This window comes from Pipistrellus hanaki (genome assembly GCF_964339955.1).
Source record: "Pipistrellus hanaki genome assembly, chromosome: 1".
NCBI lineage: Eukaryota > Metazoa > Chordata > Mammalia > Chiroptera > Vespertilionidae > Pipistrellus > Pipistrellus hanaki.
In genome coordinates this window covers 3,939,680-4,057,179 of record NC_140503.1, presented here as the reverse complement: position 1 = coordinate 4,057,179, position 117,500 = coordinate 3,939,680, and the positions used below count along the sequence as shown (strand labels likewise).

Below are 117,500 nucleotides of genomic sequence, written 5' to 3'. Positions count from 1 at the left end.
GAAATGTCCCTGGACTCCGAATTTTCCCGGTTTCTTTCTGTATTTTTTCTCCTTTTTTGGGACATTCGGAAGTGGGCTGCGTGGGCCGCGGGGGAAAAGGGCATGTTATAAGAACGATTATCGAGACACAACCGTGGGGGTGGATTTGCCATTTGATTCCGTCTCACGGGAGCCGGGAGGAAAGAAGGGTGGTGGAGGTCTGTGGCAGAGACTGCTGATAAATATTCAAAATCCAGTTCCCTTCCCACCTCACTTGCAAACCCCTCTATTTTGGCAGGTAGCCATTTTCCCACTTAAAAAAAAAAAAAAAAAAAAAAAAAAAAAAAGCACACGTCCCATTTTTCCTTGCGACTGGGCAGCCCATGACAGGCAGGTGGGAAGTGCTGAGAGGGTTTTCTGGAACATTCCCTAAGGGCACTTGCTCCGCGGGGGGGGGGGGGGGGGGGGAGGGGGGGGGGTATGTGCTGTAAGCCTTGCCCTGGGACACAGGCCTAAGAGCTGGAGGGGCAGCAGCCATCTTGGCACCTTGAGGAAAGCAGCACCGGCATCCTGACCTCCTGAGGCCTGAGCCCGGGCCAGCAGTGCCTCCTAACACGCCTCACTGAAGGACCGACGCAGAGTCCAGAGTGCTAACCATCACACCATTTGTCCACCACCCAGAACTGAAATATCATGGCTGGCATGTACATAAGGAACTGTTTGATGTTGAAATTGGGACTCAAAAGAACTGTTAGCCCAGAAAGGAACTCACTACAGACTGATTCATTTTGCCTCTCAGCATAACCATTATGGCTGGTCTCATTTTCAGTTCTTATTAAGGAATTCCTTGTATCACATGATCTCACGCATCTAGGGGAAATAATGAACAACAGAGACTGATGAACAAGAACAGACCCGGAGACAGGGAAGCATGAATCAGGCTGTCGGACCTCAAAGGGAAGGGGAGCGGGGGGGGGGGGGGGGGGGGGGGAGATCAACCAAAGGCCTTGTGTGCATGCATATGAGCCAAACCAGTGGTCACAGACAACAGGGGGGTGGGAGTCTGAGGGAGAGGGGTTTGGGATAGGAATTGGGGGATGAGGACAAATATGTGACACCTTAATCAATAAAGACATTTTTAAAAAATAAAGAAAAAATAAAAATAAATAAAATAAGACAAAAAATAAAAATAAAATGTCAAACTAAATACATGTTTTTTTAAAAAATCTCAAAAAAGTCAAATAAAATAAAGGACCAAAACAAAAGCCTATTGGTTCCAACCACCGGGATCGGGCCGCTGTCATTTGGAATCTGAATGGCAGAAGACCTTCGTTTCCAGCTTTTCTGTTTTCCGTGGGAGACGGCAGAATTCCAGGTAAGGTTCACCCGGAAAATCACAAAACAAAGCTCAGGAAGTGACTGTGATTGTTGTAGACATACATGCCTCCTCCGAGCCTCAGCGTCACCGAATCCCAGCCACAGGCTTCTTCCGCCTTGGCTCCTTCTGCCCCACCACCGCCTCCATGGCTCCCAGGTCTCAGCTCGCACATCACTCCCTTCCCTTCCCCAACCCCTGGTGCCAAGCTGTGAGCGCCCACAGCATCCGGCTTCCCTGTTCCGGCCACGCCGCCCCCAGTGGCCACTCTCTGAGGACCCCACTGCCCTTCCGACTCCTTCTCCCCGTCAGAACCAAGTGGACAGACACCCAACCCATCCCCCAATCCCTCCCCCCCCAACCCCCACGTGTTCCACATCATGATGAGTGTGAGTGAGTGAAGTACACGTTTCTTCTCATTTACTCGGATTTTTATAGCTTTTCCCTGTGTCGGTTGCCTCTTAATGTCTCCTTACTTCTGATTCCATTACCTATTGTAACCAATATTCCAGAGAGCGCTAAGGACACACATTCAGAAGGAAAATAAACTCCATCGAGTCCCTGAGGAATCTCTTACTGTAGCTTTTGGGGGAAAGGGAATTCAGGGACACCAACTGAAACTGGAAATTCAAAACTACTTTGACCCCCAGCTGCCCCTCCTTAAGCAGCATCCTGCAGAAATATTAGGGTCTAGTCTCTGGGAGCACGTATAAGGATGTGCACGATAGAGTCCTTAAAATTCAGGAAAAAAGGCCAGAGCCGCCGTTGCCAGCGACATGTTCAAGGTAATCCAGAGGTCCATGGGGCCAGCCAGTCTGAGTCTACTCACCTTCAAAGTCTATGCATCACAGAAAAAGGACGCAACTCACAAAGCTTCTGTGAACGTTAATGAACTCTACGCTGTTCCCGAAGTTCAGTCTAAATATGTGGAGGAGCCAAGGACTCAACTTGAAGAGAGCATCTCACATCTCCGACAGTATTGCAAGCCATATACAACTTGGTGTCAGGGAAAGTATTCCCAAACTGAGCCCAAGATGAAAAGTTTGGTTCAGTGAGGGTCAGACAGCTATGAATTTCTCCAAAATGCTCCTCCTGGATTTTTTCCAAGACTTGGTGTTATTGGTTTTGCTGGCATTGTTGGACTCCTTTTGGCTAGAGGTTCAAAAATAAAGAAGCTGGTATATCCACCTATTTCCATGGGATTAGCTGCCTCGCTGTATTATCCACAACAAGCCTTCGTATTTGTCCAGGTCAGTGGGGAGAAATTATACGACTGGGGTTTACGAGGATACATAGTTGTAGAAGATTTGTGGAAGGAGAACTTTCAAAAGCCAGGAAATGTGAAGAATTCATCTGGAAATAAGTAGAATACTCCAGGCTCAGCCCGTTTTAATCAGTTATAGGTAAACATTGGAAACTCCATACAATAAACCAGTGTTTCTACAGAAAAAAAAAAAAAATTTTTTTCAGGAAAAACGCAAAGAAGCTCAGAGGATAAGTGATCACCCAGGACCCCCTAATTGGCTGGTCGTAGGGCCAGGCCTTCATGCAACAAGGATTATCCAGTCCTTAGCACATGACATGTTTTCTGAGGCTCGGTTTCCTTGTCTTTAAGATGGGAAAGCTAGTGCAGGTAGTCTGGAAGTAAATTAAATAAAAACAAACGCAAGGATTTCTCATGCAGAATTTGCCAGATAAAAGCACCTGTAACCACCCCAGACTGACAGAACCAGCTCCGTCATCTTGCTTGTTTCTCTTTGCCCTCCTCACTCTGCTATTGCGCTATGATGTGTCTCCACATACCTGTTTCACACTGCTAGAACATTTCCATTTACACCCCACGGCTCCACACCTCTTCGATGTCAGCTATCTCCATTTCTCTCATAGAGGGGGTGTTCCTCACGTGTGGCTTCCACTTCGCTGATTCTCTCTCCAACTCTTTCTAATCTCTTGTTTACTCTGTTCAACATTAAAGAAAAAAATCTCTTGTTCCCAATTTTCTATGATTACTTTTTGTATTTAACAAGCGTTTCTTTGTTGTAAGGGTGATATTTCCTCCTTAATCTAGTTGAGAATTATAAACACACTTATTTTAAATCCTGTCAGGTGTGTCTGGAGCTGTATAGCAACATGGCAGGCAGTTAAGTGTGAGGGATTCAGAGGCAGTCTGTTTAGGTCAATTCCAATGCTGTCATTTGATGGTAATTCTATTGCTTTCTGCTTAATAAAGATAATGATTACAATGCATACTCCACAGAGTTTTTATGGAGTTTAAATGAGTTGGTCCATATAAATCATTTGGGACCGTGCCTAGCGTACATTCAGCCTTCAAGACATGTTAGTTATTGTCATTATTTCTATTTCCTCGAGTTTGAATTCTTTCCATGTGGTGGGTAACTGACTGTCATATATATATATATATATATATATATATATATATATATATATGTGTGTGTGTGTGTGTGTGTGTGTGTGTGTGTGTATGTATATATATGTGTGTGTATGTATATATATGTGTGTGTGTGTGTGTGTATATATGTGTGTGTGTGTGTATGTATATATGTGTGTGTGTGTATGTATATATATGTGTGTGTGTGTGTGTATATATATGTGTGTGTGTGTGTGTGTGTGTGTGTGTGTGTATATATATATATATATATATATATATATATATATATATATAACTGATATTTTTACAGAGAGGAAGGGAGAGGGATAGAGAGTTCGAAACATCGATCAGCTGCCTCCTGTACATCCCCTACTGGGGATGTGCCCAAAACCAAAGTACATGCCCTTGACCAGAATCGAACCTGGGACCCTTCAGTCTGTAGGCCAACACTCTATCCACTGGGCCAAACCAGTTAGGGCCTGACTCTCTCTTGTTGCATTGAATTTCTTCATGTGCTTTTTAACTTTAATTTAAAATGTAAAATGGCAGAGAAGTTTTTCCATGAGGCCTTCTCTGTCCATTGGTTTCGTGAATGTTACAGTCCAGACCTCCAATTGCCCCAAGCTAAAACAGGTCTCACATTAGGGGTCCAGGAACCTTCCAATCCCAGAGCCGCTGCTATAACTCTGCATCATACAGGTCCCTGGAAATGACGTTTAGTCCCAGTTTTTCTGATCCACAGGCATCTCAAGGATGCAGCCCAGCCCGGCTTGCAGGGGACAGGAATGAAGCTCTCTGAGGGAAGAGCCAGGCCTGCTCTCCCCACCCAGCAAGGCATGGAGCCTACACACCGTTCAAGCCCTGTTAATATCATTCACTAAACATTAAAAGACCATCCTGATGATTTTTTTAAATATATTTTGATTGATTTTTTTTTACAGAGAGGAAGGAAGAGAGATAGAGAGCTAGAATCATCGATGAGAGAGAAACATCGACCAGCTGCCCTTGCACACCCCCCTACTGGGGATGTGCCCGCAACCAATGTACATGCCCTTTGACCGGAATCGAACCTGGGACCTTTCAGTCCGCAGACAGACGCTCTACCACTGAGCCAAACCGGCTTCGGCCTGATAATTTTTTTAATTAACTCTAGAGAGAGGGGGAAGGGGAGAGAAAGAGAGAGAGAATCATTGAAGTGAGAGAGAAATACCGATCAGTTGCCTCTTGCACACCCCCTACTGGGGATGGAGCCTGCAACCCAGGCATGTGCCCCGACTCGGACTAGAACCAGTAACCCCTTGATGCAGGGGATGACGCTCAACCCACTGAGCCACACCGGCCAGTTGATGATTTTTTTAAAAAGCCAAAATAGATGAAGACTGTCACTGGTGGCGGCCTGAGGCTGCAATTTGCCGATAGGTATATAAAGACGGTGTTTAGGTCTTACTGCGCCTTTAGATGCTAAAAACAGAAGGACCATAAGCCTCCAAAATCAAGAGAGGACGCATAAAGGAGTCCCAGCTCACCTCGTCCTCCTGGGCCTTTAGGAACGGGGCTGCTCTGTTTGGAGCTGATCCGCCTCATTCTGTGAGGTTGCGTCCTGATACTGCTCGCTCCCACCGTCCCGTCCTGTCGATGTTGGCAATGAGTTCATTTAAGTGCTTAAGTAATTGTTTCAGCGTCTATGTGAAGTTAGCCCTGTGCACGGCAGGGGTAATTCAGAGGACTGTGAGCCAGAATGTGACCTCAAGGGCCACGTGGTCAGGCTAAAAAGATAAGCACTAGACAGTGTGGACACTGTGGAGAATTGTATGGGGTTTCCTCAAAAAACTAAAAATGGAGCCAGTGATCCCACTTCTAGGAATATATCCCAAGGAATCAGAAACACCAATCAGAAAGGACATAGGCATCCCTGTGTTCATAGCAGCACAATTCACCACAGCTAAGATTTGGAAACAGCCTAAGTGTCCATCAGCAGATGAGTGGATTAAAAACTGGTGGTACATATACACAATGGAATACTATGCTGCTGTAAAAAAAAAAAAAAAAAAAAAAAAGGAACTCTTACCATTTGCAACAGCATGGATGGACCAGGAGAGCATTATGCTAAGCAAAGTAAGCCAGCCAGAGAAAGATAAATACCACCTGATCTCACTCATTTGTGGAATATAATGCACAATATAAACTGATGAACAGAAACAGATCCAGAGACAGAAAAGCATCGATTAGACTAGGGGTGTCGAACTCAATCAGAGAAGGGGCCAAAATCTAAAATCCAGCCTAAATCACGGGTCGAATGGTTTACTGAACAGTCATAAACTGACAATGTCATAAACTGACAGCGGAGTGCAGTGATGACAGCGCGGTGCGGGCCACATTGCAAGGCCTGGCGGGCTGGATTTGGCCCGCGGGCCTTGTGTTTGACACATGTGGATTAGACCATCAAACCTTAGGGAAGGTAGGGAAGGGTGGGGGAGGGGGAGGGGGAGAGATCAACCAAAGGACTTATATGCATTCATATGAGCCTAACCCATGGACACAGACATCAGGGGGTGAAGGCATGAGTGGGGGGTTGGAGGGCAATGGGGGGTAAGGACACACATGTAATACCTTAATCAATAAAGGAAGAAAATTTTTTTTGAAAGATAGGTACTAGAAACCTCCAGAAATCAAGAGGCAGACTTAACATTGAATGGGGGGTGGGGGGAAGAGGGCCAGGGGGAGAAATGGGAGGGAGACACGTGGGAAGTGGTTTGAGTCTGTGGAACTCTCTCTAGGAGAGTGGCCTGCGCAGGGAAGTGGTGAGCCCCCATCCCTGGGGTCTGCCCGGGAAGCCCGGATGCTCCTTCCTGGGTCACAGCACACAGGAGGCCTGCAGACACTGGACCAGCCGGTCTGTGTGGTTCCTGCGAATCCAGAGGCCCTGGAGCCTGCACCGGACAGAAGACGCTGTGGTATTAGATGCCAATGGCTGAACAGCATCCTCCAGCAAGGGGTCCCCCATGCCGCCCGCGGATCAGGCCTGAATCTGAGGTGGATAGCTGCTGGGCAGCCGGAGAGGGTGCGGGCAGAGCTCCAGTGACCGGACTCCCTGTGCCTGCGGCGAGGAGGTGCGTGGGGAGCAGAGATGTTGGTGCCGGTGGAAAGGCCCCGGGTCCCCCGCCATGCTGAGGGGGGCTCCGGGCAAAGCTACGCTGCCTGCACACCCAGCGCTACAGGAATCGTTTGACATCGAGTAACAAGGTGGTACAAGGCTCCCTTGTAATTTTTTTTTTTTTTCACCATTAGAAGATGTTTTGTGCGTGACACCGGAACCATGTGGGAGGGCAGGGAGCCGCACGGCCCGCTGCCTGCATCCTGCGCTCGGCTCAGCGGGCCTGGCGTGGGGACCGGGCCGCCACAGCCCTCACCGCGGCCACTGTCCGTCCCCGAGGCCTGTGTGTCGCTCCGAGGCCGCCACGGACACCACGAGGCACACACTGCTGCACCTCGGCCTCCTCTCGGCTGGCCCAGCAGCGCCTGCAGGGACACGCTGTCCCCTCCCGGGGCGGGGTCGGCAGTGCTGCCTAAGGGCTTTCGTTATTATGTTTAAGAAGCCAGAAGCTTGCAGAGCGCTGGCACTTAACTGTGGATGGGAAAACAGTTACATTCTGCTCCTAATATAACTTGTTTTTTGATAAACAAAGACTTTCTCCCCTTCCATGTGAGTGCTGCCACCCCCAGTCAGTCACCCAGGGATCACCCCCGCACAGACTCCTGAGAAACTGCCTGGCCGGCGTGGCTCAGGGGTTGAGCGTCCGCCTGTGAGCCAGGAGGTCGCGGTTCTATTCCCGGTCGGAGCGCTTGCTGGGTTGTGGGCTCCATCCCCAGTCGGGGGCATGCAGGAGGCAGCCAATCCATGATTCTCGCTCATCACTGATGTTCCTATCTCTTGCTCTCTCTTCCTTCCTCTCTGAAATTAATAAAAATGTATCTTTTTTTTTTTAAAGGAGAAGAAACTTCTCCAGTGGAACGGATGCCTCTGTGGGCCCGGCAGGCCTAGGGATGGCCCCCCAGGGGCCCCCGTGCCTCCTGGAAAGGTCCTGAGCCCCCTGGTGTGCAGAGAGAGTCCCATCCTTTGGAAAGGCTGCAAATGCCAGCACCGGTGTGGTTTCTCTTCTTTTTAGGGGGAAAAAAAAATGTACATATGCCTTGTCTGTGAACAGTAAAGAAAAGGAGATCAAATACCTGGGGAAAAATGTATTTACCAAAAAAAAAAAAAGGGGGGGGGGGTGGGATCCTGGCGATTCTTTTCTTAATTGGGTTGGAAGGGGTTACTTCATTATGCAGCAAATTAGAGAATTCATAATTTATCATCGCACCCAGTCGAAATGCCACCCAACTGAGTCGCACCCCTGCGAAAACCATCACATAGAGCAGCAAACTGTCAAGCCGGCTGCAGCCGACGGGCGAAATTAATATGCAAATGCATGCAAGAAATTAAAAAGCAGAATTACCCAGGCAAATGAGGTAGCTATACTTGAATTGTTAGAATTATGAATAATTACTGCGAATTTTCTGCTCCTAATATAACTTGTTTTTTGATAAACAAAGACTTAATTATCGGGATGCGCTGGAGAATTTCCGCCGCACTCATTAATCTTGCAAAAAAAAACAGGTCCCCGGTGCCCGCGCCGTAATGAAGCGCGCGTGCCCTGCATCTCCGGGAAGACCTGGAGAGGGAGGATGGCAGTGCCAGCGGCCCCCCCCCCCGCCCCCCAGGGTGCCATCGCGCCTCCCGCTAGCCATCACAGGGCCTTATTTATGCCGGCAGCCGAGCTATACGTCCGATTTACGGCGCCGGAGCGGCGGGGGGTGATCTGGTGTCGGGCGGGGAAATGCCATCTCGCAGAGGCACCGCCCCGGCGACATCACACGCCCAGGACCCGCGCGCCAGACCGAGGTCCACGCGAGGGACCCTCCTGCAGGCCCGGGCTCCCCGGCTCTCCGTTCATCTTGCCGGTGCCGCTCGCCGGTGTCCATGGGAACGGGGAGTGATCACTCACACGGGTTTTTTTGTTTTGTTTTTTAACATATTTTATTGATTTTTTTACAGAGAGGAAGGGAAAGAGATGGTTAGAAACATCGATGAGAGAGAGACATCGACCAGCTGCCTCCTGCACAACCCCAACTAGGGATGTGCCCACAATCAAGGTACATGTCCTTGACCGGAATAGAACCTGGGACTCTTCAGTCCGAAGGCCGACGCTCTACCCACGGAGCCACACCGGTTTCGGCACCAACACGGGTTTTAAATCCCGCATTGAGAATGGCAGCTCCGAGGAACGGGACTGGGCAGCCACCCAGCCGGGCGCAGACTCCACGGTGCCACAGCCCAGGGCCCGAGCGTGGCTGCACCCCGAAAGGGGGCCTTTTTCCAATCTGGGACCCAAGGCGGAGGGCCAGGCCGGCCATGGGGGCGGTTTCCGGAGCCAGAGCAGCCACGGTTCCCAGGGGAGCCAGGCCTCGCCCAGGGTCCTCCCCGCACACTGCCAGCCTCGGCCTGCACCTGTGAGGACTTCAAGCCTGGCGTCTGCATGGGTGACTGCGGTCCCATCATCCTCAGCCCGCTCCCCAGTCCTGGGGGTGTTGCTTCCTGACCCCATGTACCCCGGTGTACTCTGTCCAAAAACCCGAGAACCCCTCTCTTAGCAGTTACCAACCCTTTACCTCTAATTGTGCTAAAACACACCTAACATACAAATTATATTTTAAAAATAATAATCTTACCTACCCTGTTTCCCCGAAAATAAGACAGTGCCTTATATTAATTTTTGCTCCCAAAGATGCGCTAGGTCTTATTTTCAGGGGATGTCTTATTTTTCCATGAAGAAGAATACGCTACACATTTATTGTTAAATGAAAATAAAGGAAATTTATTACCTGTATACGGTACGGTAGTATGGTAGTTGTCAACACAAACCAGACAAACTGTGAATCCTACAGTATCAAGAATTTACTCATTTATTCAAGGACAATCATGTCATCATCTTCTGGAACATCATCATAACAATCCAATTCCTGAATTTCCTGGTGAATTTCTTGTGACTCCATTTCTTTCAGAAGCAGTGGATCAAATCTCTCATGGTTAGCCTAGGGGGACCTTATTTTCGGGGGATGCCTTATATTTCACTCAGAAGGAAACCTGTAAATAGGTCTTATTTTCAGAGGATGTCTTATTTCGGGGAAACACGGTAATAATAGACAAACATGCAAAATTGACCGTACCTCCACCACACCCACAGCCAATCAGAGTGAGTATGCAAATTAGAAGGCCAAAGATGTCTGCCTTCCAGCTGCTCCAGGCACAGAGTGGCCAGGTGGGCAGGACCCCTGCTGTGAGAGGGAGGGCGGGGGGGTGGGGGGGACGAAGGGATCTACAGGAGTGGAGAGCCGCAGCAAAGACAAGACGGCAGACTCTGGAGTCTGCAGCGAGGACAAAGGCGGCAGACTCTGGCCCAAGCGAAGGCCTGGGTCCCGGGTGCCAGAGGAAAACCGGTGCTGGAAGCCAAGGGAAGTTAAAGCCTATTATTGCACGAATCTCTTCGTGCACCCGGCCTCTAGAAACAAAAAGAAAAAGGAAAGAAAATGAGGAGTCATGGATGCCGCTGGAGTTTGAAGCCCGGGGGAGTTGGGAACAATGAGACCGCAAGGTGGACAGAGCAGGACAGCAAACCGGGCTCACCTGGGGCTGGCCCTGCCCCGCACGGTCTGCCTGGAGCACGTGAGCGGGAGGCCCAGGAAGAGCCGAGATGGATTAGTGGTGCCTGCTCTGGGCCCAGGAAGGGGGCCGGCCGCTGGGGGACCCCAGGCGACATGTGCTGTCTTAGCAGGGACAGCAAGCAGAGGAGTCCCATCCATTCCAGGGATGTTGCCAGGAGGTTTCCGAGGGGCAAGACCGGCCACAGCAAGGAGAGCTGGTGCTCCCTGCGCCTCCCTCCCTCCCTCTCCAGCCAGCACGGCGGAGGAGGAGGGGGAGGAGCCGCCACCGGCAGAGCGCCGGCAGCAGCTCCTGGCAGGCCGGCCGCCCGCGCAGACACAGCCTTGGGCACAGACGCTTGCCCCGAGGAGCCGGAGAGGCAGGAGCAACCTGAGAATTAATTTTTAATTGGCAAGCCCTGGGCTCGGCCAGGAAGAAAGGAGGAAGGAGCTGCTGGGACGGAGGCACCTTCCCGCCCAGGACGCGGCCTGCTGCCCCCGAGGGTCACGACCTCTGAGCCACGCTGCCCTCTACGCTGCCACGGGCCACGAGAGGCCACGGAGCCCTTGAAACGTGGCCAGTCCGAGTCCAGAAGGCTTGGCAGAGACAAAAGAATGTAAAACATCCCATGAATATTTTAATGTGGATTACATGTTGCATGGTAATCGTTTAGACAATTCGGTTAAATAAAATACATGACTAAGGTGCACTTCTCTCTGCTGAGTGCGGCCACTAGGACCTTCAGGTACAGAGCTCTGTGTGTGTCTGCGGGCGAGGCTGCTCTGAACCCCTGCAGGTGGCAGGCTTGGGCCACACACATGCTGAGGGAGGCCGGGCCCTGACCCTCAACCCCCGTCCCCCGCCATCCTTCCTCCACAGCTGGAGAACCCCAAACTTAAACCCCATGTAGGCCCTCGGCATCTCACCGGGTGAGATTTGTCTTATTCCGGGGCATCCCTCTGTTTTCTTCTAAAAATTAGAAAAGACTTGCCTGGCCTGCGTGGCTCAGTGGCTGAGTGTCGACCTATGAACCAGAAGGTGAAGTTGGATTCCCTGTCAGGGCACAGGCCCAGGTTGTGGGCTCGATCCCCAGTGTGGGACATGTAGGAGGCAGCCCATCCATGATTCTCTCTCATCACTGATGTTCCTCTCTCTCCCTCTCCCTTCCTCTCTGAAATCCATAAAAAATATATGTTAAAAATATAAAAATAAGTAAAAAATTGGAACAGACTTCCTTAGCGTGTGTTTTAGGTTTGCAGAACGAAGTACACAGCACAGAGGGTCCCATGGACTCGCCCCGACACCCGGGCTCCCCGATGCTAACACTGTGCGTCCATGCTGCAGCGGCACTCGCTCTAACCAGGAGCCGGGTGCGTGCGTCCCGCTCACGGAAGCCCGGGTTTACATCGGGGTTCACGCTCGGCGGTGCGCATTCCATGGGCTGGGACCAATGTATGATGACATGTGTCCACCGCGATGGTACCACACGGGTGTCACTGCCCTAAACACGTCTGTACTGCGTCTGCTCAGCCTCCCTCTCCCAGGCCCGGGAAACCCCCGTCCCTTGACGGTCTGTCTTTTCCCGAGTCCTGCCGCCCGTGGCCTTTGGGCCTGGCTTCCGTCACTCAGCGCAGTGCTTACCGCTGCCCAGTGTCTTGGTGGCTTTGATGGGTCATTTCTTTTTATCACTGAGTTGTATTCCATGAGCCATAGTTTCTCTATTTGCCTATTGAAGGGTTGTGTGTGTGTGTGTGTGTGTTTAATGGATTTCTTAAGACTGGGTTCTTCCATTCTCACCCTACTCGTAATTTGGCAGAATAATAAAGTACAGTTCTGGAAAAGTAGAGAGATGTAATACATCTCTCTATGTAAAACACCGATGTCAGGTGTGCAAATTGTCAATATAATACACCGATGGCAGGTGTGCAGATTGCTGCACTGGCCGTAGGGGTGTGCCTGGGACCTGGTCGGGGGCAGGGATGGGGGCACGGAAGATGTCATCCCAGGAGGTGGGATCAGGAATGGTGCCTAAAGCCAAACTGGAGACATGAGACGAGGTGAGCCACGGAGCTCAAAAGGGGGCAGGGGCATGAGGGGCAGGCACAAAGGATGTTCCGTCAGTGGAATCCCAGCCACGCGCCAGGGTCCCCCTCTGATGGGACCCCCACTGCAGCCCTGTGCAGTCTGAATCCTTCACCTCGTCTGACCGGACCCCCACTGCAGCCCTGTGCAGTCTGAATCCTTCACCTCGTCTGACCGGACCCCCACTGCAGCCCTCTGACTGGACCCCCACTGCAGCCCTGTGCAGTCTGAATCCTTCACCTCATCTCACAGCTCAGAGAAGCTGTGCCACCTGCCCGAGGACACACAGCAAGTTACCCACCAGAGCCAATCCCAGGGCCCAGGCCACCTGACCCCAAGGCCATGCATGGACACCCCAAGGTGACCTGGGCCCCGTTGTGGGAGCCAGGGCTTCGAGGCTGGCCTCTTGGGGATGTGGCATCTATTTCCAAATAAATTCGACCAACATTTGTATTTCAACATCTTGGTACAAACCAGATGCCTGTGAGAGTGAGGTCTGTCCTGTCACCTCTGCATAGGCTTGCCTCGCGCAGTGCCTGTCACGCGGAAGGCGTTCAGTTGACAATTGTGGAAGGAAGGAAGGAAGGAAGGAAGGAAGGAAGGAAGGAAGGAAGGAAGGGAGGGAGGGAGGGAGGGAGGGAGGGAGGGAGGGAGGGAGGGAGGGAGGGAGGGAGGATGGACGCACGCGGCAAGCAGAATGCTCTCCTTCCAATTCCCAGCCCAGACGTCGTGGTGTGGATTTTTTTCCTTCCTGCTAGCATTTCTCCAGGCCGCTAACTATTCCAGACGTACGAGGCTCCTCGTTTGATTCATCCTAATAACTTTTCCCATCAATATGACTTTGGAGACTGCACTGGCATAGCAAATTAAATATTATTTATGACTTTAATTTGGCCCCTGCTTAGATTTTACATTCACGGGGCCAACCTGGCGATCATCATCATCGCGTTGTCTTAGACTCCTCCTGGAATTAAAACCCACTCCCGTCCTTACACGTTTCATTGTGCTTGTCGTCCTCGCACGGTGCCAAACGGAACGTGATCAATTCTGTTCACCGAGCACATATGGTCCGCCTGGCCCGTGTCCGTTACCTCCATCACGGTGGCCTGCGAACGGCGATTCATTATTCCTGCTGCTTCTTCTCAGTCCCCGGAGCTTTTGTCCCATTCTAGGGGCTCTGCACTGTCCGAGGCCCAGTCGAGCTGCCGTGACTTTGAGGCCTGTGTGGTCTGGTCTCAGCCTGTCTCCCCGGCACCCACCACGCAGGCCTCTCCAGCTTCCTGTCCCTGTGGGAGCCTCAGAGCTCTCGCTGCCTCTGAGCTTCCCCACATGCCCTTCCCTCAGGCAGCAATGCTCTTCCCTCACTTTCCACCACGACCCCCTCTCATCCTGCTGGTCTCCGGAGGGTCTCCTCCTCAGAGAGGTCTGTGTAGGCCCTTCTCTAAATCAAGCTGCATCCCCACCACTAGCACATCCCCCACTTCCTGTTTCCCCATCTGTAAAATGGGCTTATATTATCCCCCCCAACACTCACCCTAAGCCCTAACTCTAACCATGACCTAACCCTAACCCTAACCCTAACCCCATCCCTAACCCTAATCCTAACCCCAACCCTAACCATGACCCTAACCCTAACCCTAACCCCAACCCTAACCCTAACCCTAACCCCAACCCTAACCTTAACCATGACCTAACCCTAACCCTAACCCTAACCCCAACCCTAACCCTAACCATGACCCTAACCCTAACCCCAACCCTAACCCTAACCCTAACCCCAACCCTAACCCTAACCATGACCCTAACCCTAACCCTAACCCCAACCTTAACCATAACCATAACCATGAACCTAACCCTAACCCTAACCCTAACCCTAAACCCTAACTAACACTAACCCTAGTTGCCACTAACCCTCGTTGCCACCCTAACCCTAACCACTCTGCCTTGCTCATTAAGGGGTAACACTTGTTAGTGGCTTTGCAATTGGGGGGACGGAAGATCATGAGAAGCAGGTGGGTGGGCGCCTGCCAGCTCCCTTGTCTCGAGCTTTTGCTTTGTCTCAGGTGCCCGTGCACGCTTTGATTTTTCCCAAAGCAGCCCCAGACTCCCCCTCCACACACACACACACACACACACACACACACACACACACACACCTGCCTCCAGCCCGGTTCCCTCCTGTCCCCCGGCAGGTGTGGCAAATGCTTCGGCTGCCTAATGCCGCCTAATTGTTCCACAGGATAACACGCCGGGTTTCGGAATAATTAGGTGGCTGGTAACGAGGGCTGGATGGCTCCTGGGCAATTAGACGAACGGACACAAACAGTGTGTTTTTGAGCCTGAGCTAATGACCTCAGGTGGGAGCGCGGCAGCCCGGCGTTGGGAGGGAGGAAAGAAATAACCCTGGGAACGGCGAGAGAAGCCATCGCAGGGTGGCCCCTCCCACAGGCCTGCTGCTCTAGCCGCCCGGCCAGATGGCCCCCGGCACCGGCGACGAGAGGCTCCGGGCCGAGGGAGCCGGCAGCCGGGGCAGCCCGCCTGGTGGCTTCGTCCTGCAGCTTCCCAGGATGACCTGAGTGAGGCCCTCACCCCGGCCGCTCTCCGATCTCCTCTAACGTGGGGACGGGTGTCCCCGGAGCAGGGAGGGCTGCTGTGAGTGCCTGGCGCACAGCAAATGTGCAATCAAGGCCATGGGAGAGGGGAGGCTCCGTGTGGGAGCATCAGAAGCCAGGACGTGCCTGGCCGGTGTGGCTCAGTAGTGGGCGTCGATCTATGAACCAGGAGATCACAGTTCCATTCCCGTTCAGGGCACAGGCTATGGGTGTGGGCTTGGCCCCCAGCAGTGGGCATGCAGGAGGCAGCTGATCCGTGATCCTCTCTCATCATTGATGGTTCTACCTCTCTCTCCTGCCCTCTCCCTTCCTCTCAGGAATCAATGAAAATAAAAATATAAAAAGAAGCCAGAGCATGGCCAAGGCCAGGCATGAGCAGTGAGGCCTCCCCCCAGCAAAGGGGAACGGGCCCCTTCAGAGGTTCAGACAGCAGTGGCTGTTTAGAAAATGCCTCAAACACAGGAGAGAGAAAAAAGAGACCCCGGCTGGACCGAAGCTGAGGAGACTGGGTCACAGGGCCGCCAAGGCAGAGCGCTTTGTCTGGGGCCATGGTCGGCAAACTCATCAGTCCGCAGAGCCAAATATCAACAGCACAACGATTGAAATTTCTTCAGAGAGCCACATTTTTTAAACGTAAACTTTTTCTGATGCCACTTCTTCAATATAGACTCGCCCAGGCTGTGGTATTGTGTGGAAGAGCCACACTCAAGGGGCCAAAGAGCCTCATGTGGCTCACGAGCTGCAGTTTGCTGACCACGGGTCTGGGGAAACCCATGCCCTCCATGTGCCTCAGGCTCCCGTGTGCCCGGGGACCAGCCCCACCTCTCTGCAGCCCTGGGGACAGACAGAGCCCTGCAGGCAGGGGTGCAGCCACAGGCTGCATGCAGCAGGGTGGCCAGTGGGGGGCCAGCTGGTTGTCCACATGGGCCATTCTCTTCAAGACCAGGCCTCCGTGGCTGAGGGTGGACCCATGAGCCAGGAGGTCACGGTTCCATTCCCGGTCAGGGCACATGCCCAGTTTGCAGGCTCCATCCCCAGTGGGGGACATGCAGCTGCTGTCAATCAATGAACGATTATCTCTCCTCACTGATGTTTCTCTCTTCCGCCCTCTTCCTTCCTCTCTGAAATCAATTGAAAAGTATTTTCTAAAAATTAAGAAGACAGGAGGCAGGGGGGCCAGCAGGGGGTCCCAGGGCTGGCGGTGGCCAGCACTATGGGTGTTTGTCCACGCGGCACCCCTGGTCTGCTCAGGTCCAAGCTCACGCTGTGGGTACAGAAGTCACCGACCCCCTGCCCCTGCCCGGCACGCTGTGGCCATTTAAAGGTTCGCAAGGAGCGCGGGATGGGTGACCAGCTCTGCCTGGACGGGGGAGCTTCCTGCGGAGGTCCCACCGGGCTGGGGCAGATGTATCCCTGTTCCCGGACCCTGGGGCCCAGCCTCAGGCTGGGGTGGAGATAAACAGTCCTCTCTGCCATGAGTAGCCTGTGGGTGGTCCCAGACTCCCCATTTCCACTCAACTCCGAGTGAGAATGACCTTCTGGGCAGCAGCGGTTTCGTGGGAAAGGCAATTTCTCTGCCGCCCGGTCCTTCGTGGCTGGGCCTGCTGCCACCGCCTCTGCCCAGCCTTCTCCCTGTCCCCACCCTCTCCCTGGCCTCTGCCCAGCCTCCTCCCTGTCCCCACACTCTCCCCGGCCTCTGCCCAGCCTCCTCCCTGTCCCCACACTCTCCCCCGGCCTCTGCCCAGCCTCCTCCCTGTCCCCACACTCTCCCCAGCCTCTGCCCAGCCTCCTCCCTGTCCCCACACTCTCCCCAGCCTCTGCCCAGCCTTCTCCCTGTCCCCACACTCTCCCCCGGCCTCTGCCCAGCCTCCTCCCTGTCCCCACACTCTCCCCGGCCTCTGCCCAGCCTCCTCCCTGTCCCCACACTCTCCCCCGGCCTCTGCCCAGCCTCCTCCCTGTCCCCACACTCTCCCTGGCCTCTGCCCAGCCTCCTCCCTGTCCCCACACTCTCCCCCGGCCTCTGCCCAGCCTCCTCCCTGTCCCCACACTCTCCCCGGCCTCTGCCCAGCCTTCTCCCTGTCCCCACACTCTCCCCGGCCTCTGCCCAGCCTTCTCCCTGTCCCCACACTCTCCCCGGCCTCTGCCCAGCCTTCTCCCTGTCCCCACACTCTCCCCGGCCTCTGCCCAGCCTTCTCCCTGTCCCCACACTCTCCCCAGCCTCTGCCCAGCCTCCTCCCTGTCCCCACACTCTCCCCAGCCTCTGCCCAGCCTTCTCCCTGTCCCCACACTCTCCCTGGCCTCTGCCCAGCCTTCTCCCCGTCCCCACACTCTCCTGCCTTCTCCACCAGCCAGGAAACTCCCAGAAGTTGAGTCAGGACTCACCAGCACCTGGAGAAGCAAGGGAGCCTGGTGGAGCGGTTGCTCAGCACCACGGACAGAGGCACTGGCTCCTCTGGGCCTCTGAGCTGCCTGCACCCCACCCCCTTTCCTCCTTGCCCACATGGGCCTCTGTGACCTGCTGGAGCCACTTGCTCACAGCACCCTCAGCAGCCAGGCACCACGTTTTGCTGCCGTCCATTCGCACGGGCAGCGCCTTTTGATCCAAGTGGAAGTCAGAGACGCTGGTCGGTGGAGACCACACAGGCAGGTGCAGTTCATTCGTCCAATCGCCAGACGGCTCATCACTGAGCACTGACAATGGGCAGACACCACTGTGAGCCGTGAACTTGGGAGAGATGTCCCGTCCTTGGCCAAAGCGAGCTCCCTGCCGCCTCCCTTCCTCCCCGGGCCAGAGGGAGGAGCCACAAGCTTCCCAGGTGCCCGTGGGAGGCCGTGGTGCTCGCATGGGACACAGGCAGGAGCTGCTGCTATGCAGATGGGCAGACAGCACTCTTCCTCCCAAACTGGGACCCCAGCCTCGCACACCGACAGGAAGGCCGCCCTCCGGGCCACACCGGCGGGCTCTTCCCTTCCGGTCCAGAGAAGCAATGCCTTGTGGGAACAGGTGGCCTTCTTTTTCTTTTTTTAAAAATATATTTTATTGATTTTTTTACAGAGAGAAAGTGAGAGGGATAGAGAGTTAGAAACGTCAATAAGAGGAAACATTGATCAGCTGCCTCCTGCACACCCCCCACTGGGGATGTGCCCACAACCAAGGTACATGCCCTTGACCAGAATCGAACCTGGGACCTCTCAGTCTACAGGTCAACGCTCTATCCACTGAGCCACACCGGTCAGGGCAAATAGGTGGCCCTCTTACTAGTGTTTCCTCTGAATGACTGAAGGGGCTTTGGTGGTTTTTCCCCTCTCGTTGGTAAGATGGATGACAAGGTGGATCCTGGGAGCAAACGTTCTTTCGTGCTGGTTGTGGCCATGGCCGTGGCCGTGGCCGTGCAGGTAGAGCAGGCAGCTGGGCGGGGAGCCGCTCTGGGCCATGCTGGAGCCGGTTTCTGCCCCTGGTCCTTCGGGGCCCGGCTGCTAATTGAAACTTCTGTCCCCTTAATGAGTCCTCTCTCCTGAGATCCGTCTGACCCCTCGGCTCTCCAGCGGCGCCTAACGGACTATTGAGCGCGGAGAGCCGCGCGGCTCGGTCCTGCACCCCCATTAGCACCCCGCGGGCCCCAATTAACCCCGGGCTGGCGAGGCGGTGGCGGAGCGGCTCCCCGGCCGCTGCTGGGCCGGCGCTAAACTGCCGGGAGGTGACCCTCTCCCTCCTGGAAAAGGCAGCGTGGCCACCATCTGGGCAGTGGGCACCCGGCCCCTGGGTGGCCAAGACTCAGTGTCCATCCTCAGGATGCCACCTGTGCACGCCCAGTGGCCCAGGCCTGGCAGTCACTGAGGGCGTCACCTGGCCAGAGGACAGGCGTGTGGACGGGAAACTACTGCGCAAAAGTCTTTCTCCCACAGGAACCAAATGCAAACATCTCTTTAGAGGAAAAAAAAATGCTATTTATTTTTTTAATTTTATTGATTATGGCATCACATAATTGTCCTCATACCCTAGTCCCATCCCAAACCCCTCCCCACATATGCCCCCACCCCGTTGTCCATGGCCACTGGCTAGGCCCATAGGCATGCACACAAGTCCTTTGGTTGATCTCTCTCCCTTCCCCCCACCCTCCCCTACTTTCCCTCTGAGGTTTGAGAGTCTGATCGCTCCTTCTCTTTCTCTGGGTCTGTTTTGTTCATCAGTCTCTGTTGTTCATCATTTCCTCTAGATGCGTGAGATCATGTGATCCAAGAATTACCTTTGTATTTCTTAAGCACCCAGCCATACCTGCCTGCCATCTTGGCGAGTGCATTTTATTAAGATTTATCCCGCCTACGGATGGCTTCCAGCACCACCCTCTAAGCAGCACTATGTTAGTAGTAGGGAGGTTGGAATATCTCTGACTCCAGCCAGAAAGAACACGTCCTTCCATGGGGTGCCGAGTGGCTGGCAGCTGGCAGCTTTCCATTCGTGCCAGGCCGTGCGGGTTTCGATCTGGCTTGGAATTTATTTAAACGAATTAAGTAGAGACAAACGTTGGCTCTTCGGCCAGCCCGAGCTTAAAAAAAAAAATCCATTTTCTATCCCATGTACAATAAGGACTAATTTGAATGTAATTTATCTGAAGCACAATGTTTCCTCGTTTTTTGCATGCAGCCATTCCTTACCGTTTAAGTAATAGTTAGACCCGTGGATCTGGGTGCACTTAATTGAAAATGCGTGTTATTAAAACGCAAGACTTAATCCTTCAAAAATAAAAGCGTTATCCTAAAGAAGAATTGAATGCTCAGACTCGGAGAAAGAGTGGGGAAGGGAAAGGGGGGAAGCGTTTAGAAAAGAAGCCCTCCCCTTTACGTGCAGCACTCCCTCGCTCTGCGCGGTGCTAGAATGGTGTCAGAGCGAAGCCGGCCGCTCTCGACCCGCCGCTTCAGTTCCCATTACTGCCGCCTCTCATCCGGTGTCAGGCCTGGCGTGGAAGTCAGATCCGTCTGCCGGGGAGTGACATGTCAGGGGTGACAGTGACAAATTGTCACTAAGTGAGGAGTAACCCATGACAGGGCGTGTGTCCGTAATGAGGCATCTGCATGCCGGGCGCCCGGGGACCGCGGCTGCGGGCGGAATGCTGGGAGCGCCGGGCGCCCCGGGTTCTCATTAGGGCTGCGCCGCCCGGGAGGGGCTCCCGTCATTAAAATAAATAAATAAATAAATAAAGGAGGAAGGCGCTCCGAAAGGGCCCAGCCCCTCTCCATCTTGTTTTGTTTCGGGTCATCCCAGGGTCGGTGACTGGTTCTGAGGGTGTAGACATGGCGAGGGGACTCTGAGCTCCTCCTGCGGTGCATGGTGTGTCCTCACCGCCTCCCTCCGCGTCCCCGCGTCCCCGGGCCCCCACACTCCGTGTGTGTGTGTGTGTGTGTGTGTGTGTGTGTGTGTGCAACTCCCGTGAGCTCTGGGAGAGACGGTCCGTTTTAGCAAGTGGAGGCTGTCACGTAGCCATTTCACAAAGGCGCCCAAAATTGTGAATCTCGTTTTGGCCTTGGTGCAAATGACCGTTTTTCACCCCAAGCAAAATGCAAACGGGGTGGGGGGGGGGGAGTGGAGGCAGAGGAATCATTATTAAAAATTTAACTCACGAGGCCACCAAAATAGAAAGTATTAAGAAAGGGAGATGAGTCTTATTTGTTTTGTTGTCCTCGATTTCCCATATGGGATTTCTGCAATTGTTGTTTGTCCCCAAAAACAGCAATGTTTTTATGCATGAGCCACAGGGACACGTAAAGATGTGCTGTTCGATTTTATATGGGTGGGTGGGTGGATGGATGGATGATGGATGGATGGGCAGACAGATGGATAGATGGATGGAAGGATGAAAGGATAGAAGGATGGAAGGATGGAAGGATGAAAGGATGGATGGATGGATGGATGGATGGATGGGTGGATGGATGGATGGGGTGGATAGGTAAGTGGATGGATGGGTGGATAGGTAGGTGGATGGATGGACAGATGGATGGGCAGAGAGGTAAGACAGGAAGGGAGGAGTCCATGGGCATGGCTGGGGCAGCTCTTTGGGAAATCACGTGTTCTATAGGAGCCTGGACTGTCCGATGTGATAAAGGCCTCTTGGGATTGGAGTGGCGTGAGCAGGCCTGCATGTCGGAGACATCGCTCTGGCTTCCATGTGCAGTCGGTGGGGGGGGGGGGGGGGGGAGTGGGGGGGGGGGGTAGGTGGGAGTGGGAGCAGGCTGCCCGGCGGGGCGGTGGCTGCAGTCTTCCGGGTGTGAAGTAGGAGCACCCAGGATAAAACGCTCAGAGAGATCCCAGAGAGGGCGGAGGGAAGGGGTGCGAGGGAGAGACAATCCACAGGCCTGGCTCACTGCTGGATGGACGAGGTGGAGAGAGTCCCAGGGGATTCCCGGTTCCCGGCAGCAGGACGGAGCCACCGAGCAAGCAGCAGGAGTGGGAAAGCAAGGTTAGAAGGGAGGGGCAGACTGACCTCCTAGCAGAGGCAACATCTCTTTGTTTGTTTGTTTGTTTTATTTTTTAAATTTCTTTATTGATTAAGGTATCACATATTTGTCCTCAATCCCCCACCTCCACCCCACTCATGCCCCCACCCCCCTGTTGTCCTGACCGCTGCTGGTTAGTCTCACCAGGAGCGGAGTCCGGGAGCCGCAGCCGGGTGGTAACGGCGGTGATGGAAGCTGCAGGGCCGGAAGGAATGACTGTGCTCCCAGGCTGCATTGCAGCCAGATTGGAGCCGCTCAGCCTGCTGTCCGGCCTCTTGCACAGCCAGGGCACCGCAGCTGTGGCTGTCGGCAGCCCAGGGGAGGGCACTGCCCCAGGCCCACTCTCCCAGGCCCAGCTCCCAGAGCCTCTGCCTGGGGGAGGGGCGCTGCCTGGGCTCCCCTGAGGCAGCTGATGGCCGGACCTCCACCTGAACAGAGAACTGAGCATCTGCTGCTGAGGGGAGCAGGGTCTGGGGGCCTCAGCCCCGCTGCTCCCTCCTGCAAGCCCCGGCCACTCAGCCAGCCCAGCGCCCTCACTCCCTCCCCGAGGCCGCCTGTCTGCGGGGACAGGAGGCTGAGGCCGGGCCTCACCCTGTGGCCAGCGGCACAGCAGCCCGGCCATGGGCAGCCGCGCCCAGGGTGTCTGTGTGCACACGCGGTCTCACCCAGGAGGCGCCCCCAGCGGCAGGTGTGGGAGGAGCAGCCGGACACACAGACAGACCTGGGCAGTGAGACCCCTAGGGCTGTCCGTCAACGTGCCCGAGCCTCCTGGCAGGGAGCCCACCCGCAGGGGCTCCCAGAGGCCCCTCCACGGGATCCATTCCCGGCGTTTGGGGGAATCGGAGAAAGTTCACTGAAGACAAATCTCTGCCCTGCTCCTTGGAGGCCCCTCCTCCTCACCCCCCTGCTGGGTCTCCCCCCCCCCCCGCCCCCCGCCCCGATGATCCCCTTCCCAATCTAGTTCTCCTGCAAGCGTGTCCCCTCCAGCCGTCTCCTCAGTGGCCCTTGCTCCCGGGCCAAGGGGCTGGTGTATTCAGGGTGGGACTGGCTGTGGGATGGGGTGCCCTGGCCTGGAGGCTGAGGCCCTGGTGACTGTGAGGTCCCACTGAGGGCCCTTCCAGCCCAGGTGAGTCCTGGCCACCAGCCGAGTGCCGTCTGGGCCCCGGGAGAGCGAGCGCCAGACAGCGCCCCTTGTTCGGAGCCGGCCGAGAGGGCACGCCGCCGAGGAGGCCACCACGGAGGACACACAGGAAGACCACAGAGAGAACAAAGACAAGCGACGAGGCACAGGACCCTGGGGTCACTGAGGGACAGTGGGGGCTCACGGGCCAGAGCTGTTAGTGCATCGAGGGCGAGGGGAGAGGGCCCAGGGCAGAGGGACAGGGACGGGAGCATGGACGTGGGTGGAGGGGAGCCACAGATGAAAATGAACGGGTGCTCCAGACACTGGGAAAACCGGAGTGTCTGGGCCTGCGTGAGCGGAGGGCGAGGCCCCAGCGAGGAGCGCTCAGGGAGGTGGGAGGCCAATGGGCCCGACCCTGAGGGCGGGGGAGGCCCGGGGCTGGGGCAGGGGGAGGGGCAGGGCGAGACCCATGGTTAGGGCCCAGGGGCAGGGGCGGGGGAGACCCGGGGGCTGGGGCAGGGGCAGGGGGAGACCCATGGTTAGGGCCCAGGGGCTGGGGCGGGGGGAGGCCAGGGGTTAGGGCCCAGGGGCTGGGGCAGGGGAGGCCCAGGGGCTGGGGCAGGAGCGGGTGTGTGGGAAGAACAACGGGAGTTGCACCCCATCTAAACCGTCCAGCCAGCCAGGGAGGAGCCTGCCTCTGGGTGAGCAGCAGGGAGGGGAGGAGCGGGTAAAACTGTCTGTGACCACCAGGGAAGGGAACGGCCCAGGAGGGAGGGCTTCCCACCAGAGCCGGCAGAGCCGGAGCAGGCGCGGGAAGGAGCAGAGCCTCCCTCTGAGGTGAAGGGAACGGCCCTGCGCTCCCAGTTAGAACTGGAAAGCCGGGCTGGGCGGCCTGGGGAAGGGCTCCTGCAGGGAGGAGAGAGCCCGCCCCTGCGGGACGGAGAGGGGGGCCCCTGACCGGCACCTCCTCTGCAGGCCCAGCACCTCTGACAGCCCCCTCCCTGGCCGGAAGGGACCACTTTTGGTTGTGCTCAGGGTCCCTGCAGCCGGGGCTCCCACAGAGGCGGCACCAGCGGGCACGGGGCAAGCACCCGTGGAACCAGCCAGGGCATCCGCGCAGGAGGGGGGGGATGGGCATGAGAGCGCGTGCTAGATGGACCGTCCCAGGACCGTGGTCCATCGTCAGGAACACGCTTGGCGCTTGTATGTTGTCCCCAGTGCACAGCGGAGGGACTGGCATTTCCGGTTGGGAATCACAGCGGGGGCCCTGGGGGTCTAAGGGTCTGCTCCCAGGGTGGCCAGGACGCCGGCTGCCCTGCCTCCAGGGGTGGCGAGCGAGCAGCATGACAGCGTCACTCAGGGGACGAGTCCACTTCCCAGAATGCCGCCCGCTGCAGGTCAGCGGGGCAAGGTCAGCGATGGGTGTGGGTGGCATGCACCTGCACGTGCAGAAAAACCGCCGAGTTACTGGGAAGATAGGAGTCTCTGAGCTGGGGGCCCTCGGGGCTGCGTCGGACGGAAACCAGGACCGGAGCGGCTGCGACCCAGCTGCAGAGAAATAGCACATGGCGCCCTCCCCGCAACAATGTGAACCCGTGTTCATTTCACACCTAAGTAATGTGGCTGATCATTGCCTTTTCCTCTGTCCTTGAATCTCCATGATGATGGGAAAGGTATAAATCCAACCATGAGGCTGGGAGGTATACGGGGTATGTCCTGCGAATGAATTACATTTTGTTGACTATGTCTGTGTCACCCGGGTTTTGAAAGGAGATGGGTGAGCGGCGTGCCCCCCCTCCCAGCCCCCGGCCTCTTTTGATTTTGCCAAATTCCCTGGCCCCTTTCGGAGCAATGCGGTTCTTCCCTTAAGGTAACGCCCTCGCTCATGGGCCCCACCTAAACGCCACTGGCTAAGACACTGGGCATCAAGGACTGAGTCCGCAGACAATTATTCTCCCGGTATTTCTGTGAGCTTTTGGGAAAGGACAACATCCGACAGTACCTTCTTTTTAAAACGTCATTTATGAATGCAAATAGGGAGCCCACAGGAGGGATGCTGAGCCTGACTGATGGGATCGGGGAAGGCTTCCTGCCCAGATTCCTTGGAGGCCTGTGATCTCCAAACGTCAGACTCTCACTCCTTACGGGATGCTCACTGGTTTGTAGAGGTACCACGTCCCGGGACCACCTATTCACAAAGTGCCCGTTTCCCTACAATTCGCTGGAAAAGGTGCGCGGGGAGGCCCACACCTCAGACACTCACGCCAAGCCCACCAGGGCCACCCACCCATCCACCGTGGCGGGTCCCTGCACACCCAGGCAGGGTGCTCCCCTCCGGTCCGAGGAGCCAGCAGCCCTGACCTCTGTGACCTTCCAGTCCTGCGTTTATCGGGGGCAGTCAGTCACACGTTTCCATGGTGGACGAACGTTGTCATCGAACAAACTCTGGCCCTCTTCCCTCGGGCTCGGCTCAGCCCCCTGACGCCCTTCACCCGGGTCCCGGCCGCACTCACTGCCGGCACCACAGCCGCCAGCCGAAGGCCGGGGAAGCGAACCCCGATGCAGGACCGTGTGAGCGGGCCGGGCACGCACCACGGGACCCACGCACCCCTGGTCTCTCCAGTGTGTCCGGGGCCCAGGTAAAGACGGCGCTCGGAAGCTGAGCTTGACGGCGGTCCTGAGGAGAGCGCTAACCGAGGAGTGGCCAATACTGGGGACCGCGAAGGAGTCATCCCCACTTACCGCTGTACAACCTGAGGCGGAACTGCACCTGCTAACAGCTCCTAAACGGGGAAAGAGAAACCCCATTTGGAGGTTTCTTAAACCTGCACATTTTTTTAACAAGAAAAAGTATTCCTTTCAAAATAGGACTTTGGTAACGCTGGCAGGGGGCCGGGTAGGAGGGGGGGGACTTTAGATGTACTGGGCGGAGGCAGGGGGTCAGAATCTCTCCACCTCCACTCCCAGGGCTAGTGAGTCAACTCAGCCCGCCCGGTCCGTCTGATTTCTCCCGACGCCTGCTTCACATCACAAACATGGGACTGAACACTGAGCCATGTCCCTTTGGGGGGGCGGGGGAGACTCGATGCCGCGGGTACCGTCAGGACAAACTAACGTGCGTGGGGGTGGAGGGGTGCTGGGTTAGGAAGCGCCCGGAAGGTAAGAACCAGCAGAGGAGCACTGTGCAGGCCGCACGTGCCGGGCCCGTGTGCTGGCTGCTGCGGCTCCTTTACCGTCTGGCCAAACGTTTACACAGACACCCAGCAAGACCAGTTCCGCCAGAAGGTGCCTCAGATGGCTCAGCTAATAATTCTGATCCACTGAAGGGAGAAAAACATCATTCCAACGGCTCCCTTTTCAGAACCCTCACTGTTAAGTAGGAACATTAAATGCTCCTTCTTTCCACCCTCCGTCACCACCGAGCAGACAAAACCCAGCCCCAAAGAACCCTCACAGAAAGGAAAGGGGCCGGGGGAGGCAGTGACGTTTTTTAAAGTGTTTTTATTGATTCCATAGAGAGGAAGAGAGAGAAAGAAACCTCGATGATGAGAGGGAATCACGGATCGGCCGCCTCCCGCACAGCCCACACTGGGGATCGAGCCCACACCCCGGGCATGTGCCTGGAACTGAACCGGGACCTGCTGGTCGGTAGGTGACACTCAGCCAGAGCCACGTCGGCCGGGCGGCCGTGGCATTTCTCAGTAAAAATCTCGTCGACCTTGGTTTCTGGCCCCTGGACGCTGCATCCGGCCCACCTGCCACTCTGCTCGCGGAGAGCGAGTCCCTCGGAGCGAGGGAGAGGCCGTGGCCGCGCAGCGAGGGAAGTGCAAGCCGCCCTGTATTGGCTTTTGTCTTAATAGCCTTTTAACCAACTTTGTTAATGGACTGAACGCAATTCAGATATGGAACTTGGCTAAAACGTAGCTTCAATTGGCTATTAAAATTTAAGAGCCAACCAAGATAGCTAATTACAAAAAAAAAAAGCACCAGCGATAATGCTAACGGAATTAGTAATAGCAAATGACAGTCTGTCTCGCCTGGTTCCCACGGGAGCCGGCGCGGAGAAGCCAAGCAGACGCTCTGCGGGCCTAATGGACTGCGGGCGCGGACTGGCCGGGCGCAGGGCGCAGGGCACGGGAGTGCCAGGCTGGAACAAAGCGGCTGCCCCCTCCCTGCCCCTGCTGCGGCCACCCCGGGCTGTGTCTGCACGCAGCTGCGGAGTCCAGCGGGGATGGAGGGAGGAGGAGGCACAGACCCTCCCAAAGCCGCTGGGAGGGAAGAGCCTCCGCACACAGAGTGGTCTCCTGCAGGCCGGCAGGTCTGAGGCCAGCGGTGTCCGCTGGACAGCGGCTCTGGGCCTCGGCACAGACATGTGGCTGTGCGGTGGCCGTGGGCATCGAGGCGGGCGTCTTTACCACCCGCCAGGGCCCCCCGCCGCGCGGGGAATGTCAGTCCGGGGTGTGCACGGCTGCGCACAGATTAGAACCAGCGGGGAGCGGAGCGCGCCGACACCGGGAAGGACACTTGTCTCGGTGGCGCTGCTCGAGTGGCTCCCGGGATGCGGGTCCCGCTGCTTCTAATATTTACACACAACTGCAGCTCCAGGCAGGCCGCTTTTGGGGGGCTCTCCATCCACAAAGGAGAGCAACAATCTCAGGGGAAAACCCCCTTTCTTAAACGTCTCCTATCTCCCCCCGATCTTGCTGCTAAAAGCCCGGCCAGGTGTTAGGGCGGCTGCTGGCTGCACACATTTCTGGGTGCGTCTCGGGCTCGCTGGGAGCAGCAGGGCCGGGATCCCTGGCCGCGCCCGGGCTCTATGGCTGTGGCTTCTCTGACCGCCCCAGGACGGAGCCGGGAAACCACGGGTGGCACTGCGGCCACCTCTGCCTTCCCAACGCCCTGAGGACTCACCCGCCACCGGAGCTCCTGGGACAGCAGCTTCTGCCAAAAACCTGGTCAGAAACTTTAAGCAGGAAAGGAAGAGGCCACTGTGACTGTGTATCTCAGAATGTCTGCACGCTCCTTCTTCACGTTACAATGGTGGATAAAGTGCATATTGTTATCCGAGGCCGCACCCGTGTGCCCAGGGCGGGGAGGACTGCTGAGGCAGGCGCTGCCCAGGAGGACGCGCAGTCCGTCTCTGGGGTGACTCGACGGGAGCACCAACGAGTTCGGGGAGATCATCACTTAAATGCGGGCAGAGCTTCCATCTGGGGGGAGCGGGGCGGGGAAGGGGGAACCAACATGACCCAAACACACGGGTCCTTCCTGAGGGTCTGGAAGGCGCATCCCTCCATCAGGAGAGCTCAGGATGTGACTAGCCCTCTCCTCCCGCACCGCCCTGGGCTCCGAGAGAAGCACAAACCCACAGCCGGCCCACACGCAGTGTGGATGGGAAGTGTAAGCAGGTGTGAGACAGGCTCAGCAGCACAGCCGAGGGACAAGACTGCGACTTCTTTACCTCTGACGAGATTGTGTGTAAATTTTCCTTTCCTTTTGATTTCTGTTAAGGTATATTAGGCAATAAACAAGAATAAGTTAAATGGCATTAATTAAATCAGTGTGGTGTGGGCATAAGATAGACCAATGAAACTGAACATTGAGTCCAGAAAGGGTGTAAGAACGTAATATGTAAACACAACAGACATCCCAAACCAGGACGGGGAAGAGAATTTAACACATGAACTGAAACGACTAGTTAGCTATTTGGAAGAAAATCCATTTAGTCTTACCTCATGGCATTGACACACCAAAGCAAATTTCACACGGATTAAAAATTTGGAAGTGTTAAAACAAAAAACCTAGAAAAAGTAAATATATCTGATTTCAAGATGGGAACATTTTAAAACAATGGCAGAATTCACCATAAAAAGATCAATAGATTAAGCCATAAAAATCAAGCTTCATAAGGAAATATAGCAATAAAAAACACACAACAACACAGAAAAAGTCAGCAACAGCATGACAAAGGGTTAAGATTATTACTATACAAACATACAGACACTCCAAAGAGAACAGAATGAGCAGATTATACATAAGAAATGCTCAGGTTTGCCACCCAGTACCCAGTAAGAGAATTTGTTATCACATTATGAAAACCAGGAACACTCGGGCTGAAGAAACATGAGCTGAGCAGCTGGTGTACCGGGCGGTAAGCGTCCGGGACGGGTTTTTCAAGGCCGTTTGATAACAGGCCTCAGCAGCCTCCTTCCATCCTCCTAGTCTTTGGCAAAGTGGTTCCCTTCAGGAAAGCTAAAGAAATGCTGTGCACGTGGTAAAGATTTCTGCCCACGCTTCCTGACGAATATTACTTATACTATTCCATACTGAAAACAACTTAACTGTCCAGTTTTTTCACAAATCCATAAGAAAAAAACTATACTTACTGTATTATACTTATCTGTGATACCATGGAAACTATTTAAAATTCGCTTTAAAAAGCAGAATATAAAGCTTTCTGTCAAGCACGGTAATTATTCCAGGGTGGAAATGCCTGAACAGACTAGAAGGCCCTGCCACGCCCCAGGGGTGGCCGGGTGGTACGGCACTGGCAGGGCTCATTGGTCTTTGCAGTTTCTGTGTGCTCCCAGTTTTCTACAATGACCGTGTGTTATTAATACTTCTTGATAACCAGACTAATAAAGGCCACTAAATCTAGAAGGGTACAGGATAAACAAGTGGACAATGCTCAAATGTATATACAGACGCACACCAGAGGCATTAATTTACTGCTGTTTCCGCCACTGCTGGGCCCCCGCAGCTCAGGGCTCTCTAGGCAGTGAACTAGTGACTCGGAGGAAGCAGCGGGCTGGGCTGGCTGAGAGATGACCCTGCAGAGCACCTAGATGCTAGGATGACCCCTGAGAGCACTTAGACCAGTAGTCTGCAAACTGCGGCTCGCGAGCCACATGCGGCTCTTTGGCCCCTGGAGTCTTTAGCAAAGGCCAGCTTGGGAGTCCCCTAATTAAGTCAATAACAATGTACCTACCTATATGGTTTAAGTTGAAAAAATCTGGCCCTCAAAGAAATTTCAGTCATTGTCCTGTTGATATTTGGCTCTGTTGACTGATGAGTTTGCCGACCACTGGGCTAAACGGTAGGATGGCCCCGAGAGCACCCAGACGCTCCCTTCTGCAGGGCTCGGGCAGCGGCACAGGCTGCCGGCTGGTGAGTGAAGGCCGGGAGCCGGCACAGGCAAGGTCCTCACAGGCCTGGGAGTGGCCACGCAGGTGGCACACAGCGGATACGGAAGCCGAACTATGAGGGGTGAACAAAGAACGGCAGCCCCACTGTGTGCGGGACTGGAAAGACAACAGAAACAATGCGAGATGCACACAGTAAACGCAGAACTGGAAAAGACAAAAAACACGGAAGCGTGACTCGGATGACAGGGAGATTCTCTCCCCATCCCCCCCTTTTTTTAACCAGGAGGTGAGGGTGGGGGGTAAGAAAAACCACCGCAAGGCCGGGAAAGAAAACCAGCAGCAGAATCAGACTGGCTACTCTGGCTACTAGCTCTCCACTCCTGCAGCCCTGCCAGCAGAGGAACATTCGAGAAAACGCCAGCACTTGTAAAAACAATATGTGAGGAAATATTTGTTTTCTTAATATTTAACCAACAGGTTTTGCTGTGTTTTTGTGTTTTGAAAAACAAAAAAGGCTAAGGCTTATACACAAAAACACGCCACACGCATTTGATCCTATTTTAAGCATCAATGTGTTTGAAACAGAACTTGATTTAAGTGTTACAAATAAACTTGGGACCATAGCACTGGCGAGGACTAAATCCAACATTCTCCAGAAAGCACAAGTCTCTGCCCAGAGCCGAGTTCCCTCTTCTGGAAAGACGCAGGGCCCTACAACTCCGCAGGCTTCTGAGGCTGAGCTCACAGGAAGTCTGCCATCTGCTCCACACTCGTCAGCGTCTGACCACGTCAGGCACCTGCTTCGGGCACCTGCTTCGGGGGCAGCTGGACGTCCGCACCGGAGAGTGCAGGTTCCGGTCTCTGTGCGGCCCAGAGCTGCTCGCACTTGGGACAACCTGGACCATTTTAGCCAAAGGAATCGCATCTGCACTTAATATTTTCTTCCGATCAACGCCCTTGTAAAAAGCTGGAACCCTGACTGAGGCTTGTCCTAAGCAGGACAGAACATCGCCAGTTTAACATGCTACTTATATTCTGAATATGTATTAAAAATAAATGCTTTAAAGACTTAAATAAAAGGGTGTCTCTACGCCATCGGAAAGCCCTGGACATGACACAGCTATTGGCGTGTGCCAACATTCAGCGACGCCAATCCGGCCCCAGGTTCTCTAACAAAGCAAACCTTGAAATTGTTCTTAAAGGTTTAAATCCCAAGTGTTTGTTTCCAGGGCAACTATAAAAGGTCCACATCTTAAAATTTCTAATCATCAAAACTCTCAACTGTTTGTTTTACTGTACAAATATTATGTGCTACAAAAGATGAAACTTTTAAGAAAAATCATCTGTGAATGAACAATCAGATATAGAGATGGACGCATTAAACAGACAGACAAGCTCTAGAGATGTATTTCACGGGGTTTCCTTATGGCAGTGTCTCTATATAAACTCTGTGACCGCAGAGCCTGCCCACGTCCATGCTGCTTACATAACCTCGCTCGCAGCCACATGTGCTCACACCCACCTTTTCTTTCACTCCCCCCCTTCTCCGTACCTCCTGCAGCAGGTGCTTACATGCTTGTGGGGCTGAACAAAATCAATGAAAACCAAACACACGGCCACAGCGAACCGAATCTGTCTGAAGCAAAAAGATCCCTTTATTTGAAGTTTCGCATTTCCTTGAGAGGAAGAGCTCGGTCAGACATTTACCCTCCGGGAAAGACACACAATCGGAAAGTGCACATCACAGCAGTTCTTCTAGGCGCCCAGCCCTTTCCCGCAGCTGGGCAGCTTACAGAGCACATGCAGCCTAAACATTCTGAAGTTTTATAAGTTAGCCTTTAATAAATTGTACAAAGCATTTATTTCAATAAAAAACCTGTTTTTCAAAGACATAGGTATTTCCCTGTTACCCCCACCCAGCAGACCCACATGAAAACACGCCAAATAGAAAAGAAGAAAAAGCAAATGACAGGAAGAAGAGAAAACTGGCTCACAGCATGTGGTTTACTTCTGGACTCTCTTTCTCCTCTTTGAACCTTGAAGAGAAGACAAAGACATTTAAAACAGTGATCATTCACTTACAAGAGCAAAAGAACAGAAATAGAAGTATTTCCACACATAGTTATTAATATTTTGAATTTTATTGGCCATGCTGATTTGTGGAGATGAAATTCATACACGAAGTGTAACTGTTAATGCCCCGAAAATGGCAACAACACGCTAACGAAGTCTGCTCCACGCCCACCGGCTCTCCCACCGGCGAACAGCGCTTCCTGACCCGTCTCCCCGCTGTGTGCGCGCAGACCTGAACGTCCGCACACGGAGCACAGGCCCCTCCGTGGGGCACTGGCGGGCTGGGCACAGTAACAGCTGCAGGAAGGGTTGCTCTCACGGTGTTGCCTCTGAAACCTGCTACGTGCTCTCCGGGCAGCGAGCATGGGCCCGCTCCCCCACGCTCTCCCCCAGGAACGAACCGGGGGCCGCTGCGCAGCCTCTAGCAGCACCACCTGGCCCTGGGCTAAGGGACTTCCGACAGCTCCCCGCCTGCTCCTGTGTGATGATCAGCGAGTCTATCGAGGGCAGGGAGCTGCCTCCCCGAGGGCTTTGTTCCCGGCCACCCGCGCCCCCTCCCCTCGAGCACGGGGGCAGAGGGCCAGAGGGCCGTGTGAGGCTGAGCCGCTGCCTGGACGCCTGGTGCTGCGCTCTGCCGGGAGCAGCCAGGGCCCGGGCGAGGGCAGGGGTGGCTGCCGATCAATCACTGCCCGCACCAGCCAAGGAAGAGATCGATCCTTCCTTCCTGAAATGGACAAAACTGTGAGCCCAGTCAAAGTGTCTATGACACATGACTAATAATGGACAGGGCCTCAAGGCTTTCTGACTACAGATTCATTTAGTCCCTTAACTGGAAAATCAGCGGTTTAAAAATTAGTGTGCTTTTATTTTTCCAAATTCTAGTTTCTAGTCAACTCCATCAGCGACTTCCAACTGGTGGGCCGCAAGAATGTTCAAACATGCAGTATCCGACTGCTTGACAGGCACTGGCCTCTTTCCCTTCGACTGTCAATAAGAAAAGTGACAACAGCCACCACAACAGCCAGTAGGTGTGAATAAATCAAAACTAGGCCTATTTTTGGCCAGATCGTCAAAAATGTACTGCAGACCCTTGGTGATCAGTTTAATGTGTGCTGTGAGATGAAAGGGTTGAAAAATCACTAAATTAAAGCCAATTTCCAAGATAAAAGAATATCTTTTCTTTCCCTCCACTCAAACACACAGCCTGTAACTAGCTAGTTTGAACGAAGTTTTTTCTTCCATTTTTGTGATGCAGCCTTCCTTTAGAAGCACCCTGTGACAGGTGTTAGGGTTATAGAATGTCAGCAGTAACTTGGCACAGAAAACGGGGACCTCCGGCCGGTGAAACGGGCTCCCAGACCCCGGCGCCGTCAGCACGGGCACACTGCGCACGCCAGCTCACACGAGGACAGCCGTGTCCAAGCAGTGCTGTCCCACGAACGTTCTAGTTTGACATGCCACTCTTAAACTAAACGCCATTGCTGCTCACCCTCTTCTATCTAGACTTAAAGTTCAATGCCAACACCACCTGGAATTTACTATAAAATCAGTACATGCAACTTAGATACTTTGCTGCACGTATCAATTCAAGTTTCCTAATAATCAATTCTGATTGCTGCAAAGTCAGTTTCTCATCTCTCTAAAAAATATACTCATTTTCATAATATGCTACAACTGGTAAAAATTCTAATCACAAAACAAGTATGTGTGAGATTTACTATTTGAAAAATAAAATATACAAGTTTGGGGATGCCCTCCTATGATTTAATAATGAAGAAGGAAAAACAAACGGGAATTGTCCATGTATGTAGGGTGCCCTGAAAACATGCCTCTTTCTTAGACTAGAATATAGACATTCAAGAGGTAAATATAAATCATGTTTTCATCAAAGAATCCTCAAGAATGATCCAAAATGCAAGGCACTTCAAAACTGAAACTAAAAAGCACCCACAAGACTACAGCTGTGTGCTGGCCATTCCAGGAACAGGAGGACAAAGTACACTAGCCATAAATATCATGGTGCCATTAACTAACTGTTATCCAATTCTGAAATACTGGCATGGTTTTGAAATGCCAGAATACACATGGTTTTTATAAGGCTTGCCATTTTGTGGAGGAAAGAAATTACTTGCAGCAAATAACCAAATGTTCTCAATTGGTAAAAATTACGCCTTGCATAAAAATAAAAGGATTAGGGCCTCCGTTCTTCTTGAAAATCGCCTGTTCCCCCCTCTCCTTTTTTGAGAAAACCCACACAATACGCACTTTGAAAGCCTTCAGAATGTGTTCGCACACAATAGACCCCCAGCCAGCCGAAATGAGTTTAGGTGTATCAAGAAAATTATACACGTTTTCAAATGGTCTAAATAGATATTAAAGGAAAGCTGCTCCCATTTTGCGAGGCACAGCATTCTGAAAGATCGCACAGTGAGAAAAATCTCTCGCCATATTGTAAACCATAAATTGTGTTTGAAAATAAAATTGTTAATGAAGTAACTGACATTTCTAAAGCTGCTGTTGGAGGTAACCATTCTTCAAACACATTTATGACAAAATCTGAAAGCTCTAAAACAGTGTTCAGTGAATTGGATTACTTTTCTTAAAAATCAAATGTAATAATGTGCCTTCTTCAAGTTTCTTTAAAGGGATGAATACAAATATATATACATTTTCCTGTGCATTTAGTTTTTTGTGTTTTTTTGGTTGTGGTTTTTTTGGGGGGATTTTTTGTTTTGTTTTGTTTTTGCTAGAAGCAGTAATATTTCACCATCTCAAGTGATATTTCTCTTATTTTTGAATATTTAGATAGCAAAATACCTTAACTAGCCTTTCACTTTAGAAAAAAAAATGAATTACAATAGGAAAATAGAAAGCATTTAAGTAAAGCAATTCCAAGTTTATGTAAATAAGGCAGAATCTGATTATTCTTTATCTGCTTTTTTTATATCAAAAGGATAGCTGGATTGTTCTCCTGGAATTAGCAATGAGATTTACTCTCATCTTTTGTCATTATTAAATAAACCAAAAAAATAATATATTTTCTCACAGTAAAAAGTATCAGTATAAGGACCTCTGATTAAAATTTTAAGTATAAAAACTGATTTATAATTCTAGCCCAATTTAAACTCTTCGGTATCAAAACAAACCCCTCCGGTGCCCAGCCAGCAGAGCCCAGGTGCCAGGCCTCCAGGCAGTGGAGAGGCCGAGGCCCGGGCCTCAGTGGGAGTCACCCTTACAACACTGCAGGCCCCCCGAACGGACACTGCAGGCGCAGAGCCTAGGGGAGCTTCTGAGTCAGACTGCGCCGTCTCTGTAAATACTGATTCGTTCTCTCCCCTCCCTGCCGCTGCTCCTCTGCAAGACAGGCCTGGTGTGCTGCTCAGGCTCCGCGCTTCCTAACCACACAATGGGGGGGGGGGGGCCTGGAGAGCGGGTGGAGGGCAGCGCAGAGGGGACACGGGCATTTTCAGGCCCGGGGCACCCAGAGGGAAGGGATACTCACTCTCCAGACACCTGTGTTCTCTGAGGTCCAGGCAGACCTCAGGATGCTCTCCCAGAACACACAGTGAAGAGGTGGACGGATGGGCAGAGTGCCCTCCTGGCAGGTCACATCGCTGCCTCCGCAGCGGCCTGGGCCAGGCGGGGGGGGGGGGGGGGGGGGGCGCGCGCCCCAACCGGGCCCAACAGAGCCTGGCGCCTTAGGGGCCTAAAACCAGCCTTCCCACAAGAAGCCACGGGCAAGGAACCCAGCCCCAGGGGCCAGGAGAGCAGCAGTAGCCAGCATAGCGTCAAAGGAACCTGGCCCCCCACGGCCTGCCTGCCCCTCAGAGGGAGCCCCTGCCCGGCCGGGCAGCCATGGCCTTGCTCTGGGCCCGCTCCGCCGGCAGCAGTCTGTGAGGCCCCGGTGACTTTACGCCCATCTTTCTGAAAAACGATGGTGCAAGCCACAGAGTTACGCAACCAAGCGCCCCAACTCTGCCGCCTGGCGCTCGGGGTGTTGGGCTCCAGAGCGGCAGAGAGAGAGGCGCTCCCGGTGCCCACTCACGATCACTGTGAGCAGGAAGTACCGCTCTGCGGGTGCAGAGCCAGTGACACGCTGCAGACGGAAGAGCCCCCACCACACTGCGCTACGAAGTGGGAATGTGATGGCTGAACACGGGGTCCTGCTGGCGGGAGGGGGGAACCTCGTTTGCGTGGAGAGGGCGCAGCGAGGCCATCACTTACGCGTCTGCATGGCCTCCCCCGTGTGCGCATCCGAGCACTCCATGTCCTCACCACCAGCCTCTGTGCTCTTCCCCGCTTCCTTCTTCCGCTTCTTACATGTGAAAATGAAGAGAGAGAAAGATGTGGTCCGAGGGTGAAAGAAGTAACTGCTCAAACTCCCTGCATGTCAGGGTGCATATGAACTACCAGGTGTGCTGTCACGATGCAGAGCACAGACCCAGGAGCCCTTCCCTGCGGCATCCGGTCCAGATCCCAGGCAGTGTGCACATTTCCCCAGACACACGCCTTCCGCTGACAGCGAGCACCGCCGGCTTCTCCTGGCACATCCGACCGCCGCACCGCCACTCCGGCGTCAGGGGCCATTGGTAAAATAAGGTGCCCTGAGCCAGCACTGACACTGCGACAGCTGGTCTGATAACCCACAGGGCCCAGGGGTGACTGGCGGCTCACGCTTCAGGCAGGATGGCAACAGTTCATGCTACTCAGAGCGGAGGGCGAGGCAAAGCTTGTTTATTTCTGGATTTCCCCATTTAGTACTTTCAGGCCAGGGCTGACTGCAGGGAACGGAACTGAGGAGAGAGAACTGTGGGGGGAGGGCTGCTATTCACCACTTCCAGGTAGCCAGGCCTCAGGGCAGGAGGCAAAGACAATGGCATTGAGAGCCCTCACCTGTCCCGTTAGCCGGGAAGGTGGGTCTGCTTGCTGCCACCCCCTCTAACTCACGCTTCACACAGTTCGCTATGGAAAGCCGCGTGTTCACCCAGGCCTGCTGACAGAAACTCTCTCAGAGCCAGTGTCTTACAGACCTGCCGTCACCCCTCTCTGAGGCCAGTGTGATCTGTGGGGGTATGTTTTCTTCTGGAATATTTTTATTAAAAGTTTAAAAGGGCCAAAAGCCTTACTGTAAGGAAGGATCTTAAAAGTACACAGGTCTCCTCAAGTCTCCAAAACGGTTGGTTTTCCCGCCATTCTCTTAGGCCTTTCCTATTTTCTAATTTTTCCAGTTGAGTGTGACTTAGGAGAGTTAATATTCTGTCACCATCCATTCTTCCCAACTGTTCATTCACCTCCTTATTATTTTCCAACACTGTACTATTTCTACCAGTCCATCCCTGTGTAAAGTTTTTAAATCACCTAACATCTCTACATGTAAGTATAACTATAGAAGGACCTGAGAAATAATTTAAAACTTTGCATTTTGCATATAACTTTATCCCATGTAGTCTCAAATTTAAACGTGTTAAAATGCAAATGAAAACTCAAAGCTTCTCTAGGTTGCCTAAAATAAGTGTGTAGCATGGAGGGAATCATCTGATACTTCGCAAGTTTCACAGATTCGCTTCGCATCCGAATGTCCTCATTTGTATTTCCGAACAATTAGCATGACGTTGAACCTCATCTGAGAAGCTTCCTTGCTCCGGGCCATGGTGCGCGCGGCTCTGGGAGTGTAATACCTGCTGACAGCACATTCTTCTCCTCCTAATGGCAGCCGTGGCTCCGCTCCGAACAGAGCTCCGCTCCGACCACATTACCGGACCCTCCCGGCGGTCCGGGTGCTATTGCCCGCGCGTTACCATTAATCCCAGTGCTCCCAGCGCTGCGGAGGCGGCTGGGAGAGATCAGGACTGGGAAACGCGGGCTCCTGGAGAAGAGGCTTCCCACACGCACACCCAGGGCCGCACTGGGCTCGGGGAGGGCAGCGGCAGCGCTCTGAGCGGCTCTGTGGGAGGAGCGCTCCCTGTGCAACAAGAGCTGCCCGAGCGGCTGCGGCTCCAGCACTGATGAGAGGGGCAGAGCCTCCGGCCACCCTTTCCCAAGTGCGGTCCGTGATTGCCAGCCGGCCCCGCTGGGCTGAACAGATTGCTCGATAATTACATACGCTCAGGCGGCGGGCAGGTAACCCTCGCTGGCACGCAGCTCCCCTGTGAGGCCTTCCGTATGCAAAGGGCCCTGATGGAGTGCATTAGGTGCCTCCTCCTCCGGCACGCGGGCCTGATTAGCGCCGGCCAGGACTCCAAGGTGAGCATGTCAGCAGTTCCGTGATGCATTAGGCAGGAATAAACACAGACACTTTGGTTCGTCCGGACCAAAATTAAGGAGGAATATTTCAGTCCTGTGTTGCTTTCCGCGCGGAGAAAATGCTTTCTGCCGGCTAGGAGGGCAGGTTTCTCCGCGCTCATCATACAAGGAGCCATCCAATACATTCCACCCAAGATCCCAGGGCATTCATCTTGTTCTCAGGCTTGTTTAATGAAAGGAGCTTCCTTCACCTCCATGCAGGTAAATGACACGGCAATGAAAACCAGACAGTATTCAGCGGACCAGAGAGACGCCTGTGTCTTCGGCAGGGGCACAGGTTAGGCCTGACTTCCACGCACCCGCCTTCAGCCGGCATCTCCTGCCCAGCTTTCCTGACAATGGATGCCATGTGGACCGGAAGCACCAATGGTCCACAGACTATGGTCTGGTTTTTTTTCCCAAAACAAAAACCTGTAAGTTTAATCGTATCTAAGTACAAATTGCCAGTTATAAAGCAGCCACGGGAGGTAAGTACAGCATGGGGAATGAAGTCAGCGATACTGCGGGGACTATGGATGGTGTCAGATAAAAACTGGGTTTTAGAAACCTCGCTTCGTGCCATTGTTGATCAATTCTTATAGGTGCTCCCGTACAGGATATCTGCTAGGAACATAGAGAGAAGCACGTACTGAACTATTACACCTGCCCCTTTCCAAAAGAGAATTGAGTCTGAGAAATAAAAAGAACATATATATTTTTTTCCTAAACTTATGTGGTAGTCATTTCACAATATATTTAAGCCAAAGCATTATGCTGTACCCCTTAAACTGACACAGTGTTGAATGCCAATTATATCTCAATAAGACTGGAAAGGCTAAAAATAAAAAGTAAGGCATGAGCAAAGATTTTTATAAACGTAAATGCTGTCAGACAAAATCAGCTGAGTTGCAGAAGCAGTGTGTAATGAGGAGAGTCAAGGCACTTCAGTTCTGAGGCTTCACTGCTAAGTCACATGACCTCTAAGCCCTCAGAAACCTAAAAATGGATTTTCAAGAAATGAATGAGTTCCAAAACAAAACTACAGCTGGACATGGATTATCTGAATAATGTATCTGAAAAAAACTTAAAAAATTATAACAAAAAGGGGAGGGAGAGAACCTGCTAATTATAAAGATTAACACTAGAGTTTACATAATCAGAGAATCCTATGTAGCTCTGAGCTTCCTGGTAAGCAGAGCAGACAGCACCATCCTGCCCGCACGCCCCTCGCTAAAGAAAGGGAATTCTAATTTCTCAAAGAGAAGCCATTCCTCTAGGGAGCCCCAGCCTCTCAGCCAGGGCAGCGCTGCTCCTGCCAGTTTAGACAGGTGGCATTTACAATGTATTTGGGAAAACTGTTCTAGGGCTTTAAAAAAAAGAAGAAAAAGAAAACTTAAAAAAAAAAAAAAAAAAAAAAAAACTGGTTTGGTCCAATTTTTTCACTTTTATAAACAAAAAAGACAAAGGGCCAACACATTTAATAACTCATCTACATAGTTACATGGTTATCAAGCAGCTTCATGATCGTATGATACTAATCCTAGCTTTTATTAATTTCTTTTTAATACCAAGAATAGTCTGTGTTAGCCTTGAAGACAAAAATAAAATAAAATACAAAATGAAGCAATCAACTAATAAAGGAGACCTAACAGCTCAACTTGGTATTCATATATTCCCCCTGCGTGAAGCTTCAGGCATGTAGGGCATGATCCGACAGGACTGCCCAGCCTTCTGCGCTACCCGAGGACACAGGGGATGAGGCACAGATGTTAGCTCTGCAGCAGACTGACCTACTCAGCTGGAAAGTCAGCCAACCTGCAGAAACCACATTTCCCCAGCACTCAGGGCCAAACAGCGATCTGCAAAGAAGGGGAAGGCACTGGACGAGTTCTCACTGCAGCAGAGATCTTTACTTCTCAATCAGCTAAATTTTAGGAAAAACACTCTGGAAGCGAGCTATAAATATAACGTAAAGAAATCTGTCCGGCACACGAGGAGGCACGCTGTGTGTTTACCCATGTGTGCAAACTGTAAGTTACTGCCTCGCTGAAATTCCATCAGGCTCCCAGTCCATCCCTTCATCTCACAGCCGAATGTAGCTGTCAGCACACTTGTTGACCACAAAACTGAGCAGACGCAATTAACACAAAACTTGCAGGGGAAAAATGCCCATGGAGATGAAATGTATAATTTTCGATTCCGCGATGAAATTAGAGACCTACTATTTGCCAAAAAGTCAAATTCATGATCCAATTTCAAAATTTCAATCTAGGAAGAATTATAAAAATCTTTTAATTTGCTGTTTCTTTTAAAGAGATAATTTGTTTTAACCCTTTTCCTCAATAGTTTGGAATGCGTGTTCCCAAAGGAAGCCGCTGGGGCTTTCAGAGTTAATGACAGTAAGACTGGTCACTAATGTAAACAGTATCTTTCTTCTGAAAGTAGTTTTCCTTTTCCATATAAAAGCAGATGACACATCTTATTAAATGATTTCAAATTACAAAAGAAATCAATGTCAACAATTATTAGAAATAATCAATAAACCAAAAAGTTAATGCATACCTGTAAAATCTAAATATTATAGTGGCGTCAGGAGTTATTTCATGGCTGCATAATACTTTCCCATAAAGTTCACTATTTAACATTTCTCTCTTAAAAGTAATCCCCTTATATGCATATACACCGCTTTATATAATGGCATTTCGGTAAAGAGCAAAATCATATTCAAATGGTAAACATATCAACAAACAAAAACTTTCAAATGGTAATTTTTCAAATGCCAATTTTCAAATAATAAATACTGTGGCCACACCAACAAATAAGAAAAAACTGAGAAACAAGATCAACCCTAGGGGCTGGCTTGCGGGGAAAAGCACAACAATACAAACTGAGCTGAGAGCCCTACCAGAATCCCTCTGCCCGGTGCCACTATCCCAAGCTAGAATCTCTTGAAAAAAATTAATCACTTGCTACTGTACATAATCTATATATATAAAAGCCTAAGCAACGTTACAACCGACCAACCAGTCAACCAGTCACTATGGACGTGTACTAACCACCAAGGGGCAGAGATTCAATGCAGGAGCTACCCCCTGGTGGTCAGTGTGCTCCCACAGCCAACCTCCCATGGCCGGCCAACCTCTCGCAACCCCTCCCAAGCCAGCCCTGATCGGCCCGATTGGGACTGGGCGAGATAGCCCAAATCAGCCCTGATTGCTGGCCTGACTGAAGGACCCCACCTATGCACAAATTCAAGCACTGGGCCTCTAGTCTATATATATATATATATATATATATATATATATATATATATATATATATATATATATAAACACCTAAGTGACCATTCAACCGTTTGACCGATAGCTATGATGCACTGACCACCAGGGGGCAGATACTCCAACTGGTAGGTTAGGTTGGTGGCCATGGGCTAGCTTGCTGCTGGGGCCCCGTTGGCCCCGAGTCTGGTTCACCTACACCCTGGACCAAGAGAGGAGGAAGGAGGGAACCTGATTCTTTTTGGAATCAGCCATAGTTTAGATTGCTGCAATATTAAACTATTTCTTCTAATTAATTTCCTTTCAATATGCATAAATTTGTGTACTGGACCACTAGTAAATAAATAAATATCCATTTTTTACAACCCTCTATACATTTTTCTTTATCATAAAGAGCTTAGCTTGCCCTTAGATAATGGAAATAAATATTTAATTACCAACAATCTGTTATTTTCTTTCCTGAGCTACTCACTGAGTTATTCTATAATACTAAATTTGCAATCACAATCTCGGGAAGTCAAAGGATAGTAAAAAACAGAATTCACCTTAGGGGTTGTTCTTGCTTTCAGAGCTCCGTTCTCCAAAGCCCCAAGTTCCAGTTTGCCATCATCCTTGCTTCCTATAGACTTTAGACCTTGCAAAAGAATGTCTTGTAAATTCTGATATAGGGGTTTCTCATCATAGTCCAGCAATTTCACTGTTTCCAGGTATTTAGCAATTTCAGCTGAAAAAATAACACAATTATTCTGTAATTTTAAATCACAAATACAATATATTTATTCCTTACTTTGAAGAAAATAACTTGTGTTACAGTAAAATTATAAATGGATATTCTGCTAAATGATCTTTTTTCAATTACTTCTTCATTGAAAATTGTGCTTCTGAACTCAGAAAACATCAGAATAAAAAATATTTTTGAGATATGATGTAAAAAACATTTTTGAAATTGTGAGACAATAGGAAAAAAGATATACTTAAAATGTAAACATTCACAAAAATAACTGCCATAGTTTTAAAGCCAGTAGAAACACACAGGGACCTAGAATATAGATTATGAAATAAAATGTGCTTAAGTACAGCTGAAACTGGTTTGGCTCAGTGGATAAAGAGTCAGCCTGTGGACTGAAAGATCCTGGGTTCGATTCCAGTCAAGGGCATGTACCTTGGTTGCGGGCACATCTCCAGTAGGAGGTGTGCAGGAGGCAGCTGATGGATGTTTCTCTCTCATCGATGTTTCTAACTCTCTATCTCTCTCCCTTCCTCTCTGTAAAAAAAAAAATCAATAAAATATATATTTTTTTAAATGTGCTTTAAGTACAATAAATATCATAGCCAACTTTTAAAATTTAGGTTCTTCGTGTAAATGAGAAATAAAACAAACCAAATAAAGGCTGAAGAAAGAAGCAGGCCTGGTTTTCCCTGAGAGAGAAAAATCACCTTCTTAGTGACAGGAGGTTAGCTGTGCAGACACAGAACCAGAGCCATAAGGAGAAACCGCACTAGAGAACAGCACCGAGAACACCACTAGGCCACTGCCTCACGCCTGCGCAGCCCCAGCCTCGCCTTTCCCTGACCTCAGACTGGTGCACACACTGCTTCACACAGTAGCTCTTGGATGTGTAATTGTCACCTAAATCCCAACAAATCTAAACCGAAACCCCTGACCTGCCCCTACACCTGCCCCCTGTCCCTCTCCCAGTCTGGGTGCCTGAGACCTCCATCCTCCAGCTCCTCAAGCCAGCACTCTCCTTCCCACACCCACACCCACACCCACACCCACACCCACACCCACCCAATCCAGGGCTCCTGCCAGGGCTGCATGCACAAGCATACACATACACTCACTCAAATACTAGTACATATTAAACATCCATTATGGATCAGGTAAGATTCTAGATACTTGACATACATGAGTTAAAAAGAGATAAAACAAAACCCTCCTTTCAATTTCTTAATCTGATGGAGGGGATCTATAAGCCTGAAGCATCATCACTGAGCGTGGTCACTCTGAACACTCCCCTCGGAGAGGAAAAGGGCAGGCCGTCCTCCTTCACCGCTGTGCCCAGCACAATAGTCATGTGCGCTTTCAGCCAACACAGTAAGGCAAGAAACGAAAGGCAGCTATAGAACAGTTTAGTCACAAACATGATAGTGTATGTAATAGCCTAGAGAATCTATTTTAAAAAATACTAGAATAGGTAAACATAACAAGGTCACAGAAGCAAGGTAAGCATATAAAAATCTATTTCTGTATACTAACAACAAGCAATTGGAAAATATTTTAAAATACATATCCCATAACACTGCATCAACAGCAGGAGACACAATGAAAGAGGGGCAGGATCTGTTGCAGAGGAAAGTATAAAACACAGATAAGAGAAACAGATGAAATCCAATGCAGGGTTTACCATGTTGGTAGACTGGCAGCCTCAATGCTATAACAATGCTATTCCCCTAGTCAGTCCACAGTCAATGCAACTGCACTCAAGGTCCAAGCAGGCTGGGGGTGGAGGGTATGCGCGAAAGTGACAAGGTGATCCTTAAATTTACATAGATATGCTAAAGACCGAGAATAGCAACATAGCTAGGGCAAGTTTAAAGAACAGTGCTGGACGACCTAAACTTCCAGACACGAGGCTTACGAGAAAGCTACCATAACTGAGGCAGTTTGGCCCAAGAAGAGGCTCTTCCCACTTCCAGAACTCACTCCCAGCTCCTCCCTGCAATGCCAATGGCACCTGGTCAGGGAGGCCGGCCCTGCCGCCTATTTCACACCCAGCCTCCTCCCTCCTCACTCCCCAGCTCTACTCTGCGCTTTCTTCTCGTCCGTTGTCCCGACCACGTAAGATGCTGCAATGCACTCGTTTCTTCACTGTCTCCCCCAAACAGAGCGAGAGCTGGTGAGGACAGGGTGTGCGCGTTTTGTGCACTGAGCAGCTCTGGTGCCATGAAGGGCCCTGGCACACAACGCAGCCTCAATAAAGAAACAGCCGCGTGGAGGATGAACTGTGGCTCCCCTCCTGAAAGCAGTCGCTGGCTGGAGCTCCATATCCCGCAGCCACTTCCTCTGTGATGGGAGCAGGCCCGTTTCAATAATTTCACCCAGACTCTCACAGTAAGGAATAGCCGATGGACTTCATAACTTCCTCTCAGAAAACAAAAGCTGGGTGGATATATAAGAAGACTTTTCCTACCTGGCTTGTTTTTCTCAGGAAAGCATTTGTCCATCAAACCTGCGATGTTTTCTCTGTATCTGTTAAAAATTAAAGAATGAGTCACTGTTGGAAGCTTGATGCCATAGAAAGTTATTAATATTTAATAATAGTAAATAGCACACTAAGCAGCACTGTGCTACATCCTAAATATCCTTACAGACATTCTTCTAAAATAAACTGAACAGAAGACCAAGTAACCGCTCTGGCCGGTGTGGCTCAGTAGATAGAGCATTGGCCTGTGGACCGAAGGCTCCCAGGTTTGATTCTGGTCAAGGGCACATGCCCAGGCTGTAGGCTCGATCCCCAGAAGGAGGCATGCAGGAGACAGTTGATCAATGCTTCTCTCTCATCGGTGATGCTTCTATCTCTCGCTCCCTCTCCCTTCTTCTCTGAAGTCAATAAAAACACAGTTTAAAAAAATAAAAACAAGAAACCTTACTAGTTAACAAGTCCTTTCTTGTTTCTATTTTAGTATCAGTTAAAGCTACAGTTCCAGTAGAGGAATTCTGGAAAACATCTGCCTTATCATGAGCTTCCCAAAACAATCTGTGAGTCTCCTTTACCTGATTTTGGAATCCCTAACATAGTTAGGATCTTTCAAATTATCCTCCCACGGCAGGTGGCCGCTGAGCCACTGGACCATGCAGTAACCGAGGATTTCCAGGTCGCCACGTCTTGACGGGGCTGTGAACACAAAAGTGGCAAATGAAGTGCACTGAAATCATTTTTAAGGTGCAACTTCAATTTCTATATAAGCCACAAGGTAAAGCAGTCAACTCCACAGTCTGGTTTCTCATAAAATTCTGCCTGCACTTAAAGAAAGTATTGAATATTAGATAGTTCAAAAAAATAATTTACTCCCTGGCTAATAATTTATTTTAAAATACCCAAACTGGCAAACTCCAGAGTTTCGAACTGAGACTGTTAACCTAGGAAATAAAATATAAAATAATGCCACATTTAATATGTAAGATATTAAAAATGCTATGAGCTATTAAGAGGCCCAGAGAACTGGGGGGTTTAGCTCCCCCACAGAAGTGGGCACAGAAAAAAGAAATGACAGCTGAAGAAAGAGACCAACTTATTAACAGGTGACAAAATACAAGTTTACCTGTTAGAAAGTTGCAGCTGCACGAAAAACTTAGACTTTTGGGGGAAAACAACCAACATTCTGGCTGAGTTGCGAGCAGGGGGAAGAACACTCGCTGCAGGTGATGGAGCCGCTTCGCTGCTGAGCCGGTGCTCGGCCTCAGAGCGCGCAGAGGCTGCCAGGCGTCCGCCTCCCTCCCTCCCGTCCCACTTCGCCTCGTCAACCTCCTCTCCTTACGCAGAACCGGGAGCCGTATAGGAATCAGGGGAAAAGCTAGCTGTGTATTCCCTGTTCAGCCGCTGCTGACATACCCACGCCATTGTGCGCGTCGATGCTGGTGAATTCAATAGTGCCATCGTGACATCTTTTGGGGTCTTCCTTGTATTCTTTATGGCTCCCTTCTGGGCAGTACCGATAAGCAAGGCCATAATCTACCAGGTACACCTATAAATGTGTGAGCGCAGATGTAAGCCAGGAGACCGCACATCCCCCTGCAAACCACACCACAGCGCCCTGTATGCAAACAGCAGCAAAGGCTTACTTCCGAAAGACTCCTGACTTAACGGACAGTGTCAGATGGCTATGTAACTACAGTACAGACAGTATCACCTGACTTTCATTCCTTTCTGGATAAATATGTTATACTCCTCGTTAATATTCAACTGAGCAAGGATTATAAACCCCATATTTCTCCTTACGGTCTGAAAAAACAAAAAACCTGAGCACAAAGCAAACCACCAGTACATGTCAGATACAACGGCCACACTCTAGTATAATCCTGCTAACTTAGTTGATACATGATCCATTAGTTGTCTTCATTCCTCTGCTTCTTCACTTGTAAAATATCAAATATCAATTCACTTCATAAAAGTATTTCAGATTATTATTTAAAAAAATTTTTAGATGAGGTTCTTATCTACATTTAAATATTATATATTAAAGACAAGTCTTCTAAATGAAAGCTACATTTTAATGTTATATACACACACATCTGTGTACATGCACATGTGGGTCTGATTAGCATACAAATCTAATAACCTGGGCTTTCTCTCTGCCAGAGCCTCTATTACATTCCTCGTTCTGGGAACTGTCTCACAAATGCATGCAGCTGGTCACAAGAGGGAAGTGAAGTAAAAATATGGGGATGGATCTACTAGCACATACATCTAATACTAGAAAAATAATCCCCTCCAAAGCATACGCCCCAAGAATTAGAGGGCTGCAAACACACTTCCCGAGAAACAAAAGGCAGCATGCTTTAGTGAACTGCAAAGTGAAACAGGCTGTACTACTATTTATTATATTACATAAGTCCAGTCTACTTCAATTAACAGAATCCTTATCGTTTGGGGTCTTAGCTTTGTTTGTTTGTTTGTTTTTAATCTAAAACAAGATGGCTGGCAATTCTGTGACTGCCTTTAAGGTTTCTGCACGACCATGCTTCAGTATAGCAGCTTTCTTCTGTCTGTGCAAACAGAGCTCTGTGGCCACCAAAAAGGAGATGGGGAGGGAAAGTAAATACATGAGTGACAGAAAAGGCAAGAGGAGCCTAAGTTACAAGGAAAAAATAAGCAAGAAGTCAAAGACGGGTTTGAGGAAAAGAAAAATGAAGTACGGACTGCTGCCATGAACACATTTAAAATGTTTAAATAATCTCTTCTCAAACAAGATCAAGTTGGTAGAGAGAACATACAGAATGGAATGAGTACAGTAGCCCAACAGGAAATGTCAACTAAACCTTACTTCCCAAAATCACAGAAACAGCTATAAGAAAACTGTATAGATCCCTGGACTGCAACTAAACTAACTCAAATAAAGGTAAAATAACATTAGCTTTTCTTCTTTCCTTAAAAAGTAAAAATTACAAAGGGAATGTAATAAACTAAAAAAAAAATGCAAATTTAAATTTCAAACACTAAGGGCATACAAATTTAGACAGCTACGATATTTCTGTAAACCAACTGATTTGAATAATCAACATGTTAAAGACCAAATTTCTCAACAGAACACTTACATTTGACAGATTTCTTGAACAAAGGAAATAAAAACATGACAAAGCAGACAGGCAAACGTAATTCATTGGTGCACTATATAATTTTAAGCTCCCACCCCCAAACAGCTATTTGAAATTCATTTTGTATCACAGGCACTTCTTCTGAATATTATTTAGGGCAAAATAGCCAACTTGATAAAATGCCAACAAATAGCATCAACAATGTAAAATGTTAACTAGAGAAGAGTGTCAAGAAAAAATATTATTATTACCATATCTACTTCAAAAAGTCAAACTTCTGCATAGGTTTGAATGTTCACAGCAGCTATATTAATTCTAAGTAGTAGAAGTTCAAGTTATCAAACTACCTGATCGGGATCCTTGCAGCTCAGAAGGAGGTTTGAGGCCTTGATGTCTCCGTGCACATACTCATGCTCGTGGATATATTCCAGAATATCCAGCTGAAAGCACACAGAGGAAGTTAGTGCAGTACCACATACCCACCAGCAGAGGACCAGCTTCCACACGACAGCGTCACCGGGGAAAGCAGGGAACATGCAGCTCACATACAATTCTTAGGCTTAGCTGCAAGACGGTTTTCCGAGAAAACCTCTTGGCGTTTGCTTCGTATATCTTCTGAAGGTCGCTCCCAAAGCGGTCCATGATCATAAACCTGTAACTGGAGACAAACAAGAATCGTCAGTGGACAGACAGAGCCCTGGAAAACGGGCTTTGCAGTGAGGACTCCTGTCAGAGTGGCTTTTCAAGGCCATTTAGGACTTAAGAAGAAAGAAAAGGAAAGCAAGATAAACATTTGAAAGAGTTTCTTCTGACTGTGATTCTCAATAGCCTCCTCTTGGTCTCGCCCAGTAAGAGGAGCCAGATGCCATGGATGATCACGCCCACAGAGAACCCAACAGATCCGCTCACAGTAAGGACAACACCGTCTGAGGGAGAAATCACTGTTTTTTTCTAACAGTTAGTTAATGTAGGTTTCTGGATATTAGCTTCCTTCTTGTGACAGCTTTTCTCAATTTTTAAGGCACATTTTAGCAATTTTAGTACCATTCTGTTTAAATCAAGACTATCAAGAGATGCTATATCAATAGCTAAATTCAGCCCAGCTGGTGTGGCTCAATGGTTTGGTGGTGACCCACGCACCAAGAGGTCGCTCACTCAATTCCCAGTCAGGGCACATGCCCATGTTGTGGGCTCAATCCCCAGTAGGGGACACGCAGAAGGCAGCCAATGATGTTTCTATCTCTCTCCTCCCTTCTTCTCTCTGAAATCAATAAAAACATAGATTTTTAAAATTTTTTTAAACAGATAAATATGATTGTTTAAATCGTGCAAAAGAACTATATATTAAATACTCAACAGACAAGACTTGGAGAGAGAAAAATATTCTGAAAATAAGTGAAGATTTTTGGGTTTTGTCCTGACCAGTGTTGCTCAGTGGTTTAAAGTGTCAGCCTTCAGAAAGAGGGGGCACAGGTTTAATTACCAGTCAAGGGCATGTACCTGGGTTGCAGGTTCAATCCCCTGCCCCAGCCAGCACGCATGCAGGAGGCAACCAACAGATGTGTTTCTCTCACATCAATGTTTCTTTCTCTCTCTCAGTTTCTCCCTGTCCCTTCTACTCTTTCTAAAAATCAATGGAAAATATCTCAGGTGAGTATTAACAACAACGAAAGAAGAAGAAAACAAGTCAAATAATAAATTTAGAATCCTACCCAGTTTTGTACTAGAATAGAATTAGAGATCATCTTTGGTGAACATCTTTAATGAGTAACTAATGTTTATGGAGGTGAAGTTATTTGACCAAAGTCATACAATAGCCAGTGAAAATGTAAGAGTTTCCAATGCCTTGAGCTTTGAGATAATAAAGAGGGAAGAGGGAATCTGAATGCCTAATTCCCTTTGTACAACATGACCAAGGACACATGCACATGTTACAAACAAGTGATATGCACTACCGCAGAGGCAGGAGAAGCTCCCGCCACCGCCACTGTGCTCACCAGCCATGAGCCCAGCTTCTGGCTGAGCGGTGCTCCTCCTGTGGGAGCACACTGACCACCAGGGGGCAGCTCCTGCATTAACCGTCTTCCCCCGGTGGTCAGTGCACGTCATAGCAATTGGTCATTCTATAGTTCAGTCAATTTGCATATTAGCCTTTTATTATATAGGAAAATATATGGGTAACAATAACACAGCCTCTACTGACAGTCTGAAAGAGGGCTAAGCCATAATTGCTTAATTCCTGGAAACTTGGATAAACAATGCAAATAATGGGAAAATATACATCAGTATAATTTAATAATGATCACAGATAACCTTTTAATATAATCCTGATACTGTTTTAAGCACTATATACATATTAATTCAAATCAGTTTCAAGGAAAATTGAAGATTTCTCACACACACAAAAAGGATTTCTGTATCTGTACTTTTATAAGAACCAAAATGATTGTTTTTTAAGAGATTCAACCTAAAAACGAATACCGTAGAGGTGACTAATGCTCCACTTTAGGAGACACTTGCCGCCACTTCACGTGACAGAAGAGGCTGGGAGCGAGAGCACTACTAGTGAACGGTGCTCTAAGGAGTAAACCGTGTGGTTCCAGAGTGCCTGTGCGCCACACACCTCCGATCCACGCCGGGAGTTCTCTCCTGCAGCTCCTGTCAGCTACCTTGGTGCCAACCGGCGACCCTCCCCCCCACCCCCCCCAGGCCTGATCACTTCACAGGAGCCACACACAGCCCTGTTTCACTGGCTCTCTGCGTATCACACAGTAAGTGGTAAGACTGTATAAGGCAAAATGTGCTGTGATAGTGTGGGCACCTTTAAGAAAAAGCACCATTCCCAACCCGAAAGAAAAAAGGGAGGAAGGAATAGAGGGAGAGAGGAAAAGAGAGAAGAAGGGGAAAAGGGAGGGAAGGAGGGAAATGGTATGATGATTGCAACTAACATTTTTTTAAATATATTTTTATTGACTTCAGAGAGAGATAAAAACATCACTGATGGGAGAGAACCATTTATCGGCTGCTTCCTGCACGCCCCCTACTGAGTATCGAGCCCACAACCTGGGCATGAGCCCTTGACTGGAATGGAACCTGGGACCCTTCAGTCTGAAGGCCAACACTATCCACTGAGCCAAACCAGCTAGGGCTCAACTAACATACTCTGTGCCAGAACAACCCCCTTACAAATTACATTTCAATTTCATCTTCACAGTAACTCCATAAAGTACTATTATCCCATTTTAACTTAGTCAATCCTTGATCTATACTATTTCTCTCGAAAATTCCATAAAAATATCTGCTTGTTCCAGCAAAACCATACGTAACAAAATATAATCTATCCTAAGAGGGGCATGGTTCCAGAATCAGGCCCTCCATGGAGACCTGTGGCTCCCACCCAACACCGACCTCCACTCCACCTTTTCCCCCCAAGCCCAGGGCTGGCTCGGCACCCCCTCCCCTCCCCCACAGCCAGTCTCCCCACACCCATCAGTGACCGCCCTGCATGCTGGAAACTGGTTTCAGAAGGACCAGGCGAAACTCTGGCCAAGAACACAGGACAGGAGGCCTGCCACCAGCCTCCCAAGGGTTTTCCTGGCCAGGAGACTGAAGCTCACAGAAGCAATACCCACTTCTGCTGTGGGTACTGTCTGCGTACGGAGCCTGGGAATGGGCCGCCCCTGAGACCCTATGACAGGGAGCGGGGCCAGCATGAGAAGGACGAAAGGGCAAGAAAAGGGAACCTAAGCCCTTGATAATTATGTAAGAGAGCTGAGTCAATGTCTCCTTTATTTGGAGATAAAGACATTCAAACCCCTTCCACACTAAATCTGTTCTTCAAATCTCAGCTTCCAGCCTTCTTCCATCAAGTGCCTCTAAATATTTAACAATATTGTTTATGCATCAAACTGCGGACATTTTCCCCAACTCTGCTATCCAGCAACATTCTCCACGTTCTCCGAACCCCCGAGGCCCGTAAGAGTCGGAATCACAGAATTTACACCGAACTGCCTCACTGTTTCATGCATGTTTCATTCTGTTGTTCTCACCAGCCAGACTGAAACCTCATAAAAAGCAAGCCTCTCAGTGGGCAGCTTACACGGCGAACATGAAATACCAAATTAAAAGGGATCCGTTTTACATAAAGGACGGGAAGTTTTTGTTGGCTTGTTTATTTTTAAAGAAAGAAAGATGCCAGGCACATTTGGCTCTGTTCCTGCTCGTCATCTGGATTCCAGGCAGCTGTTCCCACACCGGGCACGGCCCGGACGAACGGTGCCCTCCCAGGGCACGGCACTGTGCAGGGAGGCAGGGGGCAGCGCAGCCCCATGCTGGCCTCTGTCACGCACACTCCCTCCATGCAGCCCGGAGGAGGCCGAGCAGGTACTGAGTGCTCAGAGTATAATTCTTGGCTAAACCAACTACACAGCGAATGCTCAAAACATAGAAGAGGAAAACAAAACACGTGTGATGTTACCTTCTTCCATTTTTATCATGTAGGCCAGACCCCCAATACTTAGGGACACCCAGGTACTTCAGTTTGTGGGTCTGAATCCATTTCCGAACTAAAAATCAAAACAGATGCTTGTGATTTCAATTCCGTTAGACATAAATAACCTTTTAAATCATTATGAGAAAAAATGTACTTATATGCATAATAAAATTTCACTTTTATTTATTCATAAAGGAAACAGTCCTTTATGACCCACACATAAAAATTTGAAACATTTTTATTAACCCACAGTATCTTGTTATCCTGCCCTAAACATTGTCTTTACAATGAAAAATTTGCAGAGGACATTCTTAAAAAAAATATCAAACCTCAGAGCAATTTGTATCCTTAATTATATAAATGTTTACTCGCTTTCACAGAAAGACTTCTTTTTTATCCCAACCTACAAGTTTAATGCCTCATCCTGAGCCCACACCCAGGAAATGAGGCTCTGGGAGAGAGGGGAGGCCTCCCTGAGATTGCCAGACCTACTCCAGCCCGCCGGGAGGCTGCTGGGTCTGAGGAGGAGCGGAGGGGTGGGCTGAGAGGGGAGGGGAGGAGAAGAGAAAGGAGGGAGGCAGAGGAAGGGAGGGAAGGGTCTAGAGTAGCTAGCAGAGGCCCTGCCCCTTACCTCAACCATCTGCTCTGTTCATCCATTATGACACCCCAACCCCACCCCTGGTTATGTTCTCCAGAATTAATAAATAAATAAATAAATAAATAAATAAATAAATCCAGAAAGATTCAGAGATCCTTGAGCCATACTCATGGATTAGGGTTTTTTCTCAATGTTTAACATTTTCTAAATTATACCTCATTACTAACTTTAGTCTATATATCAATACAGGTAAAATCTTATAATAAACTCATTAAGAGATCAGAATTCTTTCACACAGACCTCATGTAAATAGAACATACTTATAAAGTAACAAAGAACCTTAATATGAGGTGCAATGTCCTAATCTTAGCGTAAGCAAGCGAACCGAGCGGCGGTCACGGGGAGTGCACACGCAGGCGCCGTTTCTTACTTTGCTCCGGTTTGGCCGCTCGCTGGTAGAACTTTAATTCAGTGAAAAGAGGTCCATTGTCACTGGGTTCCTTGAAACACAGGCATCAGTTAGTACCAGCAGTTGTCACAATTACTGTTATTGCAGCAAATTTTCAAAGTAGACTTTCAATTTTTCTTATCAAACAATGTAGTTTTGAAACATAAGTTTATAACTATATTTAAGATTAATTCAAACTCTTTAGAAATGTTTCAAATATTCTCAGAATAGTCTATATTTTATTTCTCTCCAGTTTCAACTCTTTAAGTGATAAATTATACAAAATTAGACATATGGCTTAGTCTTTGCAAAAGTTTAAGAAAAATCTTTCAATTTATTTTTGTCTTTATTTAGCTTTCTTTTAAGGAAAGATGAGCAACCAACCATGTTAATTGTTTCACCGAGAGGCTACAACGTATTTCTGAGATTCAATAAAAAGTCAACAACCCACTTAAGCCAATTAGTGGCACCAACGCCATTCCTTTTGTGTTTCTCCTGACAAGTACACGTAGTTTATCGGGACAGACAGAAGCCGGCCTTCCCGTGAAGAATATTCTGGAACTGCAGAGAGCAAGCACTGGCCATTTAACGGCAGCCTCTCCTTTCGGACGCTGATTCCACGTAGCAAACTAAGGGCCCTACAATTTACTTCCCACGTGACAATGCAAAGCCAAGAGGAGCGCTGGCCGGTGGCTCAGCTGGTTGGCGTGTCCTCCCATGCACCAGAAGGTTTACAGTTCAAATGCTGGTCAGGTGCAGTTTGATTCCTGGTGATGGTACATACAGGAGGCAACTGGTCAATGTTTCTCTCTCACATTGGTGACTCTCTCTCTCTCTCTCTCTCTCTCTCTCTCCCTCTCCCTCTCTCTCTCTCTCTCTCTCTCCCTCCCTCCCTCCCTCCTATTTCTCTCTTCTCTCTCTTTCTCTCTCTCTCTCTTCCCCACCTCTCCCTCCCCCCCCTCTCTTGTTCTCCCCTCCCCCCCCTCTTGTCCTCCCCTCCCCTCCCCTCCTCTCTAAAATCAATAAAAACATATCCTCAAGGATATAAAAAAAAAAAAAAAATGGCCTTGGCTGGTTTTCCTCAGTGGTTAGTGCTGGCCCTCAGACTGAAGGGTCTCTGGTTCGATTCCCGGTCAAGGGCATGCACCTTGGTTGCAGGTTCCCCAGCCTCAGTAGGGGCATGTGCTGGAGATAACCAGTTGATGTTTCTCTCTCTTTCTCTCCCACTCCTCCCTCCCTCCCACTTCCTGTAGAAGTCAATGGAGAAAAAAATATCCTCAGGTGAGGATTTAAAAAAATAATAAATAAAACCACTCTAGACGCACAGTTCTAGTATCTCAGATTTCTCTCATTCAGAACAACAGGAATCCAAGTTCAAGTACTTACAGAAAAACTACTAAGCCAGTCTGCAGTCAGGCAGGACTAGCCAAGACTGAGCCTCAGCAGCAAATGCCTGGCCTGGGTGCTACCGCTCAGCTACCTCCCCAGCCAGCCTGGGAGAACAGCAGCACCTCTGAGAAGCTGCATCTAACACCTGCCGGGGGAACGCCAAATCACTGATGTCCAGTCCAGTGCCTCAGGTGTCCCCGGAACCCGGGGCTCATTTCCTAGCAGCAAAGGAAGCTGGACAGACACGTGCCTGTCAGACCTCATGGCTGAGCACAGGCCTTCAGCAGGGGGAAGACTCAGTGTAGGAAACGAAGAAATGGAAATCCAAGGGGAAGAATTTTGGTAAAGTTCCTCTCCAAAGGCGAACTTTTAGAATAGCTCATTAATATAATCCAGGTTTGAAAGGGGTTTTCCTAAGACAAATCCCAGCTTATTATTCATCAGTATAAAACTCTAATTTACTCAATTTCAACCCGTGTCATACTTTAATTTCAGGCTTTCCTTCAGGCAACAATTTATTAAACTTATAATAACGAAAATCAGCCTATAAAATCAGGCTATTATAATAAAGGCCTCACAGTGGCGAAGGCTCTCTGAGCTCAGTTCACTTTTCTCATCCAGCAAGATTCCAAACAAAATAAAGGAGCTCCTTCCTGGCACTGCACTCTCGCCAGAGCTTGCTGTTGCTGTTGAAGAAACTACCTTAACTCCCAACTAAAATTTTATTAACATATTTCAAGTCTAAAATACTTTGCCAACTCTGTAATAGCCAAGATTTAGGGAAAAAATCAGGGCTGACATTTTAACTAGAATATCACTAAACGTTTCTTTAAGACTTTTAAGTGTCAAAATGAAGATGACAACAGAAAAAAAATTAAAATGTGATATATTTCAATGGCACCATCTAAAAGCAACTGGCTGCCATTTAAAAATGAAGCTACATGAAATTTCTCCTTCCTACCAAAAAATCCTGATATATGAATTGGAAATTCACGTCACTCCTCATAACATCAGTGAGAACTTAAACATCAGTCTGCCAAATTCTTCCCATGGACTTCAAAACGCAGGCTTCTACCAGTGCACACTGGGAAGTGACCGGGACATCAAGCACTGTTAGGCCCCAAGGCCCGAGAGCCTGACCTCACCACCAGTCCTCCCGCTTAGGGAAGTGTAACTGACAGAACTAATTATTAGATCTGTTAGCAAGAAATCACAAGAGAGAATTTCTCCCCTTGGTTATCCAACATATTACCAATTTTACCATTTACTTTCCGGAATTAAAACGAGAGTACCTCCCTTATCTTCAGTGGAAATACAAGTTTGCCACCTGTGACCCAGCACCATGATCCTCGGCGGCTCCCACAGGCCAGTGGTCGGCAAACCGCGGCTCGCGAGCCACATGCGGCTCGTTGGCCCCTGAGTGTTCTAATGCCACTTCTTCCAAATAGACTCGCCCAGGCCAAAAACCGACTTCTGTGCATGGGCCACGAAGTTTCAATCACACTGTGTGCACGCCCGCACGTGGTATTTTGTGAAAGAGTCACACTCAAGGGGCCAAAGAGCCGCATGTGGCTCACGAGACGTGGTTTGCTGACCACTGCCATAGGTGAACAGGATTAAGGCTCTGAACCAGACATGCTCATTTGGTGGAAGAAAGAATCGGTTTAGCATTTACCTAAACATCTCTCTTGAACATGTATTTCTTAACTTCACCAAAGTTAACTGTAAACAGTGTGAGGGCTATCTGTTTAGAGCTCTCCATGGAGCAGGTATGCAGTTGGCAGCATCACACTCAGGACGAGTGTGCCCCGGGGAGGGAGAAGCCCCGCTGGATGAGCGGGTCCCGCCCGCCGCAGGGCTCCTGTGCACCAAAAGGTGGCCGCTTCGATCCCCGGGCAGGGCACATACAGAAGGCAAACAACTGATGTCTATGTCTCTCTCTCCCTACTTCCTTCCTTCCCTCCCTTCCTCTCTCTTTCCTTCCCTACCTCCAAGCATGCCCTTGGGTGAGGGTTAAAGAAAAAAGGATCCCCAAGTGGACTGACAATTCTCGGGGAAAAGAGTGGGGGGGGTGGGAAGAGACTGAACATAAACTGTGCACCTATGGATGAGAACAGTGGGGTTGGGGAAAGGGTAAAGGGTGAAGTGGGAACCTGGTGGAGGGGGAAAAAATGAGGAACTTTTGTAATAATATGAACAATAAAGATTTATTTAAAAAAAAAAAAAAAAAGAAAAAAGAAAAGAAAAAGGATCCCCAAACAAAGATAAACATGAGCAGCACACATGGTTCCACTGGACACAATTAGGTGCTCTGTGCGCCAGACCTACCAGTGTTCCCAACCCGGCCACACAGAAGCCTCCTCTGGAGCGCTCCTCACCAGGCCGTGCATCCGGAGATTCAGGTGGCACTGTACAAGTGGAGCTGAGAGCCGCGGGCTGGTATGCTTTTAAATCTAATGTCACATTACACAGCACCTTCCCTATGAATCAGCAATACCACATGTAGGTAAAAACCTATTTCCAGCCGAAACCGGTTTGGCTCAGTGGTAGAGCGTCAGCCTGCGGACTGAAGGGTCCCAGGTTCTGCTATCTCCTCTATGTAACAAAAGCATGCCCTATAATGTCTGAAAGAACTCTGAGAGAAGGAAGTTACAAATGTTGGTAAGAAAAAATAAAAGCATAATATACTGATAACAAATAAAGAGCAGTTAAAATGTCTTTTAATGCACCAGTATATAAATTGGCCTGGCTACACAAGTGTGCTTATGTCAGACAGAAGGTTATCAACCTTTACTCTCTCTATATATTATAAAACCCTAATATGCAAATAGACCAAATGGCAGAACAACCGAACCAGGGAGCACCCACAGGACAAGGTGGTCATCAGCTGCAGTGGGATGGTGCAGCAGGTGCCGCAATTGCTCCGAAGAGGGAGGCCCAGGCCGCCCTCTGCAGGGCAATTGATTAGGGGACTCCACAGAACTGGGGAACGGGGGGGGGGAGGGAGGGGGGGGTGTTGGCAGCAGACATTGGCAGCACCAGGCCAAGGCAGGTGCGGGGCAGAGGCTGGGGCGGCAAAGCCAGAAGCCTGGGGAAGGAAGGCCTAGCCTTGCACGAACTTTGTGCATCAGGCCTCTAGTTACAAAATGCTTTCAATGTTCTCATAGCCAAAAGAAAATTCAAAATGATCACAATTAGTTTAGTTTACTAAAATAGAAGGGGAAGGAAAGAAAACTGAAAATGCACAGAAGTAACTGACCAAGTACTTCAGAAGCAAATGCAAGATAAAATACAATTAAATTTCATTAAGAGAGTATAGTCTTATAGGACATAAGTATAAAAGAGCATCTCGTCTCCTGTAAATATAGCTAAAATAAAAAGAATGAGCGGAATATTTTCAGTCTCCATCTGCATGCCTCTATGCTTTCACTCATTTCCTCCCAAATACTAGTGCCACTCTACTTCAAAACAGGAGACAGACTTTCTGAATTCAAATTATTTAAAACTATAAAACTACTTTTGTGCCTCATTAAATATTTATTAATATTAAAAATGTAATACCTCATGGTTTAATTAATTCTAGTTATCAAAGAGGATGTTTTGCAAAATAAACACAGTCCTACACTAAATCAACAAAAAAGGAAAAACATTTTCTTACCACTTTTACAACATAGGGTGCATCACTGCCCACCGATTTTGAAGAATTCTTGTCAGCTGTTTGAAAAAAGTGACATATGTAACATCAGAACAAGAAGCACATTGTGATATATAGCCTACTGCTCTTTATTAACACTTAGGTCTGTATTATAATTCCTTGATAGAATAAATTTCAGTTCCCAAATACACAGTGTTTCAGCATACCAATATAGTGTACATCATCAACTTTAAGATTAATTTTTTTAATGTTTTAACATGTCTGAAATTGGAATATATCTTATAATGGCTGGTATCTTCAATATGATCATCTGTTTAGTATGAAAAACTCTAAGTTAAACTTTTAATTTGAAAGTATGCATGGTCTTAGGTATGCTAACATATGTTAAGAATTCCCAAGGTAATAACTGATGCAATTTCTTACATTTAATAAAGCAAGTGGTTAGTGTGTCGGCCTATGCACCAAAGGGTAGGTCGGACGTTCAATTCTTGATCAAAGGCACATACCTGGGTTGCAGGTTCAATCCCCATCCCAGGTTGAGGCGTGGGTAGGAGGCAACCAATCAATGTATTTCTCTCACATCAATGTTTCTTCCCCTCCCCCCCCCATTCCCTCCTTCTCTCTCTACTGTCTCTCTAAAAGTCAATGGAAAAAATATCCTCGGTGAGGCTTCACAAAACAACAAAAATAAATGAATATACTGTATATATAAACTAGAGGCCCAGTGCACAAAATTCATGCACTTGGGGGGAAGGGGGGCCGGACTGTGCCCTCTTGCAATCCAGAAGCCCTCAGAGTGGGCCTAGGTTGACAGTCGGACACCCTTACTGCTGCAACGGAAGCAGGAGAGGCTTCCGCCACCGCTGCTGTGCCCTGAGCCCAACTTCTAACTTAGCAGCGCTCCCCCTGTGGGAGCGCAATGATAAGCAGGGGGCAGCTCCTGCATTGAGTGTCTGCCCCCTGGTGGTCAGTGCATGTCACAACAATCGATTGTCCGCCATTGGATTGATTTGCATATTAGCCTTTTATTACATAGGATTTTATTTGATGGTGATAAGTGCTATAGAGAAAAATTAAGCAGGAAAGGATGGCAGGCAGTGTTGCAAAATAAGAGAAACCTCACTAGCAGGGTGTCACTGGAGCAGTGGTCTGAGCACAGTGAGGGAATGAGCCATGGAATGCCTGGGTGAAACCATTCCAGGCCAACCAGCACCTGGCCCCGACGTGGGAGCCCCTGACCTGTCAGAGGAAAGCAGAGAGGCCAAAGTGGCCGCAGAAGAGTGAGTGAGGGGAAAGCAGCAGGAACCACACAGGAGCTTGACTGGTGCCATAAAGCTGTCCCTCTGTGAACGAAAGCCACAGGGGGTTTGGAGAAGAGGACGGGCAAGGTCAGACTCTGCCTGTAGAGAATTCCGCAGGATGCTGTGGAGAATGGAGAGGAGAGGGCCAGGAGCTCAGTACTCCGGTGAGGGGTGGCGGTGCCCGAACCAGAGCGGCAGCAGACAAGGTGGTGAGAAGTGGTCAGATTGTGGACATATTTTCAAAGAAGAGCCAACAGGATTTAGGTATGGAGGTCAAAGGGAAGAAAGGAGGAAAGGATGACGCCTGGCTTTTGGCCTGAGCAACTGGAAAGAGAAAGCTGCTACTTCCTAAGGTGGAGAGAACTGCAGGAGAAGCCGGTGTGAGGGGTGTCTATAAAGTTTGCGATGCTTATTAAATATCCGAGTTCAGATGTTAAATAGACAGTGGATATGCAGAGTAGGGTAAAAGTAGGTTTACACTGCTTGCATGGAAAATAATACAATAATTAATAAGTGATAATACAAGAATAAACTGTCTCACATAATCATTGTAAACCTACTTTGCTCCACCCTGTACAAATCTTAGTTTCAGAAGAGTGATGCAAGTTAAAAATAAATGAGAGTTATCAACCTATTCACTCCAAGCCCATAAGCTGGCAGAGCTCCCAGGAAGTGAGTGTGGAATGGAAAGAAGAAATCCTAGGACTGAGCCTAAGGCGTTCTCACATCAGCAGGTGAAGAGACAGGAGGGACAGGCAACACGAAACCAAGAAACTCCCAGCCAGCCGGGAAGCAGCTAGAATACTTCAGTCTAGAGAAGAAACACCAAGTCATAAACCTGGCTGATGAGTAGAAGGAATAGCCAAGGAGCGTCACTTAAATACTGAATTAGTAATAAAGTGCAGTTAGTACACAAAATATTAAAATGAGGCTAGTATATTAATAATACTGTACAATTCAGATGAAGAAAAAGAGGAAAAGAAGCTCAATAATTCATCCCAACAATATGTACTGCAAAATATGCCAGGCACTAAGAACGCCATAAGAGCTGCCCCATCGTCAAAAGCACACGTTTAACCCTGGCTGGTGTGTTCAGTGGTTAGAGCACCATCCCACGCACAAAAGAATTGTGGGTGCAATTCCTAGGTCAAGGGCATGTACCTGGGTTGCAGGTTTGATCCCCAGCCCTGATCAGGTATGTTCAGAACACAACCAATGCTTGTGTCTCTCTCACAATGATACCTGTCCCCCCACCCCCACTCGCTCTATAAATAAATAAATAAATAAATAAATAAATAAATAAATAATATATAAATAAATATCGATGGAAAAAATATCCTCTGGTGAGGATTAACAAAATAAAACAACAAAAAGCCCATGTTTATTCTGAAAGGAGGAAAATAATTTCAACATAGCACGGGATGTACTGTGAAAGGATGAACACAGGACACGGGGACCATGAAAAGACAGCGCCCACCCTAACCTCAGCTTTGGCAAATCGACACAAAAGCAGCATCACATACAAAAACCAAGAGGCAAAGGCAATGTCACAGCTGAAGCACAGCCTGTGAGGATAGAGGGATGAAGACAGTTACTGGGGAACCAGACTGCAGGAAGGGTCTGTATGCCATTCCCAAACTTTGTCACTCTGTCCTGAGGGCACAGGGAGACATTAAAGCACATCTAAATGAAGGTCATGTGATCTGATTGGCAGTCTGGTCACTTAAGCCCCAATGTGAACAGGAGATGCAAAGGGACAAGACTGAGCAGAGGATTCATTGCCACAGTGAAAACCCAGACGAGACAAGAAAATGACCTCCCCTAATGAGGCAGTGGCAGCAAAGGGAGGGAGAAATGAAGGGTCTGGGGAGTCGCTCAGGTGAAGCACAGAACTGGAGGAGGCACGAGGGGTGTTAGTGCAGGAGCACTGGAGAATGTCTGCCTGGAGGGGTGAATCCATGCAGATAACCCTCTCCTGTGGGACATCAGGTAGAGATCCCTGTGCAGGCCACTGGCCATGGGCCTGCACTGTCGGGGTCAAGTCCTAGGCTACCGAGCAAAGCTTTTGAGCAGAGGACTGGCAAGATCAGACTGTGGTTTGGTAATCAACAGTAAAGAGTCAGTCAGAGAAGCTGCGAGACTGGAGGAAACCCCTCAGAGAGAATATGCAGAGGAAAGGTGGGCCACAGCCCTAGCCGCTTTGGCTCAGTGAATAGAGATTTGGCTTGCAGACTGAAGAGTCCCGGGTTCAATTCCCTCTCCCTTCGTCTCTGAAATCCATAAAAAAAATAAAAAATAAAAAATAAATTAGAAAAAGGTGAGCCGAAGAAGGAAAGCTGGAGGATGACTAAGCATGTCGAGAGGGAGGAGGAAGACCAGAGGGGAAGGTACGTTGTCATGAAGACGATGGAAGCGATTTCTATGCGTAAAAGATAAACAGACGGAGAAAACACCCAAACAAAATTCAAAGGCAGCTTGTTTAACTCCTGGGCAGAAACTGCTGAGGGTCCTCGGCCGGGCAGTCATGTGGAGAAGCTGGAGCAGCATTAAGGCAAACCCTTCTCCAGAGGGATCAACCCAGGCTTACAGCAGTGAAGCTGTCACAGAAATCTTTCACACCATCCAATATGAAAACGACTACTAAATGGCACTTTCCGATGATAAATACAAATACGAACAACATGGCTAGCACACATGCAAAAGCAAGTTCCATGTTTGCCAAAGGTTACTAAAGCAAAGTAACTAATGCAAAATTAAGAACCAGCTTGTTAAAGACAAGCTCCCATTCCTACTGTGGGATGGCCTAACCCACACATCCTGTCGCGAGACAGACTAAAAATCTACCATCTCTAAGTGACAAGGACAAACAACATGGGCCTGACTGAAAAAGCCTCTAGTCTTTCATGGTTTGCAAGGATTTTCGCCTTAAGTCAGAGATAGCCTGGTTCACTGGGATGGGTTTGGCTCTGAACAAAGCTAAAGAATCAACACCTATTTCCCTCTGACCTACAGGAATCCTGTTTATGAAACATAGCAAAGCAGTGGTTTTTAGCTGTTTCCTGACCATCCCCCAGAGCGGCTGGCCCACTGCAGCCGGGGGTCCTGAGGAGACGCAGCTGCTCTCTTATCTGTCAGGAGCTCTCAGCTTCAGTGCGCATGGGCCCGCTAGTTACTGACTGGCAGGTCTGGGTGGGACCTGAGAACGGCAGTTCAAACAGGTTTCCACGTGATGCTAGTCTAACTACAGCATTAGTATTCTGAGAAAGATACTCCTTCAAAGAGAAACAGGGTTACACTACTAAAAGCAACATTTTATAAACCTCCAGGCAGAAATTGAATAATTAAATGATGGACTAGCTCAATCAAGATTAGAGGTGGAGTAAGAACACAGAAACGTTAGAAGTATCAAAAGCAAGCATGAAGTGTGAGTATCACTGTAATAGTCTTGGTGAAGCAGACAACTTGAGAAGGAGTCAGGTAAGATATTTTTTAAATCAACAATTTAGTTAACCTACAGACTCTCAGGGTTCCACAGGAGGTCCTCCAAATTTCAAGGTAAATATGCTAATATGAATTTCTAGATCATTCTCCTAATTCCACAGTTATAACTTATTAGGGTTGTATAGGAAGGAAATAAAAACGTATAACTGTTAAGATCTGAAAATTGCCAAACTAAACCAAAACAGAGGGAGTAAATCCTAATTGGGTGGAGGTAGGGGGAAAAATGTACATCAATTTCTTTGCATCTTAAAAAAGTTAAGATTATGCGGAATCCTTAAAAATCCAAAGCCACGGTGCTCACTAATGACAATATTATAGACACTTCATACTCTTTCTGTTGTGACTAAGTCAACCATCTTCTCTCCCACTCTGGCCAGAGATGCATTTTTGCCTAGGCATGTATTAAGTGGACTGTATTATTAAAAACTTCCTGTGATAGCTCATAACGGAGAATCTATTTTGATATGAGAGCACATAAATCTTTGGCTTGACGGTTCATTAGAAGTAGTCATCCACCTACCAAGATAGATACAACCAAAGCCACCTTGGCCAATGGGCAATCCTAGCTTCCACTCCTTTTTTGCCAAGTCGGTGATTACCTCCCCAGCTGCAAATTGTTCTGCAAGACGTCTCTTTGCGGGGCCCTGTCTTCCAGCTTGAGCTGCTTTTACACGAGGCATTTTCACTAAAATATAAAACAAAGCAACAGTTAATATTATAATCCCAGAAGTTTCCTAAACATTCCCCACAAAGGAAAGCTTCTGTGAATGACAGGTACTATTCAAATTCTTATTAACTCCAAAACTTAAAGAACATCTGTCCTAATTTATAATCCTCTTGGATTATCTCTTAATTTTGGAGAGAAACAATAAATAAAATGAAATAGAGCAAAGCAGTGGTTTGGCCGGTTTGGCTCAGTGGTTAAAGCATCAGACTGCGGACCAAAGTTTCCAGGGTTCAATTCCAGTCAAGGGCACGTACCTTGGTTGTAGCCTCTTTCCCAGCCCTGACCCTGGACAGAGCTCATGCAGAAGGCAACTAACCAATTGATGTATTTCTCTCACATCAATATTTTTTTCTGTCTTTCCCTCTCCCTAAGAATCAAAGGGAAAATATCCTCCGGTGAGTATTAACCAAAAAGAAAAAGAAGAAGAAGAGGAAGAAGAAGAAAAAAAAGATCTATTCAATTACTTTCAAGAAAATATTTAAAGTTCTAATGATCCAATATCTATAACTAAAAACGCTATTAAACACACAGAAAAATGCTCTATGAAGTTCGGGGGAAAGGTGCATCCAATTAGTATGCACACTCTATCAGAATGCAGTAAGTTCATAAAGGTCAATACCAATGCGATAAGAGCACAGTACAGAGATTGAAAACACAAGACAATTAACACAGGGGAAAGGGAACCGTTTTCTGTACTTAAAAAAAATAAAGATCAATGAAAGGCCACACCACATGCTTAACAAAATTCAACCCAGAATAACCAACACTAAGACACACTTAATAAAATTACTAAACTTAACAGTGAAAGAAAATATTCTGAGCACCCAGGCCAAAAAAAAATGATATTTTATATGGAAAATAAAATCAGATTGTCATCACTGACAGCAACACTTTATGGCGGGGGGAAAAAGTAATGTATTTAAGACTTGGAAGATAGAAGACATAAGCCAAAGATTTTATACTCAGTTAAATTTCAACTATAAAGACTTCAAAGTGTTATCAAAATGGAAAAAGGAATCAGAGCCTACTAGAGAACAAGCACCACATATCCAAAGTGACTAACGTAAGAACTGAAGTGAGCAGTAAATAGATATTTACTTGTAGAAAAACAAAGGCAATAAGGGAAAGAATAGAACACATAATGCTATATGTTCTGACGATTCAGATATACACAACTATGAAAAATCAAGAGAACATATGCAAAAAAGTAATTATCCAGTAATCATATTGTGGTGATACTTGCTTTTGTTAACTAAGGCTATTGTATGCACAAATGTGGAATAATGCAAATGAGTAATTATGTGATATTTGAATTCTACCATCCCCTTGGATCCTTAAAAATCAAGATTCAAAAATGGAAGAAAGAATACAGATGAAAGACAAAAAAAAGTTAAAATGCTTTGTATTTGGAAATATTCTTAATTCAGAAGGTATCTTATCTTTTACAAAAACCACACACACACACACACACACACACACACACACACACCTTTGTATTTCCTAACCCCATTCACAAAAAGTTTGAAAACAAACCCAGTAGCAATGAGCACATGCCTGATACATAAATTGTATTCTTGAAATACTCGTACCAATTCTTATGAAAAGAAACCAGGTTGAAGAAAGGACTGCCTCAGGTCTGGAGATAAATACCACAGGAACACCTGTAGTTCCTAGATGTCAAGGAAGCTATCAAAAACTACTAGCATTAGCTGGGACCGGTTTGGCTCAATGGATAGAGCGTCGGCTTGGGGACTGAAGGGCCCCGGGTTCGATTCCGGTCAAGGGCATGTACCTTGGTTGCGGGCATATCCCCAGTAGGGGGTGTGCAAGAGGCAGCTGATCGATGACTCTCTCTCATCGATGTTTCTAACTCTCTGTCTCTCTCCCTTCCTCTCTGTACAAAAATCAATAAAATATATTTAAAAAAAAAAAAAAAAAAAAACTACTAGCATTATATCAAATACGTCTAAGGCATCAGCTTGAAAGATGTTCCCACTGACCAAAGATGGGCCAATCTGTGTCAATAAAGATACCGCCACAATGGCTGGAGACATATAAAATAGGTCAACCCGGGAGTTTATAACAGTAAGAAACTCTAAGCAGTCACCTCTGAAGAATAATAGAAAACCACTCGATTTTGAAAAGTGGTAAATATAAATTGCACCAGCGGGTAACCCATAGAAGATGAGAAATTTCTTCTTACAGAAAAATTTCAGCTAATAAATGACTAAGAATGGTTTAAGTTAACACCATTCCTCCCTCTTAATGAATTAATGGATCTACACATTGAGCCTTGACAGCTATAAGCATCAAAATATAACAGGTAACCAGGCATTATATGCTTCTGATAAAAGAACACACCACTACCCATGAAGCAATCTTGCCAAAAGATAATTAAAAAATAAATAAGTCCTGGATCCGATCAAGCCTACCAATTCACAAGCTCTGAAGAGAAAATGATAAACTGTAAGACAGAAAAGCAATCTGCACAGCCCTAACTGTGGAAATCTTACAATACACAGAATGCCATTTCTTCACTAAGGGAAAAAAAGAAGAGATGCAAGAGGGGGAAAAAAGAAAAACTACATTTTAAAAGGCTTAAAAATAACATGCAGAACAAAATTAAATCGGGCAAATCTATGCACATTTGAGTGACAAGACAATAAAGAAAAGGAAATGACTGCCATAAAAGACAGAAGCTACATTGGAAAATCGTAAGGAAGTTGTGAGTAGGATGAGGAACATGGCTGATGTGGGTGGTAATGATAAAAGTGCCTTATAATTCATTAAGCCTGTATTTGTTTGGTAAGGTTTTCTGTATTGGTAGTTTGTGGTTATAACATTAAAAAAATACTGTCCTTATAATTAACAATCGCCAAGGGAATCAAAACTAGAAATTTTTTCATATTCCAAAAGCTTATAGAGTCACACAAACCAAAAAAGGGAAGAAAGGAAAGAGACCCTCCCGCCCCCAAGTAAAAGCTGTCATTCATTTCCTGAGAACTGCGGGCAGCATTTTGCTTTTTAATTTAGAATCACTTCTTATACATTATATTTTAAACATTAGCCCTTTGTATTGCGAATAGTCTTCCCAAATTCTTTGTCTTGGATACTGCAAATTTTGAGTTTTGGGATTATACATCATCCTTAGACCTCACCCAGTCAAATTACTTTTTTCAAGTATCTCCCATGTTTTCTTTTAGTTGTCTTATGGCTTCATATTTTGCTAGTAAAATTCTGATCTGTCTCCACTTACAGTGGCATAAGATATAAAGTAGGAATCCACCTTTTCCCCGATTATCCAGGCCCCTCCCCCCTCAAGAGACCCACAGTGTTCGAGACCTGAAACCAATGCAAGTAAACCAAGGACAAAGTTCGTATGAAGTGGTTCAATGTAGGCCCCAAATTACCCGCACCTCTGCACACAGAAAAGGAGAAAAATATACTTATTACTGAGCATCTGAAACGAGCGTGCTGCCTCGGGGAGACCCTCCCTGGCAGTGCAGCCCACTGCGCAGGAGTGGGAGGGGTCAGTGAGGCCTTCCGGGGCAGCCGAGCGGGCAGGGGCAGGGGCAGCTGCCAGGGAGCCGGCGGCCAGGGACCTTTACGCCAGATGGCGGCCCCCACAGCAGGAGCAGCCTCGGCAAGCTTCCCGTTTCTTTTCCTTTATTTTTTCACTATTTTCTTTTTATTCTTTTTTACATTGCTTTTTTTCCTTCTTTTTTCCTTAATTTTTAACATTTCTCTTTCCTTTCTACTTTTATTTCCTTTCTTTTTTGTTTTTACACTTTTTTCCTAGTTTTCTTTTCCTAATCTTTGTTATTCTTTCCTTTCATACTTTTTCTTCTTTTATTCTTTTGTCTTTTATTATCCTTTCTTTCTTTTCCTTCTTCTTTTTGGTGGTGGTGGTGGTATTGGGGTTTTGTTTTGTTTTTCTGGTTTTACTTTGTCTTGTTTTGTTCTGTCAGCACCTGTACAATGTATGCGATGTGGTCGGAGTTGAGCCTCACAGTCAGCCACCCTGAGGGTCAATCCGAAACACAAACAGGCCAACAGCAATCAAGACCCAATTACCCACACACAAGGGACATTCCTAAGCATCCACCTCTGGGTCCACAGGGCACCTGCTACAGAAGGCCACAAACGAAGAGCAGGGATCACAGCAGAGCTATCTAATAACAGAAGCAAACAAAGAGGCACCCAAAACAGGGAAGCAAAGAAACAGGCCCCAAATGAAACACCAGAGGAATCTCCAGAAAAAGAGCTAAATGAAATGGAGGCAAGCAATTTATCAGATAATGAGTTCAAAGTCATGGTTTGGAACTAAGAATTATAAGAAACGTAGGAACAAAACAGCATGAACAAGGAAACAGAAACCATGAATAAGAATATTGAAGAGCAGTATACCTAACATCTATAATAATAAAAGCTAATCAGACCAGACAACCTTCCTTCCGGATGAAGCAGGGCTGTGAGGGAAGCGTGGGTCCCGAGTGCCTGCCAGCGGCCAGAGGGCAGCCCGGGTCCCGGTGCCAGAGGGCAGCCCGGTGCCAGCAGCCGGGGAAGGAAGGCCTGCTCTGGCACGAATTTCATGCATCAGGCCTCTGGGCAAGAATATACTGGAAGGAATCAAAAGTAGACTGGATGAAGCAGAGTTTCGAATCAGTAATTTAGAAGACAAGGAAAAAAAAATTACAGCAGGAAAAAAAAAAAAAACCACTTGCAAATAACGAGGCTACCATAAGGAAACCTTGGGACAACATGACACGTAATGAAAAGGAAAAAATGTTCACAGTATCTAATTCAAGAATCACAAACAGAGCAAAGAAAGGTGAATGTGCAGTTGGGAAGCAATAAACTGAACACATGCACAAGACGGGTGAATTGTACACATGTATGTATCGGGTCTAGTAATAATTAATGTCGTTTTTTAACATTCGTTTAAAATCTTGCTTGGCATTGACTTGTATTGACATAACCTTCAAACACGTGGTATCTACAGAACGTGTGAAGTGCAATTAACAAGTTTTGCTTGAAAAAGTTTGTGTTTGGTTTTTGTTGCAAAACTAGGGCTAAGAAGATGGCGGATGAAGAGCATATTCGGCACTGCATGCTTTACGAGTTCCAATTAGGAAGAAAAGCAAGTGAGGCTGCAAAAAACATCTGTAGTGCTCTTGGTCAAGATGCAGTTAGCGCCAGAAAATGCCAGCATTGGTTTGAGAAATTTCGTGAGGGAAATTTTTCGTTAGATGACAAGAGTGGTCGAGGCCGTGTGTCCAATTTTGATCAAGAAGCTCTTCAAGCTCTTTTGGTGCAAAATCCTCAAATTACCCAACAAGAGCTTGCGACAACTTTAAATTGTTCACAAAAAACAATTTCCAATCAATTGCGTGCACTTGGCAAAGTCCAAAAGTTTGGAAAATGGGTCCCTCATGAGTTGACCGACAACAACCGTAATCAAAGAGTCACAATTTGCAGTTCGCTCCTCTCTCGTCAAAACCGTTTGCCGTTTTTAGAGCAAATTGTTACCGGAGATGAAGAATGGGTGCTGTATGTTAACTTGAAAAGGCGGCCTCAATGGTTGGACAAAAATGAGGCTCCGCAGCCCACGCCAAAACCTGACTTGCATGCGAAAAAAGTGATGTTGTGTGTTTGGTGGAATTTTAAAGGAATTCTTCATTATGAACTTTTACCATCTACCCAAACCATTACAAGTGCAGTGTATAGTGCCCAATTGGAAAGGTTAGCCCAAGCTTTAAGAGAAAAAGATCCCGCGCTGATTAATCGGAAGGGCGTAATTCTTCACCACGATAACGCACGACCGCATACTGCAAGAATCACTGCTGAAAAACTGCGCCAGTTGGAATGGGAAGTTCTCCCTCAACCTGCATATTCTCCTGATATTGCCCCTTCCGATTACCATTTGTTTCGTTCTTTGCAAAACTTTCTTCTTGGAAAAAAATTTAATAATGAAGAATGCCTCAAAAATGCATTGACTGAATTTTTTGCATCAAAATCACAAGAATTTTACAACAGATGGATTAAAATGCTTCCTGAGCGTTGGGCACAAGTAGTAGAAAACAACGGCAACTATATTGTTGATTAAATTTTGTTGTATTGTTTAAATAAATTCGATTTAAAAAAGTATTAGAAAACGACATTAATTATTACTAGACCTAATAGTACAGCCGGGCAACAAACCCTGGGATCAGGACTCAGAACATCTCAGTGCACCATGAGGATGCCTCCGGCCTTTCCTGCCAGCACCACTCACTCCCCTCCTGCAGCCACTGGCGGCGGGCAGGTGGCGCGGTGCCTGTGGAGAAGGCTGCTCTGCCGCTTAGCAGAGATCTGTGTCAGACCCAGTCCCTCTGCAGCACCCCCCTGCCCGTCTGACCTCCACTGGGCTTGGCAGCCCCTCTCATGTCCGGGCTCAGGGTCCCAGAAGTCTCCTTGTTTGAGGACAGGAACTCTGTGTTTCTCAATCTACTTGTTCCTTTCAGGTGATTTCTGAAAAGAAAAAAGTAGGATTATTTGAAACCAGAAGTTCCTGCTCAAAAACCATGACATATAACATAACCACAGCATTTGCTTCAGTAAATCAGAGAATTCTCTGAAGAGTTTAAAATATTAACTTGAATTAAACAACTGCATTAGTACATTATAGGCTTCTTCTCATAATGAACCAACGACCTGCTGTAAGATTTCTATTAAACAATTCATCAGAGAGCACAAACCTCAAGCAAATTAAAATTTCCCGTGATATTTCTGCCCACTTGAAGCAAAGAAAAGCCACTATTATGATGGCCAACCCAACAGAGAAGTTGCAAAGAACAAGTTTACCTCACATACAATCCACTACATAACCCACCACCTCTTCCCCACGGAAATGAAATTCAGACACAAGTGAAAAGCACATCCACATGCACATCAACACCGCCCTTTGCTGGAACCGCTCACTGGAATACTCCATATTAGCATATTCACCAAAATCTAATTGTAAACAGAGTAATTATGGTGGTAAAGTTATTAAATACACAAAGCAAGCTTGGAACTATACATATTCAAATAGAAATTCAGTGGCAGATCAACTTTTATATCCGAAACAATGCCCTAATTAATAGTCAGCTCTGATAATAAAATGGTTCTTTTGCAGATAACGTTCCAAAAATATTCTGCTATGAATATTAAAATAAAGTTTTGTAAAGAGATTTTTAACGTTTTCCACAGCTATATTTATCACAATACGGTACTGTATGCAGACAACTGGCATCTTTCAAGTCCTGGATTCAAATTTGGAACAATTTCTTTTTTTAATCTTCTGCTGAAAAGATGAGTGTTTGGATGATTCAAACCGTTTTACGGGCACTTAATGAGCTCTATGAATTCCTCACAACCAAACTGGGAGACGGCAGAGCTGTATAAAGCTGGGTACACACTGGATGCCTCGTCATGAATTTTCCCCCAAATAGGTATGCACTTCAGTTCCTCTGAGGGTCATGGATTTTCATGACGTTTTCCTGAAAGCCAGAAGCTCCTCTGACGCCTTCAAACTATGCAGCCCCCGTGACTCAGGCTACTCTGGCGCCCCTGGACTGCTTACCATCCCGTTAGCACCGTACAGCATGGGCTTCTCTCCGCGCTTCACAGGATAAAGCCGTTTCTTGCCCTCCGCCTTCTACATTTACTGAAATCTTTCCGCACCCAAATATCTTTCTCAGTCAGATATGACCTCTGGTTTCAGCACTGTTCTTACCTCTTATTGCATTTGATAATGTTCCGTTAATTTATAAGCGCTCTGAAAAAAGAACTATTTTACAATACATTACACTTGGGAGGAATTAAAAAAATATGTAAAATTAGCCGTGACTGGTGTGGCTCAGTGGATAGAGCATAGGCCTGCCGCCTGAAAGGTCCCAGGTTCGATTCCGGTCAAGGGCATGTACCTTGGTTGTGGGCACATCCCCAGTCAGGGGTGGGCAGGAGGCAGCTGATCTATGTTTCTCTCTCATGGGTATTTCTAACTCTCTACCCTCTCCCTTCCTCTCTGTAAAAGAAAAAGAAAAAAAAATCAATAAAATATTTTTTTTAATGTGTAAAATTAAACAGCAAAAGGTTACTTTTTTTCTTTGATTACCTGAAGTCTAACTTTGGCGGTAGCCACTCCTTTTAACCACTAAGAGAGTTACAGAATAAACTAAGAGGTTTTCTTTTATTCTTTTAACTTTACATATGCTACGCTCCTCACCCCCCCAAAAAAACACAAGTTTTCAGCGCCAAGCAGAAACAATTGCTATTAGTGACAGATGGGCCAGGAAACATGCTAAGCATTTCTTACTCTAGGTTTCCTCAGCTCTATCTTCATGGCAATTTAGTTCACCAGGAAATTAAATATATGAACTCATTTACTCCAAAGGCACTTATAAAACACCTCTGAAATATGTGCCAAAACTGTGTGATGGGCTGGAAATACAAATATGAATGAAATACTGCATTTGGACTCAGGAATCTAAACTAGCTTCATACAGAAACACCATCACACAGTTATAATTTCATATTATGTTGTCAACCTCACACAGGATCAATAAAAAGCTCTTCGGGTAAAGGATGCTTCTGAATCCTTGATAAAACTATTTGTTAAAGACCGTTGCAGGGATTACAAAATCAAACTCTGTGAGTTTCATGGTGGAGAAAAGTGCCTCTTCCAGTGATGTAAATGTTTAAGATATTAAGAGCTATGAAACTCCTGTCTTCTCTTTTTCAATCAGTGCCACACGGTGCAGCGCAGACGTATAAACTCTGTTACACGTGACTACCCATCATGAGACAGCCTCTCAGCCATGGCTGTCCATCATCCTCACAGCGGAACGGGAAGGCAGGTCTGCTCCCCAGGGCCCGGCGTCTGGGCGTGTCAGTGATGCACGGGGCCGAGGCGCAGACGGACCCCTCACTGACCCGGGTTCGGGTCCATCTGCCTTTCTTCATTAACTCCTTCCCTCCAATGTAACGGCTCTATTACCTACCACTCCACCGGATTGGAGAATTTTAATAAAAGCCACCTCCAGTTCACTTTAGAAATTGGTAAAATATATAAATTAGTGAATGAATGACACAAAAAAAAAAAAAAAAAAAAAATTGCCCTTTTCTCATCCTACTGCATCCCAAGCCAAAATCCTCATTTGTATTTCAAACTTATTTGTGATTAAAAAGTAATTACATAGTTTGGTGTAAATGGCTTCCTGCCAAACTACAGTAAGTTAAAGAATAAAATCAAACAGGAGATAATCAGTCAACAAAGAACTTCAGCACCTATTTTGCTAAATTATATCAGGAACAATTTGAAAGCAATGCATCTAAAGACAATTCTCTTACAAATGAGCCAGCTAATCAGAAGTTGATCAATGCTTTTGACTAGTGCTAAGAGATCATCTGGAAATAAAATACTGAATCTTGAGTTTGCATAGCCATTTCCGAATAACATAAAGGGTCTTCACATATTTACTTCATTTTGTCCACACAAAATGGCAGAACAATAAGGATATCCACAAGAATAAAAAATATACTTATTACCAACACCATCCTCCCATATAATAAAAGCTAATATGCAAATTGTCCCCTAGGGCAGTTGTTCGACTGAGACTGGGAGTTCGACTGCTCGCTATGACGTGCGCTGACCACAAGGGGGTGGCATGGAACATGGCAGGCGTCGGTGATGCAGCGCTGGCAGCAGACGGCAGTGGAGGTGCTGTGGGCCCCGATGGGACCCAATGAGAATGGGACAGTGGTGGGATGGTGAAGCAGGTGAGCAGGCAGCACCAGGTCAAAGCGGATGTGAGCGGGGCCAGATCACCCCACAGGAGGCGACCAGCAGCAGTGGGGGGAGTGGGGGGCGCGCGGGTCAATCTGCCCACAGGTGGGATGGTGGAGCAGGTGAGGGGGCAGGCCACCCTGAGGGACCCCACCCGTGCGTGATTTCGTGCACCGGGCCTCTAGTTTAACATAAACCTGAGACACCGGAAGGTGAACTGGGAGTTCCTGTTAGGGCCACCCCACCAGACCCCTGGTTTTGCTCGGAGAACCATGCCCATGAATAAAAGTAGGAAAGACATTCATGTGATAGGGTACCTTTAGTAGCTTTAAAGTAAGAGTAACACAACAAGCCATAAGAACATAGAAGTGAACCTCCTGAAATAATGATCCCATAAATCCATAAATTTATTCTGTAAAAGCATTAAGCTAAACTCAAACTATGATACAATCTTTGTAGCAACTGCCACATGAGTCATGTTTTCACACCTAAGCTGGAAAGAACGAGGTGAAGACTCTCGCTTCTAACTGAAAAAGGAAGTGTCTTCAGAGAAGAAAAATTTCTTCCTACCCATTATTGTTCTCACTTGGATTAGGAAATGATTAATGTTACATTAAATTTCTTGGTATCATGAATAAATTTTTTAAAATACAGTATCAAATATACATCCTCAACTCTCATTCCTTTAAGTGCTATCTGAAAGAGGAGCACTAACCACAGACCTGACTTTTCACGGAGAACACGCAGTGTGGCACATTGCAAACAAAAGCCCGGTTCCTCACTGCCACCACTTCCCCATGGAAGGGCCCGCTCACTTCCCTCTGAGCTTTGATGAGTGGGTGGGTGATCCATCCCTGCAGTCCTCACAGGTCTCCAGGAACCAACCATGAAGCAGACACTGCTTCATCAATGCCCCCGATCTTAGAAACGAGGCACTTCCCGCTCTGCCGGTGCCAAGCACCATTCGGGCAGGAGGGGAGAGGTCCAACGCTGTGGCCTCCTCAGAGGCAGCTCTGGCCATCGCTCCCTCCCTGTGTGAAGCCTCGTTAAGATGCCCCTCCCCGTCCTCTGCGAAGTGACCATGTTTTCCCACGGCCAGGAGGGCGGCCTGCCTGCGTGGGAAAGCGCCATCTAACCAAGATGAGAGCGTCACCCATCGTCCTCTGACTTGAGTCTGTGAAAACTCTCACACGTTTCTTCTTCTTCCAGATTCTGGGGAACCGGCCAACCTGCATCCTAAAAAATTACCGCAATGCTCACTCCTTCCTCCTCAGGTGCCCTGGTGGCTGATGGTTAGAGGAAGCTGCACGCTGCGAAAGAAGAAATGAAATGCACCAGAAAAGGAAGAGAGAGACAGACAGAGACAGACAACGGGCAGACTGCAAAGGGAAGGGCACTGGTCTCCTCACAGGCCCTGGAAGGGAAAAGCCGAAGGAATGCTTCTTTATGGAAAGCAGACACTTCCCAACATTACAAATTCCGCGCTATATTGTTAATGTTCTTACATAACAGTTAGCATATTTTGACAGTTTTGTAAATGATAGATTGTCCATTAGTTCTCCCATTTGGAAGCAAAATTACCAAACTTTTTTTGCAATTATTTCCCTGGGTGTTCACTATTAAGTCTACATGAGATAACTACTGAGAAACATTTCTCCTTATATATTCTTGCAGCATGCTCACAGGGAGAACACTTCTAACTACTTAAAAGGAAATTAGGATTACCAAGTAACCAACGTACTATCAGAAGTGTACTGCGGTCATTAAAAAATCCTTGATGAAAACAAAAGAACTTTCCAGAATCTGAGACAAGTTTTTTTCTAAGCAACACACAAAATAAAACACTCAAGACATAAGGAAAATTGCTAAATTTGACAAAAATCCTCCAGATAAAAAAAATACTATAAACAAACTCAAAAATACAAAATATCTACAAAATATGACAAGAGGCTAATTTTCTTAGTACTTAAAAATCCTTCAGCAAAACCGGTTTGGCTCAGTGGATAGAGCGTTGGCCTGCTGACTGAAGGGTCCCGGGTTCGATTCCGGCCAAGGGCATGTACATTGGTTGCGGGCATATCCCCATTGGGGGTTGTGCAGGAGGCAGCTGGTTGACGTTTCTCTCTCATCAATGTTTCTAGCTTTCTATCCTTCTCCCTTCCTCTCTATGAAAAACCAATAAAATATATATATATTTTTTAAATCCTTCATTTTAAGGAAAAACAAAAGAAAAATGAAACATGACATTGAGGCAAAACTCACAAGAAATAAAAGCAGCTTTTAAAAATTCTTATTAGAGTTTTTAAATATATAATAAAGTAGGCAAATGATATAATAAACTCCCATGCACACATCACCTAGCTTCAACAATTAGCAATCAACACATGGCCATGTTTCTTCTGTAAACCCAGTCTACAACCAAACCCCAGACATCGCATCATTTCCCATGTAATGTAAACACTTGTAACAGGTACTTGCAAAGGATGTAACCACCATGTATCACTGTCACACCTAACAAAATTAATAAAATATGTACAAATCTTAATTGTCTCAAAAATGTCTTCTAGTTAATTTTTAGTCACTGCATCTGGCTGGTGTGTCTTTGAATCTTTTTATTTTTTAATATATTTTTTAAATATATTTTTATTGATTTCAGAGAGGAAGGAAGAGGGAGAGAGTAACATCAATGATGAAGAGAGAATCACTGATCGGCTGCCTCCTGCGTGCCCACACTGGGGATGGAGCCAGCAGCCCAGGTATGTGTCCTGACCAGGATTTGAACCATGACCTCCTGGTTCATAATTGACCCTCATTCCCTGAGCCATATCAGCTGGGCACTGAATCTTTTTATTCAACAAATGCCACCTATCTCTTTATTTTTTTCCCTCCCCTAGTCATTTGTTCTGTAAAATTTCCTACATTTTGAATTTGCTGTGTCCCCATATTGTCACTTAACCTGTTCCCCTGTAAACTGTTATTGTTGTTCAAATTGTCCTCTCTCTGGCGGCAAAGCCTTCAGCCACAGACCGCCGAGAACACACCTGTAGTTACACAGCTGGGAGCACAGACACCATAGGGACAGCGGTGCAGCTCGGTGAGAGAATCGGCTGTAGGGTTTGGGCCTGTTGGGTGACTTGGGGGGGATCTAGGGAAGGAGGGCTTTCTCTGAGCTGGATGCTGTCAGAAAGGGGGGTCATTTATGTTTGGGTATCTCCAAAAACTTCCTCTGAGGGAAAGGAGACGAGAAGGACGATGAAGCTGTAACTGTAAGAAAGCAGCAGCCCCGGTTTTAGCCAAGTACCTGGTGAGTGGCCCAGCAACTTTGGTTTCATTCAAGCCTTGGCTCACCTGCTCATGCACTCGGAGGAACCTGTCTGCAGCAGCTGGGGCTGCTTCCGTTCACCTGGAGGACAGCATGGGCTCCCATGGCCGTGCTGGCTTCTGACCACCAGGGCTGCCCCTTTCTCTCTGCCTTTGACTCGGCAGCAGGCCTTCATGTTGGCCACTGTGTCCTTGTGACATGACCCCAAGAGTCTCAGGTATTTTCCTTGCTTTCTCGTACAAGATATGTCAGGCTCCTTCTATACATATGGAATAATCTCCAAGATACAGTTAAATGAAAAAGTGCAAGGGAAGAACCCTGTGTAAGATATCTGTATCTATCCTATATAATAAAGCGTCCAACCAGGGGGCAGGGCCGGCCGGGGGAAGGGAGAAAGGCCCTGGCTGGCAGCCAGTAGCCACTAGCGTCCCTACCAATGCATGAATTTCGTGCACTGGGCCTCTAGTATAAAATAAAGAGACCTATTATACATATGTATAAAAAACCAACATTTTAATAAGGAAGGAGATAACCCAACTTGTTGGCAAATGGGAAGCCTTTCCTGTGTGGCTCAGCTGGCTGGGCATCGTCTGCAGACCAAAGAGTTGTGGGTTGATTCCCCGTCAGGGCACATGCCTGGGCCGTGGGCTCCATCCCTGTGGGGGCTCATATGGTGCATTCGGTGCGTCCAGAAGCAGCCAATGGATGTCTCTCCCCGCCTTCCTCTCACTCGAAAATCAATGAAAGCATGTCACTGGGTGAGGGTTTTTAAAAGGGGGAGGGGAGATTTGACAAGCACTTCAGAACACAGGATATCCAAATGGCTAACCATTATATGAAAAGGTGCTCAAATCACTATTATCAGCGAAATGCCAATTAAAGCCACACTGAGATCCTCCACACAACCACAGAATGGAAGGTTGTAAAAATATTTAATGTGTAACCAGAGTACCAAGTGGAGGGAGGCAAGGTTGCAGAGGAGCTGGGACTCACACACTTTTCTGGTAATAACTGGTATGACCACTCTGGAAAACTGTTTGGCAGTATCAATCTATTAAAGCTAAAGATTCACATACATGCCAGCAGTCCCACTCTTAGCTATAGAAACCCAGGTAAAATGAACACACGTGAACCCAAAGATATGAACATGAATGATTCCAGCAGTATTATTCATAAGGGCTACAAATTAGAAACCATTCACTCAGCTACAACAGAATGGGTAGATACACTGCGGTATATAATTTGTGGTGATTTGTTTAATGGCCAGAAATGTTCTGGCACGCCTCCCATAAAGACAGGCAGGCTCATGTCTACTTCAACCAAGAGAGTCCGGGAGAAGGGATGTGATGTGACTTCTGAGAAGCAGTCCCTCTCGGGAAGCTGCCTCTGGAATCCCAGCCAATAGCTGGGAAGAGCCCAGGCCGCATGGAGAATCTGCAACCAGGGCAGAGCCACCTTTAAAGCAGCATCAGCTGGGGATGTGATGTGAGTCTTATTCCCAAAGCAGAAGAGAACGCATGCGCACTGAAGAAATTATACCACCTGTAATGCAGTGTCCGGGTTAAGCTCGGTGTCTCGATGACAAGGGCCCAAAGTGAAAACGCAGGAGCCCATCTCCAAATGCTGTGACTTCATCCAATGCCAGACTGTGCTCGCCTGGCTTTTCTTAAACTCCTCTCCTCCTCCCAAGGGAATCTCTGCCTCTGGTCACGAGTAATCATCAACCCCATGAGCGCCTTCTCAGTAGCAACATCTGAACACTAATCAGTCCACAGAGGACTCAAATTTGCAAAAAAGCAAAGCAAGTTTCAAGTGGAAGCTCTATCTCCATTGACACAGTGTCTAAATGGTCACTAGTCCACGGCCAAAAACCTCCAGAGGTGGAGTTCCCTGTCATTGTAGACTAGCTAATGTGATAATATCTAGTATGTGGATTTTAAGAATGATGGAAAATGGGTTTTTTTGAAAAAGATCATCTGACCCAGGCAGTGTGGCTCAGTTGGTTGAGCGTCATCCCACGTACCAGGTCACCGGTCAGGACACATGCCCAGAATGCGGGCTGAATTCCCAGTAGGGGGTGTGCAGGAGGCAGTGGATCAATGATTCTCTCTCATCGCTGATGTTTCTCTCTCCCTCTCCTTTCCTCTCTTTGAAATCAATAAAAACATTTTTAAAAAAGATTATCTGCTTCATATAGCTCTCCAGAGAAAAACAGGGATGTTAAAATGATTATAAACATTTATTGAACACTGACTGTGGGCCAGATATTATATCAAGTGACTAGTGTACATACTTCACAGTTAATCCTCACAACTACCCTATAAAACAGGTATTGTTTTGCCTTGATTTGATAGTAAAATTAGGTTGTCCTAATGTCACATATCAGTCAATATCTGAACTCAGATCTACCTAACTCCAATTACACACCTCACTGTCCAAACCATAAATATTAAATGACTGGCAGAGCTGGGCACTCTAGACAGCAAACAAAGCCACCCGTGCTCTAGCAGCAGCGGGACAATGTCTGAACAGGCTTGTACTCCCTGCAAACCTAGCTGGCTAGGAGAAAGGGGAAAGATTACGTAAAGTAGTCCTGTGATGAAGGACAGAGAAGTTATCCTGATTGTCCCCAACTGCCTGCTCCTGTGACCGCCCAGAAGCTCCGTACACCACGGACTCTCAGTCAGAGCGGAGATTGATGATGACATCCCTCATCCACAGGCGTAAAAGCTCAGGATGGACAGACGTTTGAACAGCCCCGACTGGGAATCCTGCCCTTAACAAACACACTAGATGCAGATACATGGTTTCTTGGCTGCCTGCACTCACGCCCATCTGTCAGCATGGCACTGTGCCTGCTCACATGTTGGTCAAACTGTCACTAGGGCATAGGTGCCAAGCAATGATGGTTTTAAATGGGCAGCTTGCATAGCCCTGTAAGAGCATGCTCTTCGGCTGGAAAAATAAAATAAAATTCTCTGTGGTAATACTGAAGGGTTACAATCACAAGTGAAATATTCTTGGTCTATTTTATTATTTCAGTGAAAAAAAGAGCTAGATTGGTAGAAAAGAATCAGATGAAGGAAATTAAATCAAACAGAAAATACATGTCCTAGTAATCTCTTATGCAATTAAAATCCTTTGCTCAACAAGTCATCATTAATTTTAAATGTGATAATACATTTTTCCATGCTCTAAATTAAAAAGTAGAAATGTATTGATGTTTAGTAGTCATCTGACATTAAATAAGTTCTATTTTTTAAATAACAGAAGTCTAATCTATGTCCAAAATAGTCGTTTAAAAAGAAAGCAGAAATTCCCACAAAGAGAAAAGGGGTATAATTTGCATGGGAAAAGAACCAAGCAGCGGCCTGGGTGCTGACTAAGAAGCTGAGTATTTTCAGTCCTGGTAAGTTAGGACGAGAGGGCTGTCGCCTGTCGCATCCCCTGCGGGGATGTTCCTAACCTGTCTGGGTCCCCCTCTGCCTCAGACACTGTTAGATCCCTGGCTGCCTGCAAATGCTTCCCTGAGACGAAGCCCGCGGCCGCTGTCTGAGCCGTTGTCCTCCCTCGGTCCTCGGTCCTCGGTCCTCGGTGGGGCTGAGGAACAGCTGGCCATCATCATTCCCGGCGTCGTTCTTCACAGACAGGATCAGGGCGCGCTGATTAAATAACCCCCAAGCCCCCTCTTTGCCATCATAAAGAAGAGTGATTCCATTAACATTTCCTCTTTGGAGCAATTTATCACCCTGTTTGCAGTTGCTCACCTCTTGGACCCTGATTAGGCCCGGTAAGAAATGTCATCCACGTCAACAAGCCAAAAAAAACTTCTTTCTCCCACAGCACAACTCACTAAAAGTGGAATTAATAGGAAGCAGTTTGAAAGTTCAGCAGAGCCCTCAGTCTCCATCATTAGGGCTAGGCAAGGAGCTCTGAGACATGCATGACTCCAAAAACACAATCCACACAGACTCTCGTGCTGCAGAAGACACTGTATGAAGACAAGCCACAGACTAAGAGAATATATTTACAAATCGTACATCTGGCAAAGGCCTTGTATTCAGAAGCATGACAGACACTGTAAATGCAACAATACGGAAACAATCAGTTACAAAACAAGCAAAAGAAATGGACAAGTGACCAAATAAGATATTGATGGCAAATAAAGCACATGAAGAGATAGATAATCAACATCATTAGCCGTTAAGGAAATAAAATTTAAGCCATGATGAGATACCACGACACACCTATTATAATGGTTAACAAAAAATATCGCCAACACCAAATGCTTCCAAAGATTCGAGAAAACTGGGTATCTCAACCTATATAATAAAAAGATAATATGCAAGTTGACCATCACTCCAACACACAATATGGCCAACACAAGATGGCCTGCAAGGGAGGACGGTTGGGAGGGACCAGGACTACATGGGAGGATAGTTGGGGGGGGACCAAGCCTGCAGGGGAGGGCAGTTGGGAGGGATCAGGCCTGCAGGGAAGGGCAGTAAGGGGTAATTGGGCTGGCAGAGGAGGGTAGTTAGAGGCAACCAGGCGTGCAGGGGAAGGCAGTTGGGAGGGACCAGGCCTGCAGGGGGGTTAGTTGTGGGGGACCATGCCTGCAGGGGAGGGCAGTTGGGAGGGATCAGGTCTGCAGGGGAGAGCAGTTAGGGTGACCAGGCTGACAGGGAAGGGCAGTTAGGGGCAATTGGGCCAGCAGGGGAACAGTAAGGCGTTGATCAGGCTGGCAAGGGAGTGGTTAAGGGGTGATCAGGCTGACAGGCAGAAGTGTTAGGGGCAATCAGGCAAGCAGGCAGGCGAGTGGTTGGGAGCCAGCAGTCCTGAATTGTGAGTTGGATGTCCCAGATTGGAGAGGGTACAAGCTGGGCTGAGGGACACACACCGCTCCCCCATTCATGAATTTCATGCACCAGGCCTCTAGTACAGTGATAATAGGATGGTAAAATGGTACAACCACTCTGGGAAAGTCTGGTAGTTTCTTAATAAATTAAATATACACCTATGCCTTCCAGACAGTCTATGAAGACTTAAAGTTTAATAGCAGTTTCTAACCCTTAGCACTGTAAAATGTGGTCACAATGCATTTATACATACTACCATCAAAAAATGACATTTGTTCACTGTTACTTGGAAAAACAATTTGAGAAAAGTAATTAGCCTGAAATAAAGCTATAGTTATCTTAGATTTCTACCTTCATAATGTCATTTTTTAAATTTTAGACATAATTGTCAATTCACCAGATAACAGGGTATCTTTTGGGTTCTTGAAACCAGGAGCTAGGTCTAGATCAAACTTATCTACCGCGCATGCAAACAGCAGCAAGCCCGCCAGTCTACAAACAGAAGATAAAATAAGCCCACAGGAAGAATTACAACAGAGGGGGAGGGTGCAGCCCTGGTTCCTAGTAACTCCGGTTCTCACTTAGTCCCGTGTGGGACCAACGACATCGTTCCAGATACTGAGCTTCACAAGATAAATGTGTCCTTCCCATAATGTGTCCACTAAAAAGTATATGACAGAACACTCCCAAATCCCAAAGTAATACCTTATAATTATATGACTTCCATCTAGTATACCTTCCCACTTAATGTATATGGCTTACTGATAAACATGTTAGTCTGTGTTTAATATTCATCCTAAATATTTGCCAATGTGCACAGGGTCTTAATTTTCAAATCCCAGAGTCCTGGTTCCCTTCCTATGGGCCAAAGACCCAGGGGCAGATAGGAGTTACCACAAAGAATCATCAGAATCCGCGTGCCTACATGAAGGCTACATAAACAGTATCATGCACAGGGCATTTTTCCCAGCTGACATCGATGCTGTGGCTAGTAAAATTCTTAGTAAGTTTACTGAAGAATTTTACCAAAAGTCATTTCTTGTCATTAGCATTTATTTGTGAATACTAAAACTCTAACTCCTATCAGGGAGTAAGGCACACCTCACTCTCTCTAGAGTTTCTTGTTTTGTTTTGTATTGTTTTGGAGTGTTGTCCCCGTCACCCAGACCAAGAATAGAATGTGCTATGTCTGAGTGCAAAGATTCGCAACAACATTGGGAGAGATGGACAGGAGGGATTGGGAAAGGGCATGAAATTACTTCAAAACGGCCAAACACATCTTTGTTCCACCACATCGCTAGGTGTTTTGTTTTGTTTTTTGGGTTTGTTTGTTTGTTTGTTTGTTTTTTATATTTTATTGATATTTTACAGAGAGGAAGGGAGAGAGATAGAGAGCTAGAAACGTCGATGAGAGAGAAATATCGACCAGCTGCCTCTTGCACACCCCCTTCCGGGGATGTGCCCGCAACTAATGTACATGCCCTTGACCGGAATCGAACTCAGGACCTTTCAGTCCACAGACCGACACTGAGCCAAACAGGTTTCGGCACCTTTCTAAATTAATCTTACATCCTTAACAAAAGTCCATAGTTGGTATACTTTTATCAATAATATAAATTTTCAAGTGTATTCTACCCATTTATTGACTTCTTGTGGGCTGAATGATAGGATAACTTAAGCAAAAAAGAATGACATCTATTAATTTAAAACGAAGAAAACTTGCTTCAACAAAACACTGCAATAGCAAGAATAGATGCACCTAATGATTCCTGGCACACAGCAGGCACATGCTATCTGGTGAGCAAATGAGTCCATTTCCACTCATTCTGACAAATAACCTCAGCAAGTAAAATACCCGGCCAGTTTAAAAACTATTTTCCAGTCCTCTTCAGTTATCAATCTATTCTCTAAACCCATCCAGATTAATTTTCCTGAAAGCCACACACACACACACACACACACACACACACACACACACACAGAATTTAATTCCTATTAAGTTTACTGCCTGATATATGAGATATCAGCATTTGAACTTTTGTATAAATTCAGGAGTCATCCTTCACTTGATATAAGGGAAATTGTAAAGCTTTGCCTCATTTTCAATAAGATTAATTCTTCCAAGTCAAAATTCTATTCATAGTAAATTGTATCTTAGTAGGGATGGCCTTAAGGGGGAAAAATTTAGTTGTCAAAATAAAAATGTTGTTTTTTCGTTTCTAGACATCTGGGACATTCACTTATATATTATTATTTCACATTAGTTCTTTAAAAAAAAAATGAAAGCTGGCTTCTTCAAGAAATTTAATTTTAGGAGCTGTCAACATTTTGGATGCACTGCTATTTCTTAAAATATACACTTGCACCCAGGAATAAAGCTTAGCGTAAGCTCTTCATAGAAGCACCACCGTCTCCTGGGCACGTACTACCTTACTGTACGCCAGGTTCTGTGCTTGACACGTTACTCCATTATCTCATTTGTTGAACAAATATCCTCTCTTCGTGTGTGTAGCACGGAACAGAAGCCATTACACTAGACACAGGCTGTGACTAGTACTAGATACCAGTACTAAATGGACAGTCATGCTTGACGCAGGTTCGCTGTTAGGAAATTCGAGCCGCTTGCTGCATTGATACATGGTCAGCAATGCAGAGGTGCAGAGAGAAGACCGTCTGTGGGAGCCTGGGCCCAGAGAGCCATGGCTGGTCGCTGACACCACCTTCTCAGGTAGCAGGGCAGAGCCTCACCCGCCCAGAAACTCAGCGCCGAGGACTCCCTGCCATTTCACACAGCGCCAGCATCATCTGAACAAAAGGATCCCGTAAAGAACCCTTGCGTTAGGCTGAGTTCTCCCCCAGAAGTATCCTGCTCGGCATGCCATGAAAAGGAAGGTGCCTGCATTCACAGCTCTTCACATGTGCGGCTCCACAACTTACTTATTTTACTCTTACACGTTTCAGACTCAACAGATGGGCAGTCCCGGTTTTTAAAAAGGAGAAAGGAAAATAAGAGATGCTCCTCCCGGGCTCCCTAAAAGCACGCCCACCCTCCCCACAGCACGACTGGTCTCTCCAAGCTGCCCCGCCCCCCCCCCAAAAAAAAAAAAGGAAAGTGGGGAGGGAAGTCCAAAGACAGACAAAAAATGGGTTGGCCTGATAGAGAAGTTAGAAAAATGGTGGTGGCCTCAACAGGATCTCTCTCTCTCTCTCTCTCTCTCTCTCTCTCTCTCTCTCTCTCTCTCTCTCTCTCTCTCCCCCTCCCTCCCTCCCTCCCTCCCTCCCTCCCTCTTCCCTCCTGCCCCCCTTTCTCCTCTCCTTCCCTCTCTCTCCCCAGAGACTCTGGTGCTGTTTGTCGGCGCTAATTAACTAAATCACCTAAGAGTCTTGAGACCAGGGCCAAAACCTGTTTTGACGGCAGGAGAAGCTGCTTGTTGCCCTGGAACACAGCGCGGGTGCCGCCCCGCCGGTTTGGCAGGGGAAGAGCGGAGAGCTAGCTGCCCGGGGGTTACGCCAGGAGCCTCCCCGGGGCCCCCGGCCTGGCCGCCGCGCAGCAGGGCGAGCGCGCAGCAGGCGCGGGCGGCCCGGGCGCTGTCCTCCGGGGCCCACGCCTGGTCCCTGCCGCTCAGGTGCCAAGTCCGGCGTCACGGCCTCCGGGCTGCCCCCTCCTCTCCCATCACCCGGGCCCACCATCGCCAGGCCTCGCTCTAAAGGAGCTTTTCGGCCCTTGCAAAGCATCGGGTTGGCTGGCTGGTTGGTTGGTTGCTTCTATCGTGTTTACCCTCCAGAATGTCAGCTCCGTGACAGCAGAGGGATCTCGTCGGGCCAGGCTGGCATGGGCCCCATCTCTCGGGCCCGGACCCCGGCTCTCGGGCCCGGACCCCATCTCTCGGGCCCGGACCCCGGCTCTCCGGCCCGGACCCCGGCTCTCCGGCCCGGCCCGGCCCGGCCGCGCCAACACGCCGGGCCAGAACGTGCAATAAGCCCGGGGCCAGGGTGGGGGCCGGCATGGCCAGTGCAGGGAGCCCGGACGCCGCGGGGCCTGGGGAAGACCAGGCTGAAGGGGATGCCCGCGTCGCGCCGCCCGCAGCCCCCGGCGCCGCCCGAGGACACGGCCACCCCGCGCCAGCCCAGCCCCCGGCAGCCCCCTGCGTGGCCCCCGCTCGGCGCTCGCGGCACCCCTACCCCGAGCCGCAGAAACGTCCGTCTCCTCCTTCCCAGTATGAACTTCCCGCCGCTTTCCGCTACTCGCAACTCCGCCGCGGCGCCGGCCCCGGCGCACTCTGCAGTATGGGGCCTTCCCATTGGCTGGGCGGCGAGCGGGAGGGGCGGGGCGAGCGGGGACGTCGCGGAATGGGGCGGAGCCTGTGCCAACCCCGCGGCCTCCCCTGATGCTGGAAGCCCTGGGCCCGCGCTCCCACCGCATGCTGGGAAATGGAGTTTTTCGCAGCCAGAGCCGGCTCTCAGTCCACCTGCACCCAGTGGGTTTCTGGGAAATGTAGTTCACAAGCTCTGAGTCAGTCCTGCTCAGTGCCTTGGGGACCCGAAATAGGGATTGCCAGTATTCGCAGTGGCTTTGATTTATTCAGTACGTGTTGACAAAAGGGTGAGCTGTAGAAATAGTCCTATGTTTCCATGGGCTGAGTGTCTCATGGCGCTTTCCACTTCGGGGGCACCTTAATGGGGGTGCTTGTGCCATAGCAGCTTGCTTCAGAGTACAAGGGCCTGCCTCTAGAAGCAAACAGCGGGGCCAAGGGTTCAAATCCTAGCTCTTCCACTTTGTAGCTTTGTGACCTAAGTTAGTTAACCCTTAGGAGTCTCAGTTTCCTGTTTCTGTTAGGATTGAATAGGATAATCTATACACAGTGCTTTGTACATAGTAGGTGACCAGTAGCAGATAATAGTATATCATTCTGCCCACCCATTGCCATGTATCTAAATGCTACCTGTCTTTCAGAGCCGAAGCGTCTACCTCACCTTTTCTAGTATTTCATGTGTAATTCTCTTATGTCACAGTTAGCTTTGAACTTTGAATCCGTCATCTAAGCCTGCATCACCAAAGAGTCTGTAAGCTGATTGTGGACTGGGACTCTGTTATAAGTCAAAATCACCAAAGCCATAGGCACAGGGAGATTGACAATGAAGCTGATGAAGCACAAATCCCAGAGCCTCATTGGTGCAGGTCCTTCATAGGCCCTGGGCCCTTTTAAGACTGAGCATTGTGGTTACATGTAGTTGGGGTGGGTTGGTTAGTTGATTAACTTTTGTATTTGCCATGTAAGATGTTTTTGTATGCTTTTCTTAAAGAAGACCCACAAAATTATGGGAGTTTTAGTCCCCACAAAACATGGAACACTAGAGCCACTGCACAGTGCAGCAGTGTGCATGATGACGTATATCTGCCCCTCCAGGTCCCCTCACCTGCTCCAGATACTTCTCCAGCCTGCCCTCGCCCCAGGAGGTGAGCTAGACAAACCTCTTCAAGGTTCCTGTGACCCCTGGCTTCTGTTGGATTAGGCCAATGGGGAGCCACCCCCCTCCAGGGGATTGGACAGAAAGAAAGAGGTTTCTGGGGGGAGATATTCCCCTGGGTCCTGAGTAAGGTCGGCTCCAATTGGCTGGGTCCCTTCCCCGAAGGCCCCCGCTCCCTGGCTCTCCTGTGGGCTTGTGGTGAGTGCCAGCCCAGCCCTCCCTGCTGCCTCAGATCTTCCGCTGACAACCATAGGCTGCTGCCGAAGCTCCAGTTCCTGCTCCATTCCTGTGGTTTCCATCCCACACCTCTGCGAATAACCTCACTGCAAATAAGCCTCCTGAAACTATCCTCTTTCAAGTGCATCCTCTGTGTCCTGTGGAGACCGGGACAGAAACACATGCACAAGCCGAGCCCTTGGTGAACATCTGTCAGCAAAGGCGGCTTGAGTGTCACACGTCTGATTGGCGTGGACTTCCCCAGCAAGACTCTGCGGCCAGAATCCATCGAGAGGAGGACATTCTGCCGTACACACATGCGTGCCCACATGCACACTCACACACACACACACTCACACACACACACACACACACACACACAGGCTGAGAAGCCTTGGAACAGAACTTATCTAGCACATCGTGGCCGTATTCCCTTTACCTCACCACACACTCGCAGAAAACTGTCCCTGCGTCCACACTGGGCTGACAGTTGGCTGGCCTCCAAGCACCATTAGATCAGCAACAGGGCCTGCAGTGTCCCACGGTAACAGGGGAATGTATTTAATCTGCAGCTCGTGGCTCCCTCGCCCTCAGTCGGACGACTCACTGGTAAACACTGCTTAAATCGCCCAGCTGCCAACACCGCCAGGACCGCCCCCGCGGGCCTTCCCCGTGCAGAGCACGCAGGACACCGTGCAAGCTGTGAGGATACAGCTGGGGGACGTGGGAGAACCTCAGTGAAGTCTGATGAGTTGGTAGCTTTATGTCAAGATCAGTGTCGGGCAGAAGGTAGACCCGTGAGGACTTGCTGTGGCTGGGCCTCAGGCGTTCAGAATGGAGGTAGGAAGGGCTGGTTCGTGAAAATAGCCCCGCCACGTATTCAAGACGGCCTCTGCATTCCACCCAAATGCTCACGAGCACCGGCTGTGAGCCAGGGACTGGGCTAACCGCTGCGGACTCGGATTCTGGTTAGCCTAATGTTTAAGGAGGCCCTACTATGGGTTAGGTACTGTGCTTTTTCACAAGTCTGAAAGAGAAAAACATCTCAAAGGGTTTAAGTGATCCCAGGCCCCCTGAATCTACTTCCGAGTCTTGTTTGTAGTGCCCCTGTATGCACAGCTTCAGTACGTGAGGAGACTCCTTACAAAGAAATAATGTCAGCCTGGCCGGTGTGGCTCAGTGATTGATTGTCAACCTATGAACCAGGAGGTCAGGGTTCAATTCCAGGTCAAGGCACATGCCCAGGTTGGGAGCTCAGTCCCCAGTGTGGGGTGTGCAGGAGGCAGCCGATCAATGATTCTCTCTCATCATGGATGTTTCTATCTCTCTCCCTCTCCCTGAAGTCCATAGAAACATATATTAAAAATAATAATAATAATTTCAGTGCTGTGATAGAGATTTGGAAATCCTGGCATAGTTAGGTCATGGGTTTCCTGGCAAGCAGAGCATCATGGGTAAAACAGGGGAATCCACTCATGGGTTCAACCGAAGGAATAAAAGTTTCCAGCCGCCTAGCAAGGGCAGACCAGCTAAGTCCATACATGTGATCAGTATTGATTCGCCCGTTTTTATTTCCAGAAGCCCCTCCAACCCTTATAACCCTATCACAGAGGCACAAAAAGGCCACAATAGTACAGGGGGGTTGGGAAAGGGAGAGGAGGTTGGTACAGACTGGACCACGGCAGAAACTAAGTCTGTGAATAAACCAACGTGATAGCCTCTAGCAAACAACACTAGCCTGGCAGGCTGCCCAGCGGATGCTGGCTCCACCCGGGAGTCAGTCCCCGAGTCCTTGGCCTTGTTGCTTTCATCTGTAGAATGGGAGCACTCATCCTGGCCCAACCAGTTCTCTGCCTGCCCCGGTGGTGGGAGGGAGGCGAGGTAATGAGTGAGAAGAACTTTGATCTTCCTGGAACAAAACTGCTAGGGCCTCATTACTCAGTGCTGCAACTAACCACAACCCAGGAAAATACGAGCTCCTGGGAGGAGGGGACAGGGAGAGGGAGGAGGGGCAGACTATTTCCAGGGTCTTCTGAGGGCCCTGCCCTGGTTCCCGCTCCTCCTTTAGATGCCTCATCTCATCCCAGGTGCCCGGCGCCCTTGTTTCCATTTCGGGAGCCACTTTTGAGCACCTCCGTGTGCGGTCACAGTGTCCTTACCAGATTCACAGTCTAGTCGGAGGGGCTGAGGTGCCCTCCGATGCTGTAACGATGCACATCTCCTGTAACCCTTCGAGCCTCATGTCCATGTGAGACAAAGCCCCTGAGAAACGAACTGATTTGCTCAGGGTCACACTGCGGTGACCAACACAGCTGCCTGCCTCCGCATCACCCTGCTGTCAGCCGCAGCCGCTGGCGCTGGGAAAGGCGGGGCGGTGAGAGACGGCTGTGGGCACAACGTGGTGCAGTGAGGGTGCAGGGAAATGGGCCCGGGGTCCTGCCAGGCTTCACTGGCACGGGGACACTCACCAGCTGACCTCCTGAACTAATCCAGCAGCTCCCACCATCCCAGCAATAGGTTCTTGTAGATTTAATGCCCCAATAATGGATGATGATAGATTACGAGGGGCCCGGTGCATGAAGTTCATGCACGGTGGGCGGGGGGTGGTCCCTCAGCCTGGCCCGCACCCTTTCAAATCAGGGATTCCTGCCTGCCTGATTGCTCCTAACTGCCTCTGCCTGCCAGCCTGATCCCCCTAACTGCTCTCCCCTGCCAGCCTGATCCCCCTAACTGCTCTCCCTGCCAGCCTGATCCCCCTAACAGTTCCCTTAGAATGCCATGCCTAATCTGAGTGCCTTTTTGGCCTGGAAGCCTGAGTCCTCAACGGGGAGCAGGGCAGGGTTGGCCATGCCATCGGTGCCGGGCGCTTGGCATCATGCAGCATCAGTCACCCCTGCAGGGACTAGAGACTGCGGTCAGCCCACTGGCAGTCGGTCACACCCTGGTGACAAAGCCCCAGTAAAAACTCAGGACCCTGAGGCTAGGGTGCCCGGCTGGCGCTACTCTGCATGTGTGGCACATGTGGCTGCTGGGGCCTGATGCTGCCATAACTCCACGGGGAGGGAGGGGGCAGCGGAGGCTCCGCTCTGGACTCCTCGGCCTCCGCCGCGGCTGCTCGTGGCCAGTTTTAACCCGTGTCCTTCCCGGTCAACAACACCCACGCGTGTAACAGCTCTCAGTGGGCTCTGTGAGTCTTTCTCATGAATGATCAAAACTGAGGAGGGTCAGGGGGGCCTCCCCCAAACTGGCAATCGGTGTCAGAGTGAGGGTGATGGGCTGTGCTCCCGCCATCTGCACCGTTCACTGGAACTCCCACTGTCCCTAAACGCTAATCCCAGCGCAGCCTCCTCCTTCTCGTCCTTTTTCTTCCTTCCTTTCTTTTTTTTATATATTTTTATTGATTTCAGAGAGGAAGGGAGAGGGAGGGAGAGATAGGAACATCAGTGATGAGAGAATCATGCATCAGCTGCCTCCTGCACGCCCCACCCTGGGGATCAAGCCCACAAACCCAGCATATGCCCTGACCGGGAATCGAACCGTGACCTCTTGGCTCATAGGTCGATGCTCAGCCACTGCGCCATGCCGGCTGGGCTTTCTTGCCCTTTCTCGTGGTGGCACAGCTGGTGGCTTCCCTAGCAGTGCCCCCCGGGGGCTCCTGCCAGCCCAGCCCAGCCTCTTGGCCATGTTGTCAGCATGTGACGCCTGAACCAGCATTAAACCCCTCGATGCTCAGCCCCAAATGGTTCTTGTGTCCTGTGTCCAACTCACCAACGCCGAAGAGGCGCTGTCCCTGACCCAGAACATCGCCCATCCATCCTAACACGCAAGCCTTTCCCATGTTCCTGTCTCTGAACTTCGGAGATGCCTTGCAATCAATGCCGGTGTAGTTAGCAGTGGTTTCATTTCTTCTTTATCAATTACACACAAGACAAGGGGGCGTCTTACCACGCGCGGGCTCAGATCTGACCACACTCCAGGCCACCTGGCGCTTGCTGCGTGAGAGCTTCTCTCTGGCCTCCTCCCCAGTCCGCTCCTCACCCCACAGGGAACACGGGCTCCAGCTCCCACACTCCCAAGGGCCCAGACCCGCCCTCCTTCCTCCCCTGCCACATGCGTGGGGATGGGACAGGAGCTTGGGTTTTACGAATGAGACTGAGCTGAGGCTGAAACCTCCTTCCGCCACGTCATTGCTGTGCAGCCTCATGGAAACCATGAGCGTCTCTGGGCCTCCCTCCTCAGCCGGACGGGTGTGCAGCTTTGGGGATTCAATGCAATAGCCTGGGGAGAGTGCATGGCCCCAAGCAGACACCGGGGTGCTTGCCTCCCCCTCCCCCTTCCGTGTGCCTCCCTCTAAGCACCCTGAGGCCCACCCCCCACGTCACTCGGGCTCCGGGAGCCGAGCGGCAGGCAGCTGTCATCGCTCACTGTCAGGGGCAGCCGCAGACACGGGTCAAACGCGCGTACGTGTTCACATCCAGCTGCCAAGTTGCAAATGAGGAAAGGAAGGCAGGCTTTTCCAAAAACAAAAGCAAATTGTTGCTTTTATTTTTGCCACCATCCAACTCTTGTTATGTTTTGATTTCGGGGCCGCTCCAAGATGCTGGAACAAAAGGCACTATATATAAGCATTATTATGAGACTCAAAGGGGCTCCGAGCACAACAAAATCCTTTCATCATGAGAGAATTGGAGAGACTTGTTGCCAAATATAGTCACTGCATGGAAAACGCACTTTCCTTTTTTTAAACACATCATCCCCATCGCCACCACCTGCTTTAATGAAACTATCGCCTATCAATCTACAGAAAAGTATTTTTAAACTAGAGGCCCGGTGCACGAAATTTGTGGGGTCCTCTCAGCCCGGCCTGCACCCTCTCACAGTCTGGGAGCCTTGGAGGGATGTCTGACTGATGGTTTAGGCCCGCTCCCTGTCAGTGGGACACCCTTAGTGCTGCCATGGAGGGGCTGTACTCACCAACCACCACTGCCGAACTCACCAACCATGAGCCCAGCTCAGGGCTTCTGGCTGAGCTGGGCTCCCCCTGTGGGAGCACATTGACCTCCAGGGGGCAGCTCCTGCATTGAGCATATGCCCCCCTGGTGGTCAGTGTGCATCATAGCGACCAGTCATTCTGCCGTTTGGTTGATTTGCATATTAGCCTTTTATTATATAGACTAAAGGCCCGATGCATGAAATTCGTGCAAGAATAGGCCTTCCTTTCCCTGGCTGACGGCACCAGCTTCCATCTGGCACCTGGAACCCGAACTTCCTTCACAGCCCTGGCTTCATCCAGAAGGTTGTCCTGAAGGACATCCAGTCTTATTAGCATATTATACTTTTATTATTATAGACGATGGTAATAATAATATGCATACTTTATCAGCTACCATGTGCCAGGCACGGTCGGAACCACTTCCTATCTAGCATCTCACTCGGTTTTCGCAGCAGTTCTCCGAGGTCTGCACCATTGTCAGCCTGGCACAGGAGAGCACGCTGAGTCTTGGAGAACTTTGGCAACCTGCCCAGAGTCATAGCTAACCAGTGGTGGAGCAGGGATTGGACCCAGCTGTACGACTCCAGGGGTTATGCTCCGCCTCGGTGCCAACGGGAATATGGAATTAGACAACGGAAAATCACACATGGACCCTGATCTTCAGAAACCTGGGGTCTGGTCACTGAGACCAGTGTTCCACTCAGGCGCAGTGAGGCAGAGGCTGAGGAGACGGTGAGCAGGGCCATGGTTTGTTTGTAAAGTGCTTTAGACCCCCTGCTTCTCCCCGTTGATTTCCCTGTGACCTGGAGCTTCTCCCCAGTTCAGGCCACAAAGAGGACTCCAGCCGTCAGCCTCCAGGAGGGATGCCCCAAGGGCGTGAAGCAGAGGGCAAGGATGGAAAGCCTCCGTTTTCAGATTTTGAAACACGCCATTGAAACTCAGGGCAGCCGAAACCGGTTTGGCTCAGTGGTAGAGCGTCAGTCTGCGGACTGAAAGGTCCCGGGTTTGATTCTGGTCAAGGGCATGTACCTTGGTTGCGGGCACATCCCCAGTAGGGGGTGTGTAAGAGGCAGCTGGTCGATGTTTCTCTCTCATTGACGTTTCTAGCTCTCTATCTCTCTCCCTTCCTCTCTGTAAAATATCAATAAAATATATTAAAAAAAAAAAAAAGAAAAAGAAACTCAGGGCAGTAGGAATACAACTCAGAGACGACTTGTGACTCAGAAGCCTGGGCTCTTGGCACGGAAAGCCAGGGTCTGGAAGGAAAAGCGGATGTTCCAGCAGACTGAGCCCCGTCTGAGACAGGGAGTGGCGAGGAGGAAAGAGGCCAGAGGGAAGGTGCCCAGGTGTGTCTGAGAGGCCCTGTGTGCATCCTGCCCCCTCCCCCGCCTCCCAACCCCAGGCGGTGGTGGTGATACAGCCCCTTACTGTCATGGGCTGAATTGTGTGTCTCCATCCCCACCAAGTTCAAAGTTCCAATGTTGCAGTCCTGACCCCAGTGTCTCAGAATGTGACTGCATTACAGACAGGGTCATTACGTCAGAACAAGGCTGTGGGGTGGACCTGAGCCCAGTGGGGCTGGCGTCCTCCTGCCAAGAGGACACTAGGACACAGACACAGGCAGAGGGAAGACGGATGAGGACCCAGGGAGGAGGGCTTCTGAAGACACCAGTCTCCCAACGCCTCGACCTTGGACGTCCAGAGAAAAGGATGTCTGCGCCTTAAGCCACCCAGGCTGAGGTGTTTGCTGTGGCAGCCCCAGCACGCAGCACACACGGTGACCAGCAGGTAGAGCCACAGAGAAGGGTGGCTCTGGTGTGAGCCAGCCCCCAGCCCCCGAGTCTGCCCCCGCCCGGCGATGGCGCTCCTGCGGACCCATCAGTGCTGGGCACCAGGCCCAGGGCCCTTTCTCCCGTCACTCAGTTCAGAGGGCACCTCCTAGGAGGCCACAAGTGTTAACCGAGGGAGAGAAGTTGGCACAAATGTGCCTTGCCATGTTTTTTGGTTTTAAATTTTATTGATTGGTTGACGATTGATTGATTTCCTAGAGGAAGGGAGAGGGAGGGAGAGAGAAACAACAATGCTGAGAGGGAATCCTTGATGGGCTGCCTCCTGCATACCCCACACTGGGGATCGAGCCCACAACTCGAGCAGGTGCCCTGACCGGGAATCGAACCCTGACCTCCTGGCTCATAGGTGGATGCTCAACCCCTGAGCCACATAGGCCTGGATTGACCACCATTCTTACCCTGCCGGCCTCTTTGCCCCGATGCCCATCCCCTTCTCCCCAGCACGTTCCACCAGCCCCGGTGACCTGCTGCCCTCCCCCCTCCCTCCTCTGACAGCTCCTATGGGGCCTTTCACTGGCACTTCCTCTCCGGTTCAACCTCTGCGTCTTCGAGGACCTGTTCTGTTCAAATCTACAGATCTCAGGGGGCGGGGGAAGGAGGGAACAGGGGAGAAAAGTGTGGGGACCGCAGTGCAGAGTTGGCTTGTGAGGAATGAGAACGGGTCATCTGGGAGAATGGACGGACTCCCCTAAGGAGCGAGTGTGCATTTAGAACAGAGGCCAGAGGTTTCCGTGGCGATGGCCGAGTAGCTTACATCACACTGACCTCCCGCCTGACAGCAGCCAAGGGCAGGCAGGCAGGCGGGGACCAGGGGGGTTGGCCTTGAAAGGAGCCACCACGCTGAGGAAGGTCCACGCCGCTCTGACTTGCCCTCTGAGGGCGCTCCCGGAATCACCTGCCCCCCGGGGGCTCCCGCTCCAGCAGACCGCCCCGTCTCAGCCAGAGGAGCCGAAGGAGGAGTGCGAACAGCTGGAGCAACGGGAACGTGGGGAGGTGGGGTCCCGGAAAGGAGGGAGCTAAGGGACAGCCCTAACCCTCCATCTGAGACCCTGGAAGCCTTGGCTGATGAATGAGCTGCACCTGCACGAGCAAGGCCTCCAGCAGCACAGGCCTCACCAGAGGAGGGCAGAAAGGGCGGGCAGAGACCGCAGCTGCCCCCCTGACCCCCCCGATCCTCGAAGGGGAGACCGGACTGGAGCCTGAGCCCTACCTACCCAGCGGAGCTTCATCAACATTTGGGGCTGTCCCTGAACCCCCAAAAGACCAAGACTTAGGAGGAGAGGCTACGTCCAAGGACTAGGAACCAGGAAACTGAGGCACAGCCGTAGCAGGAGCTGGGCTCAGGTGCACAGCTAGTGGGCGGCAGGCCTGGGATTCATCCCCAAGGGCTCTGGCCCCAGAGCGCATGCTCTTTCCGCACCCGCCCTTTTCTGTTTAAAGTTCTCATCCTCGTCCTACATCAATGTCATCGCCCACTCAGCTGCCAGCCTCCTGCTCGGAGGATCCATACAGCGGAGGGCTTGGCCAGGGCCGGGCACACTGTCCACCGATATTTGCTGAGTAAAGAAATGAATGGTTTGGGATGGCTAACGAACTCACCAAGGCCTATACATGTATAATGATGTGTTAATATATTTTTATTAGTAAAGACATGATTAAACATGCACCCCTGCCATATAATTTCACCTCCACCCCCCACCCCTTACTCCAGCTCCCCCCACACACACACTTTATGACCTGGAGTGAATTAAATCACCAATAGCGCTCTGGTTCGTGGCCGGGTTTATTTGTGTGTATCTGTTACTGATTTTTTTAAAAATATATTTATTTATTGATTTCAGAGAGAAAGGGAGGAGAGAGAGACAGAAGCATCGATGATGAGAGAGAATCACTGATTGGCTGCCTCCCACACGCCCCCTGGGGGTCAAGCCCAGGCATGTGCCCTTGGCCAGAATCGAACCTGGGACCCTTCAGTCCGCAGGCTGATGCTCTATCAACTGAGCCAAACCAGATAAGGCTGTTACTGATTTTTTTTTTTTTTTAATCCTTACTCAAGGATATTTTTCTAACAATTTTTAGAGAGAGGGAAGACAGAAGAAACATCAAAGTGAGAGAAACACATTGATTGGTTGCCTCCTGCACATGCCCCCACCAGAGCCCAAGCAGGGGAGGTACGTGCCCTTGACCAGAATCAAACCTGGGACCCTTGGGTCCCCAGGCTGACGCTCTATCCACTGAGCCAAACAGGCCAGGGCTGTTACTGCCTGTTTTTAAGTGGGGTCAGGAATTTCTAGGTGCTATGTGCATGACTCAGTATTTGGATGAATCCGCTCAGTAGGGATAATTTCCACGGTAATCAGACCGGACATAAAGATAGGGCTCCCGCTGAGAATGAATGGGGGGAGCAGGCGTGAGGAGAGAGGAAGACGGAGATAAGACCTTTTTGTAGTCAGAAAGGCAGCTGGCGTCCACACCACAGAACGCACAAAGTTTCTGCTTTATCACAAACTTGGGTCGGCAGCTGTTTTGATTCCCCGTGGCTGCCACAGCCAATTACGGCAAATGCGGTGACTTAAAAGACCAGAAACGTCTTCTCTCACGGATCTGACGGCCAGGGTCCAAAATCAAAGTGCCAGCAGGTCCCGCTCCCTGCGGAGGCTCCGGGGGTCCTCCCGGGCCTCTTCCGGCTCCTGGGGTCCGGCTCCTGGCTGCCTCTCTCCAGCTTCCGCCTCCGCCTCCACGGGGCCTTGGACACCCAATCCCCCTCTCTCACTGTACCTAACCGGTTTGGCTCAGTGGATAGAGCACCAACACGTGGACTGAAGGGTTCCGGGTTCAATTCTGGTCAGGGCACACAACCCAGTTGCAGGTTTGATCCCTGGCCTTGGTTAGATTTGTAGGTTCGATCCTGGGCCCTGGTTGGGGCATGTGTGGGAGGCAACCAATAAGTATGTCTCTCTCACATCGATGTTTCTCAGGCTCTCTCTCTCCTTTCCACTCTCTCAAAAAATAAATAAATACATAAATAAATAAATAAATAAATAACATAACATAACATAACATAAAAAATACTACCTGCCTCTCTTGTCTTTTTTTTTTTTTAAAGACTTCTTTTTAAAAAAAATATATATTTTATTGATTTTTCACAGAGAAGAGAGAGAGATAGAGAGCTAGAAACATCGATGAGAGAGAATCATCGATCAGCTGCCTCTTGCACACCCCCTACTAGGGATGTGCCCGCAACCAAGGTACATGCCCTTGATCGGAATCGAACCTGGGATCTTTCAGTCCGCAGGCTGATGGCTCTATCCACTGAGGCAGGGGTCCTCAAACTTTTTAAAGTGGGGGCCAGATCACGGTCCCTCAGAGAGCTGGAGGGCCGGACTATATGAACTACTAATTCCTACTGTAACACCTTGGCTGCGCTCACTGCCCAAAAAACCTGGCGGGCAGGATCAGACTCCCCTGGGGGCTGCATGTGGCCCGCGGGCCGTAGTTTGAAGACCCTTGCACTGAGGCAAACCGATTTCGACTCTCTTGTCTTTTTTAAGGACACAAACTATTGGATCTAGGGCCCACCCTCCATCCAGAAGGGTCTTATCTCGAAACCCTTAGCTTGATTCCATCTACAAAGAGGAATCAAGCTAAGGGTTTGGCCTGCGCAGCGGGGGGAGGCGGAGGCTCCCGGGAGGGACCGACCCCGGGGAGCCCCTTGGCGGTGCCTGGCGAGGGCTTTTCGGATTGGACTTGCTTCTGCCTTGCCAAAGAAGGCCGCAGTCCCAGGCGCAGGGCTGAGCTCTTGGTCGTATCTGTTTGGAGACACAGTGTCACAGCAGCCACGGCCCGGGGAGCTGCCATCACCCCCTCAAGCGGAATGAGAAGAGCAGGCTGAGCTGCCAGCTCTCACCGCCCCGGGTGCTGCCCGCATGGCTCCGGCCTCGGCCTGTCCCTCCTCGCCGGGAGCCGCTCCAGCCCACGCACAGCCCTCCCGCAAGGTCCCCGCTCTCAGAGAAGGACACAGAAAAGATGGCATCAGCCGCACAAGGTCACACACAGGGAGGAGTCTAGGCCCATGGTTGGCAAGCTGCAGCTCGCGAGCCACATGTGGCTCTTTGGCCCCTTGAGGGTGGCTCGTCCACAAAATACCACGGCCAGGGCGAGCCTATGTTGAAGAAGTGGCATTAGAAGATGTTTAAGTTTAAAAAATGTGGCTCTCCGAAGAAATTTCAATCGTTGTGCTTCTGATATGTGGCTCTGTGGACTGATGAGTTTGCCGACCACTGGTCTGGGCTGAATCTAGGTGGAGCCGAGGCCATCCCACACACCAGAAACACCCCCGCTGTTGGAAAGCCCACTCTGTGCTCTTTAAATTCCTTTGTTGAAATACAAACGCTTCCTGAGGGTTCCAAGGAAACCCATCTCATAAACCTGTGTCTTAGATCCCCTTCTTCCGGACATCAGAGATCGGGGGAATGGGGTGGGGGAGAGGGGAGGTGCCTGTGGGGAGAGGCAATAAAGGGGAGCTTTGATACAAGGGCAGATTTACAGATTGAGAAACTGATGCCCAGAGAGTGCACAGCAAATCGGGCGCATCTACTCAGAAACCTGCACAGGGAACCTTGGAAGGCATCCGCCAGCCTGGACTGCCCCAAACTGGCTGTGCGGAAGCAAGTCCAATTCGCAAAGCCCTCGCCTGGCACCGCCCAGGGGCTCCCCGGGGTCGGTCCCTCCCAGGACACCCCCCCTCCACCCCCCCACCCCCCGCTGTGCAGGCCAAAGAAGAGAGTCAAGGAGCACGGAGCCGAGGGGAGGAGGCCGGCCTGTGGCAGGAGGCTTGCCAGGAAAGACTCAGGTGACCTTGGGCAAGTCCCTCCGGCCCCTGCACCTCAGTCTCCTTTCACTTCTTTTTTAAATCCTCACCGAAGGGTATGTTTTTCATTGATTCAAGAGAGAGAGAGGAAGGGAGAGGGAGAGAGAGAGGAACCTCAATGTAAGATAAAGAAACATCCACATGAGAAACATTGATCAGTTGCCTCATGAACACGCCCGGACCAGGGATCGAACCTGAAACCTTGGTATGTGCCCTGACTGGGATTGAACCCGAGACCCTTCAGTACATGGGACGATACTCTAACCACTGGGCTACACCTGCCCAGGGCTCCTTTAACTTTCGAAGCAAGAAAAAAAGAAGTTGTACTTGATCATCTCAAAAGTGCCTGTAGCTTTAAGCCTTTATTACTCAGAAGCCCCGGCAGTTTGGGCAAGCCACACGGCCAGCCAGAGCCAGTTCAAATCCAAAGGGTACCGTGGCTTCCTCTGCCTGCACCCTTCTCCCGCCACCCCCCCCCCCCATTAGCAGCTCCCATTTTTTCATGGGAACCGTCTCCCAACTTTCACTCTACAGCTGGATGGGCTCACCCCACTCCCACCCCTGCCCTAGAGTGGGCATGTGACCCAGGCCTGGCCAATCGGTGTGGTCTGCACCCTGAAACTGGTGACTGGTTCAGGGGTAGATGGGTCATCCGATCGGAGCCAATGGGATTCAATGCAGGGGTTTTGTGAGAAGTCCTGGGAGGAAGAAGTTCTTAAGCTGGAGTCGCTGAGCCATGAAAATGGGAGCCTGGGCCACAGGGAGGGAAGCATGAAGCGGGAGCCTGGCTGCCCACCATTCCAAGAGGCGGTAACACGGCCGAGCCCTGGATGCACCCTTACCTGCACCCGGATCGCTTCTGAAACTTTTAGTTTCTTGGGACATGATACACGATTTCACAAAAATCAAGTGCTCCCCTGCCCCCTTTTCCTTTATTTAAGCCACTTCCAGCTCTCACTTGCACTAAACACTCCCTGGTTGATTCAAAAGCCCTCACTGTAAGGAGGAGGCAATGGAAACCCAGAGTGGAAAAATAGCCTTTTCATAGAATCTGACAGCGGAAAGCACTTCAGAGCCCATCAAGTTCAATCCCCACTATTTACAGATAAAGGAGCTGGTGTCCAGAATAAGACGGAACTAGTTACGTGTACACAACACACACACACACACACACACACACACACACACACACACTCTCACTCACACGCGCACACACAGACACTGCAGTATCAGTCGCCTTATTACAATGCTGAGAAACTCTATTTATCATCAAACATTTCATACATCCTATTACACGTGAGAGAATTATTATCTAGCCCGGTGCCGTGAAATGCTTTTCCCCATAATGGAATTTCACTCTGGAAGTGTATTTTGGTATTAAAAGGTTCCACTTTAGAATGTCGATGGTTCAATCTGTGATCTAAAAGGCACTTAAATGCTTTGAACAAGAGGCATAAAAAGCTTTTATTGCAAAAGCCTTGCTGGATCTACCCACTCTGCCATCGATCCTTTTCCCTGGAAGGCTGCCGTGGGAGCAGCCGACACAGTGGCCAAACCCAGGGCCAGGCTGGACCTCCGGCCAGTGACTCAGGCACAATTCACAGGCCTGCACCTCTGCTGTGCCCACTGGCAGATACCGAAACCATCCTGGATGGGCTGCAAGGAAGACAGCCGAGCCCTAGCCGGTTTGGCTCAGTGGATAGAGTGTTGGCCTGCGGACTGAAGGGTCCTGGGTTTGATTCTAGTCAAGGGCATGTAGGTTCGATCCCTGGCCCTGGTCAGGGCTCATGTGGGAGGCAAGCTCTCTCATGCATGTTATTCTCGCTCCCTCTCTCTTCCTCTCTGAAGTCAATAAAAATATCTACACTAATATAAGAGAAATATGCAAATTAACCATACTTTCATGATGCTTACCAGCCAATCAGGAGTGTGTATGCAAGTTAATCCAACAAAGATTGTCCATTAATTTGCATACACAGGTGCCGAGTGGCAGGGCATCACCATGGCAACAACGCAGGCGTTCCTCACCGCCCCAGCCACTCCGGGCCTTTGGGCAGGATGGGAAGGCAGAAAGGCGGCTCTGTCTGGAGCGAAGGCCCATTCTTGCACAAATCTTCGTGCATCGGGCCTCTAGTATTAAAATAAAAACAAAACTAAAAGAGTTTTTTTAAAGGAAGAAAGACAGCCAAGCCACCCAGAAGTGGAGCTGAATTCTGACTCCCTCATTACTGCAGTGCCATCCTTGATTGGGTCACTTCATCTTTTCAGGTCCCACTGAGGGAAGTGGGGTAATGGGTAGAACCCCATTTAGAGCTCAGCCCACTGACTCTCGTTTTACCCCAGGCCAGCCATTCACTTCTCTAGCCTCCTCTTCCTCACTGTAAAGGCCATTGGAAAATGCCACCCAGTCGTCCTGGTCACTCATGTTGTGCGTGGACCACCCCTGCCTCCATCTCAGTTCCACGTGACCTTCCAGTTCAGTCCTCTGCTATGGAAAAGAGGATGTGATTGGCCCCTCTGGGTCATTGGCCCGCCCTTTGTCAATAGCTGAGGACCAGGGATATTTGGTCCACTCTCTGTCTGCTCAATGGACACTAACAGCAGGGGGATCCCCGGAAATGGGGGGCAGCAATGACAAGGAAAATGAAAACATAACGTTTCCCATTGGCCCCGCCAGAGTCCCCGAATGAAATCCGTGTGGGAAGCATGGCACTGTACTTCCTGTGAGGAGGCTTTGAAGGAGCATTAAAGCTTAAAGATGGCAGCCCATTGTCAAGCTTCCGATCAAGAGGTGGTGCTCCTTCCCATTCCCCGGGTGCAGGACTCGCCTCAGTGACGGCTTGGCCAATGGCCTGGGGAGAAGGGATACTGTGTGAGTGCCACACCTAGGAAGCAGGGCCCTTGGAGATTCCGCCCAGACTTGGAGCACCCACTCTGGAGGGGAGCCACCTGCCCCAGTCCCCCTGGAGCGCCTCACTGTACGAAAGCCCAAGCTGGCCACACAGGGAGTGTGTGAGGAGGGCCAGACGCCCACAGCCCCAGCTGTTCCAGTCGCCCGGCCCGGTCATCAGTCACGTGAGTGCAAACGCCAGTGTGGACCATGAAGCCGGGCTAATGCAGCTTGGGCAAGAATCAGGGACCAGGCCAGCATTCGGATCCAGGCCCCAGCAATGCGGCTGCATCTGGGCTGCTCGGCCATCTCCAGGTCAAACCATCAGAGCTTCGGCCACGACACTGGGGGGCAGAGACACTGCCTCGCGTCCCTGCCCCAGTGCCCACCCCACAAAACTGAGCATGGAGTTCAATGGCTGCTGCCGTACGTCACTAAGGGGTTTTGGACACAGCAAGACATTAACAGAACAGTGGACAATCTCAAAGCATCAGATCTAGTAACAGAAATGTCCCGTGAAGATAAGAAATAGTACACGCAAGCAAACACACACACACACACATGCACGCACATGCACGCACATGCACATGCACACTTCTCAGGCACATCTATTGCATCGTTCATTCCCACCCTGTCTTTTGCCCCATCATGGGTCACATCCCAGCCACAGTCCTGACAACACACAAATATGCAAATTGACCGTATCTTTGTGATGCCTACCAGCCAATCAGGAGTGTGTATGCAAATTAACCCAGCAAAGATTGTCGGCCCATGCGGGCAAGAATGCGGCATAAACATGGGGAGCATCATCAGCAGGTGGGTTTCATTAACGGATGAGAGTTTAACGCCATTCCAGGCGCCAAGCAATAGAACCATGTTGGTCGGTTCTTCGTTCTCACGGCAAAGCCATCGCTACAGCCACTGCTCGTGTTCCTGGGCCACACCCGAGACTGCACACCCATGCCAGCAAACCCTCCCTCCGAGGAAGCGTGTGGGGCAGTCCCAAGCTGTTCCTCTCCTCCCACGGTCCCCCGCCCCCCACCCAGAACAGCCCAACACAAAGCGCAGCCTTACCTGGGTCTCCGGAGTCCAGGGGCAGGGCTGACACACACCGTGGGGCAGGGAGGCCATGTTGTGGGGGAGAGAAGGTCAGTCCAGAGGCCCAGAGCACGGGTGAGGCCACTCAGAGGCCCAGCCTGCGCTGGGGCGAGGCCTGCTCACATGCCAGCTCTGCACTGGCAGTCTGGGCCACAGCAGCTCGGCTCCTGTGGCAGGGCCATTGTGAGGCTACAGGGAGGCAGGGGCCTGGAGACCAGCTGGAGGGCTGGGAGCAGTTGAGTTGTGAGTCCCCGAAATCCATGTGTTCAAGTCCTAACTCCCAGCATACCTCGAAAGGTGGCCTTTTTAGTAATAGGGTCATCATAGGTGTCATTTGTCAAGGGAGGTCATACTGGAGTGGGGTGGACCCCTAATCCAGTGTGACCAGTGTCCTTATAGAGAGGGACATCTGGGCCTGGGCTGGTTTGGCTCAGTGAATAGAGCCTCTTCCCATGGACTGAAAGGTCCCGGCTTCGATTCCAGTCAAGGGCACGTACCTTGGTTGCAGGTTCCCTAGCCCTGGTAGGAATGTGTGCAGGAGGCAACCAACTGATGTGTCTCTCTCACATCGATGTTTCTGTCTCTCCCTCTCCTGCCCACCCTCTCTAACCACCAATGGAAAAATATCCTCGAGTGAGGATTAACTAACTAGGTAGCTAACTAACTAACCAAATAAATAAATAAACAAACAAACAAACAAACAAACAAGGAGGGCATCTGGGCACAGGCACGCGCAGGGCGGAGTGAGGCTGCCACCATCGAGGAACGACCAGAGCCAGGAGCCAGGCTGGGACAGACCTTCCCGGAGCTTCCAGGGGGCTCGGGCCCTGTGACACCTTGACCTCTGACCTGCGCCCCAGAGCTGGGAGAGCACACAGCCCTGCCGGCTGAGCCACTCGGCTCGTGGCCCCAGGAAAGTACACAGGCCATTGGTCCCACATACATGGGCTGGGCCTCAGACACAGACAAAGAAGAGCCAGCCCTTCCTGGCACTCGGGGCCTTCCAGAGAGAACACTCCTACAAGCAATGCGCTGGGCTCTCAACAAAGGCCGAGCAAAGGCGGGAGAAGAGGCCCCGACAGCCCCGGCCCACAGGCTTCTGGGAGAGGCTCTTCGCCTGGATGGGATGACCTCCGGGGCCAGGAGGGACACCTCCTCCTGAGCTGAGCACCGCCGTCACGGGGCCCTGGAGGGCTCTGGCACTCAACAGGTGCTCCCCTCTCAAGAGGAGATCCTTCTCCTCTGGGGGTTCTGGTTAGCAGAAGAGCAGCTGGAGAAGGCCAGGGAGGCCCTCCTGTGTCCCCCTATGCCCTGTGAACCCCAGGGGGCAGCCAAGGGGTGTCCTTTCTTGGACTCTACACCCAGCAGGGTCCAGATCAGAGCCTGGCGCCTCGTAGGTTCCCTGAACATGTCACTGAATTAAAATGAGAGCAAAATTGGACCCAGCGCAACCATTCCCAGGGGCATGGAGACAGCTGTGTCCACCTGCTCCTTCCCATCTGGCAGTGGACCTACCCATCATGTCTACCCATCGGCGGCCTGTGCCAGGGTTCAGAGGTGGCGGGTGAGGAGTTGGCATCGTACAAAATGGCAGCCAATGGGTATGTGACCCAAACGGAGCCAATAAGTCCCTTCCTTCAAGGACTTGGAATTGAGGAGATTGGACAAAGAGATGATGAAAGAGAGACAGATGGACCCTAAGAGAGCCTGAGACAGAGAGTAAAACTGGGAGAGAGAGAGAGAGAGAGAGAGAGAGAGAGAGAGAGAGAGAAAGAGAGAGTTCAGGCAGTCTTTGTCCTTGGTTCTAGTCGCTTCCAGAGGCTGGCAAAGCTCACAGGAGCCAAAGATTCATTTCTGCCCCCAACCCCATCCACCGGCTCCCCTGGGGAAGAACAGTAAGGGCGCCCCCTACAGGTGCCGGGCGGGCTATTTTTCAGGGACACAATGGAAAACAAGAGAAATCTTGGCAAACTTGAAAGAAAATAGAATAATTGCCACCGACAGCCTTCCTCTCAGCGCGCAGGCGAGCGCCGGGTTAATCCCACGCATTACCGCAATCAGCCTGCCAATCACATTCTGAAATATTTCATTTTTGACATAATTACCGTCGAATACCCACCACCCATCAATAATATGGATAAGGCAAGATGGATATTGTGTTTCCGAACGGGACCTGACAGCGCCGCGGGGGCTTTTGTTCGGAGGGGGAAGGAGGGGGGCGGGCCTCCCTCCCCTGTTGTGACTGGGTGCCGGGCGACTGTCTGGCCTGTCACTCAGCACAGCCCGGGAGCCCCACTGGTTGGAGCTGTGATGGGGACTTTTCAAGGATCCGAGCCTCAGATCTGTTCTCCTCATCGAAGGGCACGTTCAGGACGCCGACTCTGAGCGGGGGCGGGTGCGCAGACGTACGGTGGCACGGACGCCTGATGAGGATGGCTCTTGTGGGTTCATGCCTCTCAGTTTCCTCCTTCGCCCCGTGCTGTCTCTCAGTGCATTCCTGCCTATTGCTCTCAAGAGGAGAGACTATGGAGTTTGGACTTCCCGGTGTCCCAGGCAGCTCGGCCACGACCACCCTCACCATCACCAGCAGCGTTTTGTCTTTTCGTGTCAAAGTAGAGCCGGGCTTTTATTCCCAGCACCGAGCCTGAGCCCCAGCCAGATCCCCGGCTAATTGTTCAAAGAATGACGTGGGTGTTTGCATACAGAATTCTGTTCTTTCAGGAGAAACTCCGTTATCCACGCAGACGAAGCACTGATGTCGGGAGGAAGAAGAGAGAACTCAGAGCACGTCCTTACTCAAGCCTTGTTTCTAGAAGCATCCCTTGGTACGGACACAGTGTGGGGTGTGTCTGGCTAACAAAAGTGGGCCTGCGATAGCTCAAACGCATGTCCCCAGGGCTGTAGGGCGGAAGCTCGGGTGAGGCAGCTCTGAGACTTGGGAGTGGCGACAACCTCTGCCCGGCATTGGATGCCCACCCTGGGAATTGCACCCTTCTCAGCGAGGCAGGACACCCGCAAACCGCCTCTGGTACCCACGCCTTGACCTGGTGGGTACCTGGTGGCCGCTGGACTGGGAGGCCATCCAGTCCTACTGTGTAAGCCTCCCAGTTCGCGATGATAACCTGAGCTGTCTGATGGGCCCAGTCAGGCAAGTCACTGAGTTCGCCAGAACCTTCGTTCCCGACCGCCCCTCCACTCCTGGTTAATTGAGGCTGACCTGGTGAGGCTGGCAGAGTTGTCCTACATCATTTCATACAGGCGCCTTGGGAAGAACAGATAAATAATAGAAATGGGAAAGAGGCATAGCTACAGACAGAGGAGTTTTTCAAAATGCAATTCATTAAATTGTGGCTTATGTTAAGGAGATGTGGAGTCAGGGGTTGTTAAGGAGATGTGGCCAGCGGGGCTCAGTGGCTGAGCATCAACCTGTGGACCAGGGGATAGCGGTTTGATTCCCGGTCAAGGGCACACGCCCAGGTTTCGGGCTCGATCTCCAGTGTGAGGTGTAGGAAGCAGTCAATCAATGATTCCCTGTCATCATGGATTGACCCACTATCCCAGCTTGGTGCCAGCGGACTCCCCTCGGGGCCCTGCTTCTGGCCAGCCCGGGGAGGGAAGAAGGGGGACACGCACATGCAAAAGCATGTTCCGGAAGCTGCACACAAACATCACGGCCTTTGCCACCTGATTTCTGAAATCTTTCCAGCCTGACCGTTGGAGCTCGCGCACACCCAGCCACGAAAGAAGCCGGGAAATGTCGCATTGCAGGCTTGTATGCCCAGCTACAAATCAAGACTCCTTTTCTCTTAGAAAAAGGAGAGAACGGATACTGCGGACAATTCGCCTTTTCTGCCAAAGGAGCTAAAGATCTGCCTCTAAGAAATCACCATGCCAGATGGTTTGAAGAACAAATTCTCCCAAGTCTTCACAAAAAAAAAAAAAAAAAATAGTTTCATAATATACCAACTTTTCTAGAGCATGGAGAAAGGCAGACAGCTTCCCGGCTCATCCTTTCTGGTTGGCATGGTCCTGGTACTAAAAACAAAACAGGTGCACACATAAAAACTACAGGTCCGTTTCATTTATAAACGTAGAAGCAAATCCTAAATAAAACGTGATCAATAGTCTGTTAAGGGAATAATAAAACTTGATCCAGGGAGTCAAATCCTAGAAACGCAAATATAGTTCTATGGTCTATTCTCTCCCCGTTTTTTTTCAATTGTAGTTAACCCGCAGCTTTTCCTGGCAGTCTGGCCACTGAGCCAGAGACTACATTTCCCAGCCTGCCTTGCAGTTGGTTGTGATCAGGTGATTCTGTTCAAGCCAATGGGATACGAGTACAAATGATACCTCCCATTGCCTGGCCATTGCTCTAAAGAGGAAGCTGCTTACCCTAGATTTCCTTTCCCAGTTCCTGCTGGCTGGAATGTGCAAGAGTAGAGCAGGTTGGTGAAGAATGGCAGAACCAGCTTTGGGCTGCTTACCCTGTGCCATCATTGTGAATTTTTTCGTAAACGAGAATTTAGCTTCTGTGTTATCCAAGCCATTGCATTTTGGAGTATCTTTGCCTTACCATTCAACCTATGCCCTAATTAGCACACTGGTAGTATAGTTCCCGCAAACCACCACAACCCATTTCCAGTGATGAATCATAGAAACAGTCTCGTTAAAGTCGGGAACAGGAGAAGGATACCTGCTATCTTCTTCATCACTCGGCATTTCCCTGGATGTCCTACCCAAAGCAAGTAGGTGAAAATAACTGAAATTAGGAAGAAATTTAAGTTTGCATTATGTGCAGGCACTATAATTATCTGCTTTCCTACTGAAAAAGCACTAAAAAGAATAAGAGATTTCAATAATTGGCTCAACTATGCACCACATACTGACAGCTCAGTCTACCCAGGCCCCACACATGATGGTGCTTGGGTAAGATTGTAACAGAGCTGAAAAATTCCTATTGCCTAAGGACATCACAGCTGTCCTACAGTCATAGCATAATGCACTACAGATTCGTTTGTCTGACAACCCAAGCCCTGTGCTTGAAGGCCTCCAGGACCAGAGAGAGCATTATCCTCCTACAATCCATCCACCCACCCATCCTTCCACCCATCTACCCACACACCCATCCATCCACCCATCTACCTACCTGCCTTCCATCCACCTACCCATCCATCCACCATTGCACCAACCCTTACTGAGCAAGTATTGTGCACCAGGCATCGTGGTTGACACAGTCAGGCTTTCAAAGAACTCAGAGTGGAGTGTGTGTAAACAAATACCAATAACACAAGTGACAAGTGCCATACAGAGTCCCCTCCCATTGCTGTGGGAGAATGGCGATAGTAACTTCTGGAGTGTCAGCAGGGATGGCATTTTGGCCAGGAGCTGAAGAATGTCTAAGAGCCATTCCCCCAAGCAGAGAAGATAGGATGAGCTTTACAGACAGGGCGAACAGAACACTGAATACAGAAACATACACACACAGTATGTTCAGGAAACCGAAAGAAGTAGGGCAGAGGTGAGGATGCCTGGGAGGGAGAGAGGAGGGCTGGGAGGGGGAGTGTCAGACAGGAGGTCTAGAAAAGTGACAAGAGTAAAACTCTGAGAGACGTTGCAATTCCTGCGTAAGTTAAAGCTTTGGTGAGTAGAACAGCCATTCTCTAGAAATCTCCTTAAGAAAACACCCAAAGAATCCCCACGATGTTCTTACATTAATCTGTGCTGCTGGCGTGGGCTTAGATGCGGCTTTGCGGAATATATTTTTTAAAGTTTCATTATGCCACCGTACATCAAAATAGGGCAATATAAATTATAATACGGTCATGCCAATGGGACTTGCAAACACAATATTTTGAGTTTATATTACATTCCAAGACCCATAAAAATTATTCTGAATGGCTGTTTGCTTTTTGAAGCCAAATGAAAAGGTATTTGCAATTTGATTGTTAACAAATCAAATCACTGATATGATATTGGATTCAGTGCGTCTCATCCTGACTGAGAACGGAAAACCCTCCGTGGTCAGTGATGCAGGGTGGCTGGTCTGTCGTTTCCTGTGTGTCATTAAGAACAAGCGCCACAACCAACTCCGCTTTCGTTTTTATTTATTTTAACCATTTCCATGCTCCGAGAGTGAAAGAGTGTGGAAGTGCAGGGGGGAGAGGTGGCTCAGGGAACACGCACAGAAAAGAGTAGATAGGGGCCGAAACTGGTTTGGCTCAATGGATAGAGCATTGGTCTGCAGACTGAAAGGTTCTGGGTTTGATTCCAGTCAAGAGCATGTACCTTGGTTGCGGGCATATCCCTAGTAGGGGATGTGCAAGAGGCAGCTGATTGATGATTCTCTCTCATCGATGTTTCTAACTCTCTATCCCTCTCTCTTCCTCTCTTTATTGTAAAAAATCAATAAAATATAATTTTTAAAAAAAGAAAAGAAAAGAAAAGAGTAGATAGGACAAGCAGGGGAAAGCAAGAGCCAGCCATATATTGGAGCCCGGGACCCAGCCAGGCCCGAAACCAGAGCTCCCTAAACCGCTGAATCCCATGCAGAGCCTTGTTCTTTTTTTAAAAAATATATATATTTTATTGATTTTTACAGAGAGGGAGGAAGAGGGAGAGAGTTAGAAACATTGACAAGAGAAAAACATCAATCAGCTGCCTCCTGCACTCCCCCCATTGAGGATGTGCCCGTAACCAAGGCACATGCTCTCAACCGGAATCGAATCTGGGACTCTTGAGTCTGCAGGCCGACACTCTATCCACTGAGCCACACCGGTTAGGGCGTGTTGTTAAAATTTCCTGAGCGAATGTTACACTGGGACTTTTTCTGGCCTGCTCAGCCCTAACCTACGGCCTGGCCCCTGGGAAGCCACCCCTCTGCCCCCACAGGAAAGGACGGTGAGGACAGACAAAAGGCAGCCTGATGAGAGAGCTCCGCACCCCCGGCCTGGGCTCTCGCAGAGGCCCTACCAACAGCCAGAGGCCTCTGTTTTCTCATCTGTAAAATGGGACGTCATCACCCACCTCCTCCCAGTGGTGTGGCTGCGGGAGGCAATAGTGTGTGCAGAGGGGCTTTGGAAAACCCTAACAAGCTACACAGAGGCAGGGGCTGGCATCGCTGATGGGCTGGGAGGCACCGGCGCAGTGTGTAGAGGGGGCGGGGGAGGGGGAGAGGGAGAGCCGTCCCCTCCCCCTTGCCCGTCCCCTCAGCCCTCCCCAAGCTGCCCGTCACAGCCCGGGCTCCGGGAGACACTGGGCCCCATTCTTCCCCCTTCAGATCCCACTCCCACGCTGAGCCCCGAGTGGGGACAGAGACATGACGAATGGTGCCTCCTGGCATGGGCAATTAGCCACCTGCATCTAATTCTGAGGGACCCGGAGGCTAATTGCATCTGCCAGCCCCCGGGGGCTGTGTGTGTGTGTGTGTGTGTGTGTACGTGTGCGCACATGTGTGTGTCTCCTCCAGCTACCATGGGCACCGAGGCAGAGGCCGCTAAAACAAGGGGATATCATGGCATGTAAGATTCACCAAGAGCCTGCTGGCCCCGAGGGCCCAGGGGCCGGATCAGGACGCTGTCCTTTCCCAGGAGGAGGGACAGAGGAGGCGCTCACTGGTCCGCAGCACAGCACGGCGCGGTGGCCAGGGGGCGCCCTCAGAGCCCCTCGGGGTGCAGGAGGGCCGTGCCTCAGGGTGCCCTGTGCTGTGGTCGCTGCCTCAGGCCGGATCACTTGGCTCTGGAAGATGTACTCTGGAACCCTCGGCTCCTCGCATCTCCTCGCTCAAGGCACGGGCACCCTCTGTTAGTGCAGGTCTGTGTGCCTGGGAGCCGAGCAGGCCTGCCCCGAGGCGCCAGGTACCAGCTAAAGCATGGCCTCAGTGGTCTTCCCAAACGTGCTTGACGGTGGACAAGTATCCACACTGCTCTGCCCGGTCAGGGTGCCAACGGAGGCTCCTGTACTAGCACGTGAATCAAAACCGGCGGCAGGAAAGGCCCAGCAGTTGAATTAATTGCAGGAAGAAATGATCAAAATCTGATCCATATGTTTCGTATAAAGTACACATTGAATAATTGCACCAATAAATGTTAAAAATCACCAGATAAAATGCATAACAAAGACTGGCGATTGTCAAACAGAAAGCACACAGCTCGGCGGAAGGAAGGCAAAAAGCACAGCCCGCTGAGGACGCCCTGCCTCCCTCCTCAGGCGGCCCCTGAGGTGGTCTGGCACAGGGACCGTTCCCCAAAGGCGGTGATCCCTTAGGAAGAACGGCCGCCGCTGGCCCAGCCGTGTGGCCCAGTGGGTGAGCATCGGTCTGTGGACCAGGAGGCTGGGGTCTGGTTCCCGGTCAGGGCACAGGCCGGGGCTGAGGGCACCACCCCCATGATGAGAGACAATCATTGATCCGCTGCCTCCTGCACGCCCCCCACTGGGGATGGAGCCCACAACCCGGGCCTGTGCCCTGACCGGGAACTGAATGAACTGTGTGACCTCCTGGTTCACAGAGAGATGCTCAGCCACGGAGCCACACCGACCGGGCTCCATACATGTTCATTGTTGCGTACAGGAATCATTAAGACGCACAGCCAGGCAGGTCTCCGGCCACGCCCGCCAGCTCGCAGAGCCCCAGACGCGGTGCCCCCTCGCTTCCTCTGTGCCTCCTTTCCTATGAGCGGAGCCAGCCTGAGAACATGGCACTCAAGTGCCGCCTCTCTATCACCTTCCCTCCTTCCCCGCCCATGGGATCCAATTCCTCCTTCTCCAGGGTCCCCACCGGGCAGCGGGGACAAAGAGAGGGCCCCCCAATGCCAGGCCGCCGTTCCGCAGAGTCCACACCGACACAGGGCAGTGGGGCAGCTACCACGTCGCAAACTGGGAATGAGGAACAAATGGGATCATTTTATAAGTTACAAGGAGCCCCGTTAACAGCGGCACATCCAGCCCCTCCCCTCTCCCCCGTGGGCTGCTCCCAGCCCCGCATCTCAGACCCACTCTGCCCCACCAGGTGCCTCCTGGCGTGGGCCCCCTCGGAAGGACCGGATAACCCCAGCAGCGTTAAGTATGCGGATCCCACACGGGTGCCTGGGCTACATTCATAACGATCCAGAAGAACTCCCAGCCCTTCCAATGGCTTCCATTCCGTGGTTCTAATAATCTAAGCACAGAAATAACCTTTTGATTTTAAATAGAAACTGGAAAGCTGAGGACCGGGGATGGATGTCTCTTAAGAGATCCGGGCCCAACTCCAGAGTTCAGGCGGGGAACGGAACGCGGGGGGGCCCGGAACATGGGGGGCCCAGAACTCGGGGGCCCGGAACGCGGGGGGCCCTGCCCACAAGCCTCTGAGCGCCTCCGGAGCGCCAGGAGCCGGGCCTGAACTTGGCCTCCACAGCACGAGGCACAGCCGGGCGGGAGGAGGATTAGCAATAGCGGAGAGCACCTCAGGGGACCCTCCCACAGACAGTCTGTCACCCAGCGTTTCTCCCATTCCCTCTCAAAGTTTAATCAGATAATCGCTTTCCGAAGCTCCGATGCAATTAACCCCTTCGGAGCGGAGCAGCCCTGCCTGGTGCGCCGTCTTCAGCCCACGACCGTCTTTCCCATCCCAGGCTGGAGGGGAAACAGCTCTCAGAGAAGAGAAACTACGTGTGTGGGTGGGTTTTCCAAAGAGGACGTGCCCCGGGAACATCTGAGGAGCCAGTCCTCACCCAGGAGCTCGGCGGCTGCCTCGGGCCTCTCTCCTCCCGCACGTCCGTCCGCAGGAAGCGTGCTCCCGGCTGGCGAGGGGGGTCCGGGAGTCGCAGCTTCTCCTTGGACCGGAGGCAGGTGAGCGGCCGCTTCGCTGGTCCCACGGCATTAAGTCAGGGGACAATACAGGCCCTTTGGTTTCCTTGATGCCCAAACCCAAGATGGCAAAGAACTGGAGAGAAATCAATGTCCCTGGATTTTCAAAGCCAAGCTGTTTATTTGCATGGTTTTCCTCTTTTCTTTTCTTTTTTAAAATTTATTTATTGCCAGGACCGGTTTGGTTCAGTGGATAGAGCGTCGGCCTGCGGACTGAAAGGTCCCGGGTTCGATTCCGGCCAAGGGCATGTACCTTGGTTGCGGGCACATCCCCAGTAGGGGGTGTGCAAGAGGCAGCTGATCGATGATTCTCTCTCATTGATGTTTCTGAATCTGTCCTCTCTCTTCCTCTCTGTGAAAAATCGATAAAATATATATTTTTAAAAATTTATTGATTGATTAAGGCAGGGGTCCTCAAACTTTTTAAAGTGGGGGCCAGATCACGGTCCCTCAGAGAGCTGGAGGGTCGGACTATATGAACTACTAATTCCTACTGTAACACCTTGGCTGCGCTCACTGCCCAAAAAACCTGGCGGGCAGGATCAGACTCCCCTGGGGGCTGCATGTGGCCCGCGGGCTGTAGTTTGAAGACCCCTGGATTAAGGTATTACATATGTGTCCTTATTCCCCCCCCCCACTCACCCCCTGGTGTCTGTGTCCATGGGTTAGGCCGATATGCACGCACACAAGTCCTTTGGTTGATCTCTCCCGCTTATCCCCACCCTTCCCTGCCTTTCCTCTGAGGTTTGACGGTCTGATCGAGGCTTCTCTGTCTCTGGATCTGTTTTTATTTGCATGGTTTTTCAAAGCATTGCTGTATTTTTCTCAAGCTTCACAATGTCCCTGTGAGGTGGACAAGGAGAGAGATTAGACGCCCATGTCACATACAAGGACACTGACTCAGAGAGGGGGACAGATTGTTACTCAGTGTCACATGGCTAGAAAGAGCCAGAGAAAGACTCAAACCCAGGACCAAGTTCTTCCCCCTGAGTTTCTTCATTGATGTCTTCATCAAGTACTTACTGCAAGCTACTGTGTGGTAGGCCCTGGGTGGGGAGTCAGCACCCAGCAGGACAAAGGCACCCCTTACCCAAGGAACTCTAAAACCTATAAAGGAGGAAGCCCGGCTGGCGTAGCTCCGTGGTTGAGCGTTGACCTATGAACCAGGAAGTCATGGTTCCATTCCCGGACAGGGCCCAGGCCTAGGTTAAGGGCTCCATCTCCAGGGTGGGGAGTGAAGGAGGCAGCTGACCTATGAGTCTCTCTCATCCTTGATGTTTCATCTCTCTCTCCCTCTCGCCTCTTCTTTCCTAAAAATAAGTAAAAATAAAAAGGAGGAAAACAAGAGATGCAACGTGAGAGTCCGATTACAGACATGCGCTGTGGAAGCCGCCAGAACCTAGGCGATGGGCCTGACCTCATGCTGGAAGCCAAAGGAAGTTCCTCAGCAGGACCAGGACTATCTAAGGATGCCCTGGCTCTCAGGGGCCTGCAAGCCGTGGCCTGTTACGAAGGGCATGCTGGGAAACATGTAACTGGCTCCGGAGGACACAGGCCTGGCTTGCAGCATGTGCCCATTGCCTTGGTGTAAAGACTCCCACAGGAGTTGCTTTCAAGCTGCCCACGTGAAGTCACAGCAGAATTAGGAACAGGCACACACACACACACACACACACACACACACGTATGCTCTGCAAGCTGGTGCAGGCCAGTTCACAGCCCCTGCTCATCCCGGGACCTGGGTTTCCCTCCCCTCGTTCGTCTTCACCTTCCTTCTTGAGCCCGTTGTCTCACTTTCACAACCGATTTGGAAAAAGGCAACTGCTTACCTTCTATTCTAAAGAGAAATGCACACTCCATCCCGTCAACTAGACGGCAGATGAGAAGTAGAAGCAGAAGAAAAAGGAAAACCACCCCGCCCCCTAGGCTCCTGCACGGAGACCCGCACCGCGAATGCTCCCGCCTGTGACCTCCGTGGCTGCGCCGCCGTGTGACCGCGCTGTCATTCAGCTCCTTACCCCGCGTGCGCCTGGCTGTTGGATCGCCTCTGTCTCCCGGCCGCCGCCAAACAGGCCCCCGTGGGCGTACACAGGCCCGCTCTTGTTGAACGTCCAGGCTACCTCCCGATCCTCTTTCCCACACGGCAGCTCCGTGTACAGCTCCGGGCGCACGGCTCGCGCCCCGTTCCAGGTTACTTCTCTGGGCTGCATTCCCAGAAGCGGAATTACTGCATCAAAAGGCATGAGCATCGTCAAGGCTCTGGGCACAGACTGCCAGACCCCTCTCCGAAGGGGTGATATCAATGTGTGCTCCCCCGCTGGGCACGCGCCCCTCCTCCCCGCCTCTCTCCCGGGCCTCGCGAGGCGTGATCCCGCTCTAAGCTCGCGGCGCAGACGAACGGGCGAACTCGTTGTTTTGATCCGAATGCCTGTGTGCTGTGGGCGGTTGGTCCTTTTCTCAGATCCAAACAGCCGTTGGAAGTTTCATGGCGACGGAAATGGAACACGTCTTTAAGAGAGGTGTGCTGGCCCGGCCGGCGGGCTCAGCGGTTAAGCATCTTATCTATGAACCAGGAGGTCACGGTTTGATTCCCGGTCAGACACAGGAGGCAGCCGATCAGTGATTCTCGCTCATCATGGATGTTTCTATCTCTCCCTCCCTCCCTTCTTCTCTGAAATCAATAAAAATATGATAGGAAAGAAGAAGAAGAAGAAGAAGAAGAAGAAGAAGAAGAAGAAGAAGAAGAAGAAGAAGAAGAAGAAGAAGAAGAAGAAGAAAAACAACAACGGCTGGTTCTGAGGCTGCCAAATCTGCCCGCAAGAGCTGCAATTATCCTAAAAAGTCCAAACTTTGAGAGCCACCACCTGGGCCTGGCCTGGGCCTGGGCCCCCACCACCTTCCAGCCACAGCCCCACACTTACTGCCACTCCTGGAATGAGGACGGTGCGTTCCAGAAAGAATTCCCATCTGCCCGGGTTTTTTAAAGCAACACGGAAAACAAAGCACACAGCCTGGGCCCGGGGAGGGCTGCAGAGCCTGTGACCCCGGGGACCGGCCGTTCACCGCCATGTCTGGACAGCTAATTCCAAGGCGGAGGGCCTGCCTCTGAGATCCTTAAACGGGACACCCCTGATTTACTGAGACGTCCCCGGGGAGCAGGTGGGAGAGTGAGATGGGGGCGGAATAAGAGAACAGGGCAGAGGAAATACAGGGGTGGAGACTGCAAAACAGAAATCAAGACAGAGCACAGACCCAGTGAGGCCCAGTGCAGAAAAAGGAGAAAGAGAGACTGGGGATTGGGGGGGGGGGGGGGGGGGGGGCCCGCACAACACAGACCTTGGGAGAGACCAGAATTGGCACCTGAGGTTTCACAGCTCTCTCATAAGGGGAGCGGAGCGAAAGGGTATACAATAGGAGGTGTAGACAGAGTGGAAGGGTATACAATAGGAGGTGTAGACGGAGGGAAAGGGTATACAATAGGAGGTGTAGACGGAGGGAAAGGGTATACAATAGGAGGTGTAAACGGAGACTGGGGTGCAGCGACCGGGTCCCAGGAGATGGAGAGCAAGCGAGAAAGGTCAGGGCTGGGAGGGGACTGGGAGAGGAGGTGGCGCTGAGCAGGGAGCACCGGAGGGAGGACAGTGGGCGGCAGGTGCAGCCTGGGCCTACTCGCCCTGCTCCAGGGGAATGTCAGGAGCTGGACCACGAGAGCGAGCGGCCCCGGACAAGGAAGGGACTCCCCAAAGTTTGCAACAGGATCGGCCACCCCGCGCCCCCAGTTCGGAGGGGACTCGTGTAACCGCGCACGCCCCTGGGCACCCCCCTCGTCCTGCACCCGCTGGGACCCGCATCCAATGGCGGCTGGTGAAGCTGAGGCGGCGTCCCAGAGGCCGTGGCAATCCCAGAGGCCGACGCTAGAGGGCGCACAAGGGTCGCTGCGCCGTGCCCGCGAGGAGCGCCCCGGAGACAACTAACACAGCGACTGGCCTGCAGGGTGCAGGGTGCAGGGTGCAGGGTGCAGGGTGCTGGGTGCTGGGTGCTGGCCTCGCAGCGGGGGTGGGGGGTACCGCGGGGCGACGCTGGCCTGGACGCCTGATTCCATGCAAAAGGATGTGTTGCACTTTGTTTATTTGGGGGAGAGTATGCATCTGAATTGGATTTTTGGGAGGCCAAGGCAAGCCCGGGTGCAACTGAAGGACAGGCCGGCGGAAAGGACAGGGCTGGAGGTGCTGCGTAAGCCAGAGCCTCCCCCCACCCCACCCCGGACCCGGACTCCCAACTGCACC

The 117,500-nt window shown here is 49.8% G+C and overlaps 2 protein-coding genes across 4 annotated transcripts; one reads left to right on the top strand and one right to left on the bottom strand.

Annotated features, from left to right (window-relative positions):
• Positions 1-2,112: 2,112 nt before the first annotated feature.
• Positions 2,113-2,814, top strand: LOC311633088 (MICOS complex subunit MIC26-like). Its single transcript, XM_084905324.1, is given in 2 exon segments — positions 2,113-2,406; positions 2,410-2,814. Coding segments are annotated over 2 exon segments (588 nt in total). The 5' UTR covers positions 2,113-2,130; the 3' UTR covers positions 2,722-2,814.
• A 28,754-nt stretch (positions 2,815-31,568) lies between these two features.
• Positions 31,569-86,278, bottom strand: VRK1 (VRK serine/threonine kinase 1). 3 transcript variants are annotated; one of them, XM_084898511.1, is made up of 14 exons: positions 86,168-86,278; positions 70,394-70,506; positions 63,790-63,954; positions 58,471-58,526; positions 53,406-53,475; positions 52,363-52,450; positions 48,435-48,543; positions 48,233-48,325; positions 46,183-46,315; positions 45,345-45,465; positions 44,761-44,819; positions 42,112-42,290; positions 36,231-36,321; positions 31,569-31,969 (listed from the first exon to the last, which is right to left on the bottom strand). In XM_084898511.1, the coding sequence occupies exons 2-14, from the start codon at positions 70,419-70,421 to the stop codon at positions 31,938-31,940; spliced, it is 1,224 nt and encodes a 407-aa protein (XP_084754637.1). In that variant the 5' UTR covers positions 70,422-70,506; positions 86,168-86,278; the 3' UTR covers positions 31,569-31,937. The 3 variants fall into 3 exon arrangements, with proteins under 3 accessions (XP_084754637.1, XP_084754638.1, XP_084754639.1); XM_084898512.1 differs by having other exon boundaries at positions 36,231-36,318; XM_084898513.1 differs by lacking the exon at positions 70,394-70,506 and having other exon boundaries at positions 86,168-86,264.
• Between the last annotated feature and the right edge of the window lie 31,222 nt (positions 86,279-117,500).

Excerpts from the sequence above, each read along its gene's own strand:
- VRK1 (XM_084898511.1), bottom strand. The coding sequence starts at position 70,421 with ATGAGAGGGGCTGCCAAGCCCAGTGGAG. Across the intron at positions 53,476-58,470 it reads CACCCTATGTTGTAAAAGTG|GAACCCAGTGACAATGGACC; the intron begins GTAAGAAAATGT and ends CTGTGTTTCAAG. Across the intron at positions 45,466-46,182 it reads CGACGCGCACAATGGCGTGG|CCCCGTCAAGACGTGGCGAC; the intron begins GTATGTCAGCAG and ends TTGTGTTCACAG.